The 120,473-nt window shown below is 37.1% G+C and overlaps 2 protein-coding genes across 6 annotated transcripts; one reads left to right on the forward strand and one right to left on the reverse strand.

Annotated features, from left to right (window-relative positions):
• Positions 1-686: 686 nt before the first annotated feature.
• GPATCH11 (G-patch domain containing 11) lies at positions 687-17,155 on the reverse strand. Of its 3 annotated transcripts, none has more exons than XM_061155600.1 (10): positions 17,029-17,132; positions 15,448-15,564; positions 10,757-10,828; positions 9,986-10,212; positions 8,819-8,860; positions 7,948-8,068; positions 7,736-7,826; positions 6,421-6,537; positions 3,425-3,506; positions 687-2,714 (listed from the first exon to the last, which is right to left on the reverse strand). In XM_061155600.1, exons 3-10 carry the CDS (start codon positions 10,813-10,815, stop codon positions 2,659-2,661), a joined length of 795 nt encoding a protein of 264 aa, XP_061011583.1. In that variant the 5' UTR covers positions 10,816-10,828; positions 15,448-15,564; positions 17,029-17,132; the 3' UTR covers positions 687-2,658. The 3 variants fall into 3 exon arrangements, with proteins under 3 accessions (XP_061011583.1, XP_061011582.1, XP_061011581.1); XM_061155599.1 differs by having other exon boundaries at positions 15,413-15,564; XM_061155598.1 differs by lacking the exon at positions 15,448-15,564 and having other exon boundaries at positions 17,029-17,155.
• Positions 17,156-17,210: 55 nt separating this feature from the next.
• On the forward strand, positions 17,211-112,073 carry HEATR5B (HEAT repeat containing 5B). 3 transcript variants are annotated; one of them, XM_061155586.1, is made up of 36 exons: positions 17,211-17,295; positions 18,171-18,318; positions 21,551-21,762; positions 25,863-25,971; positions 29,004-29,153; positions 33,625-33,796; positions 35,224-35,381; positions 36,645-36,894; positions 38,822-38,977; positions 39,444-39,694; positions 41,670-41,781; positions 43,178-43,330; positions 44,371-44,470; positions 44,819-44,928; positions 45,933-46,096; positions 46,831-47,006; positions 49,871-49,976; positions 51,210-51,400; positions 54,003-54,162; positions 58,518-58,707; positions 61,537-61,706; positions 66,796-66,940; positions 72,066-72,305; positions 73,127-73,378; positions 78,774-78,955; positions 81,374-81,442; positions 89,424-89,603; positions 96,383-96,620; positions 97,743-97,997; positions 99,545-99,672; positions 101,958-102,102; positions 102,607-102,873; positions 104,188-104,412; positions 107,215-107,366; positions 108,568-108,781; positions 111,302-112,073. In XM_061155586.1, exons 2-36 carry the CDS (start codon positions 18,193-18,195, stop codon positions 111,604-111,606), a joined length of 6,213 nt encoding a protein of 2,070 aa, XP_061011569.1. In that variant the 5' UTR covers positions 17,211-17,295; positions 18,171-18,192; the 3' UTR covers positions 111,607-112,073. The 3 variants fall into 3 exon arrangements, 2 of the variants coding, with proteins under 2 accessions (XP_061011569.1, XP_061011570.1); XR_009694805.1 differs by lacking the exons at positions 108,568-108,781; positions 111,302-112,073 and adding an exon at positions 105,833-106,020 and having other exon boundaries at positions 107,215-107,349; XM_061155587.1 differs by lacking the exons at positions 17,211-17,295; positions 18,171-18,318; positions 21,551-21,762 and adding an exon at positions 23,761-23,941.
• Positions 112,074-120,473: the final 8,400 nt, after the last annotated feature.

Consider the following 120,473-nt stretch of genomic DNA (forward strand, 5'->3'; position numbering starts at 1 on the left):
TGATTTACCTTAAGGAAGCAAGTGTATTACCCTGCTTAAAACAGGAACTCTCTAAGTGCTTTTGAATTAGTAGGGAATAAAAGTGCTAAGAATTTTATATGCCTGATCCTACAAAATGTGTCTGATATGAAATAATGTTCATTGTAAAATTTCAACAATTAAATGTTGGTAAATAACACTTGAAGGTGGGTAGGTAAACCAATTTGGTATATTAAAATCACTTTATTTTGAATTTTAGAAGCTCCGGTATTTTGAGTTTATAATGAGGAAAATCAACATTTTAGAAATTCTAGATAGGACTTTGAAAATAAACATAGTATTAACATAATATGGTTAAAAGTAAATGACAGCCTGACCTGTTAAAACTTATGTTTCAAGTGTCACATATGTTCTAAAGCAAATATAAGAATTTTCAGTATTTTACACCCCTTGGTTTTCATTATTGTCTGGTTATGAAGTTGTAAAAGGCATTTATGAATAAAAGTAAGTTTTTACTCATACTGAAAATCTGTAGGTTTCATTGTTGGTGGTAAGAATAGAGGGATGTCTCGCACTCTCTAAGGCAGGCTGAGTGCTGGCCTCTGGCCTGGAAATGCAGACCACAACTCTGGTGGACTCTTGGGTTCAGTCAAGGTTATTCCTATTCTTATGTTAATGTTATTCCTATTCTTATGTTAATGAATATATTCATGAACATATTTATTTATTTTTTTCACGAACATACTCTAGGCCACTGGGCAGGTAGCCCCATAGTACAAGGAGAAAAAGAAGCCAGTTCCTAACTCCATTCGGTCTGAAAGAATCCACATGGCTTTGGGTCTGACAGAACAAATGTCAGTATGATGGCTAAAATGACAGGCAAGGATGTGATTATAACTGCAAGAAGAAGATGTACTCCTGTTTTATCTGTTAATACAATGTCATTATTTTTTACATGAAAAAAGTATCAAACAGTATTGTCCAACTATATAAGCTCCAATATTTTACATATGTATTTATACTCATAAAAATAATAATTCAGTTTCTAGATGAAGAACTGAGGCCCAGACGTTGACTAGGTTTTCAAGCTCTACTGCATGTTGGTATCAAGGGTAGTGGTGCACAGACCAGAGGGATCAATTATATAGACTTTCTGGAAGTATGATAATCTTTGTACTATCATTTTTTTTAAAGCTCTCCAAGTTAAACTCGAGGACAAGTTAATTAGGTCATATTAATACAACTCATACTATTGATAATCTTAATTTGGCTAAGTGTAGGTTAGCTTCGGCTATGTTCTCAAGTATGCTGTTTATAGTAAGAGGCTGATCTCTTGCTCAGTGCTTCAGAAAGGTGAGCTGTGAAACTGTACAGGTAAGGTCACAACTTGATCCAAAGAACAGCTGTGCTCTGGTTTAACCTAGAGAACGAGTTCTTATCTACAGGTGATAATCAAACTCAGAACTTTAAAATAAATAGATATCTAGAAACTCTCCTAGACTAGCTGAATTAAGTCACTAAGGGTAGTATCTGAGCTTGGGAACTTTAAAAACAGTTCATAATTTTGATGCCCAAACTTACATGGAGCTCTCTAGGAATGTGCCACATGGTATGTCTTTAGCTGTATTTGGTTAAGTTATAGGGAAGCAGAATTCAGCTTAAGACAGAAAAATAACTTTAAAAATGACTTAGTGCTACCCAGCTCTTTTAAGGCAGTGAGCTCTTTGCGCTGGACAAATCAAGGTAGAGGTAGGATTACCACCTGCTGGGAATGTTGTCAAACAATTAAGAATTTGGATCACCTGATGTTTCAAGTTACTCCCAACTATTGTTTCTTTAGCCAAAACTTGCAATAGTTCACTCATAATGGATACACACATTGCCATGAAAACTCATGATTTTATGGAATATCATAATTACTTTGTCTCTAAAACTCATTAGAGTTAAGTACTATTAATGGAACCTTGCCTCTGAAATTACTCTCACTGAGGGGGATACTTTTCGCCTCCTCCTCATGCTTGCATGCAGGGAAGGGAACCTCTTCTTGCTCCTTGGAAGACAGAATTGTGGGAAGAAGTTCTGCGAGCCTGTATTCATCCCTTCTCAGCAGAGCTGTATCTCTCCTGATGAGTGGTTTTCGGAAAAGGAGCTGAGGAGGTGTGCCTCTCCTCTTCGCCTTGAGGGTTGGTTCTCTCACCTCGACAGCTAAGACGGGCTCTATCCTTCCTCCCTCTGAGGCAAGGTCTGCAGTTCTCTCTAAGCAGGGAGATCTCACAGAGAGTGTGACTGGAGAAGAAGTCAAGTAGCTCTTCATTCCGTTAGTAATAAAGCTGATATTTTGATCTCAAACTCCCACGTCTCATGTCTCAATTTGTTCCAAAGTGAAAAGGGGAATAAGAGAGCTGGTGTCCTTTAACCCCATAAACGTCATGACAGAGTCATGAACTGTAATTGCTGGTGTCTGTAATACTTGTGCTCTGCAATGGCTTTCCATTATATGTTCAAGTTAGTAAAGAATTATATTCTAAAGTACAAAGAACTTCTAATGTACAAAAAGAACAAAACACATGAAGTCCCCTTTCTTTACCGGTATCAAAAATTTGGGAATTCTAACTGCCCAGCTATCTGTCTTTAGGAAACAAGAACATTTGCCACGCTTCCACTTTATTGAGAATAATCTTAGTCATGATCTGCAGAAGTTGGTCCTGGACAATTTGAAGACAGGTCTTCTTTATCTGTAATTTATGTGAGGAAAAGAAACAATTAATACAAATTGCACAGTAAACTATTTTAGAAAATTGTTTCAGCATAACATGTATTTTGTAGTTGTGTCTGCTTCCCTCCTCTGCTAAACAAACCAGGAAAAGATACAACAATAATCCCAAATTCTTCACTCTCAAGTACAAAGTCCTTAAGTTCAAGTTAACAAAGCTGGCTTGGGCAAGTGCTAGAAAAGAAAGCACTTGTGTCTTTAAGACATCTGACATGTTTTAACCATTTCTTTCCTTACAATGAAAAAAAAATGGAGTGGATTTCAACATTCTGATTTCTATGGTTCACAGACAATATTCTACCTAACTACAAAAAAAATTGGTTCTAAAAATTTACTGTATCTTTCTGGTAGCTGAAGAATTGTGGAAAAATAAAGGATGAAAAAAATTTATCATCTTCAACTGATTAAAAAATTCTTTCTTTTGAAATAGAAGACTGAAAAATTCCCTTCTGCACCTTCAGTTTCTGAAAAGTTAAAAGCACCTTTAATTAACCCTCAATTCTTTCTCTACCCACTATTTCTTTAAAGCATTCATCCAACATTGCCCTTTGGATGGAATAAAAAATTTCCATTGTCTATGGGAAATATGAATTTCATTAAAAAAAAAATCAAAGCTGAAATCAAAGAGCATTTGTATCCAATAGTTTTTAGAAGCATAAAGTATCTTCTTACCTTCATAGGCTGTTCCACACCAAATACAATACAGATGTTCTTCTCTTAAATAACTAGTCAGTATTTGTAATTTTTCCAGTACCTAGGTATAGGTAGGATACAAGCACATTAATGGTTCACATTGAACAGCATTTTTGTTTTTAGGTCTCTTAGATTATGCTCAATTACCCCAAGGCCATAAATCCTCTCATAACGCTCAGTCAGTTAGGAGAGGTGTCAAGGGTGGAATATATTAGAACATGTCCCAGTTTACTAGCTGCCCTATTTCACATCTGTCAGACACAACACAGGCCACTTGTTAACATTTCAACAATAGACTGTGGCTGGCTCTATTAGAATCACCATCCTTTAAGACCCCTTCTATTAATAGTTTCAAAGAATCTGGGTGGAACTGTCTCACTCTAGCACTAGAGTTCTCATCAATGGTTTCCCAGTTAGGTGGAACAAAGATTTTTCAAATTGTGAATGTTTCCTACACACTCTTTTATACAAGTAACCATAGAAATGTGTATTCTTTTCTTGAAAACTCTCTACTTACTTTGAATTGTGTTTTTTGACTCTGTCTTGTATGTGGGTGAGTTGGGGGGAGGAGGTACTCAGAATTACTTCCAGAAGTTCAATAGGAAACAAAGTAGATATCAACATAATTTACATTTGCAGCTAATACATCATCCAAACTGAGGTGAAAGGGGTAAACTGAAGCTAAAAGGGCCATTTACATGAAGTTTTGATTTGGGGTTAATAAAATAAACCTATAATGTAGTAGTTCTCAACTAGGAGTGATTTTTTTCCTTCAAGTGAAAATTTAGCAATGTCTGGAGATAAAGCTTTCCTCAGTGATCAGTGCAAAGAAATAGAGAAATACAATAGAATGGGAAAGACTAGAGATCTCTTCAAGAAAATCAGAGATACCAAGGGAACATTTCACACAAAGATGGGCACAATAAAGGACAGAAACGGTATGAACCTAACAGAAGCAGAAGATATTAAGAAGAGGTGGCAAGAATACACAGAAGAACTGTACAAAAAAGATCTTTATGACCCAGATAACCACGATGGTACGATCACTCACCTAGAGCCAGACATCTTGGAGTGTGAAGTCAAGTGGGCCTTAGGAAGCATCACTACAAAGAAAGCTAGTGGAGGTGATGGAATTCCAGTTGAGCTATTTCAAATCCTAAAAGATAATGCTGTGAAAGTGCTGCACTCAATATGCCAGCAAATTTGGAAAACTTGGCAGTGGCCACAGGATTGGAAAAGGTCAGTTTTCATCCCAATCCCAAAGAAAGGCAATGCCAAAGAATGTTCAAACTACTGCACAATTGCACTCATCTCACATGCTAGCAAAGTAGTGCTCAAAATTCTCCAAGCCAGGCTTCAACAGTACATGAACCATGAACTTCCAGATGTTCAAGACAGATTTAGAAAAGGAAGAGGAACCAGAGATCAAATTGCCAACATCCATTGGAGCATTGAAAAAGCAAGAGAGTTCCAGAAAAACATCTACTTTTGCTTTATTGACTATGCCAAACCCTTTGACTGTGTGGATCATAACAAACTGTGGAAAATCCTTCAAGAGATGGGAATACCAGACCACCTCACCTGCCTCCTGAGAAATCTGTATACAGGTTAAGAAGCAACAGTTAGAACTGGACATGGAACAACAGACTGGTTCCAAATTGGAAAAGGAGTATTGGGAAAGGCTGTATATAGTCACACTGTTTATGTAACTTATATGCAGAGTACATCATGAGAAACACCGGACTGGATGAAGCACAAGCTGGAATCAAGATTGCCGGGAGAAGTATGAATAACCTAAGATACACAGATGACACCACCCTTACGGCAGAAAGTGAAGAAAAACTAAACAGCCTGTTGATGAAAGTGAAAGAGGAGAGTGTAAAAGCTGGCTTAAAACTCAACATTCAGAAATCTAAGATCATGGGATCTGGTCCCATCACTTCATGGCAAATAGATGGGGAAACAATGGAAACAGTGGGAGACTTTTATTTTTCACTGCAGATGGTGACTGCAGCCTGAAATTAAAAGACACTTGCTCCTTGGAAGAAAAGCTATGACCAACCTAGGCAGCATATTACAAAGCAGATTACTTTGCCGACTAAGGTCTGTCTAGTCAAAGCTATGGTTTTTCCAGTAGTCATGTATGGACGTGAGAGTCAGACTAAAAAGAAAGCTGAGTGCCAAAGAATTGGTGCTTTTGAACTGTGGTGTTGGAGAAGACTCTTGAGAGACCCTTGGACTGCAAGATCAAACCAGTTCATCCTAAAGGAAATCAGTCCTGAATATTCATTGGAAGGACTGATGCTGAAGTTGAAACTCCAATACTCTGGCCACCTGATGTGAAGAACTGACTCATTGGAAAAGACCCTGATGCTGGGAAAGACTGAAGGCAGAAAGAGAAGGGGACGACAGAGGATGAGATGGTTGGATGGCATCACCAACTCTATGGATATGAGTTTAAGCAAGCTCTGAGAGTTAGTGATGGACAGGGAAGCCTGGTGTACTGCAGTCCATGGGGTCGCAAAGAGTCGGACATGACTGAACAACTGAACTAAGCTGGAGACATTTTTGGTTGTCACAGGGGGAAGTGCAGTGGATGGTGGATGGAGGCCACAGATGCTCCAAGATAACTTACAATGTATAGAACAGCCCCACAACAAACAATCACACAGTTCAAAATGTTAATTGTGCCAAGGCTGAGACACCCAGCTTAAGGAACTGGTGCTAAAACACACATTTAATGTGGCTGATTCATGATGGCGTCTGGCAGAGGCTAATACAATACTGTATTTACTTATTATTTTAATTTGTCTGTGCCAGGACTTAGTTGGGGAATGTGAGATCTAGTTCCCCTACTAGGGATTGAACTTGGGCCCCCTGCATTGGGAGTGCAGAGTCTTAGCCCCTGCACCACCAGGGTAGTCCCTAATATTGTAAAGCAATTATTCTCCAAAAAAAACCCAAACAAACCATACACTTAAATCTTCACTCTTATATTCATCTTCATCTTGCTCTTTTTCTTCCTCTGCCTCTTCTTTAGTTTCCTCTTCAGGCCTCAACCAGTACCATGCCTCCCTGGGAACTTGAATATTCTGAAAATGTAGAATTATTCCCAATTAAACAAAGCTAAACATAAAGATTATCACAAGTTTGTTCATGTCAACATGAATTCACTCTTTCAACTAAATATTTACTGCTTTAATTTCCACACCATGGAACAGTGCATGTGAGTTCAGTTGCTCAATTGTGTCTGACTCTGACCCCAGGCTCTTCTGCCCATGGAATTTTCCAGCTTAGAATACTAGAGTAGGTTGCCATTTCCTTCTCCAGGAGATCTTCCTGACCCAGGCATCAAACTCGAGTCTCCTGTGTCTCCTGCATTGGCGGATTCTTTACCACTGAGCCACCTGGGAAGCCCTGTACTATGGAACTATGGAGATGCAAAGCCCAGTTAGAATACTGCCTCCCAACTGCTGACAATCTAGCAGGGAAAAGAAGCTATGGGGATAAGTAGCTTAATGGGTATAAAATGATATATAGCTAAGAAATCTTAAGTATCATGACATATATTCAAAATAACATGCTATGGAAATACTGGAAAGTGAGAGATTGCTTCCAGTGATCTATTTACATATAAGGGAAATTTTACAAACATTTCTGAGAATTTAAATGAAGTCACTTTATTTTGCTGGTAGGTGAACCATCAAAATAAAAAAATTAAAGAAAAATCAAATCAAAAATTGAATTTTGAGAACTACTGAAATCTGAAATAACATTCTACATGATTTTACTAGTTACAGACATGGAAATTACTGAATATGGACTGAAAATAGGCTCTTCTGATTAGCCAAGCATTCAGGTGAACAGAATTTCCACAATTCTGAGTAATAGTTCTGAGTAATCAATATTCAAATAAATGGAGAACAGTTAAGTGAAAAATGGTATTTAACGCTTAAAGATCACTCAGACTATGTTCCTGCAGTGAACAAGTCATTATTGTGCACACCAGTTATCACAGATCAACAGTGCATCTGAAAGTTTTAATGGGCAGATACACTAAGCTTGGAGTTCTCTCTCTCTCTTTAAAAATAAAAATATGGGACATTCCTGGCGGTTCAGTGGTTAAGACTCCAATACTTCCAATGCAGAAGGCACACTTCCAGTGCAGAGGGCACAAGTTTGATCCCTGGTCACACACGCTATGTGGCGAGGCCAAAAAAAAAAAATACACGGTGAATCATACTGGGTGCCAAAACACTTTACCAAACTGAAAGCAGGTAAAAGGATTACCTTCTGAGCATCCAATTGTTGACAAGCTCTCTGACTTCTTCTAAGATCTCCTTCTAGCTTCATTTCGTCTTGCTTATTTTTAAGTCGAATCCTAATTCAAAGAAAAAAATAGTACACCAGAGGTCTGTGCTCTCATTATCCATGTTAAATGCCCAAATACCAGGAAACATACCCCAATAAAGGAACGAGGAGACTAAGAACAGCTCAATTACCGAAACTGTTCTGCTGCTCTTTCTTCAGCTTGGCTTTTCATGTGAATCTTTCTTCTGTAGCTTTCCAATTTTTCCTCTGCTTTCCGTTTTAACAATGTCTCATGACCAATGCCACTTTTCCCTGCTCAAACAGGAAACACTGATGAGAAACCTACTAACTTTGTATGTCGAAATGTGACAACTTAAATTTTTTTTTCTGGCCATGCCATGCAGCTGGCAGGATCTCAGTTTCCCAACCAGGAATTTAACCCAGGTCCCTGGCAGTGAAAACATGGAGTCCTAACCACTGGACTGCCAGGGAATTACCTAAATACTTACAAATTGAATGCAATTCTAACTTCAGTACAATCACTCAAAATCATTTGATAAGAAGGACAGGAGAAAACACTGGAGTTTTTTTTTTTAACCCAAATTCACAATTTGATTTTCACAAAGATTATCAGTCTGATCTAAAAAGATGTCAATACTATCCACATTTTTTTCAAATTGGGAAAAAAGTATCAACAGTCATGCTTTTACATAAATATGATGAACAAATAAAAAATATATACTTTTCCCTTTAATTTGTTCAATTATTAAGAAAAACATTTAGTGGATAAATCAGGATACTTTTAGGACATTCAACAGATAAAAACAGCTTTGTATTTTTGATGGTTACAACAATTTTCCCATTACTTTCATGATTTAAATTTTATTTTATACTCATTAAAACTTAATTTTATTTTTAGTTTAAAAGGTCTAGGAGTTTAAGAAACATTCTACATGATAAGAACTGTAACAGTACCACCATAAAAAACTATTTATTAAACAAGCATATGTGCTATGTGTAAGTTGTTACTAACAGCAAACACCCACAACAGTAATTACACACCTGTTTTGACATTGAGAGGAATTGGTTCAACAATACCATCTCCTAAAAAAAAAAGAGAACAGGCACAAATTACTTTAGAAATTCTTCCTCAAACTGTTGGTGGATGCACTATGCACCTTTACAATGTTCTGTGCATATCCCTTCCAGTTTCAGTGATACTCAAAATCGAAACTGAACATCAGTACACTATAATCAACTACTTCCCTTGGCCTTCAAATACTAAGTCCTCAATGAAGCTGATGGACAGCCTCCAATGCCACCTAAACGTAGGAGTTTTCACTGATACATATACAAGAGGGTGGCAGCTTAAGAGAGAGCAAAGCCTTGCTAGGAAAGTCAAAGCAAGGACAATAAAGGAGAGAAGAGAAAAACAGCTTATAGAAGATACCACGTGTATGACCTCTATGTCTTAATAAGCAATGTCATTCCTAAAACAGAGGTGAGAACTGAGCTCCTCCAGCTGAGGGGTCACTCGGCAGCTGCCACAGGTACAGAGCAAGCAGGTCGGAGTCCGGCCATCATCTCTAGTGTTGCACCCCTGTCCTTTGGGCCACTGAACTCTGCTTTCTTCAAGATATTTTTCATGTGGGTCATTTTTTAAAGTCTTTGTTCTTGTTTTTTTGCCACTCGGCATGTGGGATCTCAGCTGTCTAAACAGGGATCGAACCTGCCCCCTCTGCATTGAAAGGTGAAGTCCCAACTACTGGACCGCTAGGGAAGCCCCCCCTTCTTTTTTTAAAGAAACATTTATTTATTTGGCTGTGCTAGGTCCTAGTTGCAGCTTGCAGGGGTCTAGTTCCCTGACTGGGGATCGAAGCTGGGCCCCATGCATCGGGAGCAGAGTGTTAGCCACTGAACCACCAGAGAATGTCCTGGCCACTGCACTTCTTAACCCTTCTCTTGTCATCATTCTTAGCTGCTGCCTCCATGGCAAGCCTCATCCATCCCACTCCTTCAAGGCTAAGCAGCTCTGGGTGGCATATGTCTGAAGTGGCTGTGGGAAGATGGAAGTTCTCCACAAGCTTGCCAGCCCACAAGAGACCAGGAAGCTTAAGTTGTTTCAATCTCTGTGTAGATGGACAGAGAGGAAAGAGTCATCACTGGTCCCCATCAATAAGTTACCATTTGGTGGTTAAGAACAGCTGTTCATTTCTGGCTCTGACTCACCGCTCTTGCCGAGGGCCTGACCACTTTTATACCCCATCTTCTGAAGCAGAGCAAACCCTTTGTTTTCACAGCCGAGTGCATTCTTCAACCCCATGTCACGTCTCTCTTGTTCTTCTTCTTTTATACTTTTCTGTCTGTTTTTCAGATTTGCTTCCTGTCGCTTTTCTTCTTTTCGACGGGCTTCCCGGATTTGCCTCAGCATTGGCAAGCCTGGTCTGATATCGTCTCTGAAGAATGAGGGAAAAGGTTATTTTAGACTAGTACATGGAAGTTTCTCATAACTTTGCCACTTACTCACTTGACACTACTTAATATTTCAGTGCTACCTTTAGGAGTAACTCTTATCACCACTATTAGAACATAACCAATGTCCTGTGACAATGGCTGTTTTGGTAAAAATGATGAAGGCTGGTATTAGAAGGTAAGAAACAAAATGCAGAGTTGAAAAAATAAGAAATAGTAAGACTGATTTTTTTAGGAGATTGGCAATAATAAAAGGAAACTCTCAAAAGGAGGTACAAGATGTGAAAAGATGAAATAAAGGAAAAGAGTAAAATGTCCTTGGTAGTGTGGAAGAAAAAGAATTGAGTGCCAAAGTAAAATGGTTAGCATTAGAAGCATCTTTGTATCATAGACATGTAGGAAATGTTCTCATAAAGCAGTAAGATGAAATTTCCAACCTCACCTTTAAAATCAATGGCATTGCTTAAAAATCTCCAATTCCTTAATGTCTTACACGTATCATTATATGGGGTGTGCACATTTACTTACTGGACATTAATGAAGGAATCAGACATATAGTCCTCCTCTTCTGCCATGTTCAACTTCATATGGCAAAAGTATCTACAAAGCAAACAGGATGAAGTCACAATTTTTTTTTAAGATGCAGATTCAAGGTTTTATTTCAAACCCCAGCATGACCACTTACTAGATGTGTGCAATCTTGAAAACATTACTGTCCCTTCTTCTACCATCAATTTTTAAAAAATTTGTTTTTAATTGAAGGATAACTGCCTTACAATGTTGTGTTGGTTTCTGCCATACAACGACATGAATCAGCCACAAATATACATATGTCCCCTCCTTCTTGAACCTCCCTCCCAGCCCAGCCCCATCCTACCCTCACTCTATCCCTCCAGGTTGTCAGACAGCACTGTGTTGAGCTCCCCGTGTTATATATCAGCTTCCTGCTAGCTATCTATTTCACATATGGTGTGCGTGCGTGAATGCTAAGTCACTTCAGGTGTGTCAGACTCTTTGTGAACCTATGGACTGTACCCCACCAGGCTCCTCTGTCCACGGGATTCTCCAGGCAAGAATACTGGAGTGGGTTGCCACGCCCTCCTCCAGGGGATCTTCCCGACCTAGGGACAGAACCTGTGTCTCTTACATTCCCTGCATTGGCAGGTGGCTTCTTTACCACTAGCACTACCTGGGAAATCCTTTACGTATGGTAACAGAACTAATTTTCAGTTTACCAAAATGGAAATAAACTTGCATGCATCCTCAGCTGTGACCTTTCTCTAGAACCCTACTCCATATTCAAGTGCTCTCTTGACATCTTTCTGGGTTGAGCCCTCAAACTCAACAATCCAAACAACTCATTCTCTCCCCCAACCCCGATTGCCTTTATCTCTATATTTCCAAATTAATGTCGCCACTATCTCCCCCTTCCTGACCTCTCATAAACCTCCGTCCACTCTTCTTCCACATTATCCCTCTTAGGCATTTTTTTCTTATAGCTGTGACCGCTACTTTAGTTTAGGCATTTCTTTCTCACCTTAACTGTCACAGCTGCTTCCTAATTGGTCTTGTTGCCTTTGGCCTCTCCTCTTCCAATCCACAGAGGTCCTCTATGACCTCTCCAAAGTCAGGCCATGTTACCTGCTGGTTTCAAATCCTTCAGCAAACTTTCCCCTGGGGGCAGTGGAGGAACCATCACTTTCACACGGTAGCAGGAGAGATCCCCCATAATCTGACCTCTGGCTCTTTTTCAGGATTCATTACTCATTCCACATGGTCTCACTGTCCTCTGAACACACTGCAGACAGTTCATTCTCCTAGGCCTACGCTACCCATTTTTACAAATGGCTGTCTTGACTACTCCAGGCCTCTCTCCACAGCACTTCATGTTCAAGCTGTTCATTGGTAACTAGATATAGTTAACACTTCACTTATATGGAAACACTTCTGAGGACAGTTTTAGCCAAAATAGTTAAAATCATGTAATAATTAGCTCTTAAAGGGATAAAATAACTATCCAGAAAAGTGTACTTCAAACTTTCCTGTGTATATGAATTGCCCCGGGATTTTCTTGTGGCTTCCCTGGAAGCTCAGCAGTAAAGAGTCTGCCTACGAAGCAGGAGCCGCAGGGAGATGTGGGTTCAATCCCTGGGTCGGAAAGATCCCCTGGAGAAGGGCATGGCAACTCAACCCAGTATTCTTGCCTGGAGAATCCCCATGGAGAGAAGAGCCTGGTAGGCTACAGTCAGTCCATGGGGTCACAAAGAGTTGGACACGACTGAAGCGACTTTTAGCATGCAGCATGTTTCTCAAAATGCAGAATTTGACTCTGAGCTCGAGTCCAAGGCTCTGAATTTCTAACAGGCTCCCAGGTGCTGTCAATGCTTCTGGTGCAGTTGCTGGATGCAAAAGGGAGTCACTTGCTGCAGTGCACATATACTGTGTCGGCCTGTTCATCATCCCTCCTTTTGGAACTTAGCCCTCTGCCTTCCTTGTGGTTCTACTGGAGGGTGGCAATTAGTACACCCTGGGGCATAAGGTGGCCAGTTATAGTACCCTATGTCCTAGTAAGAGGGGAGGGGATGACCTAAACAGGGCAAATAAACATCTCTTTCCCTGTTGTGGATATTCAGTCGCTCAGTCATGTCCAACTCTTTGAGACCCCCATGGACTGCAGCACACCAGGCTTCCCTGTCCATCACCATCTCCCAGAGTTTGCTCAAACTCATGTCCATTGAGTCGGTGATGCCATCTAACCGTCTCATCCTCTGTCTCCCTCTTCTTCTCCTGTCCTTAATCTTTCCCAGAATCAGGGTCTTTTTCAATGAGTCGGCTCTGTGCATCAGGTGGCCACAGTACTGGAGCTTCAGCTTCAGCATCATTCCTTCTAATGAATACTTAAGGTTGATTTCCTTTAGGATTGACTGGTTTGATCTCCTTGCAGTCCAAGGGATCCTCAAGGGTCTTCTTCAGCATAACAGTTTGAAAGCATCAATTCTTCGGCGCTCAGCCTTCTTCATGGTCCAACTCTCACATTTGTACATGACGACTGGAAAAACCATAGCTTTGACTACACGGACCTTAGTCAGAAAACTATGTCTCTGCTTTTTAATACACTGTCTAGATTTGTCATAGCTCTTCTTCTAAGGAGCAAGCATCTTTTAATTTCAGGCTGCAGTCACCATCCACAGTGATTTTGGAGCCCAAGAAAATGAAATCTGTCACTGTTTCCATTGTTTCCCCATCTATCTGCCATGAAGTTATGGGACTGGATGTCATGATCTTAGTTTTTTGAATATAGGTCTACATCAGCTTTTTCACTCTCTTTCCTGAATGATACTTACACATGGATTGTGGTGGGAAAGAAGTTCTCTTTGTTGGGATTTCTGAACTGGAAATATGTGAAGCTAAGCTGTGGATGGTTGTCTTTATATATTATGTACAGCATTTGCAGTAATTCACCCAGTGTCTCTAAAGCTCAGATTCTTCATTGATAATAATAGTATTTTTACACATAATGATTTCAGCTCAGTTCAGTCACTCAGTCATGTCAGACTCCTTGCGACCCCATGGACTACAGCATGCTAGGTTTCCCTGTCCATCACCAACTCCCACAGCCTACTCAAACTCATGTCCATCACGTCAGTGATGCCATCCAACCATCTCATCCTCTGTCGTCCCCTTCTCCTCTCGCCTTCAATCTTTCCCAGTATCAGGGTCTTTTCCAATGAGTTGGTTCTTTGCATCAGGAGGCCAGAGTATTGGAGTTTCAACTTTAGCATCAGGCCTTCCAATGAATATTCAGGACTGATTTCCTTTAGGATGGACTGGGTGGATCTCCTTGCAATCCAACGGACTCTCAAGAGTCTTCTCCAACACCACAGTTCAAAAACATCAATTCTTCAGCACTCAGCTTTCTTTATAGTCCAACTCTCAATGACTACTGGAAAAACCATAGTTTTGACTACATGGACCTTTGTTGATTAAGTAATGTCTCTGCTTTTCAATATACTGTCTAGGTTGATCATAGCTTTTCTTCCAAGAAGCAAGCGTCTTTTAATTTCATGGTTGCAGTCACCATGTGCAGTGATTTTGGAGCCCAAAAAAATAGTCTCTGTTTCCATTGTTTCCCCATCTATTTGCCATGAAGTGATGGGACCAGATGCCATGATCTTAGTTTTCTGAATGTTGAGTTTTAAGCCAACTTTTTCACTCTCCTCTTTCACTTTCATCAAGAGGCTCTTTTAGTTCTTCTTCACTTTCTGCCATAAGGGTGGTGTCATCTGTGTTCAGTTCAGTCGCTCAGTCGAGTCTGACTCTTTGCGACCCCATGGACTGCAGCATGCCAGACCTCCCTGTCCATCACCAACTCCTGGAGTTTACTCAAATTCATGCCCACTGAGTCAGTGATGCCATCCAACCAACTCATCATCTGTTGTCCCCTTCTCCTCCCGCCTTCAATTTTTTTTTCTTCATTGTTTTATTTGCCAGACTTGAACACGGTCATTAGAATAATGGAAATCTTGTTTAGCATAGTAAACTGCATTATGAAGGGTTGACATAGATCTCTCTTTTTTTTTCCATTTATTTATATTAGTTGGAGGCTAATCACTTTACAATATTGTAGTGGTTTTTGCCATACATTGATATGAATCAGCCATGGATTTACATGTGTTCCCCATTCTGAACCCCCCTCCCACCTCCCCCTCCATTGTATCCCTCTGGGTCTTCCCAATGCACCAGCCCCGAGCACTTGTCTCATGCATCAAACCTGGACTGGCAATCTGTTTCACAATTGCCTTCAATCTTTCCCAGCATCAGGGTCTTTTCAAACGAGTCAGCTCTTCACATCATGTGGCCAATCTGCGTATCTGAGGTTATTAATGTTTCTCCTGGCAATCTTGATTCCAACTTGTAATTCATCCAGCCCAACATTTTGCATGATGTACTCTACTTATAAGTTATATAAGCAGGGTGACAATACACAGCCTTGACATACTCCTTTTCCTATTTGGAACCAGTCTGTTGTTCCATGTTCAGTTCTAACTGTTGCTTCTTGACCTTTATATACATTTCTCAGGAGGCAGGTCAGATGGTCTGGTAGTCCCATCTCTTTCAGAATTTTCCACAGTTTGTTGTGACCCACACAGTCAAAGGCTTTGGCGTAGTCAATAAAACACCTACCTAGTATATCAAACATTCTTATCCTATTTAATTACCATTAACGGCATCCCTGGTGGTCTAGTGGCCAAGACTCTGTGCTCCGAACACAGGGCTATGGGTTAAATCCTTATCAGGGAACTAGATCCTCCATGCTACAACTAAGTAGTGAAGCCCTATAAATAAATAAATAAAAATAAAAAGAAATATTAATTACCGTTAACAGCTCTGTAAGATAGGTACAATTGTGCTATGCTTAGTCACTCAGTCATGTCCCACTCTCTGTGACCCCATGAACTGTAGCCTGCCAGGTACACTTAGTCCTGCTTTAATTAAGACTCAGTTTAGGTAAGTGATTTGCTCAATACCACACACACACACACACACACACACACACACACACACACACACAACCCTATGTCTCAGAGCTGTTTCTACTGCAAATAGGATTAGATTATTTTTCAGGGACCTATTTAGCTCTAAAGGGCCATGCAGACAAGAATAGGTGTTACAGGTCATTTAAGCCCCCTTTTTATGGGTACAACATATTTCCCAGCATCATCTATTCCCATGAAGCATAAGGATAAACTCCACAAGGTGATAATCCAGGCAAAATGACAGTGGCTAGACCGCAATGGAAGTGATGAGAAATCATCGGATTCTGGGTATATTCTGAAGATAGGGATAATGGGATTGGAGGTGGCATGTGAAAGATTGATGCCAAAGGTGACCGTTGGGCTTTTGGTTTGAATAAACAATGGAGTTACCAGTTCTTGCAAATGGTCAGATTGCAGTATCAGGTTTTGTTTTTGTTTGTTTTCTGGCAGAGAACAGGTGGGAGGTGTCAACAAGAGTGATACGTCACCCGTGTTCACAGAAGCTCTTCACAATAGCCAAGACATGGAAATAACCTAAATGTCGGCTGACAGATGAATGGATAAAGAAATGGATAAAGAACAAAACAATGCCATTTGCAGCAACATGGATGCCACTAGAAATAATCATACTAAGTGAAGCAAGTCAGAAAGAGAAAGACAAATACCATATGATATATGTGGAACTTAAAATATGACACAAATGAACCTATTTATGAAATAAGGGACAGAATCAGGGACACGGAGAATAGACTGGTGGTTGCCAAAGGGAGGAGGTAGGAAGACGGATGGATTGGTAGTTTGGGAGTAGTAGATTCAACGAGAATGTATAAACAACAACACCTTACTGTATAGCACAGGGAATTATAGTCGGTATTTTGTGATAAGCCATAACGGAAAAGAATATGGAAATATATATACGTATGTATAAATGAGCCATTTTGCTGTACAACAGTTGTGGACATTACAATACACAACATTGTAATTCAAACATACTTTTTTAAAAAAGCGATGCTTCGCATGTACTGAGAGTCTCATTACACATCCCAGTGGAGAGATGGACTACGGAGCACAGCAGAAAGATGACAAGAAACGCCTCAGTCCCAAACACTCCCTTCAGGGACCGCCGATCCCTTCCCTCCTGGCGCTCATCCCACAGACTTGACCACTCACGGGTGGGAACATAAGAGACGGTGTGATGGTTAGTTACAGCCAGCGTACAGATCACCACCCTTTACCATTCGACAGGCGCCCACAGCCCCTTACCTGGAAGCTCTACTCGCCCCGGGCCAGCTCTACAGATCGCTTGCCTCGGCTCGCTCCTGAGTTTCCGAAAACAGGATCAATTGGAAAGCTGCGGCAGGCGGGGCTTGGCGGACGCGGTTAAGTGCGCTTGCGCAGGATCAGCCTTCCGCGCACGCGCTCTCCCTGCGCTTCCTGCCGGCTGGAGTGTGGGAGGCGGGGCATCCGGGTCCCCTGGCGGCTGCTTCAGGCCCTGGAGCTCTGCTGAGGCGCCCCTGCCAGAAACAGGAGGTGAGGCCGCCGAGTCTGCAGCGGGAGCCTGCGCGTTGACACATCCCCTTCCCCAAAGCGCCCCCACCACGTTGTCAGAGGGCTGGGGAAGGAATTCCAGTTTGTAATGAACACTTTCACTTTTCAGCCGCCGACTCCTGGGGTTGACAGCCCGGGTGATCGGCGCCCAGGCCTGCGGCGCCTCCTGCATTCCCCCCAGGCCCGGCGCAGCGGTTCGGTTCTCATAGTAGCCGGGTTCACCCGGACCAGCTGCGCGCGCGGCCTCTGCCAGCTGCGTTCCTGCGCTCCCCCCCCCCCCCCCCCACCCCCGGGGTTGTAGCTGAAGCTTCGGCCGCGGGGATCTGGCCTCCCGCCGTCACCTCATCCCCCTAAGGAAGACTCTCAGAGACTTCCAGGGTGGCATCCTTCTGCTGGGACGCCTTGAAGTCCTCCTGGGGCAGGTGCAGGGGGAGGGTGCTGTGCATCCAGCAAAGGAGAGAAAATAGGAGGGTGGGTTGTCATGCTCGGCTGATGTCTGATATTGGTGTTTCGGTTTTCTGTTTATGAAATGGGTAAAGGACATGTGTTTTTCTTCTGGAACCATGCCTTTTTTGCACTGTTTATTTTAATTTTCCTTTGACCCCATTATCCATTCTTCCTCAACAAGCATGACTTTCATTTGTTTTTGTTTGCACCCTTATCCTTTAAAATCAGTTTCTCAGGTTTTGCCTCGAAGTTATGTACGTGTCCTCCAAGTGAGATGAGAAGTAAAGCCTTGTATTTCTTTTCTTAGTGATTATATTCATGAAGCTTGACCTTTTTTTTTTTTTTTTTTTTGAAGCTTGACTTTTAACATGAACAAGTCTTTACAAGAATTTTAAAATTGTTTATTTAAGGTGTGAATTTAAAACTTCAGTCATGGAGTTAGCCCACAGTTTATTGCTCAATGAAGAAGCTTTGGCTCAAATCACTGAAGCAAAGAGACCAGTTTTTATCTTTGAATGGTTGCGATTTCTTGATAAAGTCTTGGTTGCTGCCAACAAGGTATGGTATTGCTTTTTATCTAGTTGAGTTAGCATATGTAAAGAATATTATGTGTAAATGATTTGTAAGAAAGCACATTATGTTTTGGAGGTTGTGGGTCACTTGAGAATATTACACTGTAGTAAAAATTTCTTGTCTGTCCTTTTTCTATCCTGTGGCAAAACTGAAACCTCATTTAAATCCAGCTTATTGCTTGGATAGAGGCTTTATATTTCTTCCTGGACATTTAAATTTGAGTGGAGAAAAAGAAGATCATGTGACTGCTATCACCTTAAATTCATTATCTCCCACATCAAGCGGTCCCTTAGTGCTGTGTAGCAGTTTCAGTATCTTCACTTGTCTCTCTGAAGCTGCTGCTGCTGCTGCTAAGTCGCTTCAGTCGTGTCCGACTCCTAGCGACCCCATGGACTGCAACCTACAAGGCTCCTCCGTCCATGGTATTTTCCAGGCAAGAGTACTGGAGTGGGTTGCCATTGCCTTCTCTGTCTCTCTGAAGAGTTAGCCTTTTTTTTTTTTTTCCTTTCCTTCACAGTCTTTTCATCCAAATTACTTTTCAATATTTGTGTTTTACTCTCCGTTTTTAAAATTAGATGCTGTGTTTAAAATTAGGAACTCAAACATCTGATAATCTTTTACTGTCTGCTCAAATTTAAGAGGGAAGGGGATGTGTGTATACCTATAGCTGATTTAAGAGGGAAGGGGATGTGTGTATACCTATACCTATACCTATACCTATAACTTCATGTTGAAGTTTGACAGAAAACAACAAAATTCTGTAAAGCAATTATCCTTCAATTAAAAAATAATTAGATTTTAAAAATAAAATTTAAGAGGGAGTAATAAAAGTTTGCTGGGCAGAGTGACGTTTGTTAACTGTGTTTTGTCATACTGGTCCAGTTCTTTGAGGAACTCTTTATAGGTTTCTCTGGGCTAGTCATTCCCCACAAGAGCCTTTTTTACTTTAAAGTGTCCTGAGGTATATGACTCGCTGCCTAGATTCTAGGATTTGGTGGAGAAAGCTGGGGACTTCAGCATTCAGTATGTTAACTTTTACTTAGTTCCCCTGTAGTCAGCGTAGTTTTCCCAGCCCACAATTGTGCCTGAGCTTGCGAAGTCCAGAATGAAGGAGAGAGATATGAGAGTCTTAACAGCTTCTTAAATAGACTCTCAATCATTCCCTTCACTTCTAGGTACAGCTTTATTCTCTCCTCCTTGAGAACCTTGATGCCTCAAAACAAAAGCCACAACATACATGAGCTCTTAGGGGGTTCTGTATTGGAAGTTGGGTATCTTCTAGCTTTCCCTATTGAGTATCGCTGGCTTCTATATTTTGAATTCATTCTTTGTTTTCTTTGCCCTTGTGTACTTGTACTTTTTCATTACTTATTTATTTCTTTGATTACCCTGGAGTATAGTTTCTGTAGAGACAGAATTAATGCATGGATTCATTACAGTCTTTAACTAAAAGTTCCTATTTTCTCTTAAACTCACTCCATCTGAGTATGGTTGCCTCCATTTCACTGAAACAGATCTTCTTTTGCCCAAACCAATGGTCCGTATTCTGTCTTAATGGACCCATCAGCAACTTTTCACCTAGCTGATCCTCTGTCTTGAAATACTTGAAACATTTTTTATTTTGTTGTGAAATTGAAAAATAAAAGGAGTATGTAAAAAGTTATCCAAATTGTGAAGCATGATAATATGAACCTCTGTGCTCCCTTCACTCACATTAAAAAATAAATTGTTAGCAATACTGTTGATGCACCATTGGTGTGAAGCTTTTCCTATTTGTGGTTCCTAAGAAACTGTTTGCTTTTAGTTCTTGTCCAACTTCACTAGTTACTCCTTCTCTTTTGCTGGCTGTTTCTCAGTCCTGGGCACAGTTTTGTTTGTTTGTTTGTTTTTTAAATACATCTTATTCCTTCAATGACACTATCTAATGCCATGACTTTCACTACCATCTACATAGTAATGATTCCCAGATATCTTAAGTACCTGCTCCACCTCCACCTCTTGGATATCTAAATGGCATCTCAAAGTTAAAACCAAATTATTGATTTAACCCTCCCAAACCTGCCCTTTCCCCTGTACTTTCTATCCGGAAATGATGACCATTTCATCCTTCTGGTTGCTCAAATCATAAACCTTAGAGTCATTCTTCACTTCCCTTTTTTTCTCAAACTTCACATCATGTTTCTCAGCAATTCATATTGGTTCTATCCCCTGTATATGTCCAGAATTTAATTATTTCTCATTATTTCCATTGTTACCGCCCTCATTTCTTATTGAATTTTTGCCACAACTTCTTAAGTGCTCACCATGCCTCTAACCATGTACATATGTAGAGTATCCTCAGCTCAGTAGTCAGAATGAGCCTGTTAGAACATTTAATCATGTCCCTCCTCTGCTTCAAACTCTCAGAATAAAATACAGAGTTCTTACAGTGGTGTCTGAGGCACTGCATGACCTGGTCCCGTCTACTGTTCTGACTTCATCCCCTGCTGCTTCCTCTGTCTTATTCTGCTCCAGCCACACTGACTTCTCTGTCCTCAAGCATGCTGAGCAAGGCCTTTGCATTTGTTTCCTGCCAGGAATGTTCTTCTCCCAGATATCTGCATAACTCACACCTTGATTTCTCTTCAGGTTGCCTTTTTCTTACTAGTCTCTATAAAACAGTAAGAAGTTACACTGATCACGTTTATTTGTAAACACTCTTTCTCCCCACTAGAATGTAAACTTCTTGACTGCAGAGGCTTTGTCTATTGTGGTCACTCTTGCTCGCCAGTGCCTAGAATAGGCATTGTGCATGTACGTGCACAATAAATATTCCTTTAATGAGTGAATGAATTCTCAGCATTGATTATGAGTAAATCTGAATATTTTTTGTTTCCTAGGGCTCTTCAGAGTTTCTTTTGGTTTCCTTTACTCAGCTATATAGCTTTGTGAGATACTGACTTTGCTTTTACAGGGGACCCCAGCTGAGTTCTAAGACATTAATTGTCCATACACTTAATATTTTACATCCTTTGATTGTTTTTTTAATAAGCCAGTGTGGAAACTTTTTGGATATAGAGTAGTCACTTTTACTGATAGCTAACTTTGTGGAATTGGAGAAGAATGAAGGAGAATATTTAATCTCCTTTAAATTTAAACAGAACAACCTTTTGTTGACTAAAAGATAAAATTATGTATAAGAAGAAAACTGATGTTCTTTTTTTTTTTTTCTTAACAGACTGATGTAAAGGAAAAACAGAAAAAACTTGTTGAACAATTAACTGGATTAATAAGTAGTTCACCTGGACCACCTACGCGAAAATTGTTAGCTAAAAACCTTGCAGCCCTTTATAGCATTGGGGATACTTTCACTGTTTTTCAAACACTTGATAAATGTAATGACATCATCAGAAGTAAAGACGATACAGCAGCCTACTTACCAACAAAATTGTAAGTACTCACTTCGAAATTAACCCTTGAAACTTGTTTTTTTTCAGAGTAATTTATCTCAATAAGGGAAGGGCAACCCACTCCAGTGTTGTTGCCTGGAGAATTCTATGGACAGAGGAAGCTGGTGGGCTACAGTCCATAGGGTCGCAAAAGAGTCAGACATGACTGAGTGACTAATACTTACACTTTGTCTTAATGAAGGGCTGCTGATCTTAAAGATTCCCAGGTAGATGGAGCCTGGGTCTTGCTGTTGACAGTAAAAGCTCTAAGTAGGTCTGAGGAAGGAGTTCTATTTCAACATATGCTCCATTGTCCCTGGCACTTGTAGCAAACTACAGAGAATTGGTTTGATGTCAGCAATTTGCACAGGGGTCTCTGGTACTTTTGAAGGAAATGATATATATTCTTGGCTGGGATGGAAAGAAAAGATTTTCTAGGTGATGAGATTGATGCAGGAACAGACAAACTATAGCCCCCAGGTCAAATCCAGCTTGCCGCCTATTTTGTAAATAAAATTTTATTAGAATGCAGACATGCTCCCTCATTTAGTAGCTGCTTTCATGCCAAAGTGGCAGAGTTGAGTACCTGAGACAGAGGTCACTTCCCTGGGAGCTCAGCTGGTAAAGAATCCACCTGCAAGGCAGGAGTGAAAAAGTGAAAGTTAGTTGCAAAATCATGTCCGACTTTTTGCATTTCAATGGACTGCAGCCTGTCCTGCTCCTCTGTCTGTGGAATTCTCCAGGCAAGAGTACTGGAGTGGTTTGCCATTTCCTTCTCCAAGGGATCATCCCAACCCAGGGATCGAACTTGGGTTTCCTACATTGCAGGCAGATTCTTTACCAACTGAGCCACTAGGGAATGCAGGAGACCCTGGTTCAATTCCTGGGTTGGGAAGATCCACTGGAGAAGGGATAGACTACCCACTCCAGTATTCTTGGGCTTCCCTCATGGCTCATACAGTAAAGAATCTGCCTGCAATGTGGGAGACCTGGGTTCAATCCCTGGGTCAGGAAGATCCCCTGAAGAAGGGAATGGCTGGCTACCCACTCCCAATATTCTTGCCTGGAGAACTCCATGGACAGAGGAGCCTGGCAGGCTGCAGTCTGAGCAACTTTCACTTTCACTTTATTGACTCCTAAGTTAAGGACTTAACCCAACTCCAAGCTCATGCTTGTGGTTTGGATCTAGGGCAGATATTTTCAGAGGAGGTCTTGAGGATAATGGCCTTAGGGATGCACCTTGTGAAAGAGTCCGTTAAGAAAATCAGCAGTTACAGTACAGTGAGGGGTGCTGTGGGAGGGAAAGTAACACCTGAGTAAACTCGGCTGTGGTGTGAGAGGAGAGCAGTGTCAGTGAAGGCTTCTCAAAAAAGCGCCAGAGAAGAACCATCAAGGAAGGCCACGTGGAAATGAGTCAAGTAGGGGGTTAAGATGGGAAAAGGGGAAGATGGATGTGATGGGTTAGGGACCAGCAAGTATTATGGAAAGGGCCAGGTAGTAAATAGATTTGGATTTGTTGAATATCTCTGTTGCAGCTACTCAACTCTGCCATAGACAGTATGTAAATAAATGAGTACAGCTGTATATCAATAAAACTATTTACAGCAACAGGTGGCAGACTGGATGATGGGCCAGATTTGGCCTGCAGACTGTGTTTCCCAACCTATTTTCTGGACAAAGGAAACTTATAACTGGAAACAGAGCTGGCTTATTTATACCTTATTTCCAGTACAGAATAGTGGAGGGGATAAGTTCAGGAGAAGATGATGAATCCAGTTCTGGACGTGCTGAGTTTGAGCCCACGTGACAGTGTGTAGTAGGCAGTTAGAAATCCTGGTCTGGGTTTCAGAGACCTGAGCTGAGAACGTTGTTTTGGTGAGTAGAGAGAGAATGGAGATTTGGGAGTAGGCTGAAACTGCGTTCTGGATAAAGTTACCTAGGAAGGGTGTATTACTGTTTTGAGAGGAGAAGGTGCCAAGGATTCACCTTCACAACACCAACATTCAAGGAGCCAGGGCCAGTATAACAGCTTACAGAGGAAATGGGGAAACTGTTCTGAACTTGGACACTGGTGTTTAGGTCTGTTTTCAACTACATAGGTATGCTGTGATTAAATTTTGTGTTTTTGGGGATGCATATGGATCTTAAAAGTGCTTTCCAATTTATTCTGGAGTTTGAAGGTATGTTCATCATTTTCTGATTTAATTCTCCATTACTTAGCAAATCCACACATGATTTTATAGTTCTGATAAAGCAGAATTTATTGTATATTACTTATTACTCATATGTATTTCCAGTGGATTCATGCGTTATATTTAGGAATTCCGTAATATATTCTGGCAAATGACCTCAGACATTTTTAGCTTTGTTTTCAGCCTATAGAGTATTGAAAAAAGCATGGGATTTGGAGTCAAAGAGGTGAAGATCGAATCTCTGATTCTACTGTTTGTTGCTTGTAGGATAGTAAACTAAATTTATTTAATCACTCTCAGCCTAAGAGTAACTTGTTCAGGACACATAGCTTTTGTGTGGCAGGTCCTAGGATTTAGACACAGATTTGCCAGAGCCCAAAGGATACATGCAGATTCACCTGCAATGCAGGAGACGCAGTTCGGATCCCTTGGTTGGGAAGATCCCCTGGAGAAGGATATGGCAACCTACTTCAGTATTCTTGCCTGGGAAATCCCTTGGACAGAGGAGCCTGGCAGGCTACAGTCCATGGGGTTGCAAAAGAGTCAGACAGGACTTAGCAACTAAATAACAACAACAAAAGGAAAGCTTGGGTTTCTTTCCAAAGTACGGGTATGATTTATTATATGAATATATGTTTATTGTCTTACTTTTCTGACAAGAATACAGTTTGATTAGCCATAATATTTGTTAACAATTATAAAGAATAAGCAAGGCATTTTTTTCTAAAAAATTTTTAATTGAAATATACTTGGTTTGCAATATTGTGTTAGTTTCACGTATACAACAAAGTGATTCAGTTTTATATATGTATATATTTTTAGATTACCTTCCATTAGAGGTCATTATAAGATATTGAATATAGTCCCCTTTGTTGAACAGTAAATCCTTAGTGCTTATCTATTTTATGTATAGTAGTTTGTATCTGCTGATCCCATACTCCTAATTTATCCCAGCACTCCTCATCCCCTTCGGTAACCGTTAAGTTTGTTTTCTGTGTCTCTTAGTGTCTTTTGTTTTGTATATAGATTCATTTGTATTATCTTTTAGATCCCACAGATAAGTGATATCAAATAATATTTGTTTTTCTGAGACTGGCTTATTTCGCTTGGTATGATATTTTCTGGGTCCGTCCATGTTGCTGTAAATGGCAGTATTTCATTCTTTTTTATGGCTAAGTAATATTCAATTGTATATATATACACCACATCTTCTTAAGCTAGCATCTGTTTGTTGCCATCTGTGCCATCTGTTGGTGGGCATTTGGGTTGTTTTCATGTCTTGGTTATTGTAAGTAGTGCTGCTGTGAACACTGGGGGGCATGTGTATTTTTGAATTAAAGAGTTTTTGTTTTTTGAGGATATATACCCAGAAATGGGATTGCTGAATCATACGGTGGCTGTATTTTCAGTTTTTTGAGGAACCTTAATATAATATCAATACTGTTTTTCATAGTGGCTACACCAGTTTACATTCCCACCAACAGTGTAGGAAGGTTCCCTTTTCCCTACACCCTCTCCAGCAGGGCTTCCCTGGTGGCTCAGAGGTTAAAGCGTCTGCCTACAATGCAGGACAACTGTGTTTGATCCCTGGGTTGGGACGATCCCCTGGAGAAGGAAATGGCAACCCACTCCAGTACTCTTGCCTGGAGAATCCCATGGACAGAGGAGCCTGGTGGGCTACAGTCCACAGGGTGGCAAAGAGTCGGACACGACTGAGCGACTTCACTTCACTTCACTCCAGCATTTATTATTTATAGACTTTTTTATGATAGTAATCAGTAAGGTGTTACTGAAAGTTTAAAATTTGTGGACAAAAATGTCCTGGTCAAATAAAATTGATTTCTGAAAATAAAAAAATGACAAAATTATTAATCTAAAGAGTAACTGATGAAAATGTCACTTCTTACAGGGCTGCAGTGGCTTGTGTTGGAGCATTTTATGAAAAAATGGGGAGAATGTTAGGCAGTGCATTTCCAGAAACAGTGAATAATCTTTTGAAATCTCTGAAGAGTGCAGAGGTAAGTTTTACAACATATATTAAATGTTTTGCTTGTGGTGGGAGTTAGGTATTAGTTAAAAACCTATGTTTGCCTTTTTTCTGTAGAGTGCATTACTCATATGGCTTACCAAGAGGGTAATTTAAAATTATTACTTGTAAAAAATATTACTTGCCCCTTGTTTTAATGCACAATTCCTCATATTTCAAGGAGAAAAGAAATAATGCTTTTCCTTAACAAAGAAGAGGTTTACATTAACTCTGGGGATATTTTTGTAATGCCATGTTATTTTTTTGTATCATAGCTAATGTATTAGTTTTCTAGGGCTGCCTTAATAAACTATCACAGAATGGATGGCTTAAAACAACAGAAATCTATTGTGTCCCAATTCTAGAAGTTTAAGTCTGAAAGCAAGGTATGAGCAGGGCCATTTTACCTCTAATGACTCTTGGGAATAATCCTTCCTTGCCTTCTTAGCTTCTTGTTGTTACTGGCAGTCCTTGGCATTTGGTGGTATTCCTGGGTTTGCAGATATATCTCTCGTGTCTCGATCTCTGCTGTCATACGGTTTTCTACCAATGCATCTGGTTCTGTGTCCAAATTCTCATAGTATAAGGGTACCAGTCATCGAATTAGGGTTCACCCTGATCTAGTATGACTTCATCTTTACTTGATTTCGTTTCTCAGTCTCAGTTCAGTCGCTCAGTTTTGTCCGACTCTTTGCAACCCCATGGACTGCAGCACACCAGGCTTCCCTGTCCATCACCAACTCTGGGAGCTTACTCAAACTCATGCCCATCATGTCAGTGATGCCATCCAACCATCTCATCCTCTGTCGTCTCCTTTTCTTCTCGCCTTCAGTCTTTCCCAGTATCAGGATCTTTTCAGATGAGTCAGTTCTTTGCATCAGGTGGCCACTCTATTGGAGTTTCAGCTTCAACATCAGCCCTTCCAGTGAATATTCAGGACTGATTTCCTTCAGGATGGACTGGGTGGATCTCCTTGCTGTCCAAGGGACTTTCAAGAGTCTTCTCTAACACCACAGTTCAAAAACATCAATTCTTCGGCGCTCAGCTTTCTTTATAGTCCAACTCTCACATCCATACATGACTACTGGAAAAACCATAGCTTTGACTAGATGGACTTTTGTTGGTTAAGTAATATCTGTGCGTTTTAATACACTGTCTAGGTTGGTGATAACTTTCCTTCCAAGGAGTAAGAGTCTTTTTAATTTTATGGCTGCAGTCACCACCTGTAGTGATTATGGAACCCCCCAAAATAAAGGTCTCTCACTGTTTCCACTGTTGCCCCATCAATTTGCCATGAAGTGATGGGACCAGATGCCATGATCTTAGTTTTCTGAATGTTGAGTTTTAAGCCAACTTTTTCACTCTCCTCTTTCACTTTCATCAAGAGGCTCTTTAGTTCTTCTCTGCTTTCTGTCATAAGGGTGGTGTCATCTGCATATCTGAGGTTATTGATATTTCTCCCGGCAGTCTTGATCCCAGCTTGTGCTTCATCCAGTCCAACATTTCTCATGATGTACTCTGCATATAAGTTAAATAAGCACGGTGACAAGATATAGCCTTGAGGTACTCCTTTTCTTATTTGGAACCAGTCTGTTGTTCCATGTCCGGTTCTAACTGTTGCTTCCTGACCTGCATACAGATTTCTCAGGAGGCGGGTCAGATGGTCTGGTATTCCCATCTCTTTCAGAATTTTCCACAGTTTGTAGTGATCCATACAGTCAAAGGCTTTGGTGTGGTCAGTAAAGCAGAAACAGATGTTTTTTCTTGAACTCTCTTGCTTTTTCAATGATCCAGTGGACGTTGGCAATTTGATCTCTGGTTCCTCTGACTTTTCTACAACCAGCTTAAACATCTGGAAGTTCACAGTTCATGTATTGTTGAAGCCTGGCTTGGAGAATTTTGAGCATTACTTTGCTAGCATGTGAGATGAGTGTGTAATTATGTGGTAGTTTGAGCATTCTTTGGCTTTGTCTTTCTTTGGGATTGAATGAAAACTGACCTTTTCCAGCCCTGTGGCCACTGCTGAGTTTTGCAAATTTGCTGGCATATTTAGTGCAGCACTTTCACAGCATCATCTTTTAGGATTTGAAATAGCTCAACTGGAATTCCATCACCTCCACTAGCTTTGTTCATAATGATGCTTCCTAAGGTTATCTGGGAACCTTACTTCCAAATAAAGTCATGTTTACAGGTAACAAGGCATAGGACTGATCTTGTCTTTTGGCAGGACAGTATTCAATCCATAGCAGCTAATATGATATGAGTTCTGTTTTGTTATTTCAATTTGTCATTACTTCTGAAAATTCTTTGTTCAGTTGGGGTTAACTAAAAATAGACCAAACCCTGGTCTCATAGTCTAATTCTTTATCTAGGAAAGCTAAAGGTTTCTTGGACAATACCTCTTCTAAGAACTCTTTGTCTATTCGTTTATTAAGCAAGAATTGAGGACATATTCTCAGGCATTAGTCTTATAAAGATGAATAAGATCTACCACTCAACCTCAAAAAGCTTACGATCTAGTGAAAGATATCTATATTTAAATCAGTATACTATCAGAAATATGAATCAAACACTGTAACAGGGCAAAAACAACACTTCAATTTTAGTCCCAATAATTTCATAGTTTGGAATATATCTGATAAGTTTTAAACCTGTGTTGGATATTTTATTCCTCTTTTAGATGCTTTACATTACCTAGGTACTTTTTGTAACTTTTTACATTCTGAAAGTTGGGATCCTTGAGAGGTTATTATACTGAAGCTTTTGAATTTTTCATGTTCTCATTATTTGCACTTCAACAGGTCCTGGAAACATTAGAATATGTTTACTTATTGTAGCATAATTTCTTAGGTATTATCTTGTTGAAGTTAATAATTATTTTTACCTTTTAGATTCATTTTAGGATACTTTTCATTTTTCGTTACTTACTATTTATGTTTAGTGTTAAGGCCATTAGGCCAGAGAAGTTTTGTGTATTGGTGTGTTCTTATTTAAATGTGGAATTTTCTTTATGTTCATGTGTAGTCTCAGGGGCGAAGTGAAATCTTAATGAGTCTACAGAAAGTTCTGAATGGACTGGGTGGTGCAGCAGCTTCCTGTCATCGTGATATTTACAAGAATGCCAGGTCCCTCTTAACTGACAGGTCAATGGCTGTTCGATGTGCAGTTGCCAAGGTTGGTTCTCAGCTGGTTTATAACATTGCTTCTTAACCTGCTTACTCTTAAATAATCAATGATGTTTTTCTTTGTTTTAAAATATGGTATGATTTTTGTTCCCATGGATTAGTTTCATTTCATTTTCTAGAGTCATATATAGGAGAGAATAATGTTGTATGTGCTTTTTTTGCCCTGGCTTCTTTCACTCAGCATAATTATTTTGAGATTTGTCAGTGTTGTTACATGTATCGATAGTTCATTCCTTTTTATTGCTGAATAGTATTTCATTGTATGGGTATACCACAATTGGTGTGTTCGTTCATCTGCTATAAGTATTCAGGTTGCTTCCAATTTTGGCTATTACAGAAAAAGCTACTGTGAACATCTGTTTACTAGTTTTTGTAGACAACATGCTTTTCTTTCACATGGATAAATACCTGGGAGTTGTATGACTGGATCATATTCTAGATTTACATTTAATTTTTGGAGAAGTTCCCAAGTTTTCCAAAGTATTATGAGATTTCCTCTTTCTCCATGTCCTTATCAACATTGAGTATTGCCAGTCTTTTAACTTTTAACCATTTTTATAGATATGTACAGGTATCTCATTGTGGCTTTAATTTGCATTTCTACACTAATGATGATCATATTTTAGGTGCCTATTTGCTATTCATATCTTTGATAAAGAGTCTATTCAAAAATGTTTGCATCATTTTATTGAGTTATTTGTTTTCTTATTTATTGAGTTTGTAGAGTACTTTGTAGGTTCTTTATATATTTCTTTATCACAAAGGTGATTTGCAAATATTTTCTCCCACCCCATGGTCTGTCTTTTCATTCCCTAAATCATTCCTTTCTAAGAAGAGAAGTTTTGAATTTTGTCCAAGTCCAATTTATCAATTTTTCTTATGTTAATTATGCTTTTAGTGTTGTATCTAAGGGGCTTCCCGGGTAGCTTCGCTGGTAGAAAAAAAATCCACCTGCAGTGCAGGAGACCCCAGTTTGATTCCTGGGTCAGGAGTTTCCCCTGGAGAAGGGATAGACTATCCACTCTGGTATTTATACGCTTCCCTGGTGGCTCAGACGGTAAAGAATCTGCCTGCACTTTGGGAGGCCTGGGTTTGATCCCTTGGTTGGGAAGATCCCCTGGAGAAGGGCATGGCAACCCACACCAGTATGCTTGCCGGGAGAATCCCCATGGACAGAGGAGCCTGGTGGGCTACAGTCCAGGGAGTCCGGCAGGCTACAGTCCATGCAGCAGGAAAGAGTCAGACACGACCGAGCAGCTAGGCACAGCACAGCACTGTACCTGAGGAAACTTCTCCTAGCCCAGGCTTTCTCCTATGTTTCTTTCCGAATGAGTTTTATAATTTTACACTTGGGTATGGGATCCATTTTGAGTTAATTTTTGTATATAGTGCAAGGTATGAGTGAAAGATTTTTTGTTTTGTTTTGCACATGAATATTTACTCATTCTAGTGCCATGTTGAAAAGGCTATCTTTTCTTCACTAAATTGCCTTTGCACCTTTGTTGAAAATCAGTTGTCTATATACTTGTGGGTCTGTTTTTGGAATCTCTGAATAGTTTCATTGAACTATTCGTCTATCTTGACGTACCTTTCTTGATTACTGTAACTTTGAAGGTGAAAGTGAAAGTCGCTCAGTCGTGTCCAACTCTGTGACCCCATGGACTGTACGGTCCATGGAATTCTCCAGGCCAGAATATTGGAGTGGGTAACCTTTCCCTTCACCAGGGGATCTTCCCAACCCAGGGATCGAACCCAGGTCTCCCGCATTGCAGGCAAATTCTTCACCAGCTGAGCCACAGGGAAGCCCAAGAATACTGGAGTCTATCCTTTCTCCAACAGATCTTCCCAACCCAGGAATCAAACCGGGGTCTTCTGCATTGCAGGCGGATTCTTCACCAAGTGAGCTATCAGGGAAGCTCAACTTTATATGCCTTAAAATCAAATAGTGTCAGCCTTTCAACATTTTCCTTTTCAAAATAGTTTTGGGTATTTTCAGTCCTTTGCATTTCCATATAAATTTTAGCTTATCAATTTCTACAAAAATTGCATGCTGGAATTTTTATTCAGGTGTACCTGTTAAATCAGTTTGGGGAGAGTTGACAGCTTATCATTAAGTCCAACTCATAAATATGATATCTCTATCTCTCATTCATTTAGGTCTTCTTTGATCACTCTTAGCAGCATTTTGTGGTTTTCAGATGCAGATCTTGCATATCTTCTGTCAGATTTATTGTTAACTATTTCATATTTTTATGCTATTTTAAATAGTATTGATGAAAAAATTTTTTAAATTTCTAATTTACTGACATAGAGAAATACAGTTGTTTTGTACATTGATCTTGTATCCACCAACCTTCCTAAACTGTTACTGATTCTATGTCAGCTTTTTTTTTTTAATGTTTTATTTATTCGGCTGTGTCAGATTATAGTTGTGGCATGTGGGATCTAGTTCCCTGATCAGGGATCAAACCCAGGCCCTCTGCTTTGGAAGTACAGAGTCTTAGCCACTGGACCACCAGGGAAGTCCCTATGTCAGCTTTTTAAATAGATTCTATCAGGTGTTCTATATAGACAATCATGTTGTCTATGAATAGAGACAGTTCTACTTTTCCATTCTGGATGCCTTTTATTTATTTTTCTTTCTTACTGCACTTCCTGAGTAGGTCCTTCAGTTCTATGTTGAGTAGAAAACATGAAAGCCAACATTCTTTTCTTGTTCTTGATCCTTAAAGGGAAAATACTCAGTCCTTCACCATTAAGTATGATGTTAACTGTCAGTTTTCTTTGATGATCTTTATCAAGTTGAGGAAATACCCTTATATTCCTAGCCTTCCAAGAAGTTTTTGTCAAGAATGTATTTTAGATTTTGTCAAATGCGTTTTTTTAAAAAAATTGATTTCTAGTGTTGTTTCTGTTTTCTAACTAAATTTTTTATTTTAGGATAATTGTAAGATAATTGTAGATTTACATGCAGGGGCTTCCCAAGGGACTCAGTGGTAAGGAAACAGTCTGCCAGTGCAGGAGACACAAGTTTGATCCCTGAGTGAAGAAGATCCCCTGGAGGAGGAAATGGCAGTCCACTTCAGTATTCTTGCCTGGATAATCCCATGGACAAAGGAGCCTGGTGGCTGTAGTCCCACGGGGTCACAAAGAGTCCGACATGACTGAGTAACTAAGCACATAGTATGCAGGTTTTCATGCAGTTGTAAGAAATAATATATAGAGATTTTTATAAACTCATACCCAGTTCCCCCTAATGGTAATATTTGAAAAAGCATACAGCATTGCAAGCAGCATAATGCAGTAGTGACATTGACACAATCCACTGATGTTGTTCAGTTTCCCCCAGTTTTACTTACAATCTGTTAAATGTTTCTTTAGCATATAATGAGATGAATAATACAAAATTTTTTCCAACTTGCTAATGAATTACACTGATTAGTTTTAGAATTTTAATCAATCTTTCATTCCTAGGATAAACCCTGATGGGTCATGATATATTATCCATTTTATATGTTGTTGGATTAGAGTTGTTAAAAGTTTGTGTACAAGTTTTGCATCTGTGTGCATGGGAGATATTGGCATGTAGTTTTCTTCTCTTGTAGTGTCTTTGTCAGATTTCAATATCAGGGTCAGTATGTTGAGTTGGGAAGTATACCCCCTTCTCTTCAATTTGCTGGAAGAGTTTATATAAGATTGGTATTATTTCTTACTTAAACATTTGGTTGAATTCATCAGCACAACTCTCTGGGTCTCCAGTTTTCTTTGGGGAAAGGTTTTAAACCACAAATTCAGTTTTTAAAATAGATGTTGGGCTATTTGGGTTAGCTGTTTCTTCTTGAGTGAGTGGTCCGTTTCATCTAAGTTGTCAAATATATTGTCCTTTTAATATATATTGAATCTGCAGTTGTGTGACTTCCTCATTCCGAATTTTGATAATCTGTGTCTTTTCTTTCTTTTTTTCTCATCTGTCTGGCTAGATATTTATCAGACGTGTTAGTTGTTTTAAAGAAGCAGCTTTTGGTTTCATTTCTGCTTTTCAGTTTTCTGGTTGATTGATTTCCTCTCTTAACTGTATTGTTTCCTATTTTCCTGCTTGCTTTGTGTTGAATTTGCTCTGTGTCATCTAGTTTCTTAGTTAGAGGCTGAGATTATTGATTTGAGACTCTTCTTTCTAACACAGGACTTTAGGGTTATATACTTCTTCCTAACTGCTGGAAACTCTCTCAAGGGAGTATGCTGGGACAACTGTATGGTTCAACTTGTGTTTTTTATCTCTTAAGGATTAGCATTCTTCACTGCCTGATGTCCAGTGTCTTCAAAACTGTTGTTTCATGTATTTTGTCCATGTTTTGTTGTTGTTATTTCAGAAGAGAGAATAATTCTGGTCTTTGTTACCTTTGTCTCTGGAAGCGGAAGTTCTAATTCATTTATTATTATTATTATTTTAAAAATTCCAGTGTCTCCTAGAACTACAGAATGAAGCTGTGTTCATGTGGACTGCTGAACTGGAAAACATAGCCACTCTCTGCTTTAAGGCTTTGGAAAACTCCAACTACGGGGTGCGAGTGGCAGTGTCTAAACTCCTAGGAGCAGTCATGGCCACAGCACTGATGCCAAAGCAAGCAACAGGTACCATTCTCCAGCCCCCAGTCTAGACTGTAACAAGTATTTGAAGGTATATGGAATGCTTCCTTCTAGATGACTTACAGCTTCTAGGCAAGTCAATTTAAAGAGTTTAAATTGTTAAATATGCTTGTCTACATTTTCATAAAATAGAAGTTCCCACATGGCTTTTTCCTTCATATGGTCAGGACATTTTTTATGGTAATAGTGAACAAGATTACATGTAGTAAGTATGTTGGACATTGAGGCAAATAAAATTTACGGAATGGTTTTGTATCCACCCAAATGTTCAGGGACTAGAATCTGGCAGAGTAGATCTCCATTCATAGCAAAGTATTATTTTTCTTTTCTTGACCATTATCATAAGCAGAATCGGAGGCAGTGTTGATTTCCCCAGTTATTTCTGCTGTGCCTCATGGTTCCGCAGAGATGCTTCAGGGACAACTCTGAGTAGATGTTGAGTGAACCCAGCTCTGCTGTTGTCCCCACACCTACTCCATCTCTGTATTGTAGAAAAAGACTCAGATTATAGGTTCAAGTCCTAGCTCTTCTGTTTATTTGCTGTGAAACCATTTGAGCTTTGGTCTTTTCATCTTTAATGATAATTATTTCAATCTTTGAATTAGGTAACAATGATAATGATGATAGATAACATTCATTAAGTGCTAACTATGTATAAGGCACTGGATTATCGCAGGGTTATTTAATCCTCTCAAAAGCCCTTTTAATCCTGAGTACTGCTGTTATTCTCATTTTATGAACAAGGAAATTGAGGCTTAGAGAGATGGTGTCATTTGTGGTGTAATGAGTGTTCTATTAAGTGAAATCAAAACCCAGGCATCAAATTCTAAAGTCCGCGTACCTAATCATGAGCTTTATCCCTCTTCTGCAGAATTTTTGTGAGGATTGTATTTGCTACTATATATGAAAGGAGTTTATGAAGTAGGACAGCTCTTTACCAGGGGTAGCAAGTTGGTTGCAGTCCAGTGATATTTCAACCCATAGGTTAACTGTTGTACAGAAAGCATGGTCTTGACAAAGTTTCATTGTGTCCATCTCAATTGGGAGTGAGGGCTATGATCATTTAGCATTACCTGCTATGGATGTACTTTGTCCCTGTTGTGTTCCTCATAGAAAGTTAGCATGATGGTTAGACTATTTGGGCATAGATTTATTGAATTGTTTTTAATTTGTAGTGCCTCCCTTTTTTTTTTTTTTTTTTTTTTTAGTGTTTTTTGCTTCAAAATTAAATTTATTTTTACAAATACTTTGTAAATTATAAGATTATAAGAAAATAAATGACTCTGTCTCCTTTGTAGTAGTTTAAGTACCCTTAAAAATAATTGCTTGAGTTTTAAAGCTAGATTATTAGAAAACACTTAAATAATAGCAAAATATATTTGCTTTACAAATTTGCTTTTTTTTCCTGAAAGTAATGCGCCAGAATGTGAAGCGAGCAACCTTTGATGAAGTCTTAGAACTCATGGCCACAGGATTTCTGCGTGGAGGGTCAGGTTTCTTAAAGAGTGGTGGAGAAATGTTAAAAGTTGGAGGTTCTGTTAATCGTGAAGTGAGAGTTGGAGTTACACAGGTTTGTAATATATATGTATAAAGGAATCCTGTTCATATCACTTGTGAAATTTCATTGAAGACTTGTACTAAGTAATAGCACATACAGAGATTTTTAATGCTATCTAAAATTTAATAATTAAAAAATGTCTTTCAAAGCATTTCTCTTACTAAATCAATATTACATTCAAATTGTAAATTGCATGCTTACATGGAAAGTTAGATACTTAATGATGTGTGAATAAACCTACATCTGCTCATCTATCTATCTCTAACAAAATTTTCCCATATTTTACTTGGGAGAAAATCAGATGTAGAATAGTTTAGTTTTAACTGAAATTTTATTCAAGTAGCTTGAGGAATTTAGATTTTAATGTTTTTCAACAACGCTTGTAGCTAAAAATATTTGTTGGTATTTTGGATTTATCATCATTGCTTAATCACCAGTGTGCTTATGAAGTTAAACCTTACGTCAGATAATTTCAGATAATTAATACCAAATAAGATATTGCAGTTAATAATATAATAATAATAGTTAACACCTCATACAAAGAGTTGGACATAACTGAGCACACACACATTAAAATGAAATGATTTTTTTGTGATCTTAGTCAAAATCACCCAATTATACCTTGTTCCAGAAACAAATGTAAAATAGAAGTAAACCATTTCAATCTAATAGTCATAAGCAAATGTTTTATAGTTCTAGGTCAGCATTTATTTAGCATGTTGGGGCTTATTACTGTATCATCTATCATCTTCATCAGAGCTTCCCAGGTAGCTTGGTGGTAAAGAATCCACCTATCAATGCAGGAGTTGCAAGAGACATGGGTTTGATCCCTGGGTTGGGAAGATCCCTTGGAGGAGGAAATGGCAACCCACTGCAGTATTCTTGCCAGGAAAATCCTATGGACAGAGGAGCCTGATGAGCTACAGTCCATGGGGTCGCAGAGAGTTGGCCACGACTGAGTGTACACACTGACACACACACATCACCTCCATCACCTTCATCCCCAGGGTGATTTCACCTTTTCTTCCCACTCACACCACTCTCTCTCTGTTCTTCATGAAGCTATTATCCCAAGAAATGTGTTTAAAGATACTTCAACCAGTAAATCCTATGCTACAAGTACTAAAAAGGTCTCAAGTTTTAAATTTTCTCAATTGTAATCTCAAAGATAAGTTATTTTGCATGTTGTCATCAGTTATTTATGTAGTTGTTTTATCTGTAATTTCAGTTCATGTATATAAATTTACCTAAAGTTATATCTTAATCTATTTACAGGCATATGTTGTTTTTGTAACAACATTGGGTGGCCATTGGTTGGAGCGTAGCTTTGCTACATTCTTGTCTCATGTACTTGATCTGGTTTCCCATCCTCGGGCAACACAAACACATGTGGAGGCTGTGTATTCCAGACGATGTGTCTCCTTTATCCTAAGAGCTACCGTGGGCAGTTTGCTAGGTGAAAAAGCCCAGATTGCAGCTGCCAAAGAAATATGCCAGGCGATTGGAAAACAAATGAAAGCAGTAGGTAAGAATTGATGTCATGGTATGTGGTGTTGCTTATTTAAGTCATTTAGTTCTTTATTGCTATCCTTAATAAATACTGATAGATCTGATTTGTTCATATCTCTTACTGGAATGTGTTTTGTTTTTTTTTTTTCCTTCTTTTGTTCTACCACTCCATGCAGCATGTGGGATTTTAATTTCCCAATCAGGGATTGAACCTGCACCCCAAGCATTAGAAGCATGGATTCTTAATCACTGGCCCACCAGGGAAGTCCCTGGACTGTATTTTAATAGTCATTTTTATTGTGTACTCTTATTTGTTATTAAAACAACATATAATTATAATAAATTGGAGTTGTTTAATATTTGAGTAGTGTGTTTGTAAGATTAGGTTTTTTCTGTTTTATTTCTAGTACCTTTACTGATTTTATAGCTCTCCTGGTATGCAGTAGCATATAGAGGAATCTTTGAGGAATAACCTATTAAGGTTTTTTCTTTTTGGAGCCTGTTGTTTTATAAATACATGGTCTTTTCCCCACCCTTATTAGGCTTGATATGATGACTTAAAAACAGTTACAAGTGGTTTTTAACCCATTACAGAGTATACTGTGAAGCCTCAGTAATTCATAATTAAAAGAAATCCTCTCCTAGGCAGTATCAATTTTATAACTTTTTCAGATTAACAAATAGTATTGAGTATTTGAGATTTCAAAGCAGTAATTAAGGTTTTGGACAATGAGTATGATAAAGTTACTGTCTTCATGTGCTTATAATACAATTAGGGAACTAATGCAAGGTAAAATATAAATTCTATGAGACAGTTTATTTTACCACTGTTGCGAATATACATTAATCAAGAAAATTATATTGCCTAACAGATGTCTTTAGAAATAAAAATTTAATGACTGTATGATATCCAGAACTTTATATTTAGAAAATTAATAAATTCTTATAAAATTAATGAAAGTAAATTTTTTGGTTACTAGGCCAATCATATTTTAAATGGACTAACTGAAAGTTAGGAATTAAAAGATGTTCAAATTAATGAGATATTGTTAGATATGTTAAAGTAGTAATCTGTCCTAGATTCACAACTTTAAAGATATTTGTTTGTTGAATGATTGAAGAAATGTTTGAGTGCCAAAAACAGTGTGTCAAATGGTGGGAGTAAAATAGCAAGCCACACAGATAACACCTGTTCAGGGAACCTCTAATTTAGTAACCAAAAAAGAGAGTCCATGCATTTCCAAGTCCAGAAGTATCTAAGGAGAAAAGAGATGTTTAATTTTAGTCCATAATGTATTAATCTGTTATTTCCTAATATTCTATATTTTATAGCCTGTTAATTCATAATAAATGTAAGTAAGATAAGAAAGTTTGTTACTGTCATTTAAGGATCTTAGGTCATAGATTAGTCATTTGATTTTTAAAGTGGTAAAAGAATTAAACACAGTGCTATGTATCTGGAATTTATGGGCCAGGATATAGTCTTAATTAGTAATTTGAGAAGAATTTTTTAGTTTTTTCATGATTAAATACATATCAGTTCTATTGGAAGCTAAAAGATGGAGGAAAGGGTCAACAACATCAATGGAAACTTTGAGGAACATCCCAGTAAGAAATTCTAAAGTCATTCTCTTTATAGATACTCTTTCTGGTCAGTAATTTGACAGTGATGCTACCAACACATTGCAGCTCTTAAAATAGCGGTGATAATGATAAAGTAACAATAATAGCTCCTACTGTTTATTGAATGTGTACTAGGGGCATCATTGATTTTTTGTCATTTTAATTTTGATTTGTGTTTCCCTAATTATTAGAGATACAAACAGAGTTCTTAACAGTCAGGCATTCAGCTTGTATAATTTAAAAACATAAAATTGTATAGATCAAAAAATTATATCACGGTTTAATTCACCCACATTCTGTACCTGATTTTGTGTTTCCAGAAGCAGTAGTGAATGACACTAGTGGGGAGAACAAGTCTGGAGCAGCAGACATTGCAGCAAGCCAGCATGTGATGGTCTGTGCCCTGCAGGAGCTCGGAAGTCTGGTGCAGAGCCTGAATGCCACTGCGTCCCCTCTTATTCAGGAAGCATCTATAGGTATGCTGTTCACTTATAGGCTGAAATATTTTTTTCAATATTTTTAAAAGTCATAGGTGTGATTGATAAACTCCCAGTTGTTTGCTTAACATGATAATTAGCAGTTTAAATCATCCATTAAAAGTTGGGTTTTATTTAGGATTCACTGTGATAGTGAATCTTGAATTAAATATTAAAATAATGCTTTGAGAGACAGAAACAGTCATGGTAGTTTTGTTTCTAAACTTTATTGAATACATCAGCATTTTATAATTCATTGGATATAATTGTACTGTGTTCTTCGTAGAAAACTTTAATTCAAAGTACTTACCTGTTTATGAGTTGATGTGTGTGTGTTTCTTGGCACCAGTTCTGAAAGTATCTGTGTAAAATTGTGACACAATATTAATGATGGTGTTATACATAGTCTTTTAACTCATTAAACTGTCTGACTTCATTAAAGAGTAATTTTGAGTATTTTTTTTAGGCCTTTTGGAGACTGTGACGTCAGTGCTTCTCCATCCGAGCATGGCAGCCCGACTTGCTGCTGCCTGGTGTTTGCGCTGCGTGGCTGTGGCATTACCTTTCCAGTTGACGCCGTTTCTAGACAGATGTGCAGAACGGCTCAACAACTTAAAAACGTCACCAGAAGCTGTCAGTGGATACAGTTTTGCAATGGCTGCTTTGTTAGGTGGAGTTCATCAGTGTCCTTTGGGCATTCCGCATGCCAAGGGAAAGGTATGACAAAGATCCTAGAATTTTAAGTGCTGTCCCTTGGGCTTTATTTAGTCTCCATTGGAATACCTTCTGTGTTTGATGTCGAACTGGGTGATCAAACAAAAACAGTTTTACTGTGATGATAAGTGGCATAGTGCTCTGTGTATATGGAGTTATGCCGTGCTGTACTATACTTAGTCGCTCAGTCGTGTCTGACTCTTTGTGACCCCATGGACTGTAGCCCACCAGGCTCTTCTGTCCATGGGGATTCTCCAGGCAAGAATGCTGGAGTGGATTGCCATGCCCTCCTCCAGAGGATCTTCCCAACCCAGGGATCGAACCCTGGTCTCCCACATTGCAGGCAGATTCTTTACCGTCTGAGCCACCAGGGAAGCCCCTGAATACTGGACTGGGTAGCCTATACCTTCTCCAGGGGATCTTCCCGACCAGGAATTGAACTGGGGCCTTCTGCATTGCAGGCGGATTCTTTACCAGCTGAGCTACCAGGGAAGCCCATATGGAGTTGACAGACCCTGATTAAAATTTGACATTTACTTCTGTTACAGGAATAATAGGTTTTGTCTGGGTATAGTATAATTTTATGATTTGTTTATTTTAGAGAGAGATTAAAAAAACCTTACACCAATTCTTTGGAAATCAGAGCTTTTCTTTGGAGTTTTAGAAATATAATTCACATTGCTATATTCAAAATGTCAACAGAATGTGCTGTTGCCACAGTTAACATTTTGGTAATACTTAATAAAAGTTGAATAGCTGTCATGAATCAGTTACCATTTTTTTGCCTTTCTTTCTGCTATACTGTATACTACTATGAAGATTTTCTTTTTAGGAATATTAAGTGTTTATAAAAGTATTATTTGCAACTTTATATTGCGCTAAATTTAAAAAAAAAATTTTTTTTCTGGGTTACTCAGCCCATGTCCATTCATTTCTGTGACTTCGATAGCTACTACTCAGACCTGGGCTTCCATCTCCCATATCCTTGTCTTCTACTGATTTTCCTTCTTTGGAGTCTTTTTCTCCCATCTCTTCCCTATTTTTTATTTCATATTTTATATCTGCTCAAAGACCCTGAGAGACTACCCAGGATCAGAGAATAAAATATAATCATCTCTGTCTGCTAAACTGATATCTTCATAATGAGCATTCTGCCCTTTCATTCTAGTTTCCCATTGTGCTAGTCAGACTAGCCACATTGCTTTCTTTCCAAGCTTTTTCTCAGCCGCCATGTCTTTGTTTATGCTAACATCTTACATTAAAATCTCATCCCTCTTCTTGTTCGCCTGCCCCAAACTTAGCTGCTTTGCTTAGAAGCCCAATCCAAGTTCCATCTCTTTCATGAAATACCTTCAAAGCTACTCAGTCTATGGTAGCCTTTCTCTTTGCTGACCACTGCATCTGTACTATTATTCTGTCGTTTGATTGTATGCTGCTTGTTACTTCCCTTTTTTCCTATGTCTTCTCTAAGACTGTAAGCACCTTAAGATTAGCTTAATGGCAAATTTATAATATGAGTTGAACAAGTCTTTAAGTGTAGGTTTACAGTATGACTACTAATAGCATTTATCAAGTGATTACCTGGATCAGCACCATTCTGAGTGCTTTCCTGTATTAACTTATTTAATCCGCACGTGAGTGACATTGGTTCTCCTGTTATTCCTGTTTTAGCAATGAGGCATAGAGATGAAGTTATTCTAGGTCAAAAAGCTAGGAAATGACAAAGCTGGGATATGAACTCAGGCATCTTGGCTCTGGAAGTCATATTCTTAACCACTGTGCTGTTCTGGGTCTTCTCTGAGTCAGCAATGCAATTGGGATTGATGAGGTATTGATGTTGCCTCTTTAAAAGCATATTAACAGCAACAACAACAAAAAGACAAATTCTTTTTTAATAAATGTATACTAACTATGTACTTTCTTATTTGATCTGGTTAAGTTGTTTAAATTAAAATCCAGTTCTCAACCTCTCTTGCAGATGGTTGTTAGTATTGCTGAAGATCTCTTACGAACTGCTGCCCAAAATAGCAGGCTGTCTTTACAGCGGACCCAAGCTGGATGGCTCTTACTTGGAGCACTTATGACTTTAGGTACAACTATAATTGAGTATGATTTTGTCTTATTCTGTAACTGTCAGTAGATTATAAAGAAAGTTTAAAAGTATTCAACTTCAAAAAATAAATAAATAAAAGTATTCAACTTCACATTCTAGACTTTGAATGAGGCTGTAAAATGATAATGATGCTTTTCTCATGGTTTGGTATGAGATTTTTTGGTAATTTCTGTTTATGTACACTTAATGAGAAAGCAAAAGTTGCTCTGTTGTGTCTGACTCATTGCGACCCCATGGACTGTATATTCCATGGAATTCTCCAGGGCATAATACTGGAGTGGGTATCCTTTCTCTTCTCCAGGGGAACTTCCCAACCCAGGGATTGAACGCAGGGCTCCCACATTGCAGGTGGATTCTTTACCAACTGAGCCAAGTTTCACCTTTACCATCAGAATAGCCATGGTCTAACTGATTAGCCTGTTAAAAGAGACGAGATATTCCGTGCCCAAAGTGGAAGACTAAAGTGATTTTAGTAGGATGCTAAAGTCACACAGTAAACAATATCTCTCATTGGCATTACATCCTTGGGGTTATTCTTATGCACTTCACTGTCCTAAGTGTTATGACAAATCTGAGATGCAAGTAAAGTTTAGCATTACACATAGAACAGAAGTACCTGTTATCATTGTGATAATATATGGTATCAATATGTTCTCATTGTAATAAGGTGTATCCACTATTTACTTCACATTTTTAGCTTCTACTGTAATAAGTATGTGTGTGTGTACTAACTGCAAAGTTGCTAACTGCTTGATTCATCTACCTTTTGAAAATTGAACCTTGACCTGGTTTTCTAAAGAAAATAATCAGTGCTAACTTTTTTCCAGAACATTATGTTAAGTATGTTAGGTGGTGTATTAAATGAATTCCTTAGTAGTGTAAATATAGGTTCCTACTTCTAAATATACTACTCCATGAAAATTAACCTTATAAATTGCCCTTAAAATGGAGTAGTAAATATTTATATGTATGTGTTTATGAATGGGTGTATATGTTTATATACATATATGTTTATAGAAAAGACGTCATGAAATATGTCCCAGATACACTTTATTGTTGATAGAATGTAATCTGTCATTCTGAATATATTTGAGTAATTTCTTTTAGATGACATTTTGAGGATTTATTTTATTTATTTTATGTTTTATTTATTTATAATAAATATTGTTAGTTTCTAGATGAATTTTACTATGCTTCAATAGATAATATATTTTACTTACAGAATAAAAAAGCATTTTGAAAATGTTAATATTAGAGATTAAGATAGAGTGAGATAAGAATTATTGTTAAAGCTTATTTGGGGCTCTTTTCTATGACTGTTTTTTTGTAGTGTTATATATAGTATGGTTTTGTATTCCCATTTTCTTGATTAGGACCGTCTGTTGTTCGTTACCATCTACCCAAGATGTTGTTATTGTGGCGAAATGTTTTCCCTCGTTCTTTAAAGGAATTGGAGGCTGAGAAGGCCCGAGGCGATTCTTTTACCTGGCAGGTAACATTGGAAGGTCGTGCTGGAGCTTTATGTGGTAAGAACTGAAGGGATTGTACTTTCACAATATTATTTTCTTACTAAAATATTTGTGAAGTGAAGGTAAATCATTGCTTCAGTTTTTTATTTTGACATATAATGATGAGTTGATAGACTTTTACATTTAGAAAAAAACTTTGTAAAGAATCTATATGAGTTTACTAATTTTGTAATAAAAATGAAGTTAAGTCTTTGAAAAGGAGGTTAGAGTTTGTGATCAAACAGGAGCTAGAACCAGACCTCTTAATTCCCAGTTACTGCAGTCTTCCACCTGAAGAAGCACTGAGTCATCATGTAAAAAAGCCCAGTGCTTATTTAAAGGAAAAAGAAACTCAGGATTACCGGATTTTCTGAGTTTACAGTTAGTCTTTTCATACAAATAGCTATTTTCTCCTATCAGAAAGTTGATACATTTTTTAGATATCAGCATTTTCAAGAAGTGTGAAATAAAGTTGTTTTTGTTTGGGAGTCAGCAACTTATAGAAAAGGCTCAAGTTTTGTTTTATTTGAAAACTAAAATTACACTGAGTGACTATCCTTTTTTGTTTTTTTATTTTATCTGAAGGTGAAAAGTACTTCTTTTTTCCAAACTGTGGGAGACGGATGTGCACTTAGCCATAAACACGGCAGGGCAGAGTGTCAGTTTTGTTCCCATGTATCTGAGAGATGGCAGCTCTACTGCTAAAGAGCCAACAGAGATACTTCTGCTCACTGGGACATTACGTCCACTCCTGGTTCTCTTCTGAAACGGCTTTCTTTTTCACTCATCTGAATTCACATGGGGTCATAGACCTCTGAATTCTCGCTCACGGAAATCTTAACAGACATCTTCCCTTCCTCTGTTTCTGTGGCCACTCTTCTAGCCTTTTCTAATGAGTTTTCTCTGTCGTTGCAGTTGGTTCTTCTTTTGGTTTGACCTTGTTTTAGAACGTGATGTTTTGTAATAATTAAAAATTTTAGGAACCTTTATATAACTTTATAAATTGTTCATCTTCACAAAAGCGGTTTCAAATCAGTCTTTTTAAAATTTTTGTCTAGCAATGAGGAGTTTTGTTGCACACTGTCCTGAACTCCTAACTGAAGATGTGATTAGAAAATTGATGACCCCTATTGAATGTGCCATGACTATGATGTCACAGTAAGTAGGCAGTTAGAACACATTAACATCCAATTTTATATATTTAAAAATTGCCATGTTTTGTAATTCCCTGTACTGTCATACAGAAAATGTACTAAACTTTATGTAAAATGACTTTAAAAATTGTAGTGATATAGATTGAAGTAAAATTGTGTTTTATAGTGTTTCTGTTACTCACAGTAAAAGTCACAAAATAAACAAAAACATAATACTTACCAGTGCACTTTGGCGGTACATTGATATCATCTGGATATCATCTGGATATCACATTGATGTGACTGGAAAAGAATGTTTGTAAGTACTGCTTATTCTGATAAGCTGATATGAATTATACTTTTGACATTTTAGCATTCCCTCTGTCATTAAAGCCCATGGAGCTCATCTGAAAGCTAGTGCTGCCATGGTCCGTTTAAGGCTTTATGATATCTTGGCGTTGTTGCCTCCAAAAACTTATGAAGGTAAGTAAAATTTATGGACGTTTAATAAAAATTCTTCATCATGCCTTTCCAGTTCTTCACAATATCATAGAGTTCTGATCCTGGACCCCCACTGACTCACTATGCAGAGGAAGGCCACCGTTTCCTTTTCCTCATACTGAGTAGCTAACACTTGTTGAGTACTGCTGTGTCCCAGGCCCCATCCTAAGCCCTTTATAAGCTGGTATCTTTGACTCTAACCACAAACCTTATGAGGCTAAAACATAGCTTTGTTTAAAGGTGAAGAATCTTGAATACCTAGAGGTTGTGTAGTTTGCACAGGTCTGGGAGGTAGTAGCAGAGCTTGGATTCAAACCCAGCTGGTTCATATTGAGAGTCTATGCTTTTGATGACTATCCTAACTGTTATGATATAGCTAATATCATCTGGAGGGAGAATCTGGAGGGAGAATATTAATGTACTTTTGCAGAAGTTAAATGTCATATAAAATGTTAATATCCCAGTGCAACCATGCCTGAGAATTTTGATATGCTCTGGTTCAGTGTTTGCACATCATTGAGTAATTAATAGTAAATAATAGTCATATTTAACATATTTAAAATAAAGAATTTTTCCTGAATTTGAGTTTTTTATTTAAATAATTTAGACTAAAAGGCACAATACAATAATGAAGTGCCATTATTGTGTATTAAAACCAGCAATAATGGAGAAGGAAATGGCAACCCACTCCAGTATTCTTGCCTGGAAAAGTCCATGGACAGAGGAGTCTGGCGGGCTGAAGTCCATGGGATTACATGACTGAGCATGTGTGCACGAGGGTGGAGGGAAATGGGTTGTTAGCAATAAAGTGGTAGAACTAAAAAAAAAAAAAAACCAGCAATAAAACATTTAATACTGATTTTTCAAAAAAGGAAACGGGGATTTAATTATTTTACTTCTGTTGAATATATTGCTGCTCTTTGTAGGTAATGATTGTCATCTTAAAAAGTATTATTTTTTATCTGATCTGAAGTTCTGTTTTTTAGGCTCTTTCAATGCACTTCTTAGAGAACTGGTAGCAGAATTCACTTTGACTGACAACTCAGCCAACACAACTACTTCCCTCCTCAGATCCCTCTGCCACTATGATGATAGTGTTCTTCTTGGGTCCTGGCTTCAAGAAACTGATCATAAATCAATTGAAGACCAGGTAGTAAACTGTACATTGAAATGATTACTAGCTTGATTGATAAACAATGGTACCAGTATACATTGTCATTTAAAAAGAAAATATTGTAGACTAAGGTTGACTTTTCATTTATCTTTCTTAAGACATTTAAAAATAACTTCTTAGTGATGGATAAATAAGGAGAAAAGGTAAGCAGCAATAGTTAGAATTGGGTGAATTGTCTTTATTTAATAGTCTGTGTATTTAGGTATCCTGTGATTGCTTTTGCAAAGATCAGTTTTGACTAGCTTTTTGATTGTTGGTGTTCTGTTTTGGTTTAGTTTATTTTGTGACAGATTAGAAAGGAATAAAATTTAGTAGACTGAAGATTTAGAACCTTTTTTGCCCACTGAATACATTATTTCATATGTACTTTTAAGAAGTTTCTGAAAGTCACTTTAAGAAACTTTTTTTGTGGGTTTAAGTTATTCCTGATGTTATTTTGCTTACACATTTTAAGGTGGGTATTGTAAAAATGTTTTAGAATGAACAAGATTTTTTTTTAATATTTTTTTAAGTATAAAATTTAACTGTTGTGACTTTTTTAGATAGCCAAATTACATCTTTCTCTATTTAAACATTTCCATAGTTAATCATTCTGTTTTTTTATTATTACCTTTTTTCTCTCCTCCTCTGTTTTACTCTTCATGCCCAGTACTTGGTAAGTGAATTTCCTAAAGTAGATTTCGAATGATTTTTATGTCCTCTTTGTGCAGCTCCAGCCAAACAGTGCATCTGGGAGTGGGGCTCTGGAGCATGATCCATCCTCCATTTACTTACGAATACCTGCAGGAGAAGCTGTGCCTGGGCCTCTTCCCCTTGGAGTTTCAGTCATTGATGCTTCCGTGGCTCTTTTTGGTGTAGTGTTTCCTCATGTTTCTTTTAAACACCGGTTAGTATAAAGTCATAGTTAAATTATTTTTAAATAGTAGATTTTCCCAGCCAATGAGTTTCCTTCTGTTTCTCATTCATTAAGTGTTTTTATGGTGAAAAGATGTGGAATTTCATCATTTTTTTTATTGCATCAATTGAGATGATTTGGGGTTTTTTTCCTTCATTCTATTCAGGTGACATATCACATTGATTAATTTTTGTCTGTTGAGCCATTCTCAAATTCCAGGAATAAATCCCACTTGGTCATAGTGTATAAACCTTTTAATGTACTGCTTTAGTTTGCTTGTATTTTGTTCAAGATTTCTTTCTTTTTTTTTTAAGTGTATAACATATTTTTTTAAATTTATTTATTTATTTTAATTGAAGTTTAATTACTTTACAACATTGTAGTGGTTTTTGCCATACATTGACATGAATCAGCCATGAGTGTACTTATGTCCCCCATCCGCTATTTTTTTATTTTTTTTTTTTCATTTATTTTTATTAGTTGGAGGCTAATTACTTTACAGTATTGTAGTGGTTTTTGCCATACATTGACATGAATCAGCCATGGATTTACATGTGTTCCCCATCCCGATCCCCACTCCCACCTCCCTCCCCATCTCATCCCTCTGGGTCTTCCCAGTGTACCAGCCCTGAGCACTTGTCTCATGCATCCAACCTGGGCTGGTGATCTGTTTCAATTTCTATGTCAGTATTTGCATTTGTAATTTTCTTATAGTGTCTGCCTGTCTTTGGTATCAGTGTAAAAGTTTTCAAAATATATTCTGGATGCAAAAAAAAAAAAAAAAGAGTTCACACAATAGTCTCAGAAACATAATATCATAAATTGCATGCAGACTCCACATAATTTGAAACTGTTTTTCAGGTTTGAGCCCATGTTCTGGCATCTAATAACTATTGTATTATGGACCAGGTCTTATACAACTAAGTTTTCATTGTAATAATTTGTTTGCCAATTTATAAGGCATAGTAGGTTTGCCTGTACCTTTAATTAGGGACAGCAATTTTCCAAGTCTTTTGATTTTGTTACTGAGAAAGTGAATGAATGAGAAGTCTACTCCCTAATATAGCATTTGTCAGATGGTTAAAGTCTGGAAATTGGAACACTAAAGTAACTGATTCTTTTTTTTTTTTTTTTTTTGATTCTTTTTTTAATGGGAACATTTTAGTTTGCTATGCTTTATGTCCACAGACACTGTACTTAACTTTTAGGTGCTTTATACTTATGGTGATTTTCCCAGAAGGAGGACTAAAAATAAATTAATGTAAAATCTTCACAGATAATTCAGGTTTTAAAAACTATGCCTCAAGAACATTGTTGTATTTGCATAGAAAAGATAGCATGTCTTCACATATGTAGGTTGCTTGGTTAATTGTTTTTTAACTTGAGGGGAAAATTTTGAATATGGAATTTTTACTTTATCCAGATATCTTCAAGAACATTTGGTTGCCACATGAATGTTAAAGGCTTAAAAGTGAAAGAATCTTATGAAGCATCTATTTTAATGTTCTTGTTTTAAAACTAAAGAAATCTAGGTCTGAGAGCTTGTGGTTTGCCAAAAATTATACAGCTAGTTGTGAAAGCTGTAACCAGAATCCAGGATTATCTTAACTTTATTAAATCACTTTTGTGAAACAAGATGAAGTAAAAAAAATAGATAATCCTATCAAAAATATAATATATAACATAAATATCCAAGGATGGAGGAATCAGTGAATACATTATGGAAAGTTGATAGGCTGAAGTATGTTTTACGGAGACAATGTTTTGATATCAGCAAATGCTCATTATATAATGTTAAATGAAGAACGTAAAAGACAAGAAGTTTTGCAGTTTTGAATTTAAAATATGTAAAAATCTTCAATGGTTATTCCTAGGTAGTAACTTTTTCTTGATATTTTTCAAATTAAAAGAAATACTTTATAAAAGGAGAAACCTTTTTTTTAAAGTTGCACGTTTGAGATCAGTTACAGGCACACAATGTTTGATGACCGTGTTGGAGCACATATCCATCTTCTTAGGTGTGTACCTGAAAACAATGTGGACAGTACCCTGCTTCCTCACCGTAGATGTGGGTCAGTGTCAGAGAGGTGTGCGCATGTCAGCCCGAATAGGTGTCCTCTAAGTACCTCTGACTGGGGTTCCTCCTGGAGGAGAGATGGTTTCTTCCTGTTGGGTTTTGAAGAATGCTTTGACATGAGACCTCTGGCCTTTTATAATTGAGCTTAAACCCTTCCAGTGAAATTTCCCTAGATTCCTTTGCCCTACTCCATTTCTTTTTAGAAGAATCTGATGTGACCTCATTCTCTTTAATCAGAGTTGTCTCAAGTGGCTGTGATTTGGGGAAGAGGGGTAACTGTCTTATTTTTTAAAAAATGAAAGAGTACACAACCAATTCACCTCTGATTTTTCACATTTAACAAAAGTGACCAAGCTAAATCTTAAAAAAAAAAAAAAAAACTCCCAATTAGCTTCCAGAAACAGGGCATGAAGTACTATTTTCTTCTATGTGTGAACATTTAAAAATTTCCAACCTAAAAATCTTCCACAGAGATGCACAGCTAATGATGGTTATTCTGTTCAAGAAACCTTGAGCATCTACTTTGTTGCACACGGAAGATGACTCAGATTATGCCCTTATTTTGCTGATTGAAACTTAATGTTAGTCTCTTGTGTTGCACCAGTTATTTCATGTTTGTATGTTAATTCAAAGGAGTGGGGAGCTGGTTTAGACCAGGGAATGAAAATAGAGAAGTGATAGCATGGGGCATTATTTGTTAAACAGCTTGTCTTGTCTCTGTTTTTTGAGCCATATTTGAATAAAAAGTATTGCTAATGTAATCTTTATTCTATTATAGATTACAGATGTTGGATCACTTTGCTGAATGTGTTAAACAAGCCAAAGGTGTTCGCCAGCAGGCGGTGCAGCTTAATATCTTTACAGCTGTACTTAGCGCACTAAAGGTATTTACTTTTAAAACATAGTAAATGTTCTAAACTGAGATGTTAACTAATACCTTTAATATAGTAATTCAGGCATACCTAGACTATTATATAATCTATAATTTAAGTTGTTAATCTATAATATGGTAATATTAAGATATTACTGTTTTGAATAAAAGGATAACAGGTAAAGAGTTTAAATGGGCATGAATTAAATCATATTTTGTAAACTTCAGGGAAAGAGATGTAGACATTGGTTGTGCAAAAAAGATTGGTACCATTTATATAATCATCAGTATACATCTTTTTTAGAGACTGTCAACTACCAACCTCTTGAGTTTTTTGAAAAAGGAGTGGTGTGGTCATGGTTCCCCTCAGTGGCTGGAAGGCTAGCGAACACCTATAATGTTGCTGTCGAGTATGCTTTTATTCATAGGTGTGCTCACTGATGGCTCTGCTGTAGTTAACACTTTCCCTAGGCAGCACGACTTAGATTTTTGGCCTCAAGTAAAGAAATAATTTTAAGTTCCAGGACAGTAAGTATAACTGGAACCAGAGATATTTACCTTTAGTATGAAGAAACTGTGTCAGCATTCATGCTTTGTCACTTAGTCATGTCTGACTCTTTGCAACCCCATGGTCTGTAGCCTGCCAGGCTCCTCTGTCTGTGGGATTCTCCAGGCATGAATAATGGAGTGGGTTGTCATGCCCTCCTCCAGGGGATCTTCTCGACCCAGGGATGGAACCTGGGTCTCCAGCATTACAGGCAGATTCTTTACCATCTGAGCCACCAACATTCAGTTACTGATTATTCTTACCTCATTTTGTCTTTAAGTATCTACTGGATATACTCTTTGTGACATAATTATCGTCTCTGGCATTTTTATATAAATGTATCAGAGTTTCATGTTCATCAGGCCTTTTTCCTTCCTTAAAGTTAGAATGATAAATTTCAATCAGTTAATAACAGTTGTTTTAATAAAACAGTGTCCTTTATATATATAAACAACTTTTAAGTATGTGTCTTTGGATAGAGACACTCCTAGGGATTGTTGGTTTTAGGGCTGATTCAGCTGTAACTATGTTACGTATCATGTTCTAAAATCATGTTTAGGAAAGTGATTGCCGTCAATTTAAAAGGTGTTAATTCTCAGCATAGTATGTGCATGGGAAAGCTGGCTGAAGAGAGTAATGTGTGAAGATGTTAATTTACAAATATTGCAGTCCTTTTTTTTTTTTTTTAAATAACCATAGGGCCTTGCTGAAAACAAAAGTACTTTAGGACCAGAGGAAGTTCGTAAATCTGCTCTGACACTGGTTATGGGGGCTCTGGACAATCCAAACCCGATCCTACGGTGTGCAGCAGGGGAAGCTCTTGGAAGAATGGCTCAGGTGGTTGGAGAAGCAACTTTTATTGCTAGAATGGCCCAATATAGCTTTGACAAGTGAGTCTCCCTATCAACTAGTAATTTTCTCTCATAGTCAATGATGTTGTTTAGATAATCAATAATTATTATTAACCGGACCATGTATTTTCTACATGGTACATGCTTTCAATGTGGTGTGGGTTTCTTTTTCAGCTCTTGGATGTTATATAATGGAATCAAGAGGATTGTTAATAAGGGTTTCTCTCAATTATGTGTACTTTGCTCTTAAAGAGGTTCTTTGAACTTCTTTTCTCTCATTTCTGCTCCCCTGACAATTGCCGTTGTTCTTTCTGTTAATATTTCACTTTTTTGACAAGCCATTCTTTTTCTCACTACTACTAAGTTTATCATTACTTAAATTATTTCTGAAACAGGGGATATATTTAGCATTAGTTTTTAGGAATTTTGTGGCATATTAATTTAAAAGAGTGATCTCAGAGATCCAAATAATTGTGATTAAGATGATAAATACAGTTATTAATGACTGTTGGTTGTTAATCAAGTACTTAAGTAGAGCAGTTGAAAATCAAGAGTGGTTAGGAATTAACACTTGGGTAATGTAAACTAATCATTCTTATGTTTGGTATATCTTCAGTATTAATTATACTAAACTACATCATGATTATTAACAAGAGATCGGGAGAAGCAGTGGTTGTGAAGTAGTAATTCTAACGAAGTGTTTTCTGAACTCGTGTGTATCTGAGAATTGTTGTCCTTGTCTTCATGCACAAGTGGCACAGTTTGGCAGGTCGAGGATAATACCCCAGTGTTATCGCTTGACTCACTAAGGATAATACAAGTGGGCAGAATACAGTCAAAATATTTCCACTTAGTCTTCTGCAGGATGGCTTCAGTTATTTTCTAGTGATCGATTAGCTTTACTTTTTTCAAGTATCTCTCATTGATCCTGAAATCAACTTTTGTTAAAGATATTTTAAAAGAACCAATCTTAACTACCTATTTCGTGGTTTGTGTTCTGTTATTAATAGGTAAAATTGGAATGTATTTCTTTGGAAAACTCTTGAATGGTTAATTTTTCTTTAGTTACCAGAAGTTTTAATTTATGTGTCTTCAATACCTGTCAAAGTATCTGTTTCATACCTAATCTGGTGAAACACAAGGACGTTTTATTCATATTCATACCTGTCCAGTTAATGGTTTGCAGGTGTTCTTAATGCTTAGTTTCATTAGCTTTTCCAAATAGTTTATTATGATCTAAAATTTATTATTACATAGATTTTGTTACCCTTTTTTTTTACATTTTAATTTATTTGAAACTGGGATTTGTCATAAAATCTCCATGAAGTGTTATAATTATTTGGCAGCATTCTCACTTTGACACCTCTGGGAAATGTGTATTCTTCTATCTTAGATTATTTACTTTATTGAATAGATAATTATTACTGACAAAATTGGCTCAACTTTCATTTTAGCTCACTGCCTTGAACTTTGAAAAGTAACTATGTGAAGGAAGCTTTCTCATCTATATAATGCTTTAGAATGCACAGATGTCATTCATTCTTCTTTCATTTCTCAAAACAACCGCTATATAGGAATAATGATAATGTTTTGTTTTACAGATGGAGAAACTGAGGTATAGAGAGATAAAGACCCCTTATCCAAGGATATAATATATTAGAAATATTGCTAAAGGATTTCCCTGGTAGTCCAGTGGTTAAGACTTCACACTTGCAATGCAGAGGGATCAGGTTCAATCTCTGGTCAGGGAAGATCCTACATGCCATGTGGTGTGGTCGGAAAAAAAACAAAAGTACTACTCTGGATGTACTTAGTTCACTTCCTTCATCACTACATTTCCTAATGTCTATTCTAGCTTGACAGCATTTGTACTTTTCTTTGCCATAGGCAAGCTAACCAGCCAGAGTCTTGGGATGGTTTTTTATCCCTTGACTTTATTTCACTTTTATGAGTTTAATTATGGATGGTTTATTGAGAGTTATTATACAGTTTGTTTGGGTTTTCTTTTAGTAATACAGTTTTGAAAATCAAAGTTGCTTTCTAGGCTCCTTTGCAATTTTAGAAGCTTTGTTCTTAGTGGGATTTTCATCTTCTCTAACAGTAACTATGTTGGTGCGTGATTATGTCATAGTCTTTTTGTCTTATTTGTCTTTTATTGAAAGCACCAGTGGTTAAAATATATTTCAAATGGCTCTTGTATTCTCGAGGAATAATTAATATTAAAAACTCTGAAGTTGTAGTTTCTTTTTCATGTTTTCTCTGAAATGAAAATAGGCTTTTATCCAGTGAAATGTGTGATTTTAGCCCTTTTAAATTAAGTCTCTAACTCTTGTTAATGAGTTCAGGTTCAGGTTCAGGTCTGTCGCTCAGTCGTGTCCGACTCTTTGTGACCCCATGAATCGCAGCATGCCAGGCCTCCCTGTCCATCACCAGCTCCCAGAGTTTACTCAAACTCATGCCCATCGAGTTGGTGATGCCATCCAGCCATCTCATCCTCTGTTAATGAGTAGAGAAAGAAATAATCATGATTGTAATCTTTCCTGATTTCCAGAATAGATCCCTTTTAATTGTGTGATTCATAAGTTTGTTGTTGCCATAGGGAGAGAGAAGAAACAATCCCTGAAGCATGACTCTTTTCCAGGTTGAAGTCAGCTCGAGACGTCGTGTCCAGAACCGGCCACTCATTGGCTCTGGGCTGTTTGCATCGTTACGTTGGTGGCATTGGCTCAGGACAACATCTGAAGACCAGTGTCAGCATTTTGTTGGCTCTGGCACAGGATGGAACATCCTCTGAAGTCCAGGTAGGATATCAAGTTTTTTATATGAAATTTGAAAATATTATTTGTAGGAAAATTTATTTCTTAAAAATGGTAATGATTCTGATGAGTTGTTAGGGAAAATGTCTTAGGGTCTTTCTCTATCATTTTGTTTTATGAGTGTAAAACAGGATTTTGTATTTGAACCTAATCCTAAAGTCTGTCTTATTCTGGGAATTTGACCCATTCCATACATTACTTGAAGCATTGTTTTTTTTTATTATTTATTATCCTTGGTACATGTTTCCTCTTCTTTGTATTTCCTTACATTAGGTAGATTGATCAATTTCTTTTAATAACCTTTCTCTCTCTCTTCCTCTAATACCCTAACCCAGGTACAGGGTCATGGGTTGAATCTTCAAGTGTACTCCTTGAATTTAATTTTTTCTTTCTCTTCAAATATTTTACACAAAAATAGATTTAATTACAGTAAGAGGCAAAAACTTCATGTGTGCGACAACATCCTAGATTCTTGATTTGTCATTTCACATTGATGCACCCCAAAATATTGCATATATGAATCCAGTAGCTTTCAACTCACCAGCTTCACATTGGGACTCAGATGATGACAGAAGAGACAAGTTTGGTTGCCATTATTGCCTGTCGTTGGTGTGTTTACAGATGGCTTCCTTTGCCATCAGAAAAGGATTCAAAATCCACCAGAGGCTTCTTAGTCTACAGGCTTGGTTTGCTTTGACTGCTTGGAAAATGTTTTCAGCTATAAAGCGGAAACGTCCCCAAAGAACTAAAAACACAAATGAAATAATCTTGCCCCTTAAGAGGGTCTATGCTGTTTTTTTTTTTTTTTTTTAAGCTGTTTTCTAAGTGCTAGACGCGTAGTGTTCAGGTCACAGGTGAGCCTTGTTTAGCTGTGGAAAAATCCAGCTAAGTTTCTCTGGCATGTGGGATCTTCCTGGGTAAGGGATCGAACTTGAGTGTCTTGCATTGTCAGGCAGATTCTTTACCACTGAGCCACCAGAGAAGCCCCTGTTTTTTTTTTTAAAAAACACTGTTTCCACAGTAGTCTGCAAGAAAAGAACACAACTGTAAAATTATTTTACCTAAGAAGATGCTGCTTTCTTCTTTTATGTCAAAGAGTCAGTGCTAGTTTTCTTTCCTTTGTCTTCCTCTTTTTCTCAGCCCTCTCTTGCTTTAATTTCTTAAAACCACACTCCTGTAAGTGACTGCTTCACATGATTCATTCCTATGACCTGACATTTTACTATAATGTAGATCACATACATTCCCTCAAAGCTGCTATTTCAGTTCTCATCTGCATGTGAATAGTATGGTAGCATTCTTCATTTTTCTGTAAAGTCTCTTTTGTGTTAAGAATCCTAACTCAAAAATTACACTTCACAGTCAAATTATTGTATACATGTATTCAGCTGTAATTACTAGAGATTTATTGTTGAATAGTGGTTTCTTTTTTGTATCCTCAACTCCTGTGTTTAGATCTCTGTTCTTATTTTATTTTTACTTGATAGGAAAACTTCCTTTAACAATAATAATCTTGAGAAGGGTTGTTGAGTGGTATGTTTTTTGATTCCTTACATAACTGAAATGAACTCTATTTAATCTTCAAATTTGAATGATATTTGGTTGGATATACTATTCCTGGCACACAGTCCTTTTTTTTTCATTATTCATAAATATTTTGGTATTTTTTGTGTTGCATGTGAGAGTCTCAGAGTAGCTTAATTTTTTGAGTTAAATTTCCACAGATATTAACATCTCAGTTTTTTATCAGTTATCTATAAAAGCTTTCAAATATGTTCTTTAAGATGTAGAAGGTAACATATAAGCCAATAATCAAATTAACCAATGTACAATTGCTGTAAAGTTTTCCTGCAGTGTGGCTTTGAATATCCAGATGTAAAACTTTAGTGATAAATACATTTTCTTCTTTTATGCTGTGCATATATTTTCAACTCCCAAAGACGTGTTTATGTATTGATAATAAATTTCTAACATAATGGAGCTTATAGACATCATAGCTGTCTTTTTCTCTGGCTTTTTATTTCTTTTGCTAAGGAACTTACCTGAAATATGCCTATAGGTTTATAACCTTGCATTTTGGTTTACTAGCATTTTCCCTCTATCCTTGCAGCTTAGAAATTTCATCAAGTTGTGTATAAGTTCATCTTTTCTTTTTCACTTTCTGGTACTTATTTGCATATTGAGCCTTTTGTCTTTTTCCTCATTATTTTAAATTTTTTGTATTTTCACTGTGTGTTACAAGATAATCTTCTGACTGAACTTCCAATCGAAAAAGTAATGATTTTTGTATTTAATAATTTGTTGTTTAGTTGCTCAGTCATGTCCAACTCTTCTGTGACCCCGTGGACTATAGTCCCCCAGGCTCCTCTGTCCTTGGAATTTCCCAGGCAAGAATATTGTAGTGGGTTGCCATTTCCTTCTCCAGTATTTAATAATAATTATTCTTTTTTTCTAGCTTTTTACTGAACATTTAATATAAATCCTGGGTTTTTTTTTTTTTTTTAAAAAAACCACTTGTCCTTTGTGTTTTAATTATATTGCCTTAAAAATCCTTGCAATAATTTTATTAAAATACTTTCTTTTCTTCCTTTATTAATTTTTTTCTCCAAAATGTGTATTCTGGTCTTCCTCCCTCAAGCTGCTGTATTCCTATTACTTTTCTCAGTAGGTATAGTTTCTATACATAATTGTCCAACTCAGATTGCTTAATTCCCTAGGATTGGAATAGATTGACAAGTAGTAGAAAGTAAGGTATGGATTTTTTTTTCCTACCACATTGTCAAGTTGGGAAACTTCTCTATTGAGACCTCTGTGTCCTCAGCTCAGGAGTGCAGCTCTCCTTTGGAGATGCCAATTGAAAAAATAAAAGGTACTGGTTTCCCTCTCTGCTGAGAGGAATGAGAAAGTGGACCAGATGATTTTAACTTAGGAAAAGAAAAAGGGAAAAGGCAGTTTCCCTATCTGTTAGGATATACTCTGTGCTTCTCGTGCTGTCTGTATCCTAAAGACCAAGAGAGAAGAGTTGGAATGGGACCAGAGAAGGGGTGCCAAGACGGCCTTCACATCCCTTCTGTAAGTAGCCCACACACCCACTCAGAACCTTCCAGATGCTGCAGCCCAGGCTTCCCAGCATAGATGGTGGCTCCCCGCATCCTTCTGCTTGACACAGAGGGGCTTCTAGTAAGGCTGCAGTTGAGTTAGGAAAGCCAGCCAGCAACACCCGCATCTCTCCCACACTTACCTGGTACATGCTGCTTCACTGCAGCAAAGCCCAAACCTATCATAGGCAAGGCACTCAAGTTCTAAAACCTACGAAGAGAGTTCTATAAATGAGGTGCTCAGAAACTGGAGAAGGAGGCAGACGGCATCAGTGGTGGCAAAGCACTTCAGTCGGCAGAATGCCTGGGCTGTGGTGGGGTCCTAAGGAGACCTCATGAAAAAGGTGAGGCTGGAGCCCTAGTGAAGAAGGGTGACTTTACTGAGAACAGGAAGGAAATGTGAGCCCGAGCCCAGCCAGATCCCCAAGGTGTGAACTGTATGTGAACTGTATGTTCACACTTCAGTGCGAACTGAAGTAACTGCTCTCCAGTCAATCCATTGCGGCTTCAAAAATATGTATAGGTAAAATCTCTTAAGAATTGAGAACTGAATGAGGTGTCTGAGAGTGTGTCTTTGGTAATAAAGTGGAGAGTTTTTTTGTTTTTTTAAGAAGATACTTTCTTTAACATGTAGATGTGGGCAGCTTAAAGGACTTTTCATTTTTTAAGCCTGTGCTGATTACAGTACATTGCTCCAGGTTAATTCTGCAAATACTATTAGCCACTAAGATTATTTGTGCTTAGTAAACATAAATTAGAGCCTAAAAAGATTCAGTGACTTGAAGAGCTGTTATGTGAATGTCGTTGCTTGAGAAATAGATCTGAGTATTACAGAACATTGGTGTGGTCATGGTTTTATTTCAGGCTAGTTTCTTAGCAAAACTGTAAAGCCATATCGGATGTCCTTAGCATCCACTAAATTAAACTCTCATTACATAAGTTTCTCTTTTTGGGAATTGTGAAATGCATGTAATTATCATAGAGGAAATGAGTTCATCGATGAAACTTTTTACCTGACACTTAAAGTCACACTGCAAAGGAACTTTAAACAAAGCATTTGTGTATCGGTTGCTTTGGTCATTGGCTACTGGTAGTTTATGTGTTGACCTTTACTCATTTAAGGAATATATTTTAAAATATTTCTCTTCATTAAAAATGAAACTATTAGTATTATGAAAAGTCAAGTTAAAATATTAATTCACTATACTATTTACAATAAAATAAAACTATATTTTATTCCAGACTTGGTCCCTTCACTCGCTTGCTTTGATAGTGGATTCTAGTGGCCCAATGTATCGTGGATATGTAGAGCCAACATTATCTCTAGTTCTTACCTTGCTGTTGACAGTTCCACCCTCACACACAGAGGTTCATCAGTGTTTGGGTAGATGCTTGGGTGCTATAATAACTACTGTTGGACCTGAACTACAAGGTGAGTAACTTCATCTTAAGCTAAAGGGATTACACAGATGATAACTGTCTTTCAGCTTCCTGAATATTACCTTCACATTGCCTAAGGAAATCTTATAATAATAATAATAATAATTTTTGTGTGTTATGTACTGGCAATTTACTCAACACCTGGAACTCTGCTTTTTATGTGTGCTATTTTATTTACTCCCCTTAAGAAACCTGTGATATGAAGGTGCTTTTTGAACTTTTGAGCAGAGAAAACGTCTAAGTTAAAATGTTACTTGGAGCCCTATGAAGTCAAAGGTAAAAGTGGAGTTCCTTTGGCCTGGGGTGCCATCCACTTGTCTTCATGGACTCTAGCTTCACTTTTTTGTTTTTTTAACTCTAAGGAATATATTATTTTCTCTGAGGAATTAAACTCAGAGAAATTAATTAACTTGCCTCGAATCATTCAACTGAGGAGTAGCAGATTTGTGATCCTAAGGCCCAAATTCTTACCATGTACTTCCACTGAAATAATTCTACAAATGGTTAACTTAAACACTCAGGTCAGAAAATTATTATGAATTTATGCAAAATACATGAGCTACTTTCAGAGCTTTCTCTTTTCCTCCTACTATTTATTAAATCTTTCAGTGAGTCTAGCTTTTTATATGTATTATCTCATTTGATTCTAACAGCATTCCTGATAAAGGTATATCTGTCCATTTCACAGATGAAATACTGAGGCTGAGAAAGGTTAAGAACTTTCCCAAGATTTTATATATATTATATAGCCAGTGAGGGCTTCCCAGGTGGCACAGTGGTAGAGAAACTGCCTGCCAATGCAGGAGACAGAGCAGACGCAGGTTCAGTCCCTGGTTCGGGAAGATCCCCTGGAGAAGGAAGTGGCAACACACTCCAGTGTTCTTGCTGGGAAAATTTCATAGACAGAGGAGCCTGGCAGGCTATAGTCCATGCACAACTGAGCACACACACACAGACACACACACACCCGCCAGTGAGTCGCTGGAATCAGAGGTCAAGCTCAGGTAAATTTCCTTTGCTTGTCTGCCTGCATTCTTAACTACTATGCTTCGTTGCCTCCTTTCGGATAGATACTTTAAAAAAGAGAGGGAAGTGAAAAAAGAAAGGATCTTAAGGAGGAATGCTAGGAATGGAAAAATACATGATTTATGCATGTCTTTATCTTGGTCTCAGTGCCCTCTTTGAGAAGGTTGATATTTCTTTCTTCCAGTGAATATCACAGGTATGTAGAGAGAATAAATATGTGCCCTTGATTAAGTGTAGGTGTCTACCAAGTGCTTTCTGATATGATGGTGAGGCCTGTGTATTTCAAACTAGAGTATGACTCTTGTGTGACTCGGTGATTTCCTTGTTTGGCCTCTGTGCGTAAGTGTGTGTGCTCAGTCTCTTTAAGTCATGTCCAGCTCTTTGCAACCCTGTGGATTGTAGTTGTCAGGGTCCTCTGGGATTTCCCAGGCAAGAATACTGGAGTAGGTTGCCGTTTCCACCTGCAGGGTATTTTCCTGACCCAGGGATCGAATCCGTATCTCCTATGTTGGCAGGTGGATTCTTTACCACTAAGCCGCTAGGGAAGCCCTGTTTGGTCTTTATATGTATATAAATTTTTTTTTTTTTTTTGCATTGGTAAAAATTTTAAATCACTTATATTTGGCAACTAAGACATTTTTATCTAGACAGTGTGTGATACGACACAATTTATTTTTCCTATCTCTGCTGAAATTGCCATTAATCTTATTAGGAAAATAGGATTTGACATTATTATATCATAGAAGTAGTACTGTTATTTGAACAAAGAACCAGAGAATAGGGAATGTTCTGGCTCTTCCAAAGGAAACAATGATAGGCTTAAAAGACAATATAGTTTATCAGAGGATAAATATAAAGCTAGGTAAATTGAAGAGAAATGTGTTATTGTCACTCATAAACTGTTGTGTTTTGAAATCATTTGTATAGATTTTACAAAGTTTTTGTTTACAAAACCATCAGAAAGAGGGTTATTTATCTTAAAAGTGACTCCTTTTTAAATTTTGATTGAAGCATAGTTGATATATGCTATTATATTCATTTTAGATGTACTACTTGGTATTTCAGCATTTATATATACTATGAATTGATCGCCACATTATGTCTAGTAACCATCTGTCACCATATAGTTATCACAGTATTGCTAACTGTATTCTCTATGCTGTATGTTATATCCTTTTAAGAAGTGACTTCTTTTTTGAGGTTGGCTTTCAAGGAGAGGAATTTAGGGGATGACTTTCTTATAACAGGGGACAGGCAAATTAGGCAAATTGACTATGATCCATGGGCCAAATCTGTCAGATGCCTGGTTATTTGGTCTTTTTTTTTTTTAAACAACCCATGAGGTGAGAATTGTTTATAAATGGTTATGTAGGCACTTCCCTCATAGAGTAGTGTAGATTTTGCCTCCTGGCAAGCAAAATAAAAAATATTGGCCATCTTAAGAAAAGTTTGCTGAATCTTGTTCTATAGGATTTTATTTGCTTGATAAAATGTAAGCTGTTAAAATGTAAGGCGAAAAAAAGTAAGGGCATTTCTTACAGTGATTTTTAACAGTTGCAGTACCAAACTTACCATAGAGCAAACATACTAGTTAATGTTAATTCAACATAGTTATTCTTTTTTTTTTTAGATTGAAGTAGAGTTAATTTACAGTGTGGTGTTAGTTTCAGGTATACTTTTTTGTGTGTTTATTTGGAAAGGGGTTATTTAGAAGATAGTTATTTTCTAGGAATATTTTTGGTGATACTAATAATGAAATCATTGTATTTTACATTGTCTTTTACCTTGCTCCTAGGGAATGGAGCAACAATCTCCACAATCCGCTCTTCTTGTTTGGTGGGCTGTGCTATAACCCAGGACCACTCAGACTCCCTCGTCCAGGCAGCTGCCATATCTTGCCTTCAGCAGCTTCACATGTTTGCACCACGGCATGTCAATTTATCCAGTCTTGTTCCTAGCCTTTGTGTAAGTATAAAGCTGTTTCATTCTTTTATTTGTTTAGGGAACCCAAAATTTGTTTTCCAAAAGATCAGACTAGAGCAAAGCAAAAAAGTAAGTTTCCTGGATTATGCATTCTAGAGTTTCATCTTCAATAGTCACTTTATGACTGTTCATTTTATTCGCTGATTTTCTTTTTCACCTTTTAGGAAATATTTTAATGAACTGTTAAATAAGGTCCAGAGGACTTTCTCTGGATCAAACATACCTCAAAGCTGGGCAAGTATGTTGTACAGAGAGTGTAATCTCTTGGGTGCAGCTTTAAGAATAAAAATTTTTTTCTTTTTTAAAAAATGTACAAAAATCATCATACATAGCACGAACGGAAAATATTAAAGTGTGGTCAACAATGATTATTTATAATAAATGCTAGAAAAGACTATAGGCAAGCATATAAACAGGGGATCCTATCATAACCCAGGCATTCAGAAAAGAGTTCCGTGAAAAAAATGATATATAAGATGCAAACTGTAGGGTAAATAGGAGTTAGTTTGGGGAAAAGTATGATATTGGAGTAACAGCACTTATTTTTAAGCAGAAAGAAAAATATGTGAAAGGTCCTGAGATGGGAAGGAAGGAATGCATTTAAAGAATCATTTAGTCAGAGGCTGAGAGGAAAAGGGGGGAGGTGGGTCATAAGGGCACAGGATGAAGCTGGACAATTATTTAGGGGGAATCAGTCCCACACCATCAAGGAGTTTTGAATGTGCCACAGTGTGGAAACCAGGTGCATGTGAAATGTTTACAAAGAACATCCACAAAGAAAATGGTCAATTAAGAGTATACACCAGATTGCATTCTGCAACAAGATATGTGCCATCCTGTCAAAAGCCATGGCCTAACACCCAAGGTTTGAGGGCACAGATGGCATCTCTTGAGCACGGTGACCTTGTTACATGATACAGCTCTGGCGTGTGTGTGTGCTCAGTAGTGTCGGAGTCCTTGCAACCCCATGGACTGTAGCCTGCCAGGCTCCTCTGTCCATGGAATTTTCTAGGCAAGAATTTTAGAGTGGGTTGCTATTTCCTACTCCAGATAATCTTCTTGGCCCACGGCTCAAACCCCACATCTCCTGCCTTGCAGGCAGATGCTTTACTGCTGAGCCACTTGGGAAGCACAGCTCTGATAGGCAACTGATAAATGTGATGAAGACTCAGACACACACTCCTCAGTTGTCTGGTTCCTCTGTGCATTTTTTTCTCCTTAAATATACTTATACTATGAAAGTTTTCCTTATGAGATGGAACATATTTAAGAGAATCTGGTCAAGTAATAACATGAATTTCTTTATGTCAGAGGAGGTTATCAGTAAGCCACAGGGAACACACTGAGTGTCCTGTGTGTTAACGGAAAATGATGTATCCAAAATTATTTTTTTTAGCATAGCATCAAGGGTGTTGTTACACGGTATATTGGAGCACTCTCCTAAACCTTTTCCAAAAATCTGGGAAACAGATGGCATGGGAGATAAAAGATAAAAAAGAGGGCTACTCGAGTGGCTATCTTGATTCCACATTACTAAATGCCCTTTGAGCTGTCTTCATTACCAAATCTTTTGACACTCTCTAAAAAGTAGTTTACACATGGATTCATTCAAATTTGTGAAATCAGGGCGTTCATCTCTATTCAGCCATTGCCACCAGAAGAGACCATACTATGTGATACCATATGTAATACCTAACACAAATGAGGTGATTTTTTTTTTCAGGAAATCTATTAAGAGGTAAGCTTCACCACAGTAATCTTTATGAAATTATATAAAAATATTAAAATGTATATGATAGAACTGTTCAAATGTGTTTTTGCAAGAACAGCCACCACTCTGGATTACTTTTATTTTCTTCCTGGCAAGTAGGTGCTTTTTATACCATGTGATCAGTCATTCTCCTGTCCAGATCTTTTCTGCACACAGCAAGTACATTACCTGGGATGATTGTAGTCTTTTTCAATGAGAAAAAGACTTGAGCTAAATGCCCATGTCATCAGTGACAGAGCAGGGATATCTCATTGTCTAGGATATAAGTACATGACAGGCACAAGAAGGGATAGGATAGCAAGATGACATACGGTTTAAATAACACGGCTTTCTGGGCTTCCTTTGTGGCTTAGCTGGTAAAGAATCCTCCTGCAGTGCTGGAGACCTGGGTTCGATCCCTGGGTTTGGAAGATCCCCTGGAGAAGGGAAAGGCTACCCACTCCAATATTCTAGCCTAGAGAATTCCGTGGACTGTATAGTCCATGGGGTCGCAAAGAGTCAGACAAGACTGAGCAAGTTTCACTTCACCTCACAGAGGCCTAATGAAGGGAATGGCAACCCACTCGATTACTCTTCCCTGGAGAACTCTGTGGACAGAGTAGCCTGGCAGGGTGCTGTCCATGGGATCAAAAAGAGTTGGACATGACTGACTGACTGATACTAACTAACTAGAGGCCTAGCAGCAAGCAGCATGGTGTTCCTAAGGTTTGCAGAATATAAGGAAGAAAAAAGAAGCTTCTTTGGAAAACAGTGAGGCATAATCTGCAAAAGTAGAAAGTATGCATACAGTATAATCCAGCAACTCCCCTCTAAAGTAAATACCTGAGAGAAATGCATGCACATATATGCCAAAAAAAATCCTCAGGAATTTTCATTCCTGGGTTATTTGTGCTAGCCAAAAAACAGGAACAGCCAAAATGTGCTCCATTCAGCAGAGTGGATAATGGTGTAATTCTTCAATAAAATATTATACAACAATAAAATGAATGAAGCCCTATTATGTGGAATCACATGGGTGAGTCCAACAGACATATTGCTAAAGAGAAACCATGGAACAGAACAGACTTCGTGGCTCCGTTTGTATAAAATTCAAGAACAAGGCTTCACCGGGCCCTACTGACAGCCGTCACAGTAAATTGTGATTATATCTGAGCAGCTGAGAAGTTTGTGTGAAGCCACATATTTTTTTTTATCAAATTTAATATGTTTTTTTTCCTGACATTTTGTGGATGTTACCAGAAAGTGTCAAGGGAAAGTTTCCAAACAAATACAACTTAATTGTTACCTGGCTCACAGTGGCTGCAAAACACCATCAGTGATAATTTGCATCTCTAATATCAGAGATGTTGAAATGGAGGGGTGGGAAAGTGACTTCAGGACTGTTAAAACTGAGTTTTTAAAAACATTATGTAAACCTTAAGATATTTTATTTCTTTCACTTTGACTCAGGATTTGTTGAGTGTATTTTCTTAGCTACAATTCTATTTAATTGTAATTAAATGAAATTATATGGTGTTCTGCTTCATATATGTTTAATGCTTTGATCTTTCCACAGTTGCATAAGATAGGTAGGATGGACCTATCTGTACAGATAAAAAAGCAAAACTCTGAGAGATTTGTTCCTTCTGTGTCATATGACCATGCTTAACCTTACCCGTAGAATATTTGAAAGTTTTAAAATGTCGTTATTTTTAGGAAGAGAAAAGAAAACATTATGTTGAAAAAATCTAATCTGTTGGGTTTTCTCTCCTCAGTTATATTTTGTTTTTTTAATACTTGGTATAATTTCAGTGGTTGTGAGCTTTATGCAAAAATAAGAGTTACAAATGCTATATTAACAGCATAAAAATACATTATCTAGCATTGTGAAGGAGTGATGTCTTCCATATAATTATTTTCCCCTCCATCATTTCTGGATGAGATTCTTTCTAAAATGTCTTGCTTCCTTGCTTAAAAAGCAACATATGGAGCAGAGTTTAATATTTGCTTGATGAATCAGATCGATAGATTGAGTGATAATAGATTTATTATCTATTATATGATTTACTATGTATCATCTACTGTTCTAAATAAAATATTATTTTAAAACTTATTTTATTTTCACTATATTTCTGTGGGAAATTGCTATCCTCATTTCATAGATGCACAAACAAGGCACAGAGAGGTTAGGTAACTTCCCTAAGATCACACAGGAGTAAGTGTGTGATTTAAACCCAGTCTGGCAACTGGAGCCTGAGCTCTTAATTATCATGCAGTGGTATGTCTTATGGTTTATATCATGTATTAGAGTGTACTATATTGATTATTTCAGGAGCTTTTGAAATGAAAAATATTCTATACCAAAATAATCTGTTTTGTAGCTCTTTTCAGATATTTATGTTTGCTTAATTTTAATTTTTTATTTTAATATGTACCTTCCTTTACTTTCAGTTCTTACTGTGTGCTCACCCTGTGACTTTTCATTTAGTACACTTGATCTCCGTGCACTTTAAAAATTTCAGTGACGTGGAGAAGGGAATGGCAACCCACTCCAGTATTCTTGCCTAGAAAATTCCATGGACAGAGGAGCCTGGTGGGCTATGTAATCCATGGGGTCACAAAGAGTCGGACACGACTGAGTGACTTCATAGTCGATGAACAATGTTGTAATAGTTTCAGGTGAAGAGTAAAGGGACTCAGCCGTACATATGCCTATATCCGTTCTCCCCCAAACCCCTCTGAGGCACATAACACTGAGCAGAGTTCCGTGTGCTATACAGTAGGTTTTTGTTGGTTCTCCATGTTAAGTATAGCAGTGTGTACGTGACCTTGCCAGAGTCCTAACTGTCCCGTCCCCCTGGCAACCATGAGTTTGTTTTCTAACTCTGTGAGTCTCTTTCTGTTTTATAAGTTCATTTGTGTTTTTTTTTTAGACTCCACATGTAAGGGTTTTCATATGATATTTCTCCTCTGTCTGACTTCACTCAATATGACACTCTCTAGGTCCAAAAAAAAAAATTTTCAGTGACAGAGTTTAATAGGACTGTGTATAAAATGTGCAAAAGATCCTTCTGAGTTTTAATCTAAGTTTATTATATGATCTTTAGCCCAAGACTTGGGACAGTTCTTTTGTAGCCTGTTAAAATACTCTATAATTTATTAGTATTGCCAGTTTTTGAAAAGTCCATCATTTGGCTATATTGGAAACAAATAAGGGGGTTAAATGAAGAGCCTCTTCAGAAATTAGGTGTTAATATATATCCATTAGACGAGTGAGATTACAGCTTTTTTAAAAAAGTCTAAAATTGTTACGCTTTACAGGTTCATCTGTGTAGTTCCCATCTATTACTTCGACGAGCAGCTGTGGCCTGTCTCCGGCAACTTGCGCAAAGAGAAGCAGCTGAAGTATGTGAATATGCCATGAGCCTGGCGAAAAATTCAGGGGACAAAGAGAGCAGTGGCACTCGTAAGTCCTGTTATCAGTCATTCGTTTTAAGTATTTTAATATTTAAAATGAGTGTTACTTATTAAGGAACATTTTTTCATTGTAATATGGTCAATTTTCTTACTCTTTTAAATAAAACTTGTTTTTAAAATTCCTGTATAGTTTTCCTGGTAGTTTTAAATTTTTAACTTTTTAAACACCCTCTTCCAACAACACAAGAGAAGACTCTACACATGGACATCACCAGATGGTCAATACTGAAATCAGATTGATTGTATTCTTTGCGGCCAAAGATGGAGACGCTCTATACAGTCAGCAAAAACAAGACCAGGAGCTGACTGTGGCTCAGATCATGAACTCGTTATTGCAAAATTCAGACTTAAATTGAAGAAAGTAGGGAAAACCAGTAGACCATCCAGGTATGACCTAAATCAAATTCCTTACGATGAAACAGTGGGAGTGACAAACAGATTCAAGGGATTAGAACTGATAGACAGAGTGCCTGAAGAACCATGGAAGGAGGTTTGTGACATTTTACAGGAGGTAGTGGTCAAGACCATCCCCAAGAAGAAGAAATGCAAACAGGCAAAATGGTTGTCTGAAGAGGACTTAGAAATAGCTGAGAAAAGAAGAGAAGCTAAAGGCAAAGCAGAAAAGGAAAACTACCCATTTGAATGCAGAGTTCCAAAGAATAGCAAGGAGAGATAAAAAAGCCTTCCTCAGTGATCAAATGCAAAGAAATAGAGGTAAATAACAGAGTGGAAAACACTAGAGATCTCTTCAAGAAAATTAGAGACACCAAGGGAACATTTCATGCAAAGATAGGTACAGTAAAGGACAGACATGGTATGGACCTAACAGAAGCAGAAGATATTAAGAAGAGGTGGCAAGAATACATACAAGAACTATACAAAAAGATCTTAATGACCCAGATAACCACGATGGTGTGATCACTCACTTAGAGCCAGACATCCTGGAATGCGAAGTCAAGTGGGCCTTAGGAAGCATCACTAGGAACAGAGGTAGTGGAGGTGATGGAATTCCAGTTGAGCTATTTCAGATCCTAAAAGATGATGCTGTGAAAGTGCTGCACTCAATATGCCAGCAAATTTGGAAAACTCAGCAGTGGCCATAGGACTGGAAAAGGTCAGTTTTCATTACCATCCCAAGAAGGGCAATGCCAAAGAATGTTCAAACTGCTGCACAGTTGCACTCATATCACACGCTAGCAAAGTAATGGTCAAAATTCTCCAGGCCAGGCTTCAATAGTACATGACCCGTGAACTTCCAGATGTTCAAGCTGGATTTAGAAAAGGCAGAGGAACCAGAGATCAAATTGCCAACATCGAAAAAGCAAGAGAGTTCCTGAAAAACATCTATTTCTACTTTATTGACTACACCAAAGCCTTTGACTGTGTAGATCACAACAGGCTGTGGAAAATTCTTCTAAAGATGGGAATACCAGCCCACCTGACCTGCCTCCTGAGAAATCTGTATGCAGGTCAGGAAGCAACAGTTAGAACTGGACATGGAACAACAGACTGGTTCCACATTGGGAAAGGAGTACTTCAAGGCTCTATATTGTCACCTTCCTTATTAACTTATATGCAGAGTACATCATGCAGAATGCCAGGCTGGATGAACCACAAGCTGGAGTCAAGATTGCCGGGAGAAATATTAATAACTTCAGATACGCAGATTAACCACCCATTTGGCAGAAAGCGAAGAAGAACTGAAGAGCCTCTTAATGAAAGTGAGAAAAGAGAGCAAAAAAGCTGGCTTAAAACTCAACATTCAAAAAACAAAGATCATGCCGTCCGGTCCCATCACTTCATGGCAAATGGGTGGGGACAAATAGAAACAATGGCAGACTTTATTTTTGGACTCCAGAATCACTGCAGACGGTGACTGCAGCCATGAAATTAAAAGACACTTGCTCCTTGGAAGAAAAGCTATGACCAACCTAGACAGCATATTAAAAAGCAGAGACATTACTTTACCAACAGGTCCATCTAGTCAAAGCTATTGTTTTTCCAGTAGTCAGGTATGGTTGTGAGAGTTGGACTCAAAAGAAATCTGAGCATCAAAGAATTGATGCTTTTGAACTGTGGTGTTGGATAATACTCTTGAGAGTCCCTTGGACTGCAAGGAGTTCAAACCAGTCCATCCTAAGGGAAATCAGTCCTGAGTATTCGTTGGAAAGACTGATGCTGAAGCTGAAGCTCCAATATTTTAGCCACCTGTTGCCAAGACCTAACTCCTTGGAAAAGACCCTGATACTTGGAAAGATTGAAGGCAGGAGTAGAAGGGGACAACGGAGGATGAGATGGTTGGATGGCATTACTGACTTGATGGACGTGAGTTTGAGCAAGCTCTGGAAGTCGGTGATGGACAGTGAAGTCTGGCGTGCTGCGGTCCATGGGGTCACAAAGAGTCAGATATGACTGAGAAACTGAACTGACTGACCTTTTAAAAATTTCATAGCTTTAAATTTTGGGGGTAGCTTTTAGTGTCAGAACACTTCTGCCATCCCTCAAGGATATTTTAACTGTATAAGGGGTATTGCCTTGTATCCATAAAAGGTTTCTTTTTTTTTTTCATAAAAGGTTTCTGAAAAGAGAAATGATCTATTTTGAGGATTCCTGAAAGCTTCTGATGTCTGACAGTAGTTAATTTTTTGTGATGTTACTTTTCCTTGAAGAAGTTAAGACCACAGTAACCAATAAAACTATGAAATGTCAGTAGATGTTTGGGTAGTGAAAAGTAGATCTTTACTTTCTTCAGTTCTTTTTGCTTTTCCAAGGGTTATAAGTATAGCTTGCATATGTAATTAGCCCTCTGGGGATTCTCTGATTTCTCAGTTGGTAAAGAATCCACCTGCAATGCAGGAGACTCTGGTTCAATCCTTGGGTCAGGAAGATCCCCTGGAGAAGGGATAGGCTACCCACTTCAGTATTCTTGGGCTTCCCTTGTGGCTCAGCTGGTAAAGAATCCACCTGCAGTGCAGGAGACCTGGGTTCGATCCCTGGGTTGGGAGATCCCCTGGAGAAGGGAAAGGCTACCCACTCCAGTATTCTGGCCTGGAGAATACCATGGACTGTATAATCCATGGGGTCACAAAGAGTCGGACATGACTGAGTGACTTTCACTTTCACTTTTCCTCTGGTTCTAGGGGCAGGTGGTTTGGGAACTTTTCAAGAGATTAATTGACAGACATATTTCCCCTATAGTGAACGAAAATTTCTACTTTTAAGAGCTTCCTAATGCATAGTAGTTTCTCGGGTACCAAGAAGTAACATACCAAAATAGCTTCAATTTTAGCATAATGTAAATAAGAACTCTGTTAGCAAACACACTTTGTATTGTAGAGTGTATAGGAAGTTTACTACAGAAAATCTAGCAGTAAACATTACTGCTTTTTGGTGAGAAAGCATGGCACCAAAAGTAGTTACAGAATTCCCTTGAATAAAAATTTCAAAACTTTTCTGCCAGTCACCATAATCAATATTGAAAGAGATAAACTAAGAATGGGAAAAATATTCACAAAATATCCTTTGTTTATTAAAATGTGTGCATTTGTATTTTAATATTTGTAAAGCTTTTACAAGTGTGTACCAAGGGGCCTAAGACCCCACCCCCCCCCGCCGCCCGCCATGTTTGGTGATTCACTAGGACTCAGCATATAGTCACATTTATGGCTATGATTTATAACAGCAGAAGGATACAAAGTAAAATCAGCAAAGGGAGAAGGTACATGGAGTGAAGTCCAGAGCAGACCAGGCATAAGTTTCTGAGAATTCACTCCCCATGGAATCACACAGGATACTCTTAATTCCCCAGCAAGGAGTTTTTACAACACATGTAAAATGTTGTCTTCCAGTGAAGCTTGCTAGACCCTCAGTGCCTAAGGTTTTTATTAGGGGCTAGTCAAATAGGTATGATTTACCTAGCATATACTGAAAGTTCAGATTTTCTGAAAGTTTGTTGTTCAGCCTAAACAGATGTCCAGCATAAACCCTATTGTTGGTAGAGACGACTTAGGCATACTCAGCCACTTTTATCGGGAAATGATGGGGCTCTCTTGAAACCCAATCCCCAGATGCAAGTCAAGGACTAACTGTGATATCAGACCTTCATAGGGTAGTCTGGGCCCTGCTAGGGTAACTCTTCTATGCATCTGTAAATATCACAAGAGTACGCAAAAGAGGTGTTTTATTAAGGAAGCAATACCAACATATGAAATATCTTTAACCTCTAATGATTAAATAGTTACATGTTAATATAATCATAAGATAGCATTTTCTTCTATAAAACTGATCAAGATAAAAATTATGATTTTAACCAGTGTTGGGAGAGGTATGAATAAAAGAGAAATTTCTTATACCGCTGATAGAAATGTAAAGTCACACAAATTTCCTTGGAGGATTTTTTTGTCAGTATATCCTCCAAGTTTTCAAACCATGCTAACCCTTTGACCTAGCCTCTTTCAGGTATTTCTCCTCAGTGGTTAATCAGTTAATGTACTCCTAAGTCAGTGATTTGCAATGTTCATGTAAATTCATGTTGTGGAAGTCTAATTCCTGCTATGGGAAAATATTCACGCTATACTGCTAAGTGAAAAATAGACATCTGTGCTTAATCTCTCTAGAATGTTACTTCCTCAGAATCTTCCATTTCCTGCTGTCTTTGAATTCCCCTGACTGTGGCTGTTTTCTGCAAGGCTCTCCTTATTATGTCTTTGGAGTGCTTCAGTTTCAATTTGTTCATCCAACATATATAGCAATAATTTTTTCAGATGATCAAATCTATTTAAAAATATGTCTCTTTCCCACACTTTTCTTGTTGAAATCAAATATATTTATCAAGTATTCCCTGGAGATTTGTTTAAAATACCATAGGATAATCAGTCTTAAAGAGCAGGATTTTTACTTTCATTGTCAGATTAAATTCTAATTCTAAAAATATGTAATTTGGAGACCGTAGTTGAATTGTGTATATAGCTAACTGGTTTTGTTGTTGTGAATTTACATGTCTTTCATTTACATGTCTTTTCATTTAAAGACATTTACATGTCTTTAACATAACTATTACCACTAGTATGCAATAAAGTCCTGTACAATTTTCATTTGAAATATTTGCTTTTCAGATGTTAGTTCTTTTGCGCCTGGAGCAAGTTCTCGAAGTGATATCCATTGCCGGCATCAAGGTGTTAATATAACAGAAACTGGTCTTGAGGGACTTCTTTTTGGAATGTTGGACCGGGAGACAGACAGAAAATTATGTTCTGATATCCATGATACTTTGGGACATATGCTGTCATCGCTGGCTGTAGAAAAGCTTTCTCATTGGCTAATGCTTTGTAAAGATGTCCTAGCAGCTTCTAGTGGTATGTATTTAATATATATATTCTTAAAATAAGGAAATTATTTATTTTTGATACATATCTAGAGATATATACCATATACAGATATTTATACATATATATAAATTTGAGCCTACATTTTTAAATACTAATAAGTTATAATCTATAAATCCCTGTAAAGGGATTAATTAAGGTTAAATTATATTACAAACTAATGAACTCTGATTATTTTTTGGCAGATAACTAAGTTCAAACTAATTTTCATATATTACAGTCCCAGATTACTGTCTTGTTCAACATAAGATGTAGAAGTAGTGAAATATGTAAATATCTTTGTTATTCTTTCCCTGGTTTTTCATTTCTATTTTTATTTATTTTTTTAAATTAAATATATTTAAGGAGAAATTTTATTTTACTATCATAAACAGATCAGCAATCATACCTTTCATAAAAATAATTATTGTGAAAGTACATGCAAAGGAGACAAAACAATATTATTGAATTTCAAAGTGATATCTGATAACTACTTTTATTGTTTATTTGTTTTAATTTTTATACAGTTTTTAAAGGTTACTTTTCATTTACTGTATTACAGAATTATTGCCTGCATTCCTCATGGTGTACATCACGTCCTTGAGCCTGTCTTCCATGCTTTGTACCCAGTCCCCCTCTGGTTTTTTAATTGATTCTCTAAAAAGAACCTTGCCAATTCCACTGTTTTTAAATTAGATGCCTTCAAACTGCTATATCTAAAGCATCATATAGTATACATCATATAGTATACATCATATAGTATACATCGCTATACGTGAGGTTGTCATAATGTGCTTTTACTCTTGTTACAGATATGAGTACTGCAGCTCCCTTAAGCAGTGGAAAAGATGAGGAGTTTGAGAAGAAAGACGAGATGGATGATGATACCATGTTTACCACACTTGGAGAAGAAGATAAATCAAAGCCCTTCGTGGCACCTCGCTGGGCCACGCGAGTATTTGCTGCTGATTGCCTGTGTCGAATCATCAATCTGTGTGAGAATGCAGACCAGGCTCACTTTGATCTTGCCATGGCACGTTCTGCTAAACTACGAAACCCTACAAGTAAATTTAAAATCAGTACTTCTTTTCCCCAGGGTATTTTTTTTATAGGTTTGAAATATTTTACTGCTTTGTAACATGCTTTAGACTTTGCACTTCATTTATTGTAAGTTTCCTTGCTTTTTGCCTTTTGTTTTTTGTCCTCTCTGCATTGTGTCTCTCTTCTGATCTTTATTTGGAAGGTAAGTTGAGGAAAGTGGCAAGGTAAGTTGAGGAAATGATATATAATATATCTATCTACCTTAAGATATATTCATCTTAATCATTTATCCTAAGAATAATGATGGCCCTACGCATAATGATGACAGTAACGTATGTTTCCTTGGTACCTTATCCTACTTATAGCAAAAGTTTAAGGTGAATAAATAAAGTGCATTTTGCAGTCCCCAGCCATGGAGAATGTCAGAGTTTGTGAATGCCATGGCAGATTTTAAACTCAGATTTCAGAAATGCTATTGCATATTTTTGAAAAGGTGAAGTTGTTCATTACTGGAACCTTTTACTTTTTGATCATTTGTAAGCTTTTATACCATATATCCCCTGGATCAGATATTAAACGGAATTTACGGAGATCATCAGGTTTAGTATTTTCACTTACAAATGAAGAAACCCAGAGAAGCTGAGAGAGTGGTAGAGTAACAGACTCTCTTATCTTATGCTTTGTTGTCTCTTCATCATCCTGTCATGTTTTAAAATATCTGAAGACATCGCATGTATTATTAGTATTGAGGTCTATATGTTAAAAATGCCTTCCAGTTTATTTTACTATGTGTAAGAAGCAGTAAGAGTCACAGTGGATTAAAAGACAAAAAGTAAAACTGTATTACACTGTGTATAAGATGTGACTGTGATACAGGATGCCAGTAAAGCACAATATGTTGTGAACGCAGTGTCTTTAATCATGTCATTCATCAAATAGTCATCAAAACTTGTTCTTTGCTATCCACTGGGGATCCAGAAGGAAAAAAATGACAGTCTGTGCTTTTGAAGATGTTCTAGTCTAGAAGACAAAGAGACAAATTTGTCACTCAAATAATTGTATTTCCCAGTAGTGGAAGGATAGAGTATTTTGGGAACATAAAAAATTGCTATTCATTTCCTGAAGAACTCGGGAAAACCTCAAAGAAAAGGTCATTTTGAAGCTGAATTTTATAGGAAGAGAGAGGGTTTTCCAAGAAGAAACTTTTGCTATAAGTAGGATAAGGTACCAAGGAAACATTAAGTTAAGTTAGTTTTCTGTTGTTATTATAAGAAATGACTGTAAACTTAATGGTTTAAAATAACAGAAATTTATTAAGTTATGGTTCTGTGGGGCAGAAATCCCAGGATATTATAAACCTCTGTTGTTCTTCAGTCGTCCAGTCATGTCTGACTCTTTGCGACCACATGGACTGCAGCACTCCAGGCCTCCCTTTCCTCACCATCTCCCGGAGTTTGCCCAAGTTCACGTCCATTTCATCGATAAGGCTGTCCAGCCATCTCATTCTCTAATGCCCTCTTCTCCTTCTGCCCTCAGTCTTTTGCAGCATCAGGTACTTTTCCAATGAGTTATCTGTTCACATCAGATGACCAAAATACTGAAGCTTCAGCATCAGTCCTTCCAGTGAATATTCAGGGTTGATCTCTCTTACGATTGACTGGTTTGATCTCCTTGCTGTCCAAGGGACTTTCAGGAGTCTTCTCCAGAACCACAATATGAAGGCATCAATTCTTTGGCATTCTGCCCTCTTTACAGTCCAGCTCTCAACAGCCATACATGACCACTGGGAAAAAAACCATAGCCTTGACTATACAAACCTTTGTCGGCAGAGTAATGTCTCTGTTTTTCAACACACTGTCTAGGTTTGTCATCAATAAACCTCTATCAGTCCCCTAATTCTTTCCCCATTTTGGGTTTCTGCCCAGTGTCTTTCCCTTTCTCCCCACATTAGGCATTCACCTCCTTGGATTTGGGGAAAAGTTAGAGGTCTTGAATTGAGAAATGTCATAGGTAGAGATTGTGAAGAGAAGCAACAACAGCACTTTCATTCTGGGATCAATTGCCTAGTTTTTCATTGGTATAGATTGATATAAATTGTAAATTAGGTGACAATACAGAAGGAGTAATGAGTTTTTATTTACTTTTGAGTTAGCATAATATGAATGGCTCATTTCAGTCCAGTTTCTTCTGCCTTGGAAATTTCCTCCCAAATTCTGATAATAGTTTATTATGCCTAGTTTTTATTGATAATGTGTTTTTGCCTGTCTTAGGTAAGGAAGCATTGGGAGCCAGAAAATTTTTTTCTCTCCCCTTTACTTCCCTTCCCCAAATCAATAGATACTCTTTTTCAAACTTAAAATTCTAAAATTGGTAGAATTTTAGATAGGCAGATGAAAAATTTGGAAGATACTGGTAACCTTCACAGTAGCAAAAATAATAAAAGCCTTTTAAAATAGAAGTTGTTTGGGGATCAGAATTGCCACTGCTTCAAAAAGCCTGTGAGGGTATTGCAGCCTCCTGAAGAATTTTAGAGTTCTTGAACCTGATAAATTCTTTATATAATTTCTGGTGCTATGTCATTAAGTTCACCGATCTTTTCTTCTTCATTGTCTAATCATTGTTAATCTTATTCAGGGTATTTTTTACTTCAGATATCTTTTTATAGCTCTAGAAATCCCCTTTGGGATTTCTCATCTTTTGTTTAGGCAATGTGTTTATAATAGCTCTTTATAATAGCTGCTTAAAGGTCCCTAACTGAACTGAACCGAACTGAACTGAAAGATCCCTATTGCTAACTGTGTTATCCCTTTTGTTTTTGGACCAATTTCTGTTCATTGCATTTTGTTTTTATTTTCTTAGTCATGGGATATAGTTTCCTGCTTTTTTACATCTGTAGTAATTTTATACTAGCTGCTCAGTTCAGTTCAGTTCAGTCGCTCAGTCCTGTTTAACTCTTTGTGACCCCATGGACTTTAGCACGCCAGGCCTACCTGTCCATCACCAACTCTGGAGTTTACTCAAACTCATGTTCATTGAGTCAGTGATGCCATCCAACCATCTTATCTTCTGTCATCCCCTTCTCCTCCCTCCTTCAATCTTTCCCAGAATCAGGGTCTTTTCAAATGAGTCAGCTGTTCGCATCAGGTGGCCAAAGTATTCGAGTTTCAGCTTCAACATCAGTCCTTCCAAAGAATATTCAGGACTGATTTCCTTTAGGATGGACTGGTTGGATCTCCTTGTAGTCCAAGGGACTCTCAAGAGTCTTCTCCAACACCACAGTTCAAAAGCATCAATTCTTCTGTGCTCGGCTTTCTTTATAGTCCAACTCTCATATCCATAAATGACTACTGGAAAAACTATAGCCTTGACTAGACGGACCTTTGTTGGCAAAGTAACATCTCTGCTTTTTAATACGCTGTCCAGGTTGGTCATAACTTTTTCCCAAGGAGTAAGCATCTTTTTATTTCATGGCTGCAGTCATCATCTGCAGTGATTTTGGAGCCCCCCCAAAATAAAGTCTGTCACTGTTACCACTGTTTATCCATCTATTTGCTATGAAGTGATGGGACCAGATGCCATGATTAGTTTTCTGAATGTTGAGCTTTAAGCCAGCTTTTTCACTTTCCTCTTTCACTTTCATCAAGAGGCTCTTTAGTCCTTCTTCACTTTCTGCCATAAGGGTAGTGTCATCTGCATATCTGAGGTTATTGATATTTCTCCCAACAGTCTTGATTCCAACTTGTGCTTCATCCAGCCCAGTGTTTCTCATGATGTACTCTGCATATGGGGATTCCCTCATAGCTCAAAGGGTAAAGAGTCTGCCTGCAATGCGGAAGACCCAGGTTCCATCCCTGGGTTAGGAAGATCCCCTGGAAAAGGAAATGGCAACCCACTCCAGTATTCTTGTCTGGAAAATCACATGGATGGAGGAGCCTGGCAGGTTACACACAGTCCATGGGGTTCACAAATAGTTGGACACGACTAAGGGACTTCACTCTGCATATAAGTTAAATAAGCAGGGTGACAATATAGAGCCTTGACATACTCCTTTCCCAATTTGGAACCAGTCTCTTGTTCCATGTCCAGTTCTAACTGTTGCTTCCTGACCTGCATACAGATTTCTCAGGGGGCAGATCAGGCGGTCTGGTATTCCCATCTCTTGAAGTATTTTCCACAGCTTGTTGATCCATGCAGTCAAAGGCTTTGGCATAGTCAATAAAACAGAGATAGATGTTTTTCTGGAACTCTCTTGCTTTTTCGATGATCCAGTTGACGTTGGTAATTTGATCTCTGGTTCCTTTGCCTTTTCTAAAACCAACTTGAACATCTGGAGGTTCACCGTTCACGTACTGTTGAAGCCTGGCTTGGAGAATTTTGACCATTACTTTGCTAGCATGTGAGATGAGTGCAATCGTTTTATAGTTTGAGCATTCTTTCGCATTGCCTTTCTTAGGGATTGGAATGAAAACTGACTTTTTCCAGTCCTGTGGCCACTGCTGAATTTTCCAAATTTGCTGGCATATTGAGTGCAGCACTTTCACAGCATCATCTTTTAGGATTTGAAATAGCTCAACTGGAATTCCATCACCTCCGCTAGCTTTGTTTGTAGTGACGCTTTCTAAGGCCCACTTGACTTTACATTCCAGAATGTCTGGCTCTAGGTGAGTGATCGCACCATCTAGCTAGCTGCTGGACATTGCAAATTTTAAGTTACTAGTGCTGGATTTTGTTATATTCCTTTAAATAGTTTTGAACTTTGTTTTAAGATGTAGTTAAATTACTTGGTATCTTTTGAATTCTTCTGATACTTGCTTTTATGCTTGATAGTATGGATCTAGGGCAGCCTTTATTTGAGGGCTAAAAGGAAAAAGACTTCCCTTTTCTCCATCTAACCTTATAGAAATCTTCCAGAGTAGAGGCTGGTAAACTACAGCTTGCAGTCCAAATCTAGCCTGCAGTCTGTTTTTATAAATAGTTTTATGGAGCACAGTATAGCTGTCTGTGTACATATGGTCTATGTACAGACTGCAACAGCAGAATTGAATTGTTATGAGAGAAATTACATGGCCGGGAAAGCCAAATATGCTTATTATCTGGTTCTTTATGGAAAAAGTTTGCCAATTCCTGTTGACAAAAGAATTACAGATTCCATTGGGGAAAGTTATGGTAATCAGTTATTTTGCTTCAAATGTCATCATACATCCTATAATATAATCCATGTTATCATATTGTATAAAGGTTTACCACAGTTCTTCAGAGATTACGATATGGAAACTTTCTTGAAAGTATATCTTTTTTATTTTTAAACTTGGTATGATATGTTGATCATAAATGCTTCTTAAATTCATTTTGTATTTTTTTATTATTACACTTAATTTTGGAAATGTTTTCCTTTTTGCCTTCTATTTTTATTTTTAGATGATCTCTTGGTACTTCATCTCTCTGACCTAATTCGCATGGCATTCATGGCTGCAACCGATCATAGTAACCAGCTACGGATGGCTGGTCTCCAAGCACTCGAAGACATTATCAAGAAGTTTGCCTCTGTGCCTGAGCCAGAATTCCCAGGTCATGTGATTCTGGAGCAGTATCAAGCTAATGTGAGATACTTTATTTGTTTCAAAATTAAAATTGATCGTTTGAGTGAACACCAAAGTGAAACTCCCCTGGAAAAATGTATTTGGACCTGTAACCTATTTATTCATGTACCATGTTTATGCTTTTTCCCATTGTCTGTTACATAGTTAGGATCAGTTCACAGCTGAAGGAACAATAATATAAAACTTGTCACTATTTTTAAGTCATGAGGTAGTATTAGTGATAAAACTAGAATAGATGTTCCAGCCTGGCTTTCCATTCTTATGTTTAGATTTTTAGTCATGCCATTTTAAAGATAAAAGGAACATTTAAAGAGTGTTGTGGATTTACTGCCTTTATTTTTATATGTCAAGACTTGATAAGCATTTTTAAAAATAAAAAGCAATTGTCTTTTGTATGCTGAAGGATAAATTAACTTTTAGTAGCAGTGAAAACTATTACCAAAAGAACTGTATGTTTGAAAAGATTTTTTTTTATACTCTAAACAGATATACTTGTTTCTCCTGAAATTTATATCTGTATTTATGTTCTTCAAAGGAGGCACAATAGGGACTTCCTGGTGACCCGGTGATTAAGATACTACACTTCCACTGCAGAGGTTACAGTTTCCATCCCTGGGCCACATGCAGCATCCCGCGCCCCCCGCCCCCCCAAATAAAAGGATGCACAATGGATGTAATCCTAAAAATGGTGGATTATGTGAAGGAGTGAGAAACTTGTTAATAAGAAAGGAATAAGCTATTTTTTTCCACTGTGATTATACCAAAATCGTGGCTTCAGTCACATCGTACCTTATCTAACATCTATGCGCAAACATACACAAAATTAAAAAGTGTGGATAATGTATAGTCCATTTTTTTCCATTATAAGTATAGGTAAAGAAGTTATACTTTCTAGTCCAAATGGCTATAGAACACTTTTGTATAATGATTTACTCTCAAATACCCAATCTATCAGAATGGTCTCTTTTTTTTTTTTAATCTTCCTATTTAGAAATAATTAAAACCTACAGAAATAATTGCAAGAATAGTATAAAAAGACCTTGTCTTATACCCTTCATCCTTCATTCACATTTGCCAATTGAGAATTTTGCCTCATTTGCTTTAACGTTTTCTCTTTCTCTCTCTGCTCACAACATACACTCTCTCAGCTTTTTTTTTTTCTGGAGTTGTTTAAAAATAAATTATCAAAATCATGTATCTTTACTCTTGAGCACTTTAGTCTGTGTTTCCAAAAGACAAGAAAGTTGTCTTACATAACCACAGAACAGTTATCAACTTGAAGAAATTCAACATTGATGTACTACTTTTATATAATCTGTCATATTCCAGGTTTATCAGTCAACCCAATAATATGTTTTATAATATATTCTCTTTCTCCTTCAGTGTGAGACCTAATAGCACCTCTGAAGTACGATTACTACAGTTGATCATTGAAATGCAAATACTGGTTACTTGCCATGTGTGTTTAGTCACTGAGAGGGATGCTTATTTGATTTCCAAACTCCTGTTCATAAGCCTTAGTGACTGAATCTCTAGTGTAAGGGGAGAAATCTCAAATTAGGAGTTGACTATATCTAATTCCTTATTCACATCATACGTATTAAATCTAATATAGCCAAGAATCTGTGACTGATACTGGCTTATTAAAATAAAGCAGTAAGCAGAGTGGACCTGGTTAGTACTTGGCTGGAAAACTAAAGCTCATATTCCTTCATTTATTACTCTGAGAGACGTACATAAATTAGTATTTCTTAAGCAACTTTCTTTTAAGACATCTTGTTTTGAAGTGAAATGATTTTTAAGGTCTTTTAGTGACTCTGTGAATTTTTAGTACTACTCAGTTATTTAAGGAAATTGAACTTTTAAAATAACCTCAGTTATATGAGATTTGTCCAGGAGGTAAACACTGTTAGAAGTATGTTCAAGAATATGTAGACAGGAGAAAAATAGCAATTTTCTCTTATCTGTGGGAACATGTGGCTTTGTCAGAAAATCCCATGTACTATTAAAAATAAATGAAAAAGAAAAAAAAATGAAAAAGAAACAAAATTAATTACTTATTTGATATACAATTCGAACAGATTAGATAATGATAATCTCCTGGAAAGCAAAAGAAGAATGGTATGATTGAGTTTATTGTTATCAAAAAGAGAGATAAGAGACATGATAAAAAGGAAAGGAACAAAGATGTGTCCTGTGTGTTTTCATCTCCAAAGACATAAGAGATTTCCTCAGTTCAGTCCTTCAGTTTGTATCCGACTCTTTGCGACCCCATGGACTGCAGCACACCGGGCTTCCCTGTCCATCACCAACTCCTAGAGCTTACTCAGACTCATGTCCATCAAGTTGGTGATGCCATCCAACCATCTCATCCTCTACTTATCTTTAAAAATAAAATGCTTGTACTCATTTTTCTAGGTGGGAGCTGCCCTAAGACCAGCCTTTTCACAAGATACCCCATCAGACATAATAGCAAAAGCTTGCCAGGTAAGAAGAAAAATAGAATTTTCTATATTCATCTTCTATAAATTTATAGATACCTTAGAACTTTAATTCCAAGAGAGAAAAATGAAATAGTATTAATTTTTATCTCAGAAATATAGCAGTGACAGTTTCCTTTTTTATCCTCTATGAAATGATGAAGTAGTAACTACTAATCACAACTTTAAAAAAAAATTTTATGCTTTAGCTGAGGTCACAACTTTGGAATACATAGCTCTTATGTTGTCCTATAGTAAATGGAGATGTAAAAGTCCTAAGACGGACTAGAGTAAAATCTACAATAATTAAAGAATATATAGTAATGGTAAATAGGTAGTAAAAAGGTTTTTTTTTGACCACAGGTTGTAAAAATTCTCCAAGTTTCTGTGTATTAAATTATCCTAAAGATAATTTTGCAACATGGCAATTTCATTGCAAAATTAATCCCAGGGGATTATTCTCAAACTATTGTATCTGAAGAGAGTTACAAAAGCACATATGTTCCTACCCATTCAGTAAGTTTGTCTTTTTCATGCTCCATCCTGAAAAAGGATTTGTGCACTAAGCTCTAAACTTTCAGAAAATCTGATTCTTTATCTGCTAACCTAAGGATAGAAGAGGAACAAGTCTGTCCTTCCCAGTTTTTTGGAGTACAGGGCTGTAATCCATCTTTATTGCTTAGGATTCATAGTCAAGCGACATGTGGCCTCTATGCAGAGAATGTCCTGCTGTTTGCAATGACAAGTTTGAAATTCTGACTTTAGTCTCTCTGTGGATAAATGAGTTGCCTCCTCCTCCTGTTAGTGTTTATTTCTTTGAAACCTGCTGTCTTAATGGTGGTCTTCAGAGAAATGAACTTCTCCCACCAACAGCAGACCAGAGAGGGAAGATGAGGGAGTGTTGTTTAAGACGGAAGCTTGGGGATCATGGTACAAACCTTGGAGATAGAGTAGGTAAGCCATTTGGATTGGGATACTGGCACACAAGCATCAGAAGTGGCAGTCAATGTATAAAATAAATGTATCATGGTGGTGTTTCAGATTGTGATTTTTAAACACAACAAAACCTCCTACAAAGCTCCTGATGATCAGAAAAGCAAAGGTGATTAGAACTTCATCTTGTGAATGATTAGTATAAAAATTCCATGTTAGTAAATTTGCCTTAAACTTATTTCTTAGATGGCTGTGCTTTCTCTGTAAGAAGTGTCTTCTTTTCTAGTGGCAGGCTTAAAGTTTGACCACCTATCCTTCTGTTTCTGGGTAGAAACCTGCTTTTGAAATAGCTGGAGCACTGGGTTGCAAGTTCCTTTCATTAAAGTTACCGAAGGAATTGGCTTTGGGCAGGTGATGAATCTCGGCATCTCTGCTTGTTTACTAGAGTAAAATCATGTTGAACCTGAAAATCAAGTATTAATAATTCTGAGAAATTATAGGAAAACCCTCAAATGTTTTCAATTAAGGACAATTGAGGACAGTAATCAGTAAGTTAAAAAAATCATTTAAAGCAGAGTTGGAATCATAAGCATAATACATACTTTGGATATTTTATTTCAACCTGAAGTTTATAAGTGTACGTTCATTCACTTATCTTTTTCTTTTTCATTCTCCACTTTTTTGATACAAGGCCAAAGTCTTTCCTCGTAGTATGATTTTGTTGATTCAGTGTTGCTTTTTCTTTCTTCATGAACCAAATCTGTAATGCAGTGTCTGTAGTTTCTGGTTTCATTTTCTTTAATGTGGAGAAAGTACTTAGGTTTTTGCAAGGCAAACAGTGCCAAATTCTTGATTTTGACAGTTTTCCTCAACTTTACTTATGCTTCTACCAAACTTCAAAGTACCAAGTATCTCCAAAGTGATATTTTCTTTAGGAAGAACAACTTTTATTTTCACAGTTATATTTAATTACTTTTTGCTTTAAATTTCAGTGAATTTTCAGCATTGTGTGACTGGCTTTTTTTTTTTTTTTGCCATCTGTATTGGCAATAATCAGTTTTTAAATGTCCTTATTGAATTTTATTTAAATTAGTTTTGAATTCTTAGAGAATAAGATTATAAGAGAATGAAAGAGTTTATACATATATTTACTCTTAACTTTTTTAAAGTTTCAAGTGTAGGAATACAACCCATTAACCCAATTGAATATCCAGATGCTCTGAAAACCTGAAGCTTTTTCATAATTTATTTGGTAACAAAACCTGAGCTGACTGTATTCACTCAACCCTTGACATGAAGTTGAGTGAAATGATAGTGTTGATTGATCTCAATTAGTGTGATTCGTAGTACATTTCATTCTGGAAGTATCTGTGTGTTAATTGTAGGATGCTACTACACGTCTTGCTTAATCCCTTAATTAAGTTCATGTACCTTACTACCCTTTAGGGTATAATGTTGTGAATTGTGCAACACATTACCTAAGGATTTCAGGTAAGAAAGTGAGGACCTGTAACTGCTGAGTAAAGTGGGCACTGTCAGACAGCTTCTTTCTTTCAGTAGCTTTTGTCTTTTTGTTTTGTTGATGGTCTCATTTGCCATGCAAAAGCTTTTAAGTTTAATTAGGTCCCATTTGTTTGTTTTTGCTGTATTTCTTTTGCTTTAGGCGGTAGATCCAAAAAAATATTGTTGCAGTTTGTGTCAAAGAGTATTCTGCCTGTATTTTCCTCTAGGACTTTTATAGTAACAGGTCTTACATTTAGGTCTCTGATCCATTTTTGAGTATATTTTTGTTCAGTTCAGTTCAGTTGCTCAGTAGTGTCTGACTCTTTGCAACCCCATGGACTGCATCATGCCAAGCTTCCCTGTCCATCACCAACTCCCAGGGCTTTCTCAAACTCATCTCCATCAATTCTGTGATGCCATCCAACCATCTCATCCTCTGTCATCCCCTTCTCCTGCCTTCAATCTTTCCCAGCATCAGGGTCTTTTCCAGTGAGGCAGCTCTTCACATCAGGTGGCCAAAATATTGGAGTTTCAGCTTTAGCATCAGTCCTTCCAGTGAATGTTCAGGACTGATCTCCTTTAGGATGGACTGGTTGGATCTCCTTGCAGTCCAAGGGACTCTCGAGAGTCTTCTCCAACACCACAGTTCAAAAGCATCAATTCTTCAGTGCTCTGCTTTCTTTATAGTCCAACTCTCACATCTGTACATGACTACTGGAAAAACCATAGCTTTGCCTAGATGGAACTTTATCGGCAAAGTAATGTCTCTGCTTTTTAATATGCTGTCTAGGTTGGTCATAGCTTTTCTTCCAAGGATCAGATGTCTTTTAATTTCATGGCTGCAGCCTCTGTCTGCAGTGATTTTGTAACCGCAGAAAATAAAGTCTCTCACTGTTTCCACTGTTCCCCCATTTATTTGCCATGAAGTGATGGAACCGGATGCCATGCTCTTTGTTTACTGAATGTTGAATTTTAAGCCAGCTTTTTCACTCTCCTCTTTCACTTTCATCAGGAGGCTCTTTAGTTCTTCCCTTTCTGCCATAAGGGTGGTATCACCTGTATATCTAAGGTTATTGATAATTCTCCAGGCAGTCTTGATTCCAGCTTGTGCTTCATCCAGCCTGGCATTTTGCATGATGTACTCTGCATGTAAATTAAATAAACAGAGTGACAATATACAGCCTTGATATACTCCTTTCCTGATTTGGAACTAGTCTGTTGTTCCATGTCCGGTTCTAACTGTTGCTTCTTGACCCACACAAGGTTATTTTTTGGTATATGGTTCTTGTATATGTTATTTTTGTATATGGTGTTAAAGAATGTTCTGATTTCATTCTTCTACATCTAGCTGTCCAATTTTCCTGGCACCATTTATCGAAGAGACTGTCTCTTCTCCATTATATATTCTTGCCCCCTTTATCTTCGACTGTAAGTGTGGCTTATTTATGGGCTCTCTGTTCTGTTCCGTTGATCTCTGTGTCAGTTAGTTTTTGTAGCAATACTATACTATTTTGGTGACTGTAGCTTTGTAGAATAGTCTGAAGTCAGGGAGTGTGATTCTTCCAGTACTCTTTTTCTTTGTCAAGTTTGTTTTAGCTATTCAGGATCTTTTGTGTTTCCATATAAATTTTTAAATTATTTGTTCTAGTTCTGTGAAAAATGTCACTGGTATTTTGATAGGGATTGCATTGAATTTGTATATTGCTTTGAGTAGTATGGTAATATTAACAATATTAATTCTTCCAAACCAGGAACACGGTTTATCATGCCATCTGTTGTATCATCTTCAGTTTCTTTCATCAGTGTCTTATAGTTTTCCAAGTATAGGTCTTTTACCTCCTTATGTAGGTTTATTCCTAGGTATTTTATTCTTTTTGATGCAGTGGTCAATGAGTTGTTTTCAGTTTCTCTTTCTGGTAGTTCTTCATTAGTATATAGAAATGCAACAAACTTCTGTATATTGTTTTGCATCCTGAAACTTTACTGAATTCATTGATGAGCTGTAGTAGTTTCCTGGTAGCATATTTAGAATCTTCTATATATAGTATCATGTCATCTGCAAGCAGGGAGAGCTTTACTTCTTGTTTTCCAATTTGAATTCCTTTTATTTCTTTTTCTTCTCTAATTGCTGTGGCTAGGACTTCCAAAACTATGTTGAATAAAAGTGGCAAGAGTAGACATACTTGTCTTGTTCCTAATCTTAGAGGAAATTCTTTCACTTTTCACTGTTGAATATGGTGTTAACTGTGAGTTCATCATATATGACCTTTTTAAGTTGAGGTTTCTACTGTGTTGGAACACAGTTGTTCCTCCTGTGTTCACTTTCTGGAGAGCTTTTTTTAATCACAAATGGATTTTGAACTTTATCAAAAGTTTTTTCTGTTATCTATTGAGATGATCACATAGTTTTTATTCTTCAGTTTGTTAATGTGTATCACACTGATTGATTTGTAGATATTGAAGAATCCCTGTTATCCCTGGGATGAATCCCAGTTGATCATGGTGTATGACCCTTTTAATGTGTTGTTGGATTTGGTTTGATAATATTTTGTTGAGGATTTTTGCATTTACATTCATCAGTTATATTGACCTCTAATTTTCTTTTTGTGTGGTCTATTTGTCTGGTTTTGGCCTCAGGGTGATGCTGGTCTCATGGAATGAGTATGGAAATAACAGATTTTTAGTCAAGTTGTTTCCATTGAAAATACTGATTTGAGGACTTCGTTGGCAGTCTGGTGGTTAAGATTCCACACTTCCAGTGCAGGGGGCACAGGGTTGATCCCTGCTCTGGGAACTAAGATCTCATATGCTGTGTGGCATGGCCAAAAAAAAAAAAGTACAGATTTTAAAAGCTAATAACTTAGAACTCATACACAAAACAAATGGTAGACAACCTATTGAATGGGAGAAAACATTTGCAAATGCTGCTGCTGTTGCTGCTAAGTCGCTTCAGTCGTGTCTGACTCTATGTGACCCCATAGACGGCAGCCCACCAGGCTTCTCTGTCCCTGGGATTCTCCAGGCAAGAATACTGGAGTGGGTTGCCATTTCCTTCTCCAATGAATGCATGCATGCTAAGGCGCTTCAGTTGTGTCCTACTCTATGCGACCCTATGGACAGCAGCCCACCAGGCTCCTCTGTCCACAGGATTCTCTAGGCAAGAATACTGGAGTGGGTTGCCATTTCCTTTTCCATTTGCAAATGATATGACCAATAAGAGGTTAATATCCAAAATATATAAATAATTCATACAACTCAACATCAAAACAAACAACCAGATTAAAAGCTGGATGGAAGTACTGACTAGACATTTTTCCAGAGAGAAAATGCAGATGGCCAATAGGCACATTAAAAGATGCTCACCATCACTTATCCTCAGAGAAATGAAAATCAAAGCCACAACTAGGTATCACCTGACACCAGTCAGAATGACTATCATAAAAAAGAAAAATACAAAAATAGCAAACATTGGTGAAGATGTGGAGAAAAGGGAACCCTCATAACTGTTGGTGGGAATGTAAGTTGGTGCAACCTCTGTGGAAAACAGGTTTCTCAAAAAATTTAAAATAGAGTTATCTTGTGACCCAATTGAGTTTATATCCGAAAAGAACAAAAATACTAATCTGAAAAGAGTCATGCACCTCAGTGTTCCTAGCAGCATTATTTACAGTTGCCAAGATTTGGAAGTGGTCTAAGTGTCCATCAGCAGATGAATAGAGAAGATGGAATGCTACTAAGTCATAAAAAGGAGTGAGATTTTGCCATTTGCAGCAACATGGATGGACTTGGAGGGCTTTATGCTAACTGAAGAAATTCAGAGAAAGATATATACTGTATGCTGCCATTTATATGTGGAATCTAAAAAATATAATAAACTAGTGAATGTAGCAAAAAAGAAACAGACCTATAGATACAGAACAAACTAGTAGTTACCAATCGGGAGAGGGAAGGGAAGGTGGGGCAATTTTGGGGTAGGGGCAAAATAAAAACCCTGGTAATTATGAGATTATGTGAAATCATAGATGAAAATTGTGAAGCACAGTGGAATTTTAAGACTCTTTCATTTAATTTAAAAAAAAGTTGGCACTATCAGGCAACCCCTCTTTCTTGACATTCTTCCTTTGTTTTCAGTATCACCACACTTGCCTATTTCTCTATTGCTTTTCTGGCATTTTCTTCTCAATTTCTTTCATTGTTTATTTTTACTCTGTCTCTCCCTTAAGTTTAATTATTTTCCCTGTGTTCTATCCTTATGGATTTATCCTTATCCTTTTTTTTAATACCTGACCTTGAACAAAGTCACCTAGCACTTTAGTGATCACTTTTGCCTGGAGAATTCCTAGATCTACCTAGTTACCTTTGTATTTGCTCCTGAAATCCAGACCCAGGTTTCCAACTGCCCACGAACTCAGCATGTCATAATTTAGTTCACAGTCAAAATCATGCTGCTCTGAAACTTCTCATCTCTACCACACTTCTCTGTATTCTTAAATAGTGGTATCACCTATCTTGCATTCATCCAAGTTAGAAGCTTTGACAATCAAAATTTGGTAATCATCACCTCTCACTGTTTACATGTCCCTGCTTTCACCCCCTAAAAGTACATAATTAGTTTTCAAACCTTGTGATTTCTACTTCCAAGTCATTCTCAAATGCCTGTCCCTTGTCATTTGATTCCATATCATCTCTGTCCAGTGGCGTTATAACAGTCATGTAGCTGAACACAGTGCTTACTATCCAAACACATGTTTTCCTGTGTTTATTGATAGTATTTGAGCAGTTTTCCTAAAGCACAATTCTAATAATATTCCCCTGCTCAGAAGCCTTAGAAACTCATGATTGCCTGCAGGAAAAGTCTGCTGAATTCAGTTCACATGGAATTTAAATTGTACTGTAACCTAATCCTAGTTAATTTTCCTAATCTTTTTTCTTCCTTCACCAAACTCCTCTCTATCTGTATACACAAAACTTCCTGATATCTAAACATTCCCATTTCTCGTGCTAGAATTAATCTCTTCTTTCTCTCTTTTTAAGTGTAGTATGACAGTCATAAAACGTTCTTATGTGTTCATTTAACCTGTGTTTATTTACTTGAGGAGAGGGACTAGATTTTTTTTCCCTTTACCTTTTTGTTTCTTTTAAACTTCTCTGCATAACTCAGAATAACCTTTTGACTACAGTAAACAGAAATGTTGAATTAAAGAATTATTTGTGACTGAACTGATTTGGGTTCAGATTTTTTTTCTGTTAAAATTTTTGAGAATTTTGATAGTGGAAACATGGTAAGTAAATATTGTTTTGTTTTCTACATAGGAGTATAATAAGTTCCATACTTGCTATTGATTTTTTATTAAAAAAAACAAAGCAAAACATAGCATTGAAGGATTTTGTTTTGTTCATTGGTTTTGTTCTGTATTGGTTCCCCCTAGGAAAAAAATCATATTAACGTCAGCCTTTTATATGTTTAATATTAACTTTTTAATATAAAAATAAGAGTTCAAAACAAACAAACAAAAAAAAGAGTTCTTTTTTCTTCTCCCCGCTTTGGCTAGGTGTGTAGTACGTGGATTGGAAGTGGAGTTGTCAGTGATCTCAATGATCTCCGTCGAGTACACAATCTGCTTGTTTCTTCACTGGACAAGGTTCAGGCCGGAAAAGGATCCTCCAGCCAGCTGTACCGAGAGAGTGCTACAACCATGGAAAAACTGGCTGTTCTCAAAGCATGGGCAGAGGTAACGGCAGCCTGTTGTTTTTAACTGTTTCTCCATCCATGAGAAAATGTTCCACTACTCCTGTAGGTAAAAAAATTTTGTTTGTTTTTTTTTTAAGCTGACCTTTGGAGTGCCTTAAAAAAAATTTGCTATTTGCTTTCTCACTGAAATACATATACATTTATGTCTCAAAAGAGCTCATATTGAACCTTTGAAAATTAGCATTTCTAAATAGTGTTTTTTTTCATTTATTTATTTTAATTGGAGGCTAATTACTTTACAATTTTATGGTGGTTTTAGCCATACATTGACATGAATCAGTTTAAAAACATCTATATTGAAGAAGAACTCTTCTTACTTACTATGGGAAAATTAAGTGGGGAAAACCTACAAATAATAGAAAACTAGAAAAAATTGTGCCAGGAATCTTTTATTTGATTAAATTTCAGGAGACTTGCTGCCACTCACTGATTAGGCTGTAGGAGTTTATTTTGTCATATGTTTTTTTTTTAATAGCTGTTTTTACCTCTTTTTATCACCACATTATTTTTAAAAATAATAATAATGTTTTAATTTCACTTTTCTAAATCCCTTCTGCTAGTTACTTTCAAATTCTGCATGTAGGTATTTCAAGTATCTCTTTATTCCTTCCTCTGCCAACTCAGTATCTTATTTCCCTATTTCCATGGTATCAGCAGCCTGGGACCACCCCACAGGCAATTGCTGGTTCAAAGCATACAACAGCCAGACAATCCAGTTTAGATAAAGGATCTCTGGGGTTTTGTGGATTCTTTTTTTTGTCACAGAAGAAAAAAAAGGGAAAATTAGAGCAATAAGATACTGTAGAAATTAGTTTTCTTTCTGTTTTTTAGATCAAGTTGTTTTCATAGAGTATCCCTGAGTGTTCATTTACTTTTACTGTGCTAGCATCTTTTGTCTTAGACGAGTAAAATAACATTCGCATCTGATAAAATGTCTGTTCTTACTGATAAAATCTTATCAAATTAATGCAAATGTATAATTTTAGGTGGAAAATAGTGTTAGAAAGATACTTATAATGTGATTGTTTTCTCACTTTGAGATTCACAGAAATTCTTTGTTATTTTTAACTAAACTAACTAATTTTAACTAAACTAACATATCTAATTTTTAACTAAAAGTTACTATTTTTCTTGTCTGTAGAAATTACATCCCAAATGATTGAATGATTTTTATTTTTAAAAAAATCTTTCAAAATTGTTGTTAATTCTCCAGCCCCATTCATTAATTTCCCAAACATAGAGACAGTTATGTAATTCGATAAGACCATTTGCCAGTTAGCTGGTTCTCTGCTGACTTGCATGAATGTGCTTGATTTACCTACTAGGTAGTCTGGCACAGTTCAGTATAAAAAGCATTAAATGTTGAATCACAGACCCTACAGCAAGTTCTGTCTCTATAATTCATCATCTTTTGTACTTTGATCAAGTGAGTTGATCTCTCAGATACTCAGTTTCTTTATCATAACATGGAAGTACAATAATATTTTCTAAAGTGACATGTATTAAAAAAAACCAAGTATTGTAACTGGCACTGAATAGAAAATAAATAGTTTTAACAAATTAGATGAAAATGTCATATAACTAATTAATGCACACTTTTGTTTGAAACTCTTTTCTTATTTTGGGTTAACTTGGTTCTATAATTAAATAATTTACACTTCAGCCCTCAGCCTATAATATTGTCAGGTAAATCTTTTCCTTGCTTAACTTCCTTTCCTTCATCTTTTTACCTCAAAAGACCCAACATATTCTAGATTTCTCTGTTCAAGATCTATCTTTGCTTCTGCTTTTTACTCAGAAAATAGAGGATGTTAGTTTTCCAGCTCCTCAGATTGTTACCTTCAGGTCTTGAGATCTATGTGAGTTGATAACTGTCCTTTTACCTGTGTGACCTTGGGTGAATTCTTTACCTGCTTTTCTAAACCTGGTTTCTCAGCCCTAAAACGTGGATAATAATTATGCACATTTCATAGAATTACACTGTGAAGTAAATGAGACTTCATTGTGAAGCAATGAGGACTTCATTCAATAACTACCTTATTTATATGCTCAGTGAATGCTGCCTGCTGTTATTAGTATGATTATTATTATTATTATTTTAAAGTTTCCCTCTCATCTAGGATTCCCTTTTCTCAATTTTCTTTCCTAATCTGATTCGTTCAGCAAAGTGTTAAATGAACATTAGCTCTGTGCCAGGGTAGCAGTTGATAATACAGTAGTGCACAAATCAGATGTTCCACACTTACTGAGGAAAACCAACTAGTGGACTAGCACGTGAGACAAAAATAATGAGTGTGACAGGAGAAGTGCAGACTGTTGGGAACACACAGCAGAGGCACCTACAATAGCCTGGGGGTTCAGGGGAGGCTTCCTGGGGAGAGCAACACGTAAGCTGGGACCTGGAGCATGAGCGCAGATGTTAGTAAGCGTGAGTCTGAGGAGGAGACTGTTCCAAGCTAAGTGCATTCAGTTTCCCCCCACTTCCATATCTCCCCGTCTCCCTTTGCATGCTCTTCCTCCCTCCTTACCTTCGTTGTTCCCCAACTCAGCTTCCTCTTCCGCTCACTCTCCTCGTCACATCTCAGTTCACTGAAGGAGTTTCAGTATCTTCACATCCTTGACTGCTGAGTCACCCACTTGTCAATCCCCTGCAATCTGGGTTTACTCTCACCACTCCACTGAAATTCCTGAAGTTACAAATGATATAATTCTCCAAATCACTGGACCCTTTTCAGTTTCTGTCTGACTTAGCCTTTCTGCAGCTTTTGATATTGTCTCCTCTGGAAACTCTCGACTTCCTGACCCTACTCCCTTGCTTCTCCTGTTTTCTTTTCATTGTTCATTCTTAGCATCACTTGCTGGCTTCTCTTTGCCTGCCGGCCCTTCAAATGTTGATATTTTTCTTGTCCTTTTTCTCGCTCTTCATACTTTATGGGTAACCACATCTACACCCACACCTTGTAGCTTTTACATGTGTATGAAATATTCTAAATCTACTTTCCTACTCAGACCTCTCTCCTAAATTCCAGTCCCATACTTTTAGCTATTTATTAGACATGTAGTAAGTACTGTGGTATTTACTATTGAAAAACATCTGCATGTAAATGGACCTACGCAGTTCAAACCTATGTTGTTCAAGGGTCAACATAGTATATAGCAAAACACTTTTCTAAAACCGTACCCATTAGTTTACCAGTTTATCCTAAGGAATATCAAGAGTATACACAGATGCTGTTGTGAGGATGTTTGTTGTGATGTTGTTTATCATTCTAAAGAAAAGCAAGTAAATGTATTCCTTGATCCAAAGATGATGGTATTAAATGAATAGGAAATTGAGTTAAAAATTATATACAAACATATTATTGTCTAAAAGACTGTGAATATGTATGTACAACGTGTCTAGCACGTTAACAGTATTACGTCTGGGTAGTAGGATTGTGTCTGGCTTTATTTTCTTCATTTTACTTGTGCATCTGATTTTTTTATACTTCTTGTGTACTTTCTCGTAAGAAAAATAATCCCCAAATTTTTTACAAAAACAAGTCAAAAAATATATTTTCATATTGCAGGTAGCAATGTAAAATATATGCCCCTTTTAGAAAGCATTTGACAGTGTTGTTCAGAGCCATGAAAGTATTTATAATCACTGACCCAGTCATTCCATTTCTGGGACTTTATCCTAGGGAAGAATATTCAAAATATGAAAAAGAGATGCTGACAAAAATGTTTGTTTGGAACACTCATAATGTGAAGAACTGAACACCTTTGTCGTCGAAAACTATGCCTCATCTTCTAAGATTCCCAGGGCTGAAAAGAATTTTAAAAAATATAAAATTTCAACTACAGGAAAACTGTTAGATGTATAATGTCTTCTATTACTGCTATTAAAAATAATAGTTATGAAGACTAGTATTTATATGGAAATCCTTTTATAAACAGTTAAAATTAAATACAAAATTCTCTGTACAACAAAATTACAGCTTGGTTGAATGTGAAAACCTGGAAATTAGGATTATGAGTAATTTTAGGTACTCATTTTTAAACTTTTTATGGTGTACTTTTAAGTTTTTATTTATTTATTTTATTTGTGGCTATGCTGAGTCTTCATTGCCGCTTGAGCTTTTCTCCCATTGCAGCGAACGGGGGCTACTCCCTTAGTAGTGGTGTGTGGGCTTCTCATCGCAGTGGTTTCTCTGGTTGTGGAGCACAGGCTTTAGAGTGTGCAGGCTTCAGTAGTTGTGGGCACGGGCTTGGTTGCTCCATGGTGTGTGGAATCTTTCCAGACCAGGGCTTGAACCCGTGTCTCCGGCTTTGACAGGTGGATTCTATACCACTGAGCCACCAGGAGGCCCACAGTATAATTTTTTAAATAAAAGTTGAGGAAAAGTACATACATGTGACCTTTAAATCCTGCATTGACTCTACGTCCCCATTACCAACAGAGTAAAATCTTCAGCTCCTTCTGCCTTGTATGCTATGCTCAGTCTATTACCGAACACTGGGAATTTGCTTGGAATGCCTTGCCATTTCCTGTCTCTTGTGCTCTTGCTCTTGATACTCTGCCTGCCTGGAATCCCTACTTCCATCTTTGCCTGTCAACAGATGAACTTTTGTCTTTGAACTGTGTCTTGCCTTTTCGTTTTCCATTAAGATTCTTTATCTTTGGTGCTGCCTGTGATTCATTCATTACACAAACCACAAGTGCTCATTAGGTACCAGGCAGTGGATGTGGTCACAGCTCATAGTGAGATGGGAAGATAGGTCATTTAAAACAAATTTTAAAAAATGTCCCTTCTCTCACCTCTTTTTCACTCTTCTATCATTGTATCAGTCTGTGAGTTCATGGCAGTGAAAACCACATGTGATTTGTCTTTGTTGCCTCAGATCCAAGCACAATAGCAAATGCAAGGCAAGAGTAGGTACCTAAGAAGAATTTGATGAGTGAATGGCTGAGTATACTTACAGTGTTTATTGAAAGAGACATTTTCTTAAAATATCAACATTATAATAAATCTAAGGGAAGAAAACAAGCTTAAAACTACTAAAAGTATGAATATGATATGTTTATAACTTGAGATTCAAAGTCCCTATTCCAAAAGTTAGATGGTTTATGCTTCTAAATTGTCAGGTGTCAGTATGACTAACCGACTATAACTAACTGATATATAAGGCCACCACCGTGTTAAGGAATGCTTCTTCTCAGAAACGAAGATTCATTGTTTCCTGTCATCATTGTCTAAACTTAGTCAATTACTGTGCCATAGCTGTCTGCTTGTTGTAGGGATAGAGATAAGACCGTGTCATCAAGAAGTATCCCTGGTTCAGATACACAGACATCCTCTTACGTACAATGGAAATAACTGTGTATGGCAAACATTTTTCTAAAGATACCACGTGCAATTTTCTGTGGTTCTCTTACTCCCTTGACTGCTCCCCCCCGCCACTTTTTTTTTGCTTTTTCATGAATGTGTAATTCAGCTAGGTGCCGGTTGCCAAAGCCAAAATGTATCTACAACTACAAAAGAATACAAACAAAAATAACTTCAGCAAAGAATCTTTAAGATTGTATTTTCAGAAGTTGTTATTATATATCCTTTTGGTTTACAAAGTGGAGAGAATCTCCATCAGCCTGGAAGGACGTTGCGGTTGAGCCGTCCAGAAGAAAACCTACCATGTCCACTGCTTTGGCAAAACCTCAGATGCATGGCCTCCTGGCCAAACGTCTGTGATTTCATATTGTTGGAGCATTCATGGTCTCCCTGGGGTTTGCAACTTTCTATAAGTTTGCTGTGGCTGAATGAAGAAAGAAGGCATATGCAGATTTCTACAGAGATTATGATTCCATGAAAGATTTTGAGGAGATGAGGAAGGCTGGTATTTTTCAGAGTGCAAAGTGATTTGGAATATAAAGAATTTCTTGGGTTGAGTTCCATGGAAGTTTGTCACTTTCCTGTGCTCCTGAACTATGAAACTGTGACTATCTGGGGTGAGAAATAGTCTCTCAATAAATAAACAATTAACAAATACTGTGGGAAGAAACAAAACAAAGTGGAGAGAAAAGATACAGATAATATATATAGCCAGTAAATTATATTATTCTTGGCTAAACTATCTGTTACAAGGACTAGATTGCTAAATATCACTTAAGCAGTCTAAAAGAAGGGATTTTGGAGGATATTAGTGGAAATCCAGGTTGTGGTTTCTCTTTCCCCACCCCTTAGCTTTTTTCTTTGAATGCAGTCTGATTGTGTATAATAAGCTGGTGAAAGCAAATGCAGTAAACAGGAAGTTATACCCTATGGCAAAAAAAAAAAAAGAAAACCACATATAAAGGGGGGCTTTGTAAAGTAGAACAAGAGAAACCAGAAAAAATTCAGAGAACCCTACTCAAGGAATGTGCTGTGAGAGCAGTAGTCAGAAGTCAGATCTATTAAAAAAAAAAGATTGCCTCCAAAATAGGTGGGATTATTCTTTTGAGGATATCAGGGAATTCTGAAGTTGCATACTTTCTACTAATAGTACTCGGTTATTTGCGATGATTCAACTGTATCATGGTGGTGGTGGTTTGGTCGCTAAGTCGTGTCCAACTCTTGCGACCCCATGGCTGATAGCCTGCCAGACTCCTCTGTCCATGGGATTTCCCAGGCAAAACTACTGGGGTGGGTTACCAATTCCTTCTCCGTATAATCGTAACAGCTTAGAATATGTTATTTCTTAATATTATATCTTGTTCTTTTCTCCTCGTGAATATCTTACCAGGTCTATGTGGTTGCTATGAATATTAAAAAAGAAGCAGAGTCGAAACCAAAGAGAGCAGTTAAAAATACTGATGACGATGACGATGATGACAGTACCATAGATGAGCTGCCGCCAGATAGTTTAATAACACTCGTCCAGCCTGAACTGCCAATACTCAGTCGCCTGTGGTTGGCAGCATTAAAAGACTACGCGCTTTTAACTTTACCAGCTGAATTTGCTAGTCAGCTCCCCCCAGATGGTAAGTAAGTACTGCGTTCAGAGTTTTGCTTTTAATGGAGTTCAGAATAGTAATTAAATAAAATGGAATTGGTGGAGACTGGCCACAACAGTAATAATAACATCTTAAATTTCTGTGAACTTAAACTTGATATTCTGTCCGTACTGAAGTTATAAATTCAAATACGGCATTAAACTTACTTGTCAGCCCAAGCAAAAGCTTTCTCACTGTTACAATAATAACCGTCTGAGCTGGGGTACTGTAAATAACTGTGTAAGGAGTTATTATGCATAACCATGATGAGGTATACTGCTGTGTTGGTCTGTATGTGTGTGGCAGGGCAGATGTGGAAGTCCTCTGTTTGATAGTAAAAGCAGGAAGAGGGGAAGAATTTGCAGAAGAGTGGAGGAAAAAAAAAAAAAGAGAGAGACAGAGTTCCCTGGCTGTAAGAGAAAGGAAAGGTGATGAGGGTTTTAAGAGTTGTTGGCGACAGTAAAGGGGAAGCCTGTGACCATGGGTGGAGCAAGGTAGAGGGCACTCAAAGGCGTGGGCACTTGCAGAGGAAAGGCTGGAAATGCTGGCATCAATCACGGGGAAGTGATAGGCACTCCAGGTCAGCAGCTGTAGGAATGACGTCGGTTTCAGAGACCCTTGGGAGAAACTCTTTGGCCAGATTCCTCTTTTATGTGTGCTGTGATCTGAATATTTGTATCACCTCAGAATGTATATGTTGAAACCTAATCGCTATTGTGATGGTATTAGGAGGTATGGGTCCTTTGGGAGGTGCTTTGGTCATGAGGGTGGAGCCCCTAGGAGTGGGAGTAGCCCGCTTGTAAAAGAGACCCCTCAGAGCCCGCAGCCCCTTCCACCTTCCACCTTGTGAAGACAGCAAGAAGGTACTGGCTGTCAGTCAGGAAGAAGGCCCTCACCCAACCATGCTGGCATCTTGACCTCAGACTTACAGCCTCCAGAACCATGAGAAATAAATTTCTGTTGTGTAGCCACTCAGTCTGTGCTATTTTCTTAAAGCAGCTCAAGTGGACTAAGACAGTATGTAACAGGTATTTTTAAAGGAAGTTGTTCTTAAATGAGTGAATACATATAATAGAAGTAATGTTTCTGATTGATTTGATTGTTTTATAGGTGGAGCATTTTATACTCCTGAGACTATTGATACGGCTAGACTTCACTATCGGAATTCCTGGGCCCCAATCCTCCACGCAGTGGCACTTTGGTTAAATAGCACAGGATTTACATGTTCAGAGTCAGCAGAAGCAGCAGCAATATCAGCTTTACAAAAACGTTCCATACCAGTCAATTTAAGCCAAGCATCAGGAGCAACACCTAGTGCTAAATCTTTGGCAGAAATTAACAAAGACAGAATGCATCTGATTTTAGGTAGGTGAGCCATGTTAATGTATCTCGAGATATATTACTTCTGAAAATGTGTATCTTGTAAGGGGAAAAAAACTGCTTTCTACCATCTTAAGTTCTGTGACTGGCTTAAGAATTAAACTGACATAAGACACATTAATAGGAGAAAAGCATATAAATTGATTTAAAACTTTTACATATACATAGGAGGAAAATGAAGACCTCGAGAAGCTTTTAAGTCTGAAAGATTGTATACAGTTTTACACGAACAAGAGTAAATTGTGGGGATCTGACAAGACAAAGGGCTGGGGCCAGGGATGATAAGTTGTACAGTAACTAAAAAGTATATGGGGGAAACTAATGGAAAATCGGGGCTTCCTTGATAGCTTAGCAACAAAGAATCTGCTTGCCGTGCAGAAGATGCGAGTTCGATTCCTGGTCTGGGAGGATCCTCTGGGGAAAGAAATGGCAACCCACACCAGTATTCTTGCCTGGGAAATTCCATGGACAGCAGAGCCTGGTGGAGTCACAGGAGTCAGACACAACTTAGCCACTGAACAACAGTAGATTGGGCTTATTTTAGTAGGTTTGTTTGGATAGGTCTATTTCAACATCGACTTGCAGTCTCAAGAAGTAAAAATATTCTTTCCCTGATACAGGGAGGGCATCTTTCTAATGAGAAATTTTATGACTTGCTTTTGGGTAGAAACAGGGTCAAAGACCCCTGCCTGCATCTGCGATTTCTCAAATGTGTTCAGCCAAGAAGGTGTATTTTGGTGTGGCATGTTTTTAACTCCTTCATATCTTTCATTTTAATGCCATGGAAAAAAATTTTACAGTATAGTTCAGTTAAGAAATAGTACAAAGAGGTGTTTTTTCTTAACACATTTTCTAAATTAACTGAATTTTTAATAGAAAAATTTAATTATTAAATTACTCCTTAAAAATTCTCTATCATGTTCACTCACTGAGCAATACTGAATAATTTTCAAGGAAAAAGTTAAACTTTTTTTTTTGTATGTTTTCTTTTTACTTGACACTTATTATCCTATGAGGAAATATAATATAAATTTATATTTACATTATAAGTGTAATACATAAATTGTGTATATATATATATTTACATATATACATATGTATATGTAAATGTATATATGCATATAAATATAAATGTAAAATTAAAGCAAATTTGAGTAATTGTTATTTATAATTGCTGTATAGATTCTCTTGGAACATTTAAGAATTTGCAATCATTTATCATAATCTTATAATTTTCATAAATTTATTCTTAATGTATTATTTTTAAATGTCTTTAAATAGCTTCTTAATCAACCTGATGACCTTGGAACTCCTCCACTTGCTTCCAGTGTGACTGTTAGCCTCATTCCAAGGCTGCAACCTATCTTAAGTTTGGCTGCTTACTTTGACAATAATTTTGAACTCACTTTAAGGCATTAATAAATATATGTTAAAGTGAGCTGTAAAATAAGTAGGTAAAAGAAAAAAAATGGTGTCAAAGCAACAAAGTGTTTTATATTAAGAAAGCTGTGTGTTTATATTGTATATTACAGGTGTGAGTATACAGTTCCTTTGTTCCCCAAGACCTGAGGAGCCTGTTGAACATGTTACAGCTTGTCTACAGGCCTTACACACCTTGCTAGATTCTCCTTATGCCCGAATCCATATTGCAGAAGATCAGGTGCAGTATATTTCTATAATAGATAATTTATGCTTTGTATTCATCATATTTATCTTAAGGTAATTTTCTCACATAGGAGATAAATATTATATAATAAGTGTTCAGGATTTTGGCTTCATCTAAGACCCTATATTGAATGTTGGATGACCAGACATGCTAGACTAGAGATCATCACTATGCCTTCTTTGATGAGTTCATCAGCAGTTAAATATAACTAAAAATGTAAGGGATCCCCTCAGTCCCAGTTAATGGTTCTGCTAGTAAAGGGCTGAGTTAATTCCTAAGGCTATTAAATAAATTTGGGATTTCCTGGTGGCTCAGATAGTAAAGAGTCTGCTGCAATGCAGGAGACCCAGGTTTGATCCCTGGGTTGGAAAGATCCCCTGGAGAAGGAAATGGCAAACCACTCCAGTATTCTTGCCTGGAAAATCCAAATAAATTATGTTACTTTTAAATGTTTAATTAAACTTGATCTCATTTAATAAGGTTTTTGCACTGGCTCAAGTACTCATTTAAGAAGTTTAATGAATTGTGTTTTCTAATTTTTGTATGGAATTTTTAGAGGATTTTATTCATGTTACAGTTCCAAGTTTCCACTGGATTTTTTTTTTTTAGGAAGTCTTTTATTTTCATAATAACCATTTCTTTGGACACCATCACTACAAATAGTACCTCTTGGGATAATTTTCTATAAAACACAAAAAGATAAAAAAAAAATAAAGTTCTTATTATTGTGTTCTCTTAAAGTTAGTTTTGTACATGATACTGCTCAATAAAAAAACAAAAAAACCCACATGAAACAAAACAAAGTATGTGCTGTGTGATTATAGGCGTCACTTACTGATGAACTCATCTTGTACTCCAGCCTTGTATTTTAAAGCTGGGCCTCAGCTAGACTATAGATTACCGCAAGAAACTTGAGGGTTGTTTTCAGATAGTCAAACCAATGAAGTTTAATCTGTGAATGAAGGTGTGTGACATGTTAAAATTGAAATAATTGGGTGTAAATGCAGTAGATTAAATGACATGGTTAAATGTGTATTTCATAAGTACAGTAGACATAAATTTGACCTCTCCATCAGTTTTATAGTGGTTGATTTTTAAGACATGAGAAGGGAGAAAGGAGGTCAGTTACGAGGCTATTTTCATAATTCCAGAGAGACAAATGAGTTCACTGGCCTCGGAAAACTGAATAAAAGAAGAAGGAAACAGGCCCAAGACTGGAACCTTAGGGATAAATAACAAGTAAGGGTTGAGGTGAGGGAAATTAATCAGCAGTGGAGACTACTGGAGAGGCAGGAGGAGAACCAAAGAGAACAGTTATCAAAGACAAGAGAGAGTGTCAAGGACAGACAAGTCTCAGAGGAGTAGAATCCAGAAGTCAGGACAGAAGAGAGTCCCAGGAGGTTATTGGTGACCTCAGGCAGAGCATTTTCTCAGGTGGATGGAGCCAGATTAGAGAAGTTTGAGGAGTGAATGAGGGGGTGAAGGGAGTGGCATCTTTCCATCTGGGAAGGGAAGAGGCAGGACAGAGACAGAAGAGATGATGGAGGCAGAGGGAAGGACATGAGGGTTTTCTGAGGTGTGGAGGGAAATTAGATAGGAAAGACTTGAGCAGCTGCTTTTATCGGGGAAGAGAAGCTTAGCTTAGCTTATCTATGATATATGGAATATGATTGGGGTCCTTGAAGAATCCTTGGGAAGTCAAACAGGATGGCATGGAAGCGTGTGAGAAAAGAATTCTCAGCCTCAGACAAGGGGCTCATCTTGATCTTAAGGAAAGAGGTAAAGATGGCTTTGCTTACAATTTAATTTTTTTCTCCCTCTCTGAAAGAGGGAGGTTCATTGGATGGGTTTGATGTGGAGATTGTGAGAAGCTTAAGTGAATAGTGAGTGGTTAAAGTTTGTAATAGTTCTGAGATGAATCTTGGAGCGACTTGTCAGCCTGCCTAGAATTTCTGGTGGACTACTCTTGAGTACGCGGAAATCATAGAAATCATAAATTTTAGTGGTACTGAACACTAGCAGTGCTGTTTAGTCCAAAAGAGAAAAGAAATATTTTAAGTGGAAAAATCATTTAAATATGTAATGAAGTAATTTTTGACTGAAAATATGTTGGGATGAAATATGACCATTTTTCAAGATTGTTATAGTATTTGCTGCATATTTTATGTATTAACTTTAGCTACCAAATCTATGTATTTTTATATGTATATTTTCCTAGATCTAATAATATAAATATATCCTTTAAATTAACTTGATTTGTCTCTATTAATTTATAATAGCTGATTGGTGTTGAGTTACTGAGTGTTTTACACCGCCTGTTGTTGACCTGGAACCCACCGTCTGTCCAGCTGCTGGTGACTGGAGTTGTACAACAGATCGTAAGAGCTGCTCAGGATTATTTGCAAGAAAAAAGAAACACACTAAGTAAGCACAAGAAATTATACTAACTTTAAAGTAGATTTATTTCTCTTCTAATTTTTCAAATATTAATGTCAGGAAGTTTTTAATGAAAAAATTTAACCATACATTTAAGAGATTGCAGTTGATTTTACTTTCATTAGAATGACCCAAATGAAAGTGCTCATATTCAACTATTTTTCACCTACAAAAGTGTTAACTTCATGTGTTTCAAGCCTAACATGTGTGTTACTCCTATTATGAAATACATTCCTATTAAAAATACCTAATAAAAATTTTATTTTTAGTAAAGTAAAGTAAAAAATGAATTGTCTGTTACATTTAAGGAGAGGTCAATAAACAGTTCTAAGGCAGAGAATTATTCTGAGAAAGACATGGCATCAGTTAGACATTTAGTTGTGAATTCTAAATTCTTTTGAAAGAACTTACTAAACAAACTTACTGTGTTGTTATCTCTACTATTTGTTATCCTTTCTGCTGGGAATTTCACCAAATTTTCTTTTACCCAAGATGAGGATGATATGGAAAAAGAGTCCTGTCCTGTATTAGGAGAAGGAGGTGACAGTGGTGGTCTCATTCCTGGAAAATCTCTTGTGTTTGCAACTATGGAGCTGTTGATGTTCATTTTAGTACGTCATATGCCGCATCTCAGTACCAAGATGTCGGACTCTCCAAGTCACATAGCCACCAAAACTCGACTGTCAGAAGAAAGTGCCCGTTTGGTGGCAGCCGCAGTTACCATACTCTCTGACTTACCGTCCCTCTGTTCACCTGCTGGTATGGTGTTGCTCACTATTTGGAAATGTATTATACTGTATTAGACAGAGATGAGCTTGCCTTTGATTTTAAGTGCTATGATGATTTATTTTCCTCTTAAGTCTTAAAAGGAAAAGTAGAACTTATTTTTAAGGATTTGTTTGCTTTAGGAGCCTATGAAGACTTAAGATTTAAAAAACCAAAACCCTGGATGCCCTTTTCAGGTACATTTCAAAAAAAACTTCGGCAAAGAGACAGACCCACAGCTTGAGAGAGGACATTGAGTGTTAGCAGATAGACGTAAAGTGGAATTACTAAACCCTTTATTTTCTGATCTGGTTGCTGCTCCTGAGCCACACTAACAAACATGTCAGAGAAGAGTGACAACCAACTTTAAGGAGCAACTGTTAATTAAAAAATTATAGCTGAAAAATACAATAGCTGCCTGCAGATACTTGAAGAACTAGTGAATAGAAAAGTAGGCACTTGGTACTTCCCTGGTGGTCCAGTGGCTAAGGCTCTGGTCTCAATAGAGGGGGCCCGGGTTTGATTCCTGGTCAGGGAACTAGATCCCTCATTCTGCAACTAAAAGATCTCACATACTGCAACTAAGGCCTGACAAAACCAAACAAACAAGTATTAAAGAAAATAAGAAAAGTAAACTTTTCCTCTGTTGTATCTAGGAGATATATATCGTATCAGAAGATATAAAGGTATCTTTCAGCTCAACACAAGCCTACAGATATGAAAACACTACTCCATTGAAGCTTCATAGGCATTCTACACTGGAGGCATGTCACAGTGGTGAAGGGAGTCTTCCATTAAGTGGGTGGTTAATTTGATTACCTGAAAGTTCTTTCAGCTACAAATCCTAAGATTCTTTCATTTCTTATTGCCTTACCTGTATAGTGTTTTTATCAGTTTCCTGACTTGGTTAGTACATTGACTAACTTAGTACTCAGGCTCACTTAGTACAATGAGATTGATTACTTGTCTTGGAATTGCTACATGATTCACCAAGTTTCTCAACTACTTCTCAAAGTATTTGATAGTGTTTTCCTTCTGTGTGAAATACTAGAAGTAATTTAAAAAAAACAAACAAGGCAAGTTAGGAGAAGAAAGAAAATATTGACGTCTTTGAAATAGCATGTGACGTCCTTTTTATCTTTTTCAAATATTGAATTATAGTAATAGCAGTGCAGTAAATTTTGTATGAATACAAGGAAAAGAAGTAATATTGAACCATAGTTGGTTGTAAAAAGATACTAACAACTGAAACAACTATAACACAGGAACTGAAGTAGTACAAGATAATCTGATTTGTTTTTATTTCAGGATGTATGACGGTCTTGCCCACAATTCTGTTTTTAATTGCAAGAATATTGAAGGACACAGCAATAAAGTCTGCAGATAATCAGGTTCCTCCACCAGTCAGTGCAGCTCTTCAAGGGATAAAAAGTATTGTGACACTTTCAATGGCCAAAACTGAGGATACTCAAAAACAGTGGACAGCTCTAATTCGTAGCACTCTGGCATGCATCCTAGAATATTCCCAACCAGGTAATCTAATCAGTTTTAAACTTTTTAATTTATTAGGATATTTGTTCCTTAATGACTAACTGAATGAGCTCATCAGAAAACTGCTATATAACACTGAATCAACTCAGAGAGGTGTTTTAGTCCCATCTTTTAGATGTGAACTTTTAGTTCCACGTTTTGAGTATTGATGCTCGATGCCCTTGTGTTGGGTTTCCCGGGTAGCTCAAACGGTGAAGAATATGCCTGCAATGAAGCAGACCTGGGTTTTTCCCTTGTCTTACCACTTACATACATGTTGGGAGTTTTCCCCCCAAAGAAAGAACATGTATATATAAAACTCTTAGATTGTAAATTGTTCTGAACTCCTCGGTAGTTGTCTATCATTTATATTTATCAGTTATTGATCATTCCCCTATCAATGGCCATTTTTACTATTTTTTATTTTTCCCAGTTATAAAAATTTTCTCAGTGACCATCCTTATAAATTCCTTGTGCATATGTGCTATGAGATTTTCTATAGCATACCTCTAGAAGTGGAATTGATGACAACATTTTAATTTTATCAGACATGGCCAAATTGCTGTCCAGAGCAGCTATATGAATTTGCACTTCCACCAGTGCATGATTCCCACCAATATATGATATTTCACACTTTTAAATTTTCAGTAAGTAAATTTCATTAAGTAAGTAAAACATGCTATTTTATTGTTTTTACTTGCATTTCTCATTTGCCTAGTAAGTATAAGCATTTTTCATGTTTGTGTTTAATTTGGGGTGAAATGCTTATTCACATTTTTGTCCATTTTTCTTCAGTGTTTGACTTTTTCTTTCATGTTCTGTTGTAAATGTGAAAAGATTGAAAACAGAATAATTAAAGATTTGTCATATTGCCTATTAAAACATTTCCACACTATCCAAAACTGGAGTAGGCCAAGAATGAACAGATAGGGCAGTAAAATAAAACTGTGTAAGTTTAAGTCAATGGTAAATATCACAGAAGAAAATATCAATATATTAGACTATAAAATTTAACATAAGCCTGTGAAAAATGACATGCATTAAAAGTAGGTGATAAATCCTAAATGTTCTTATCAAAAGGAAAATATTTTTTTCTATTTCTTTGATTTTGTATCTATATGAGATGGAGGATGTTTGCTAAACTTATTTTGATAGTCATTTTGTAATGTATATGAGTCAAATTGTTATGCTGTACATTTTAAATTTATATATAGTACTGTGTGTCAATTAAATCTCAATAAAACTGGAAGAAAAAATTTTATAAAATGAAAGCTGAAAAAGATCAAAAACTGAAAATAATAATGTCAGTGTTAATATCATTTATGTACAAAAAAATCTTATAAGATAAACATTTAACACCCAATATAAGAAAGAATGGGCTTCTCAGGTGGTTCAGTGGTAAAGTATCTGCCTGCCAATGCAGGAAATATGGGTTCGATCCCTGGGTTGGGAAGAAGCCCTGGAGAAGGAAATGGCAACTCATTCCAGTGTTCTTGCCTGGGAAATCCTATGGACCAAGGAGCCTGACGAGCTACAGTCTATTGAGTCTCAGAAGAGTTGGACGTGATTTAGCGACTAAACAAGAGCAAAGAAAGAAAAGAACAGGCAATGGTAAGAAAGAAATAGAAATGCCCACCAAGCATATAAAAAAATTGGCCACATTATTATATAAGCAAAGAAATAAAAACAAAATAATATAAATTTTTACCTGTGAAACTCATTTAACAAAAATATGTGAGTATGTACAGGTGAAATCGATGCCAGGAGAACATTTTCATACTTTGCTAAAGGGAATTTAAAACAGTTCAGACCTTCAGGGAATCATTTCTGCAAAATATATGAAGAGCGTTTAAGATTTCATACTCTGACCTTGATAAAAAACTTGTGTTCAAGTTTATTTATTACAGTCTATTTTATAATAAAGAAAATACAAAAGAGATAAAAATATAACTATCTGGCAGTAGGAAAGGTATTAAATATTTGTTATATACTCATTTGGATTATATATCCATTATATCTATTAAAAATCATGTTTATAAATAATTATATATATAAAAGACTAACCCAGACCAGAAGAAATTAAACAAAAACCTAGAAATTAAACTTAAACTATCCCTGGATGGTAAAATATTACATTTTATTTTCTTTCCCTTACCCTTGTTAAATTTTAAACAAACCATATCCTACTTTTATTACCTGAATTTTTTTCAAATTAATATTTGGAGGGGAAAACTTTAATTATTAGTTTTATTAATGTTACTAAAACTATTCTAATTTTATCATGAGTTAATATTTTGCTTTTTAAGGTAGATTTTTACAAGATTAAGAAACATGAAATGCCATAATTATATATGCTTTCATTTATATATGTGCTATGCTTAGTCGCTCAGTCATGTCCGACTCCTTGCGACCCCATGGACTGTAGCCCACAAGGCTCCTCTGTCCGTGGAATTCTCCAGGCAAGGATACTACAGTGGGTTGCCATATCCTCCTCCAGGGGATCTTTCCAACCCAGGGATCGAACCCAGTTCTCCCGCATTGCAGGTGGGTTCTTTACCATCTGAGCCACCAGGGAAGCCCATGAATACTGGGGTAGGTAACCTATCCCTTCTCCAGAGGATCTTCCCAACTCAGGAATCTAACTGAGGTCTCCTGCATTGCAGGTGGATTCTTTATCAGCTGAGCTACCAGGGAATCCCTCATATATGTATACACACACACACATATATATATATAAATATTTCATTATTCATATATTTCAGAAGATTCTTTTTTTTTTAATTTTCTGTTATTTAATTATTTCAGAAGATTCTGTGCCTGTGCCTGATGAAGTAAGCATGCTAACAGCAATTGCACTTTTCCTGTGGTCTGCTGGTAGTGAAATAATAGGAGTTCAGTCACTGCAGAATGGCTGCATTTACAGATTTAAAAACGCGTTAAATTCATGTGACCCGTGGGTAAGTTACACTTAAAACATAATAGTAAACCTTCCACTCTATAAGAAGAATTTCAGATGGATTCATTAAAAAATTGTGATTCATCAGATGAAAAGTATTTGCTATATGAATTTTCCAGAAAACTAGAAAAGGTCACTGGTTAAAGCTTAGGAGAGATATGTATATGTTAATTTATATATGCAGAAATTGCCCAGTATCTAAAATACTTGCTCAACCCTGGTCATTGCCGGTAGAGACTTTACGTGTTTCTCTTTTTCACTGTTTACTTAATCACACCAAGGACACTAAAAGATAAATATATATAATATTATGTGTTTTTACAGGGCTAACGGAAACTCGTTTTTCTAAAAAATAAGTTTTATTGTTTTATGGTGTCAGCATCAAAACTAATGATTCTTAAACCTATTGAACATCAGGGAAAAAAGCAATTTAGTAACATCTACCATTGTCTTCCTGAATCAGAGTCTCCAGATGTGTGGTCCACAAATGTGTATTTTTAAAATATTCCCCAGGCATTTTTCTTTCTTTCTTTTGTGATGTTTAGTAGCTTCTCTTCTACCAAAGCACTGAAACAGTTTTTCCCACTTTGTTCCCTTACATCAATGAGTTGATGCATCTTCCTTTGTTATTTGTTTTTTTGCTTCTTCTTAATATGAAGTCTTTCTAATCTAAAGTGGAGCCACTGAAACTACTTGTAGGCCTAGAACACTTAAATTGGTTTAAGCATTTATTTCCAGAGAATCCAAATGGAGTTGAGGTGTCTAATATATTTTATAGCTTTGTTTGACATCATTCAAATATTAGCCATATAAAATATGCTAGGTTAAGGTGAGAGGGACAATTGTAAATTAAAGAAAGAATTAAAAACAAAAATTAGAATTCCTGGTATTTAATTTCTTACACAGTATAGAAATACAAAAATTATATAAGCAGTGGTAATTTAGGAGCTAACATATAAGGAATGTTTGATTAATTTCAATTTTATTTAGTTAGCATATTAGAAGTTTTATTACTCCATTTCTATAAGTAGAAATGGCATTAATTCATCACATTTCTATTTTCATCCTGCAGTATTGCTTGTTTTCTGTACATATTAAGATGCAATGTAAAAAAAAAAAAGTAAAAAAAAAAAAGATGCAATGTGATTGTAGAGCAAATAACTGTCACACATGTAAATTAATGAAATTATTTTCTTGTATAGGTTCAAGCCAAATGTTACCAGCTTCTCCTCTCAGTTTTTCAGCATTCCAATCGGGCCCTTTCAACTCCTTATATCCATTCCTTAGCTCCACTAGTAGTTGAAAAGCTAAAAGCTGTTGAAAGAAACAGACCAGGCAGCAGTGCAGAGCTCTTAGCTGTTCAGGAAGGAATCAAAGTTCTTGAAACACTGGTTGCTCTTGGGGAGGAACAGAACAGTAAGTATTTTCCTCTAAGAAGCCGCTGGTCTAAAATGAAGATTTGTATTCCATATTAATCTCATTTGCTATTTGACACAGGCCACTGCAGCAGTAAATTTTCTAAAGGTTGTTACTATGTGAAAGCTTGATGTTTTTGCTTATGTTGCTAACAAAATTGAATTGATTTATATTTAAGAGCAAGAATGTAAAATAAATTACGGATGCATTTCAACCCATGGATTTTTTTCTTCTAGGAAGGTACTCTTTAAGAACTAGGGAAAATATGGCTGTTTAATATATTTTAAAAAATAATACATTTTGGTGTTTGTAAGAGATGTATAAAAGCTTTTTAACAAATAGGACCAGTTTAGTATTCATGCTAAACATCAGTATTAAAATACTCCAAAATTTAAAATTGTTTTTTAATTTAGTGAAAAACTACCATATACATCTATTTAACCAGAGACTTATGCAACTTAATACTTACTCCTCTTTATCCCCTAAGCTTAGATTTCATCACAATCTAAAATTTATCTTTAAAAATATGACTTTTAATTGTTAGAGAAAGACTGTACTTTTTAAACTAGTACCTTATGATTGAATTGTTAAGCTGTTTCCAATTTTTCAAGATCATCAATAACTGAAATGAATGTTCTTGTACAGATATCTTTGCACACTCCTTTTTTTTAAAAAATTGGCATTTTATTATCTGTGATCGTTCTATGTCTTTTTTAAATGAAGTAAATTTAAATTTTCATTAACAGAATACAATAACAGTAGAAGTAGAATCTAGCAGTATAACTAGAATCATTTCTCTGGGGTCTTAACAGAACTTCGAAGTGTGGTGTCTGATTAGTGGACATTTTTCACAAATGGTGGTAGCAGTGGGACAGATGTTCTCACATGCCTTGCCAGGTCCATGATCATTTACCCCCATATTCCAAAATAGAGTTTAAAAGATGAAGGGCCATCTCCTCCTGTGTGTTATTTCTATCAGATAATTTTTTTAAGTGAAATTATTGGGTTGAAAGGAAGGCACATTTTTAAGACTTTTAATATATATTGCCAGATTACTATCTGGGTAAAAATTGCATCAGTTTTTCTATCATAAAATTTTTCCTTTTCTCTTGAAAGAATTTCACAGAAGTTAGAAAGAGTGGAGATTTTTAAAAAGCTATTGCTGACAACTTCCCTTTAAAATGATAATCCAGAATTACTGCGGTGAAAGAGAAGAGTACAGAAGTGATTGTGGGAAAAAAAATTGATCTGACTTGATGAGTATACGTTATAGGGACAAGAGAAAGAGAAGAGCCAAATATTACTGTGTTACTTGGAAGAAGTATGGAAGCAGTCTTAAAATTGAAAAGTTCAGGAAGAAGAGCTGTTTGGGAGGAGCTGATAAGTTTAGTTGAAACTAGATGTTAACAGATTATTACTGCATTATTATTACTGACATCATGGCCCATGTTTGGTGACTCAATAATTTTGTCTTTATTTGTAATTTACTCAATGTAAATTCCATAAACATACAGACTAAACCTTACTCATTTCATAATCTCAACCTTGAGCTTATTGACTTTTGCATAGTTAGTATTAAAATATGTCTGACTTGAGTTGACTCTTGGGATCAATTCCTGAACAGATGTTCTAATTTAGGTAGGGAAGACAGTCTTACACTTTTTCAAATAATTCTCTATTGTTTGAATTCTTTTAACAGCAAGAATATATTCATGTATTATTCATGAAATTAAATATAGTTTAATAGATTTAACAAGGTTCATTTAATAAATAACCCTTTAATTTTCCATCTAAGAGTCAATTAATTTAAAGTATGAAATAACTGAGGCAATCTAGCTTCAATTCTCCAACCAATTTCTAGTATTTCGTATTAGTGGGCTGTATCAACAACAAGCACCATAATGATTTCATTTTTTAAAGGACTGCTTCACTCAGATGTTTTGTACTATAGTAAGACTTATAAGAGGTAGAATAAGCAGTCGTCACTTTTTAAAAATTAATACTAAATCTGAGGCTAACTGCCATGCACAAACCAAAGGGAAATGGTTGTCATGACATTAATGTATACATTCACTCATTCCTTTGGTGGTTTCTTCCTCCTAATGAATGCCTCAGGTTTCTGTTCCCTATTCCATTAAACCTCCAACCTTCCTATTCTGGAATACCTTTGAAATTTTCACAATTTTTTTCTTAAAATACATTTTACCAGTGGCATTTGTAAAATTGTTCATTTTTACCTTTTAGCCAGCATTTTAAAAAATAAAACAATTAGTATAAATGCAAAATATACAATCTTAACAGGAAATCAAACCTGATTTCCTGCCCTAATGTGGCTTGGAGAATTAGTAAATATTCAGTATTAATAATGAATAATTATTGAGGTCTAAAATAGATTGTGTACGTTTACTTCTGTTTTATTATAATTCAGGCTACTATGGTAATTGCCTAGTGTTTAAATAAAGGGTTACTGTAATTTTCAGATTCATGAGCATCTTCAGACTTTATCTTTGTTATTTGCAGGAGTCCAATTACTTGCTCTTTTAGTTCCCACTTTGATCTCTTACCTGCTGGATGAAAATTCTTTTGCCTCAGCAAGCACAGCTTCCAAAGATCTCCATGAGTTTGCACTCCAGAATTTAATGCATATTGGACCTCTGTATCCACACGCTTTCAAGACAGTAATGGGAGCAGCTCCTGAGCTGAAAGTACGTCTGGAAACTGCTGTTAGAGCAAGTCAAGCTAGTAAGGCTAAAGTGGCCACCAGGCAGCCAGCCCCAACTGTGCACTCTGCACCAACAATTAAGCTAAAAACAAGTTTCTTTTAATGTGCAATTCCATTCACTTTTGTTTATATTGTCAGTTAGGACCTAATTAGTGGTAACCATTGTATCATTCCAGTCTATAGGTTCAACTTTATTTGTATACAGGAATTACATGCTTCCGAGGTAGGGTAAGTGAAATAATGCTCACACTGGTGTCTTAATTTTGAAGGAATGACTTGTTTTTTTTTATTGTGGTGAATGTGCTTTCATTTTTTTCCCTAATAATGTTTCTCTTTTATTAATTTATTTTTTAAAAACTGAGCCATAATCTTTTAAATGCAAAATAATTGTATCATGTAGTTGGGTGGCCTATTGATATTGTCAGGGAAAAAATGGCATATTCAATAGCATTTGTTAGAAAAAAAAATTAACTGAAAAGCAAGCAGAATTTAAATTTTGAAAAAACAAAATAATGTGAAGTGTCTGTTTCATGGTGTATATATTAAGAATAAAATTACATTTTCTTAGCATTTCTCAGAAAGTCCTTACCTTTCTGCTAGATCTTCTTGCTTTCATATTAGATTACTAAATTATGCTTGCGTATATTTTAGTTAACTGAATTAAAACTCTCATTTAAAGATCCATTAAAATGATTCAAATATGGAATAATGTTCTGGTTTTTTTAATGGCTACAATTTGGCCTCACTTACGCTTTGTAATTACAGAGCCTTGAGTTCTGGCTCTGATGGTTGGTTTCATTCATCAAATATTAATATTGAGTGCCTACTATGTAGATGGCATCAAGCTAAGTGTTACAGAGCATACAAAAATGAATTAGTCATAATTATAGTTACGCCAGTCTCTCATGCAGTGGGAATTTTACCACATCAAATAGATAATTGATGAATGAATGTTTGCCACACTGTTTCAGTTCAGTTCAGTCGCTCAGTCGTGTCGGACTCTTTGCGGCCCCATGAATCGCAGCACGCCAGGCCTCCCTATCCATCACCAACTCCCGGAGTTTACTCAAACTCATGCCCATCGAGTCAGTGATGCCATCCAGCCATCTCATCTTCTGTCGTCCCCTTCTCCTCCTGCCCCCAATCCCTCCCAGCATCAGGGTCTTTTCCAACGAGTCAACCCTTTGCATGAGGTGGCCAAAGTATTGGAGTTTCAGTTTCTGCATCAGTCCTTCCAATGAACACCCAGGACTGATCTCCTTTAGGATGGACTGGTTGGATCTCCTTGCAGTCCAAGGGACTCTCAAGAGTCTTCTCCAACACCATAGTTCAAAAGCATCAATTCTTTGGCGCTCAGCTTTCTTTATAGTCCAACTCTCACATCCATACACGACCACTGGAAAAACCATAGCCTTGACTAGACGGACCTTTGTTGGCAAAGTAATGTCTCTGCTTTTTAATTATGCTATCTAGGTTGGTCAGAACTTTCCTTCTGACTGGTGATAGCAGCAAGGTCTGATGCTATAAAGAGCAACATTGCATAGGAACCTGGAATGTTAGGTCCATGAATCAAGGCAAACTGGAAGTGGTCAAACAGGAGATGGCAAGAGTGAATGTTGACATTCTAGGAATCAGCAAACTAAAATGGACTGGAATGGGTGAATTTAACTCAGATGACCATTATATCTACTAATGTGGGCAGGAATCCCTTAGAAGAAATGGAGTAGCCATCGTGGTCAACAAAAGAGTCCGAAATGCAGTACTTGGATGCAGTCTCAAAAACGACAGGATGATCTCTGTTCGTTTCCAAGGCAAGCCACTCAATATCACGGTAATCCAAGCCTATGACCCAACTAGTACCTCTGAAGAAGCTGAAGTTGAATGGTTCTATGAAGACCTACAAGATCTTTTAGAACTAACACCCCAAAAAGATGTCCTTCTCATTAAAGGGGACTGGAATGCAAAAGTAGGAAGTCAAGAAACACCTGGAGTAACAGGTAAATTTGGCCTTGGGTATGGAATGAAGCAGGGCAAAGGCTAATAGAGTTTTGCCAAGAGAACGCACTGGTCATAGCAAACACCCTCTCCCAGCAACACAAGAGAAGACTCTACACATGGACATCACCAGATAGCCAACACCGAAATCAGACTGATTATATTCTTTGCAGCCAAAGATGGAGAAGCTCTATACAGTCAGCAAAAACAAGACCGGGAGCTGACTGTGGCTCAGATCATGAACTCCTTAGTGCCAAATTCAGACTTAAACTGAAGAAAGTAGGGAAAACCACTAGACCATTCATGTATGACCTAAATCAAATCTCTTATGACTATACAGTGGAAGTGAGAAATAGATTTAAGGGACTAGATCTGATAGACAAGAGAGCCTGCTGAACTATGGACGGAGGTTCGTGACACTGTACAGGAGACAGGGATCAAGACCATCCCCGTGGAAAAGAAATGCAAAAAGGCAAAATGGTTGTCTGAGGAGGGCTTACAAATAGCCACACTGTTTAGCACACTTTAAACACCAAGTTTTACCAGATGTGTAATGTAGACTGAACATTTCTGAACATTCCAAATGCATACCTTGTCATCACCTACTACCTCCTACTTATTCCTGTCTGACCCTCACCAATTGGCAGCTAATGTAGCCTTGCCTTCCTCATGTAATCTTTAGACCTCAGATAGGTGTGTTCTCTTGTTTATTTTCTTACTGACTTTTACTTCTGCAAGGTTTTTTGTTTTTTCATTTTATACCTGCTTTTCCAAAGCTATTCTCTTTGTTTTTTAGAGGTTTTTTGGTAACCCTTTATTGAGATATTATTCACATACCATACAATTCACCCATATTAAATGTATAATTCAGTAGTTTTTAATATGTTCACAGAGTAGTATAACCATCACCACAATCAATTGTAAGCATTTTCATCATCCCAGAAGGAAATCTGACACCTTTTAGCTATTTCCCCACAAGCTCTCTGCTTCTCCTGAGCTTACTTTCTGTCTCTTATCAATTCTCATATTAAATATGAACATTTCATATAAGTGAAATCATACACTATGTGGCCGTTTGTGACTGACTTCTTGACTTAACATTTTTAAGGTTCATCCATGTGGTAGCGTACATTAGTACTGCATCCTTTTTAATGGTTGAATACTATTCCTTTCTGTTTATATTTCATTCATCCAATCATTAGTTGATGGGCATTTGGGTTGTTTTCATTTTTTGTGCATTACAAATAATGCTGCTGTAAACAATTGTGTACAAGTATTTGTGTTGCTCTGTTTTTCATTTGGCCTGAATGTGTATCTGGGAGTGGAATTGCTGGCTCAGTGGGAACTCTGTGTTTAACTTTCTAAGAAACTGCCAGACTGTTTCCAATCTCCTTGCTTTTTTTGCACATAACCCTTTGCCAGACTGTTTCCAATCTCCTTGTTTTTTTTTGCACATAACCCTTTTCATTCATCTATTTATGAGGTATGTTTGTTTCTCCCTTGGCTGTTTTCTGCTGTTCTTTGTACCTCCCAGGCTTTCCCGGTCATGCCCTGCTTTGGGGAATATTCCACATCATGCAGTAGCAATGATTCTCTCTCTTTTCCTTCTCTCCTTCCATCTTTCTTTTTCTCCCTTTCCTCTCCCCAGTACATCTTTATACTTTCTCTCAACTCTCCTGAGCCACTGACAATTTAACCTCTAGTTTTCTATGATCATATCTATAAAAGGGAGATCTGTTTGATGAATTATATTTATTAATTTGTTTTACTGCCCAACTTATTTCTTATTATGATATAAGAAAATATCTCTCATTTGTGAAACAGAAAAGTGCCTTAATCTTGTCTAATGAACGTAAAAGCAGTCAGAGGTCAAAGGAAAGTCAATTTTATACATTATTGTAAGTTAATTTTAATTATAAAATTTGATTTATTAAATTTTGGGGAAAATTACCACAATTCACCACACAGGCCAAATCATTGTTGATATTTTAATCCATTCTCTTCCACATTTGTAATCACATCCTGTAGGTAGGCTGTTGTATCCACTTATTTTATATCATTTTTTTCATAGAATTACTCTAATAATAATATAGGATAGATTTAGTAACCATCTTTTTGATACCTACTAAGTAACAAATGTACTGTTACTGACTTAGCCATCATCCTGTGCCATGGTACTTGGCTTCTAGTGTTTATATTAAAATAAGTAATGCTGCATTTGGCTTTTTAAAAATGAAAGTTTGTTGATTATTTCCTTGGTTTAGATTTCTTAAAGGGGTAAAGATATGACAGGTTTGAATTTTGATATGCATTGCTGAATCTTAGAAAGCTCTGCTTTTTGAAATAGGAGATGTGAAAATAAAACTGGGTTATTGTTTACCAGATTCCAAGAAAATGCCTTAGAGTGCAGTTAAATCTCCCCAAACATTTTGGTATACCTAAACGTTTTTTAAAATGGCATTTTAGTTAGCTGTAAATCATTACAAAGTGAGTAAGAAGGACCTAATGAAGTTGTTGTATAGTAGAAATATACTTGTTAAAAACAAAGAAATTGACAGTCCTGCTCTATACACTGTGGGCCCTCTGTGTGTGTGGAGGGGGAGGCTGGACTGAGGGGGTTGAAGAATCACCTTCATATGCCACATGTCAAGAGCAGTGACAAAATGGTGTGTATCCAGCCAAGTGATACAGAGGAACTGAGGGTAAGAAAGAGCAACATGATCACTAACCATTAGATAGGAGGGTCAGACCATGGACCACAGCAATAGGACGATGTTTCAAATAAGTGGTTTGAAATAGAACTTAAAAGAATTTCCTAAGAGACCTGTTGAGAAATGATTGCCTTGTGATAGTGCATTGCTTGACACTGGACACATGCGAAGAGAACTTGAATCTCTGTTGAAGATTTTGTAATAAGATTCTGTAATGCTGTCTGTTATTCATTCATTGCCCCATTCAGTTATTAATGGGACACTACAATGTGCCAGGCATTGGAAATACAATGGAGAACAGTCAGGCAAAGAATCTACCGTGATATGTTTACATTCTGCCTGGGGAGGGAGAGCAAATAATCTCAGGTTGTGATCACGGGGAAAGAACGGTATGAAACAAGGTGAAGTAGAGGATAATAATCAGGGATTCCTTTGTAGGCTTGTCCGGAGCCTAGCCTTGCTTCTACTCTTCAGATTCCATATGTGACTACCTGCCATTGGTTCTCAGAAACTTCTCAATTTAAAATTGGACTCTTTACCTCCTTACCTAAAACCTGCTTTTCAACTCATGATCTCCAGCTAACTCTTACACTGGAGTTATACTCCAACACAACTCTTATACTGATAAGTAAGTGGTTCATAAATTTTGGTATCATCTCTGGCACGTCCCGCTTTCTCCCTCACTATGCACCAAGTTTCCTAAATACCTCCATGTGTCTTTATTGCCATTATCACCATCTTAGTCCAATACCACGGTTGATTGCAGTTAGCAAAGTGGGGGCTGTGGTTGGTAGGGTCAGTCTGCCTGGATTGGAACCTGACTGTCACCTACAACCTCAAGTGTGAACTTGAGCAAGTCACTTGTTTCTACATTTGTAAAATGAGAAAAATAATAATTCGTATTTTATAGAGTAGCTGTGGGTTAAATGAGTCAGTACTTGCAAAGGGCCTTAAGATAGTGCCTGACCCTTAGAAAACAATTTAGAAATGTCAACTAATATTGTATTTCTCATGCAGAAACTGAAATGATCTTTATATTTTCAAATATAAAACTCTTCAGCTGATTACCATAAATACCAATTCCATAAAGCACTCTCAAGCCCCTTCATAATCTGACCCCTGCCTACTTCACCTGCCCCTTTTATTTCATCTGGTCCTATAACCATGTGTGGTATGCCTACATGTCAGATGAAGATAATCTTCGTACTTCCACATAAGGACATTATAAGGATCAAGTTAATGCATATAAAATGCATTATTTTTATTAAGTGCTTAATAAGTACCAGGTGTAAAAATAACATTAATTCCTGTTCTTTACATGTCAGCTGTATAAGACTTCTTTCAGAATATCAGAGGCACGATAATATATTTTCCTCAGGTGTTTGAAATTTGCTGAAAGTGCCATTTCACCTTCTAACTAGTTTGTCCTCTTCATGTTTTAATCTGGCTCCATTCTCATAGAAATGTTGCAGCATTTATTTAGTTATTGTCATCTACTATACTAAACACTGTATTATTTAAATTGTCCTTTTCTCCTATAATGAAAATGTACATATTGGCTCTTTAAGCTTGAATACAGTCAGCTCATGGGTAGTAAAGTTACACATTATGAGTTCGTATGAAAGTTGTCTATGAGCTGGACCAAACCATCCTCTTGTTACTTCATGTCCTGCAGCTGGGGGGAAATCTGGGCCAGGAGATAACATAGATAATGGTAGAATTTTCCATCACAGAGAACAACTGCAAGTGCTAAAATTAACACGTATTGAACAACAGCAGCATATTGAGGGCCTGCTGAGTAGAGGGAGGGAAATGCATTACACGTAATATAAGTTAAAGCTTTTTTGAAAACATTTAAGGGCACACAGTCATGAAAAATTAAAACAAAAATGTATTGAACCTCTTCAACCTCATTCATTTTTCTTATTTTTCTAGTACAGTGCCCAGATTTGTACCCCACATCATGTTTATAAGAAAACAACGTACATATGAATTCTTTTGAGAACTGAATTCATTGATGTTAATGGAATATCAGAGGGGAGTTTGGGGTGGGAGGTGCTGTCCTGAGCAATTCAAGCCTAAATGAAGTTTGGATTTCTGCTGAGAAAAGACTCCACCTGGGAGACTTGTATGTTGAATAGCCAACAGGAATAGCCAGCTTATAAAAATGTTAAAAATGTTATCTTCCTACCACCCCTTGACCTGATCTGCCACAGTTCTTTTTATGTAATGAAGATTACATTAATTGTTTGAAATTCAGTTCCTGCCTTAGAAACGGGGGCACCATAGTTATTTAAAAAGAAAAAGATCTTTTGAATAGAGCTGTCATTTACTGGAAAATTTAAAAGAAAAAAGGGGTAGAGAAGAGAGGGATGAGTTGACGAGAAAGAATAGGAATGTGTTTTTAAAAAATTTATCTTGCTTAGAGAAATAGAATCTTAAGTTGATCACCATCAATTTTCCAAGAGAAGTTTTACTACAGCTTCAGATCTGTTGTATCATTTTATTGCCTTCCTGTGTTAAATACTTAGATTTGTTAAAGCAATCCTGATTTTAGATTTTAAGTGTTTATTTCTCTAAATATCAGCCACTTACAAATTTAAAATCAATTTTAATTTAAAAATCAAATGTAATTTATTAAATTATTTGAAATTGAAATTTAGTAACTATTTTCAACCAAAAGAAAATAATAGTGATAATAATAATAATAATAGTAAATAACAAGATATTTCCCCACCTATCAGAAGACTGGGATTTAGATTTAACTTCTGGAGTCCAAGAAAAATTTCAGATAATGAAATTCCTTATGTGCCAACTTGTACGATAGGCTGTTTCCCCAACCCTGTCTTGACTAGACTTTAAATCTAGGGAGTTAAGTTTGGAGTCTCAGGAAAAGTGGAAGCAGGGATGGGCCCCATGAATCAGACAGGAAAAAGAAGTGAGAGAAATTAGAGCAGGCAGATATGAGAAGAGACTGATGTGCAGTGGACTATTTCATGCCCTTCTTCCCCAAAGTACTCCATCTTAGCAGAGCCCTCTCTACAGCCAAGTGGTCTATTCTTTTTTTTTTTTCTGACCGGAATTCAGAAAGACTCACCAAGTTCAGTTTGAAACCTTTTGTTGGAGCTGTTAAAAGAGATTCGAATAACTGGTTATTTGGAATAGTTTTTTAAAAATTTTTTAAATAGTCAATCATTTAAATAAAAACTTTTTTTTAAAAAACAGATGAGTTATTTGTCATTTTTGGGAATCATAATCCTTCAGTACAGTTCAGTCACTCGGCCGTGTCCAACCGTTTGCGATCCCATGGACCCCAGCACACTAGGCCTCCCTGTCCATCGCCAACTCCCGGAGTTTACACAAAATCATGCCCATTGAGTCTGTGATACCATCCAACCATCTCATCCTCTGTCATCCCCTTCACCGCCTGCCCTCAATCTTTCCTAGCATCAGGGTCTTTTCAAATGAGTCAATTCTTCGCATCAGGTGGCCAAACCTATTGGGAGTTTCAGCTTCAACATCAGTCTTTCCAATGAAGACTCAGGACTGATCTCCTTTGGATGGACAGGTTGGATCTCCTTGCAGTCCAAGGGGCTCTCAAGAGTCTTCTCCAACACCACAGTTCAAAAGCATCAATTCTTCGGTGCTCAGCTTTCTTTATAGTCCAACTCTCACATCCATATATGACTACTGGAAAAGCCATAGCCTTGATGAGACAGACCTTTGTTGGCGAAATAATGTCTCTGCTTTTTAATGTGCTGTCTAGGTTGGTCATAACTTTCCTCCCAAGGAGTAAGCGTCTTTTAATTTCATGGCTGCAATCACAATCTGCGGTGATTTGGGAGCCCAAAAAAATAGTCAGCCACTGTTTCCACTGTTTCCCCATCTATTGGCCATGAAGTGATGGGACCCGATGCCATGATCTTAGTTTTCTGAATGTTGAGCTTTAAGCCAACTTTTTCACTCTCTTTCTCTTTCATCAAGAGGCTCTTTACTTCTTCTCTTTCTGCCATAAGGGTGGTGTCATCTGCATTTCTGAGATTATTGATATTTCTCCCAGCAAACTTGATTCCAGCTTGTGCTTATCCAGCCCAACGTTTCTCATGATGTACTCTGCATATAAGTTAAATAAGCAGGGTCACAATATAGAGCCTTGACTTGCTCCTTTTCCTATTTGGAACCAGTCTGTTGTTCCATGTCCAGTTCTAACTGTAGTTTCCTGACCTGCATACAGATTTCTCAAGAGGCAGGTCAGGTGGTCCAG

Source organism: Dama dama, chromosome 11 (genome assembly GCF_033118175.1).
Source record: "Dama dama isolate Ldn47 chromosome 11, ASM3311817v1, whole genome shotgun sequence".
NCBI lineage: Eukaryota > Metazoa > Chordata > Mammalia > Artiodactyla > Cervidae > Dama > Dama dama.

What these genes read in the sequence shown, in the direction of transcription:
- GPATCH11 (XM_061155598.1), bottom strand. Translation starts at nt 10,815, where the DNA reads ATGAAGTTGAACATGGCAGAAGAGGAGGACTATATGTCTGATTCCTTC. An exon ending in TCAGGCCCTCGGCAAGAGCG is followed by an intron (nt 8,861 to 9,985) that starts GTGAGTCAGAGC and finishes TTTTTTTTTTAG; the next exon opens with GAGATGGTATTGTTGAACCA. An exon ending in AACAATTGGATGCTCAGAAG is followed by an intron (nt 6,538 to 7,735) that starts GTAATCCTTTTA and finishes CTACATTTTCAG; the next exon opens with AATATTCAAGTTCCCAGGGA.
- HEATR5B (XM_061155586.1), top strand. Translation starts at nt 18,193, where the DNA reads ATGGAGTTAGCCCACAGTTTATTGCTCAATGAAGAAGCTTTGGCTCAA. An exon ending in GATGCCAAAGCAAGCAACAG is followed by an intron (nt 33,797 to 35,223) that starts GTACCATTCTCC and finishes TTTTCCTGAAAG; the next exon opens with TAATGCGCCAGAATGTGAAG. An exon ending in CAGAATGCATCTGATTTTAG is followed by an intron (nt 97,998 to 99,544) that starts GTAGGTGAGCCA and finishes TGTATATTACAG; the next exon opens with GTGTGAGTATACAGTTCCTT.